Source organism: Larimichthys crocea, chromosome I, assembly GCF_000972845.2.
Source record: "Larimichthys crocea isolate SSNF chromosome I, L_crocea_2.0, whole genome shotgun sequence".
Taxonomy (NCBI): Eukaryota; Metazoa; Chordata; class Actinopteri; family Sciaenidae; genus Larimichthys; species Larimichthys crocea.
The window spans coordinates 17,001,057-17,103,926 of NC_040011.1; the positions used below are offsets into that span (position 1 = coordinate 17,001,057).

The following is a 102,870-nucleotide window of genomic DNA, read 5'->3' on the forward strand; positions in this document are numbered from 1 at the left end:
TGTGTGCTTTATGTTTTTTTTTATGAAGTTATCATGAGTACGGACTCTGTCCTTCAGCTGCACAACCTATTTTGCGGTATGGAAGAAAAAAGATGCTTTTCAATAAATTTTAGATGTGAAATCTGACGATTACTCATAGGCAATTAATAACATTTTAATACTATTGAATTTTAATACTATTGAATTAAAATGTTTACTCTGAAATCTCTCTGAATGTATAATGTTTGAAATCCTCTCTTTGCAATTTTCAGAATTTAATTTCAAGTTTTGCGATATAAATTTTTTTCTTTTCTTTTTTTTTTTCTTTTTTTTTTACAGGTTTGTAAAATAAGATTGAAAATTAAACTGGGCAGGGCTCCCAGTCACTCATCTTAAGTTTTCCTTCATGGATCATATGACTGATGAAATGTAACCTGATCGTATTTGAGAGGTATCCTTGATTCCATTCAGGCATGACAGCGTATCCTGCATGACTGCTTACTCTTGGCGGAGAGAAATTATTGACTGGAAGTGTTTCATATAAAACAGAAGATAGAACAAAAGTTGTTTTTTTGTTTGAATTTTCTTGAATTTGTGAATTTAGAACCATACTGGATAAGAATGAAGATACATGTAAAGTGATTACCAACTAAATCTGCACCATCTTCATTCTTGTTGTTTGTACCACTGCACTGATAAATGCAATGAAAAGAACAAAAATGACATTTTATTAAATGTTAAAATCAAAGTTTAAAATTACTCCATTTTTAAATTTCAGCTTCAGCTAACAAATTACTCATGTGCTCACCGCTGACTCTGCATTGTCAGTTTGGATTTATTCTCTGAAGTATTCATTAGAGATGTGATAAAGAGCTTTTATTCTTAAGTTTGCAATTAAGTTTCCCTTTTTCTTACTTTTTACATCTAAAAAATTGACTCTACAAATGCATTTTTTAAAAATGTTCTCCTCTAGAGGGCGTTGTGTCACATCAAACATTACAACAGGCTCTGGACCAGCGGTTTTAACAGAATTCTAAACACTTGGGCAGCAGTTTCTCCGCGCCATGGCAAGAGAAATCAGCGTTCACGCCTCACCTGGAATTTGTCTCTTACATACTGGCTACTAATCTTTAGATGAATCTTCTCGTATAATCATTAATCTTTAACCTGAGAACAACACCACAGTCAAAACACACCTCGTGCTTTTAGGCCAAGAAGAAAGCCTCCAAGTCTGTGGCCATCATGGCAGCCTGCATCTAACCATAATTGGCCAAGGTATTCCCTCTGATATTTATAGATGGTATTATATAAAGCAGGATTGGCAATTTCTCTGTTGTGCACAATATACCTGTAACATGATGAGTTGAGTCAGGGAGGCCAGCCTTGAGTGTGCAGTTAACAATAGTATTAATAACATACAACACAGGCCTGTCCCCCTGCTCAGAGGAGAAAGTGTGATGGAAATTAGCAGCCGAGGACAGACAAGAGTCCGCAAGTGGGGGGAAAGAAAAGACGCAAGGAGCCTCGGTGGCGCAGACCCCAGAGGTGTCGCCTTTCAGGGCAGGGACCCCTCGGCCGCATCTTAAAAGGCAGGGCTGCTATAGCTTGTGGTGGCGTGCGTCGCTCATCAGGCATCGCTGTCAAGTGCCACATGCTTGTCTTTGTGCTATGAGAGCAGGAATGGACTGCTGACTCTCAATGCCACACGCCTGCTCACATTCTCAAGGAAGACCGAGACGACAGAGACACTGGCACTCCGGCTGGACGCCACAGAGGCCCTGGAGTCAAAATAACAATGAGGAGGCTAGTGTTAACGTGTGTGTGTGAGGTGCATGTCATGGCCTTATTCACAGACATAGTTTTATGGGTATCTGTCAGGGAACTGTGTTCATAATCTCAACTGTCTTCATCCAGTCTTGCAGGATAAAAATTCATATTGTGGAAATACTAGAGAATAGAAGAGGATAAGTTCTGTCGTGGTTTACAATACACTCTTTCCGCTCGTACACGACACCACTGAACACAACAGACAACACTGTGAGACTCTACTGGAATACTCTATAAATAGGAAAGTTACACACACATATACACACTCACACACCCAAACAGGATACCCTGCCACCACTTGCCGTGTGTGTTTTCTATCTTTTCTCATTTCCACGCCTGTCTTTCCTACCTTCTCTTTCCTCGTCTGACCCGGCCAAAAGGAATTGCCCTGGTTAGATCAACCTCCTCTCTACATCACTTCCTGTTCCTGTTGGTGGCGATTGTTCTGAGGGGAAGGGAAGGCAGACGGGATGGGGAAAGAGGAGGGGGGCGGCGAGAAGGGTAAGCTGGTGGTTCTTTGTTTCACTATCAGCCTCACCTGCCTGACCCCCACCTGACAGGCTTGACCTCTACAGGCTTGGTAGAGCCAGCCAGACAACCCGCTGGCTGTCTGTTTCCTGCCTCGCTGACTGACAGGATATTTATATGCGTGCTTGGAACACAGTGCGAGTTAAGCTGCTACTCTGAGCAGATACCGGCCTTTTCCTACAAATTACATATTTATTATGTAACTTATTATTAGATATAACTTGAATATTTATACTTACTGAGCATGAACAGTTACATTTAAAACACAATGTGCATTTTTTAACCTTTGGCTCAGTTTGTCTCCTCACATTTACATTTACACTGATATTTTTGTGACTCTCCTACTCCTGTTGGCTGCTTGCCTTACATTCGTTGCCACAGCTTAACTCCAATATCTGACACACCTGCATACCTGTTCAGGAAACCATGCATGGTAAACAGAAATGAATATACAGCCCTCAGGCTATAAATGGTGCATAACTATAAATATTAATTTATTTGTTTTAACTGCGTGCTACCTCCAGGAGTGAATCCACTAATTGATTTCAGCACCATATTTTACAGTTTTAAATACTGTATGGTCTGGTACAGTATGACCAGCACCTGATGGTGGCTAATGCTTGCTGACATTAGGAAATTTAAGCTAGATGTTGACTTTTCCTCCAATTATTCCACATTTCATAACTACTCAGAAAGAAGTTAAAACATTATACTTCATCAGCCGGCTTGTTTCGTGCTTCAGTCACTACATAGTCAACACACAAAAGGAGTCAACCGTGTAATTCAATCAGTTAAGATGACACTTGACACTTCATACATGATAACTGACAGTTGTAGCTTTGTCACATGACTGGAATTAGGATACAAACCCCAAAGGCATAGAACCGGTTTATTATTATTTGTTGTTTTATGCCATGGCTCAAATTGCAGGAAGCTGGAATGAATTAGAAACATGAAATGAGGCAGGTAGCTCAATATGCTCTCCAAAAACCATAAAAGATTTTTTGCTAATTAGCATCAAGTCAAAAACAGTGATACAAAATGCAATTTGACTCAATCAACACTAGATGGTTGCAGGACCGACATGCACATTCCTATGACAAATAAGCGGGATTGGTTGAAAAACATGGCCACCATTAATCAAATTATCATAGCAAAGTGTGGGGCTCTGCATTACTCATTAACCATTGGTCCAAACTCAATAGATATATTCACGCCATGTTTGGGAAGAGGTCTACAGAAGCATTTAGGGCCTGATCTATGAGGTCTCCCACAAATCTGTATACATTAATACCATAGACAGATGCTCTGAAGGTAAGTATTAACCAAAATCTGAAGTGCCATATTGACTGGTGCAAGTGGACATGGTTTATTACACATTTGCTCATAAATCGAGATGCTTTTAAGCATTCCTCTGACGTACCCACCGAGTGTCGTTCAAATCTGATGAAAGAGTGTCTCCCTTTTGGCATTGGGTGGACCTTTGAGTGCACAATTATTGAACAATCACTGGTTTGCGATTTGCGATGATGAAACAGGTGAGAGATTGGTCTCACTCCTTTAAACAGAACTAAACCAGCTGAAGTAACTTTGTAAAATCAGAAACTCACTTGCTGCTTACAGCTTAATTCTTTTCCGAACTTGAACTGTTTCCTTCTGTTGATTGCAAAACGGTTTGGACCCACACATATATAAAGAATTTTATCAACCCAGTGTAAAGCACTGTATTGAGGGATTGCTATTAAACATAGCATAGGCCAACTTTTCATGTTTTTTTTTTTAAATTGCACTCCCAATTTTGGGATTACAATATTTCGATAGTCCTCCTACAGATAGTTCATAGAGTGTCTGTAACATTTAAAAGTATATTAATTGAGATTCAACAACTGTTTTCTGATATTACACCACTGTGGTTAAGGTTTGGTGAGGTTTAAGCACAAAAAACATTTTGGTTAGGGTATGTTGATGAATCGTTACAGATGATCTGTTAAACATAGAAATATATACAACTCTTTACATAAAAATACTCTGACTATACTAATTAAGTGTTACTGTATAGTATACTGTATAGCTCGTACAGTATTTTCTGCTTTAAATCCCACAGCATACATGTGTAACTTAGAGTTAAACATGTCAGTACGTGCCAGTAATGGCACAAAATGATTATGATTCATAAAGGACAGCACACACAGTGTTTACTCATGTTCGCAGCCAGCAACCCCAAAACTTAAGGACACGCGTCAACTCATCAGGACACGCCGCTGTCCATCTGCTCAGCATCAAACACGCATCAACTGTTCAAAGAAGTGACAATTTTATTATTTTCATTTACCCAGATCAAAACATCCCAACGACTTAACTTTTTCTACCTGTACAATGTGTGTGGTACTACGGGTGTCAAATAACGCAACATTACACACACAGTGCAATACAGCCAGCATGTTTCAAAATCTCTGTTATACTGCTCAGTGGAGAATAAAGTTTTTATCACGGCTGGAAGTGTGAACAGGGGAGTGATTTGGAACCACACCTGTTGTCATGATATTGAATATTGACACCAAATATCTATAGGTAGCGTGAAAAATTAGCATTAGCATCAGCCAACTGCACCCATTTTATCTCCAAATGTGAATGTTAGTCAATGGTTTCCTCTTAGAGCAAGAGGGGTTATCTGAATATTTTGATGGTGAGTTGTTTCAACCTTTACATGAACTCTCTACCTACCATGCACCTATTCATGCTTATTCATACAGGTCAGTGTTTGTGCTGTTCTCTGCTGTCGATGGTATCGCTTACTGGCGAGATATCAGCCTTTTACCGGCCTTTTTCCAAACAAACATGATTACTGACAGGTTTATCCCCTTTATTCAAAAATAGACAATCAGCTTGCTTCAGTGCAGGGTGGAGTGGCTCGTTATTGCACTACCCTGTGAAGGAGTCCTATAAAGCAATTATAAAAACATGTGTAATCATGTTTTTTCATTCTCTGTGGCTAACCTTACCAAATATGGAGTTTTCTAATGTGAGTCATGATATAATTATCTCTTAGTGTACTACTTCAATTTACTGTCTTTTTCCATCAGTAGATGGTGCAAAACCAGGTTATGGTTTGTGGCATCTCACCTCACAGCATACACCCATGTTTTGCATGCACTCTGTTTACTCTGAAAAACAAAGTCCATATGTGACCACCTAATCAAAGTTTTGCAGATTTTTATGTTTTATTTGATTTATGAAAAATTTACAGTATCCTTGAGCTCATAAGACCTTTTTGAGACCTACTGAAAAAAGAGAACAGTTCACGGTCATCAAGTCAAAAAAAATAAAGCAGCTAAAGCAGCTTTTTTCTTTTTCTTCTTTTTTTAAATTCATGCAAAGCTGTCACTTTCTCAATATAAGGTGACTGTACTTGTCGGGAACAAAAGCGAACGGAGAGGTGAGGTCCTTTGTGGCCTAAGGTGAAGAAAAGCTCGACAGCTGCAGAGAATGTAACAAATTTCTCTATGTAAATGACAAAATATAAACCTGTACTCATTCAAATTCATCTAACCAAAATGCCCTTCTCAATATCTGCACTAGTTCACTGTAATGTCCAGGTTTGGGAATGCAAATGGAGCCTATTGTGGTTGCTGTTAGGGGGAATTCACAAAACTTTACATCCATGTCTCGAGAGGTCGAGTTATCAAACCTGTTTGTTTTGCATGCTGATTGTATGTGTTTGTATGTCTGTACATGGCCTCTGACCTTTGTCGCTTGAACGTCGGAATAAGTGGCAATCAATAAATGCCATCTACTAGGGGATTACCAGATTGGCCACATAAGCAATGCCAGGTCTCAGCACAGCAGAAAGAAGGAGAAAAAAAAACAGCTTCCAACTTGTTCACACTTTCTCTATTAAACAATTCATTCAATGGCCACTGCCTTCTTATCTTGTTTTAACAGCACCGTCGAGATGCACAATACATTTATTTTCCCTCCAATTAACACGATGAATAATACGCAGGTCCGATAAGGGCTTTTTGTTTCAAACAGTGTTTGTGAAACCGAGGAAATGTGGAGGCATTTTTCATTGTGAGCTTGTTTGGCCGTAACACTGGGGATCTGATGAACATGTTGGCCAAAGCTGCTCCAGAAGTGGCAGGGGTCAGTGAGCAGAGGCACTGAGGGGAGGGGGAGGAAGGGGGGAGGAGAGGAGGAGGAGGTGGAAAGCTTCAGCAACATCTCTGACCACCTAATCAAACATTATTCCAAACTTTACTCACTTTAGTGTGTTTACATTCTGTTCAGGATAGTAAGGAACGTAAGATCATTATAGCTCATTGTACTCATTGTTCATCTAACAAAGATTCTGATGGCATATTTTATTTAATAAGATAATAATTAGAGAAAGTAGCTGCTTTTGAACAGAAAAGGTAAGAAATGCACATGGTCATAGTGACGAACCAGAGAAACAGAGAACTATCATTTGTCATGGCTTAGTTTTTTAGCATCTTTCCAGCCATTCTTTTGTTGTTGTTTTTTGGGCCCTCCAACTTTGCCGTTTTGGTATGCTCCAGATGCAGCAGGTAGTATTTTTCAGCAAAAAAAAAAAACTGCAAACATCAAATTATTTTGGCAAACTGACAGTCAGTAATTAACAATGAACATAATGGGGGCATTCAGCTAAAAACCAAGTATGATCCCACAGTGGGTCTGTGACATCACCCACTGGTTTGTGGATGACTGTTTTGAAGCCTCGAGTTTGGCATCGTGGCTATCAACATGTTGGTTACTTAGAGCAAGAATGGACCATATTTAGATGACAGCATAGAGCTGATAGGTGATATAGTGTTGCTGGGCTACACTTGGCATTGACTCATACCCTGCTTTATCATTTATTTTACTCTAAATGGGAACATAATTTACAAAATGAACATCATGCTGTGTGGAAGAAGACCTGAAACTAGCAACTGAAATCATAAACTCATTAGGAAACTGTTTACTGAGGTAATACGTCAAGTAAGCACTAAGCTTGTTTCCTGGAGAGGAGAAAGAAAGACTTGGTCCAAATCCTTACGGAAATGGAAAAAAGGTCCATGTCACAGTTTAAACCAAAGGACTCACTTCATTAGTTGTCTGTGTTTTCATGGGAGAGGTGGCATTTTGGTCCTACTGCATTGTTCTGTTGTAAATGGATCCTAAAAGCAGTTAGCATCTGGTCAAATTCTTGGGAAGGAATATGGAATAAAGATATTCCAGCTGTGAGCCAGGTTATTATATCCTCATGTCATAGTCAAATGGCAAACCGTGGCTGGAGTCAGTCGGTTATTCACTGTGAGCATCAACAGGATTTGTCTCAAGATCATCACCATAGTGCAGCTTCACGAGAGACAGGTTCACATTCACAAATGTTGCTGAGCTCTATCGATTTGCTCTTATTTAATATATTTTACTTTTTGCTTTTTACTATTTCTTAACCTTTCTCTATTCATAAGCACTTACGTTTCTGTCAGTGTTTATGACCCCACCCCTCACACCATGATGCCCATGGATCAATAAAGGCTTGTCTTATCTTATCTTATAACATGTCAGTTGTGCTTTATGGTACACTGGCTGCAATTCTATGCATATAGTATGTGCAAAGCAGGGACACAGCATTACCTGAATTGTCTAAAGAGAGAAAACAGGAACAGAAATCATTGTACATATTTGATTGCTGAAAATAATTATGTGTCAGATATAGACTTGTTTTAGCAGAGTTTTTGTTCACTAGAACTTTATTAGTCATTATTAGTTGTAGCCTTGATGATTCATGGTTCCTGTCATCCATTCAGCCTCCACTTGACTCATGTGTTCCATGTTTTCATTCCATTCAACATGTTTTCCTCTCCACTAACTCTTTATCCTGTTGCAGACCTTGCCATTCCTCAACTGAACCAACCAGTACTGGATCCCTGCAATCCCTCCTGCCCGTACACCTGCTGCTCATCATTGTATCAAAACCTCACACACCTGCTCACATTCTAGTCTGTCTTTCTTTAACAAGTTTTATATCTTTCTCCTGCTCCTTTTGGATATGTTTGCCTCATGAACTGCCTGTCTGACCTGGTGCCTTTCATCTTACCTACCCTGTCTCCATTTACTTTTATACAACAGTTCCTGTGTCTGTACTCAGCGTCTCATGATGTCTAAGGTTGAAATATCTGCCAGATCTTTCTGATTTCAGCCTGTAGAGGTGTGAATGACAAAGTCGACATTGTTATAATGTGCTGCTGCATCCACCAACTGCATCCATCTGCTGTTACACGTCTGGTCTATTTGTGCCACAGTCAAGTAGCTGTGAATTATGGACTATTCGGCAGGAAGTTAAGTTAAAACAAAAGAATGAAGGATGATGTTGCTCTCTCACTGTAAGCTCAGTATGAAGTGGATTTCCACCAGATGTGCTAAATATTAGTGATGATATGATAACAGTTGTGTGTGACTGTTTGAGTAATCAGCAACATTAGTTTATGTGATGTGGAGACAAAATCCATCTACCGCAAGATCTACAGTTTGGTGTGCTTACTAAGTGGGAACATTAACACCTCTTCACCTTCCACCCAAAACAGACCACAAAGCTACAGAAGGGGGAGTAAGGAAATACTTACTAGGTACTTGAAACAAGGGGGTCACAGGTTTGTGTAGAACCATACTTTAAGTAACCACACAGTACATATTGAATAAAAGTATGAACAGCGTACTAAACAGCCGTGTCATGAAAAGACTGTATGTGTAGCTCTGTATTGATCTGTAAAAAGTACAGGTAAAGAAAGGGGGTGAACAAAGGAAAAGTTTATGTTACAGCCCGTCATTTAATCAACATTTAAAAAACATAAACATAACCCATACAACTATGAACTATTTTATAGTTGTATCTCTAAAGTCCCTTCTCCTAAGGTTACATTACAGTTATGTTAATGTTGATAAATACTATTACCCAGTAACAATAGTACTAATAATACAACTCCACCCTCTAATTATCAAATATGTAGTCAGTACATTCAGTACTATTCACTGCAGATGAGTCGGGTAAATGTTTTAGCTCATAGATATCACCATGAAACTTCTCCAGTTTATTAAGAAATTATTCTTTGCATATACATTTTGCATATACATTTTTATGTTTCAATTTGCAAGTGAGACTTCATCTAATGCTAATTTTTGGTGAATTTAGGACAGATCTACAGACACAAGCAAAAAAACACATCATAAAATAAACACATAAATGTGTATTTTAGATGTTTTCTTTCCACTGCTGTGAAAGAAGACATGTCATGGAAGCAAAATAGCCCAAAATATCAAAAATTACCCATTGGGTCTCCCCCATAAAGAGTAATTTATTTCCTTCTTAAAAACAAAGTTGTGACCTCTTATTCCCCGGCCTTTTGTCTTCTTCCCTTCTACTGACATATAGGCCGATATTTTATTCATATCATGTAGACACTAAATCTACATCAATTACACAGTATTTGATGGGCTGTAATCAAAAGCATTATCAAACTATGCATTATCGGTAAGTGTGTATAATCAACTGACACGACTATGCAATTCAGTTCCAACAAAAATATTTTATTAGTAAAATTACAAACTAGCAAGTCTTTTTAAAAAGCTTTATGTGCGACATGAAACTATTCAAATAGCAGGAAAGATTCCTGCATTTATTCACCACTGTTGAATGATTCAAAAACACAGTGTGAGCCAGAGGAGTAATCAGAACCCATGTGCTGCCATGTCTACAATTAATCTTCATTTCACTGTTACAGGTTTATTGGTATTGTCTGTCATTGTCTGTCATGGTAAGGATCCATCGTCTTTCAGTCACTCCACAGGGTGAAATGCTTTCATATCCACTGTGCCTTTGAAGTGTGCTGGTTGATTTTCTGACGAAAGAAGTTCAGCGGAGAGGATAATTATCATTGTTCCTAGTAATTATTTCAATCATTGTGACATTTGTGGCCTGACTTGTTAGTGCACCACAGCGGCTCAATAAGTTGCCATACTCGAATTCCACTTGCAAGAAAAGCACAGGAACAATCTCTCTTCTCTGCTGCTGTCTGTCAACACTGCATGTCTCACTCTGAGTGAACAAATTGCCACAGAAAATGTGTGTGCTTTCAAACACATTGGTTGTATTAAGAGTGATATCTAATAGTAGGGAAGGGTTCTGTTCATTCACCCCAAACAACAGGAAAAGTAGCTCAGCTTGTAGCTTGCGCACCTTTTCTTAGTACTGCTGGGGCCTGTTCTTCAGAAACAATTAAGTTATTACTCAAAGCACTTAAGTATAATTTATAATAAATCTTAATAAGGCAGAGTCAGGCATGGTAGTAGCTTTTTTCAGCTGTACTGTGGGTGCAGTGCCTTCAGCTAAACGCTAATGTCAGCGTGCTAACATGTTCACAGTGACAATGCTATCTTGCTGATGTTTAGCAGCTATAATATTTATCATGTTCAGCACGTTAGCATGCTAACATTTGCTAATTAGCACAAAACTCAAACACACAGCTGAGGCCGACAAGAATGTCATACATTTTGCAGGTGGATGTTTTGAGGTACTGAACCACGTTCCATAGAAATGTAAAAGATTTGGCTAACTCAAGTCCAAACACACACACTTCCTACTGTGATGTTGTTCTGCTAGCTACCCATGCTAGCTTATAGTCAAGTGTGGTCGTCAGCATATCAGAACAATTAATAGAGACAACCTTTTGTACTTTTCTTGCACTCTTTGTGAATACTTGGAGCAAACACATTTACTGTAATGAGGAACCATATCAAAATCAGCTGTAAGATAAGAGAGGCAGGAGATCTTAATGCAACCAGCAACAAGCTTGTCACAGCCAAACACAAGTCCCACAGGCCGTGCTTCCCATCCGTCCCATGATTCATGATCCACGTTTGCCTCGTCCCTGCCAGATATCTGTGTCATTAGGTGATAGGTTGTCTATAGTTTCTGGACACAGGCAGGCTGCAACAATGTCAACAAAAGGCTGTTTCTGCACACTGTAATTCACTCAACAATGCCTGTTGTCCTCATAACCGTTTGTCTCAGAGGACGACGAAACACGAGGGCCATGTTTCATATTACCAACTGCACATGGATAAAACCAATCTCCCCCTCTGTGATGCCTGCAAGGGCTTTATTTCATCTCGGAGAACTATTTTATCTTGCTTCCTCTTTTTATCTCCTCGTGAAACTGACACCTGCTCACACACACTGACAAACACACACACACACAGACACACACATACACACACACACACACACACACACGTTGGAAGCAGATCCCAATGAAGTGCCTAAATATGGTGAACAAAAGGTCTGCAGGGGAGTGAAAGGAGAAGCGGAACAAAAAACAAATAAGTAATGAAATTATAACAATACAGAGAGAGGGGGGGAGAGAGAGAGAGAGAGAAAAGGAGGGAGAGAGAGTAGGGTTGCCACAATGGTGAGGAACAATCGCGCCGCGTCAATGGAAAAAGAGAGGTAGGGGGGAGAGAGGGCTATCTGGACAATAGAGCCGGTGACAGGAGCACAATGGCTGCAGTGTTTTCAATTAGACATTATCTCATAGACAGAGTGGCAGGTCTCATTGTGCAAGGGGGCTATTTCAGGGCTGCCTTTGTGTGGGGCAGTGCCATACTCCCCCACCCCTCCTCGACCCTCAACTCCCTGAATCCAACCCCCGCTCCCACCCCCCCCACTCGCACCCTCGCCCCCGCGGAGGCCCTGTTATCTTGTGTGCGGCTGTGTGTATTTGTGCATGTATGTGTGAGTCGGTGGACGGAGAGCAGGCCTTTTATGTGGCTTGTTATTTGCTCTCCATCAACAGAGGGCAAAGTGTAGCTGGCAACATGGGCCGGAGCCGCAGCAAGATGTTGGGAGAGTGGGAGGAAGCCAGGAGGTGATGGGGGTCGGTTGGCACAAGTACCTGACCCCCACCACCCAAGCTGACTTACGATGTTCAGGCTCACAGTTGAGTCGGGTTTGCCCACACTGACCGGAGCACCCTCCATCCTCCGGGACTTTCTGTAGAATATTGTGCACATATTTATCGCATCAATCAGGTCATTGTGGTCTCCATATCTCTATAGGGTAATATTTGCAAAAAAGCCGCTCTTGACACGCTTCCGTTGTTGTTTTGCTGCATTCAGCGGATGAGGTGTCGGAAAAGCGGGTGTTGCGGTGTGCTTGCTTCTCAGAAATAATGCGAACTTCGCTTATCGGACAGGAGAATCTGTAACATTTTGACACGCTCACTAAAATGGTTGTTTCGACAAGCCTCATTCAAACGCCCGGTGCGGTTTGTTATGTTTCGGTCTGCGTGTATGTGTGTGTTGTTTGTTACTTTGCTTTTTTTTTTTTTTGGGCATGTTGGTGAAGACACCTTGTTCTGTCTAAATGCACAAATAAGCAGATCTGTGCTATCGTGGCAATATTGTGTCAGCTAAGCAGAATAATCGTTTGAGGTTTTTCCACTGTTGGTGTTTATCTCAGAGGGTTGACAACCTGTCAGCTCCTCCCTCTGGTGTGCATGGTACATTTAATATTTAGGCTAGATGTCATGGGTCACAGTGTTGTACGTGAAGAGGGATGCTACAAAACTATATGAAAGTTGAATCTTACTATTAAAAACAAGATGTCGACATAGTCACACATGTTTTTAAAACATTCTTATTATTTGAATGAATTCCACTTAACAACAACTAACTTTTCCAAAATGGGCATGCTTAGAATTCAACACAGAAACTCTACAAAGTCACTATTTACCGATCAGCGCTACCAGTAGCAGTCTAGTTTCTTTGTAAGGCCAGTGTTAGATTTGTTATATGACTTAGATTACAAATAAATGACAAGAATCTAGTGCAGTTTTCTTTCATGCGACTTAACCCTGGTGACATTTTAGGGTCCACATTTGACCTTATGTCACTATGTTCAGTTTCAATACATATGATGGCGCATATAAAAATCCTTCACCTCTCCACCACTACATGTGAAGACAGAGAAGGTGAAGGTTCCAATGTGGAATCAGGTGAAATGGGTGTGTTGGTATTAATATTTTGTCAAAGAAAATGTTGTTTCATAACTCTGGAATTGATCAATTATTGGAAAATAGTTATTTGCAATAGTTTTTTTACATTTGACTTTTCACACTGACAGCAAATAATTTTGGTCCTTGGATGGATAAAGATGTTAAAAATATGTAAAGATGTGGAAAATGTTTCAATATATATATAATCCTCATCTTTAAATATGTTAATTTAAATATTTAAATACAAAATGTTTAATTTAACAACTGTATCAAGATTGACAAAAGAAGAAATAATCTTCATAAACTAGGATACTATAAAAAATTTAATAAGACAACATCAAAATAAATGTGACAATTAAAGATTTTCTAAAAATAAAAACCACCACTGATCATTCTGTATCATCACCATAGTGTAGAGGTAGCAATGGAAAATACCATCAAGAAAGATAAGGTCAAACCCAAACATACCACTGAATCACATCGTGAGCAACCTTTAACTTTCTTTTGTCACAAACAGTCATCATTCGATCATAACTGCTGTATATTACTCAACTGTATCTGATGTGACAAAAGTCTGTTTGAGTGTCCACTGCTGCTGGAATCACTGACCCAAAACCTCCCCACAGCAGCGGCTGCAGGCCTACTTCTCACTTTGGTCCGGCGTTTCTCATAGTCTATTTCCGTGCTCTGAACCAGTTCTGTGACACAAACAAACTCTTTATGAGGGTCATTTTGTGGAGAAAACACAATAATACTCTGGTTCAATCAGTGTTAATCAGTGAAATGAGCTGTTGCATGGACGGAGAGGAAACATGGCTGAAAATCATTTGTGTGTAGTATTTCGATGCTTTGCATGAGTTTGACAATCATCAACTCGAACGAGAAATACTTAGTAAATGATGACATTACATCTGAGTGAAAGCCATATTGAAACAGCTAGCTCATAAAGTCACGCAGACTGAAAGGACAGATGACCGTGTGTGTCTCAATTTCATTGTTTTCATCGTTGGTGCAGCCCAGCATCTATTCAATAATTAAATATTTGCTGGATATCATCCCAAGCATGCCTAGTTTGAGTTCTTTAGTGTGTGTGTGCACACATATGTGTGTGTGCGTGTGAAGAGCGGAATGAAGCGACAGGTAGGGCCTGTGCAGTCAGCAGCCCTCAGATAGAGCAGATATCTATCTAATGGCTGAGTGGAGATAGCAGTCGAGTGACCTGATTCCAATCTCTAGCAGGATCTGACAACCCCAGAAAAAGAGGGGCAAACTGGGACACAGGAAGACAGTGTGGGTAATTGACTTCAGTTGAGGTCGGGGTTGTTATGACATGTTGCACGCAGATTACGTTGGGCTGCTCATACACAACTAGCCTCCAGCAACTGCCACTGTGGCCACGGGGGCTTATTTTGGTGTACATCTAAGAAAAAAAAAAATACAAACAAAAAAAAACAAACATGTATTTGCTCTCATAACACATTTCCTGTTATTTGTCATACCTCAGTGACATTTCAGGTGAATTGTGAGACACTGCAAACAGATTATAATGTGCATGAATAAATGTTTTTACGATTAAACCATTAAAATAAGAAAAAGAATATGTTCATGCCATTAATTTTACTTTTTAATGAATATGATGTGATATCTTTTACAGTAATGTTTAATGAGAATCATCTTGTATAACCTACATCACTCTTTTCTCTCGTTTGTATAGATTGCAAATATCTATTTATATCATACATCAGCTGAGATACAGACGGGGGACAAATTTCAGCTTCAGTGCACCTTGTCACAGATTCACCTGGAGGGAAGTACAACTTTCTCTTAAAAGATATTCCCCCAGTTGGCATTTTGATGATGGTGGCGGTGAGCAGTAAGTCTCACACTGGTCCAAAATCCCCCAGCTGGGTTTGAGATCTGGGTTGAGATGACTGTGAAGGCCGTAGCACATCCTTCACATCATTTTCACATTCATAAAACAATTCAGCAAGTCCCTGTGTCGTCTCTTGAAGCATCTGCATTCACTGTGTTTCTCCATTCAGAGAAAGGACACCTAATATTTCTGTGAATCATGTGTAATTGTACATATCAAACATGAGCAATGGAACATGTTCACAAACGATCATGCATGTAACTCGGTTGTTTAATATGTGATCGTGGAAATAAACGCATGCTGGTTTAGTCTGGTAATATATATTTTGTTCTTGTCAACAAATCCAATGAAAAGACCAACACTGATGTGTTGTCCAAAAAACTACTAGGAATACATGAGTGAGTCACACTGTTGCACTGGGTGACATGTTCCTTCATTACCATGAAAACACACTGTGCTTTATTTTTAGTCATTCCCAACTGTGTGTTAATTCAGCCTGAAGATGTTCCACGGTTTGATAAACATGATAAAAAATAAATGACAGCTGTTTTGTTAGTTTATTCTTTTTAAACTAATAACTATGGGAGCTATTCTTTTTTTTTTCTTTATCAATGTGGGGGAGATTTTATGCCTATTTAAATTAGAATTAGCGGTAGAAGTAGTTGTTATTTATTTGGAGTCGCCTTTTAGGCAAACCTCATGAAGTCCAGTGTTTTGTCTCCTTTTAGCTCTGTTTTGGTTGGCTGCTTAATGCTCCACTATATTCACAAGTTAGCAACTTGTTGCTAACTTTGTCTGTTTGTCATTTGGTGCTGGATGGGCATGTCGAGTTAACTAAAGATCTCTTAGCTGCCTGTAGCTACTGGGAACATGGTTGATGAGAACCAACACAGTGAGACCTCACAGAACTATTGTTTTTGAGTTCGTCATTTGATCCATTGTTGATATAAAATGATGGATTAGAACAACTTTAATTAATATAGTCTCGAGGATGTGATGATACAGATACAATTCTGAAAACCACAAACTGAGATGTATCCAGATTAACTGAGAATCCTAATCAGATCATAACACCTGAATTAAAATGTAATCCTGCAACTGTTTTAATATTATTTTCACTTTCTTAAACCTGCTCATATTAAGCTGGTATTACAGGTTGCTGAATGTTGAATACCCATTTAATCTGTACCTATTTATAATCTCCTTTTCTCTGCTGTATCCTATTCTTTGCTCTTTCAACGGCTCAATATCCTCATGGGAATCATTAAAGTTTCATCTAAACAACTTGGCACACTACAACGGAAACTCTGGTGCTGCGAGAGTACAAATAGAGGTTGAGGCTGTATAGTACAGAGCATGGTAATACAAGGCTACACGAGGACCTACAGCTGACAGAGGCTGAAGGTGCTGTAGCACAGCCCAGCCTGGCAGAACAAACAGAGCAGGCTGGCACTGCTCAGCAAGGCTTGGCTGGCTTCATCAGCACAGACAAAGGTACACGACCTGAAAGCAGGAGCGAGAATAAAGCTACGAGATTGTGGAGCTGGCACTGTTCTTTCTGTGTGGTTTGCATGGACAAAATTACACATTTTGGGGGGGATCTAGAAGCACAATTGGTTGTGGTCTCTGCAGCGTGAACAAGTTCGAACAAGAGCAAGTGGAGTTGAGCTCCCATAATCTGTATTTGGTCTTAAAGGGATAGTTTGTGTATTTTAAAGCGAGGTTGTATGAAGTACTTATGCATAGTCAGTGCGTTACCTACAGTAGATGGTGGTCAGTCATACCCGGACAGACCCGGTTCAGCAGAAAAATGTATTTTAGCCAGATAAAAAGGCCCAGCTCAAAAAAATGAATATGTGTTTAAGTGTATGCTATATTTTGCAATATTTTCACCACTTTACCACAGACTTTTTCATTGGCACTGACCACATTAACCTACATATTCCTACACAAGTACAACTGCACCAAACACTGTATTACACCACAGACCAGCTATTTGAATCAGAGTTTAATTTTAGACCCAAACAGGCTGTCTGATGGCAAGGCAAAGCAGTGAAAATATTTTAATATTTTAGCGTAGTTTATCCGTTTACATGTATGCAAATTGGACATGAAATTGATGCCTAACCAACTATCATCAGCTCATGTTTGCAATGTGCTCATGGATGTACAGAAAATTATCAGTCAATTAACGTCACACTGAATCCATAAACATGTGCATCATGACTCTGAGAAGGAATATGAATTGTGATGCACATCACAGCATTCGGTGCTAAAACACCATAATTGTCTCTGTGATGTGTATGTCACAGCCAGTGCCTCATCTGCTCCTGCTGACTGTGGACAGGTGGGCCAAATCAGCGGGACAAACTGCAATAAATAAGTTCCCATTGTTTTTAGATCACGTGCAGACACTGGAGTCACAGTTGGAGTTAAGTTCAGTTTAAGGTTGCGGGAGATGTTCAGGATTAAAGGTGCATCATGGAACTTGTAATCTTATCTTTTCACACGACCAGCCACATCAATATACGTATGCGGAGCTGGCTGTTGGCTTTTAGTGTACGTTAAAGCATGAAGACAATTACCTTTATAATGTCATAGTCTCACTGAGCCTCCGTCTCTCTATTATTGAGTTTTTCCTCTTGTGATGTTTTGTCTAAATTAAAATGTGTTTCCCGGCAATAAAACTGTAATTTATAAACTACAGTCTAATTCAGTCCAATAAAACTGTTCGGCCCAAAAAAAAAAAAAAAAGCATTTATGATATCAGCTAGTGTTCAGGCTTTTTCTTCTTTGCTTGTTTGTTTTCAACTTAGTGTTAGCTGCTGTTGTACTGAGAGATATGTCTACGGAAGTGAATTGCTGTCTGTCATGCCAGATGCTCTCACCACAACTTTCAACAACTTACAACACCACCTTTAACTGACTTCAGTAATGAACATATGATAAAATAAAAATAACTTTGTATTGTTAGAATTTTTGGCAGGGCTGTTATATAGAATTGCAATATATTGTACAGATGTAGCTAATAAAGAGTGCATATGGCAACTTACGTCTTAAGTTGAATGTTCGTGTTAGGAAAAAAAACACTGATTACTGTGTTGCTCTTTCACAATGTACGAAACAGACATCTTTAATGGATGCGACCACCTCCACAGCTTCCACCGCATCATGGTGCAAAAAGTGACAGCTCTGTGTTAGATTACCATCATTCACACCCCAGCCATGTGTGTGCAGTAAAAATGAAAAATGCTGCTCATTTTATTTTGCTTGCTTGCCTGATCTACAAGAAGTTCAGCGTTGAATAGGAACTACTCATGCACGTATGACTGTGCTTTGCACCCTGCGCTCTGCCCTAGTGTGAGCAAATGCAAATCCTGCTAATAACTGACATGAAAATTGCACTTCACAGCTTGACTGTTGCTGGAACTGCACCTCTGCCCCCACACTTGCACGGTTAACTTCACTGTCTGTCACCAAAACAACAAACAGGCACAAGTGAATAATAAACCTGCGTATGACGATGGCAACTTTTGCCTCAAAGTCACACAGCGGTTTATGGTGCCACGAGGCAGAGCCCATTGTGTTTTGGTCTGTCCAGCTTATGGACTGTGTGTGACATGGTTTGATGTTTGATCTAAATATGATGTTCTTATTTTTGACAAAAGCTCATGTCCTGATCATGTACATGAAGCACAATTTGCTGCTGCTGTCATATCTACCAGCATGTGCAAAGTGGGATGGATACTTGAATATGAATATTGGTTGTTTTGTGAATGTTAATATGCTATTGTGTGGCATGAAAAACTTTATTATTGCCTTTGTTTTGTTTTTTTCCAGTGTCAAAGTACCTTTCTCATAAAGGCAGCAGAGCTATTTCAGACATTTTTAATATGAGCACAGCAAACATCACAGTAATATTAGCATACAAAGAAAATATAAATTACCATTAAAATACAGAAGATATACAAATTAAAGCCAGCCCTTATAATAGATATATGACCTATGAGAACTTTTACTAAATATTGTGACAGTAAGATATTGAATTTCAAAGCACGTCTAATTCTACGAACAATGTTTCCAGGTACCATTGGGAGGATCAAATATATGGACCAGCTGTATTCACACAGCTGTGCAATAATGGCCATCTGGCACTAAAATAAGAAGTAAAAAAAAAAAAAAAAAAAAAATAATAATAATAATAATAATAAAAACATTTAACTGTAATCAGGTGGATAGAAAATATTTACCTGGATGCAAAGGAACAAACAACATAAACCCTTTAGTGTATAAGACACACCAGGCTTTAATGTATACCGATCAGTGCGCATTACTTATGTCCTGTGATTTACATAATGTAATGTACAACACACATCGTGATCTTTTCCCAAACTACACAAAGCAGTTTGGTTGCCTAAACCAAACTAAACAAATCTATCTGTCTATAGGAACTTCAGTTTGTGTTGAGTGTAGTACCACTATGGTAAATATGGACTGTTGTTCATGTTTATTTGTTATGATTATATTGCTTATGATCAAGTCGACAGCCAAACATCAAGGACATGCAACACAGACATAGCAGCCAGTTAATATTACTTACTAGTCCAACAGCAAGAAGCCCAGCTACATCTGTCTTTCTGCCCTTTTTTTTCACCAAGCTCTTGTCAACGACTAAAAGTCAGGCTCAGATTTACACTTGTCTGGCGTCTTCTTGCCCGCTCACTCTCTCACTCTCTCCTTTTCTCTTTTAGTTTTCTCTGTTAACCTCCTCTTCAGCCTCCTAACCCCTGCCATAATGTCCTAAGGGGCTACTGAGCCTGGTTACATTAGCCGCTTGCCCAGCACCAGTTCTGGCACGACACTGACTCTACTTCCTGTGTCCGAGTACTCTGAGCTTGCGGTCTGGGCAGCCTTGCTAACAAACTGAGCTAACATAAGCAAACAGCTGCTACAGTTGGCATCAGTTTACTTTACTGTCCATCAGGAAACTCTGTAAATCACAGAAAGTTGATAGCAGGAACCAACCAGAAATTTTTTTCCCCTTGAAATAGTTCATGGTGTGCTGTAAAGCGTTTCATGGGTGATCATGAGACACGGACACCATTCATCTGAATACACGTGAGTTTAGCATCAAACTGATTTTAAATGTTTATTTATGGTAGAAAGATTACACAATGGTTCACAATTTACAAAAGTTAAGCTAAACATATTTTGCTATGAATCCTCACGTGCTACAACACGGCAAAACACAACATCGGACCCATAGAAATGGCAGATGGGACTTAAGCTGATGTAATTCAAAAAAGATAATAATCAAATCATTGTGTTGCCACCGGCGGGCTGAAGGTAGTCATTCAGCTTTCAGCAAATACAGTTTCTCTCCATTGTTCAGATGCATTGTCAGAAAACAATGGTGTGTGCTTTTTAGAATAGGTGACACAAACAACACAACTATGTTTCAGTTAGTAAAACAGTGAATGCCAGCTCGAAATGTTATTGTGTTCTGAAACTCTTCATACCATTAACAAAATCACATAATGGTGCGTGAAAAGAAAATAGTACAACAACAAAAAAGACCTCACTGAAGATCAGAAAAGAAAGCAAAAATATTTTTTGCAGTTTATAGATGGAAGGAACCTGTTCATCTTGTTGAGAAGCCCACAGAAGGACAGTATAAAATGTTTACTACTCCATATCTTACCTGTGGTTGATTACATGACAGTTTTGCATCCACAATTGCTGCCCTGATTTCATTTGATCTTTTCTTTAAATGCCTCCTCCGGTGCTCCTCTGCATCTCACAGCTGCATTCCTTCTCCCTCCTCTTCCATATTTTGACATACGACAGTTTGTCTCTGTTGTTCGGATGCAACAAAAGGCCCTGTTTGCAAAATAGCAAATTCATGCTACAAAATTGTGTTGCTTTTTTAAAACTCCCTTGTACAATCAGTTCATTACTGCAGTCATTTAATAATAAATAAAACTGAAAATAGAATTTATTAAAGATTTCAGGAAATGCAGTTACTTCTGATGGCGCTGACACCGCACCGTAGATTTTCATTCAAAGTCTGACGTATGCATGAAGGCGTAGTACCAGCAGGGATAGAGTCCTCCACCTATGAAGGAGAGATGAGTCAAATGCTTGGACTTTCACCTAAAGGGATGCTGTTCTCGTCTTGTCAGTGTTGAATTATTTTAAGTTAGTTATGTAAATTAACTTATGTCATGTACGTTATGTAACATATGATCTTTTCCTAAACTTAACCAAATAGTTTTGAGCTTTATTTCGAAAGTGTAACCATTGAGATTGCATATTTATTATTGCTAAATAAGAATTGTGATTAATAATAGTAATTATAGTGGATGTCAGCTGTTGGATCTATTCCACATTTTGTTGTGATACCAGGTTGGGTGGCCAGAAGATACAATCCAAAAATACTAGTGATTCAAATATTTATCCCTGATATTTAATTTATTAATAATCTGTCGTACTAACTAAAATAACTGTTACAACAGTCTGTAGTTAGTATATGCTTTTGGATCATCATATATTACAACCCTGCCTTATGTGTGCAAGTTTTATCTTTAAATCAAATCAAATCAAATTTAATTTGTATAGCCCAAAGTCACAAAGTACATTTGCCTCAGAGGGCTTTACAATCTGTACAGGGAGTGACACCCTCTGTCCTTAGACCCTCGGTTCGAGTGAGGAAAAACTTGCCAACAAAAAACCTTTAACAGGGAAAAAAGGTGGAAGAAACCTCAGGAAGAGCCACAGAGAATGGATCCCTCTCCCAGGACGGACAGAGTGTGCAATAGATGTCACGTGTACAGGACAAATCAACACAAACATATTGTACAATGACTGATAAAATGACAATGAATCACAATGACTGATAAAATGACAATGAATCACAATGAATGATAAAATGACAATGAATCACAATGACTGATAAAATGATTACAGTAGCAGTGGAACCTGTGACAGAGATAGAGAGACACAGATGCACAGCAGCAGCAAATCATAAACTAACTATAAACTGTAATGGAGATATGGTAGCAATAATGACAGTAATAATATATGTAGTGGATGTCTGGCATGTTCATTAAAGAAACATCACCATATTTTCCAACATTTCAGAGTTATTGAATTGAGTCACTCAGAGAGACATGAACACCTTATGTGTGGACGTAAAGTAAACGGTGGCTTCTCCACTGACCCTGCTATAGATAAGAGGGACACCTGTAACCATGGTAACTGTACACAACAATGACTGGGACAGATGCAGCTTCAAAATGTGCAGAAGACAAAAAAAAGGAGTAAAATGTCACTGATGGAAAAGTTGTTTTAGCTTTTAGAGAGAGATTACATTTTGACACTGACATGTAAAGTTCACACTACAAGTCAGATTTATGTTTGGCTGGTTACAGTATTTAAATGTGGCCAATATCCTACAATATACTACAGTTAATACACTTCTATGCAGTACGCTGTGTACATTATAGTAAACGAATTTCATAGTAATATTGTGTTGTCTCAGTTCAAGTTTGTCTGTTGTGCACTTATTGGAAATGACGATCACAATATTTTACCGCGTTTTCTATTTCGCCAATTTCAACTGTGCGGAACATTAGCGCCAATGTTCAACTGCAAAAATGGTGGTCCCTCCCTTTCTGCTACGTAGCCGAAATGGCATCCATTTATTCTGAGACGTACCCAGCATTCCACACATTTAACTTTTTGGCTGTTATGAGTACTCACAGCAGTCTGGACGTATGCGAAATTGCGACACAGCAAACATTTACGGTATTATTTATAAGCTGATGTGCAGTGTAAGCCAGCAAATTTATGAACAGATGATAACGAGAATGACGAAAAAGAGTCACGTTTTTAATTATGGCAATGGCTGCTACTTCTGTACGCAGGTGTGTGTGTGGATGCAGATTCAGAGCCAGGAGTGACTTGAATAGCTGCACAGAAACAGTTTTAAGCCAAATTGCTGGGATGTTATTTTATTATGATTATTCTGGGAAGGGTTTTAGCCGTTATTGGATAGGACAGCTTGAGACAGACAGGAAAGGGGGGAAAAGAGAGGGGACGAAATACACGGCCTACGTGTACTACCAGGTGAGCTACTGGGACACCACGATCACAGGCTGCTTTTAACTTATCTGCCAGCTCCTCTCCAGTTGACTCTCGCTGCGAGACAATCAGTTCAGACAAGTGAGTGACGTAAAAGTCACATGAATTCTGATATGACTGTTCACACAGAGGTCGCATTACAAAATATCTGACCTGTGTCATGTGGTTTAGGATCACAATGAAAAGATCATATTCCATCTGATTTGTGCTGTTCACAAAGAAAAAACAAAAATAGAAGATCTGAATCACATTTAAGCAAAAAAAAAGCAGCTAAGTCAAAAAATAAAAATGCTGATGTTGAGACAAATGTGGGTGCACTGCATGATGACATCCAACAGTCTTACTGGACTCACAGCCACAGGTGTTACCTGTAAAACTGCAGTTTTTAAGCTTAATGATACAATCAGATAGAATTACAGCTGTCTCATAGAGTCAAACTAACTAAAATAACTGTGTAGGACTGGTTGGACAAAATTAACCAGAACTCCTCGCTGATGGGGGGGTCCGTTTATCTTGTTCGAGGGTGTAGAGATGTTCATTTAGTGCTTGAATGTCCAGGCTGTCAGAGACATTTAAGAAGCCAGAGCATCAGAACACAGATACAACATGTAGCTTCACGGAAAGCATGAAGCAAGTGTTTGCATGTATGGCAGCACATATGAGTGTGTGTGTGTGTGTGTGTGTGTGTGTGTGTGTGTGTGAGAGAGAGAGAGAAAAGGTGACTAAAAAGATGAACTGAAGAGAAAAAAGGGACATTAGTTTGAAAGCGGAAGAAAAGAGAAAAGCAGAAAAAAAGGGGAAAAGAGAAAAGGGGAGATGGAGAGAAAAAAAAGGAGAAGTGTAGAAAAGGGTTTTGTAATCTCCGTATAGTGGTGTTGTGCCGTCTCCATGGCGACAGGCACAAAGGCCTGTGGTTGGCCATTGATGGCTAATTGTATTCTTCACAGCTCTTTTGTTAATTGTTGTCTGCCCAGCTCCCACTTCCTGCTGGGCCACGGCACAAAGCCACGAACAGGAGGGATTAGAAATGGTACATCAGCTCCCCCAATGTACAGGCAAGCTCTCTCTACCTCGTTCTCTCCCTCTCTTTCATTCTCTCTCCTCCTCTCTTTGTCCCTCTCTTTCTTTCTCTATCTCTCTCTCTGTCCCCATAGAGCCGCACCTCCTTTTATCTTCTCCTCACCATGTGCACTCCCATGACCTCGCCGATTCTCTCTTTCTTTTCTTGATATGAGGTCTTCACTTCTTCAAGTCATGTCTTTCTGACGTTGTGCGCGTTTCTTCTTCGCCTCTGTCACTGCTAGCATTATTCACACAGATGCAAATAAGACAGCCGTACTGTACATGTCCACACTGATGCAGAAAGGTGTCTTTTTGTCACAGTTTTGCTGGCGTCTTCCTGAAAACTGAGCTTTGTGGACACGCTGGTGTATGATTTACAACTTTTCACAATCGTGGACAATGTCCAGTGCATCTACTTTACAGTGATCTTAAGAAACTATTCTGTTTCTGCTGAGATGACTCCCATGTATGAAAGGAAATCAAATTACTATTCTATACTTGTAGAGTCCCCTGGCAACAGAAAGAGACAGACAACTACAACTACTGTTTGATCAGATATATTGAAAGACAAAGCAAATGATCACAGAAGAAAGAATCAAGCAGAGTGACTGGTCATGTTTGTCAAAATGTTCCTTCGGTTCAACCACTGATGGCTGCAGTAATAATGTGAGTACCACTGTGTTGTTTTCAACCATTAAAGGAGGAAGATGACGAAGAAAAGATTCATACCAAGAAATGGGTTGATCTTTTTTGAAAAATACGACTTCCTGGAAAACAGTGTAACTTTAGTAGTGACCTCATTGTTGCCTAACATCAGACAAAATCATCAACTTGTTACACTTTATTTCCATCTCCATTCTGATGCTGCCTTCACTCCGATTTCAATCGATTTCAATGAGGGCCGGCCATTCAATTTCCTCTAACCAATTGCTAGAGACCAGCTTAGCTGCCTGAATTCAACAAAGTAAAAACAAACTACGATGATGAGCGATGTCGAGAAGACAGCCTTAACAGAATTTGACTTTTGTCCACTTTTGTTCATCCTGTTATGCATATGATTGAATCACATCCTTCGTGTGAAGAAGTGTGGGTTGAATTACCTGACCTATTGCCTTTGCTCTTAAGATGGATCCCTCAATTCAAATCCAACACATTGGTACCATTTCTTGTGACCTTTAAGTGTTTTTGTAGCATTTTGTCATGAGCGACAAACTTAGAAAAGACTAATGTGGACAGAAAACCTAACTCAAACCACATTTTTTAAATGTGGAAGCAGCCTGAGGTTTAGTTTCCAATGTTCCACATTTATTATTGATTTCAGAGACTGAACAAATAAAATAAGAAATATAACATACATGACATGATTTAGGGTTTGAATATATCATTCATTGTAAGCGTCTGGAAGTTGTTTCTACCTATGATAGTTCTGTTTGCTGAGGGTTTTGACTATTTGCTGTTGAGAGTTGCTGCAACATCAAAAATGGAGGTGAAATGGAACTCACCACAAGGAATGAAAATGATATTTTGTAAAGCTCAGAAGCATCTTGCCTTTGAGGAAAATGATTACTCTGGATAAAACTTTCAAATGTTTTTGTTTGGAAAATAAAATTGGTATTTTTTATAAGCAAGGTCACAAAACAGTTTGAGGTTTGTGGATTAGGAAAAAAAATTCCTGCAGATGTTGCTTTAAGCTGCACAAATGAAATTCTATTCATCTCTGTAATATTTGGATGGTGGCAGATTCCAGTGGTGAATGTCTCCAAACTATGACAAAAAAAATCAAAAACTGTCTGCAGAGAAAACAAACTGGTTAAACTGGAACTCTTTTTTAGGAGAACCATTGAAGGGGTTAATTAGTTACAAAAGATGAAGCAATTAGTTGATTAAACAGTCAGTTGATCATCAGAAAACCAATTTCCACCTGTCTTGATAACCAAGTCATCATTAAATCTATGAGGTAAGCAAAAGTATCATGTACAGTATATATGAGTATAAGAGTTCTGGGCTTTTGAGCTTAGTAAAACAAAATAAGGGACTGTATACAAATTGTTTCACTTTTAAATAAAACAAGGTCCTTCCTAATTTCAATTACCATATATTATTATAACAGTGTTGAGCTAATGCAACTCTTCAACATTAAATAAAAAAATAAAAGAAACACATTAAGATGATACAAATGCATCACGTTTACTAAACATTTTAGACATTTTATGACAAAAGCTAAACGCTAAGCTCTCGCGTTACGAGATCATACTCATGTACAAAGTGGACTGAAGTGAAAACCCGTGAAAAAACATGTGCAGAACTGATCAAATTAGTAACTTTCCAAACTGTGACAGGCACAGTTGACACGTTTCATCTCACTGCACTAGTTAGCAGAATGACTATGGGATGCATAACTTCCGTTATAGACTTAATGTTCTTTAGGGCCATTCTGCTAGGATGCAGAACAAAGGAGACACTGACACGACCCTCATGTTTCACATATTGGTCCTGTAAGCTACTTATTTAGTTGTGATGGGGAAACGAAGTGCTGGTCCACAGATATGTGACATGACTGTTCCATCTTTTTGACATAACTATTGATGTCTTTTTTTATACAGTTTATATCACAAGTAAAGGCTGAATTGAAATATAAATACATTAGAGTAAATGAGCCTCTCAGACCACCCTTCCCCCTCTAATAATTTTCGTACAGTCCCTAAGACGTTTGAAGACGTCACCTTGGGAACCTGGGAACTTTTGATTGAAGCATTTGTGGCTATTTTCTGACATTTTATTAACCAAACAACTAATTCATTACAGCCCTATCACAGGGGAACTTGTTCTCCATATTGACAGCAGACTGAAGTGTACAAGAGGCTGTCAATTGATGGGAAGTAAACCAATCAATAGTGACCAATAGGCTGATCGATATGTGTGTTAATATGACAAGGAGCCTGTGACAGATAATCCTTTTGGGTTTTATTCTCTCTATCCGTCTTTCTTTCTGTCTTTGTCTCTCTCTGTCTGCCTGCCTGTCTGTCTCTCTGTCCCCCACCGCCACCACCTGGAAATCAGTCTCTCTCCCTTTAAGTGGGAGGTGAGCGGCAGGGCGCTGCGGACGGTGAGTGTTGGAAACAGAGCAGCAGATAGAAAGTCACCGGGACTGACTGACTGAGTGAGTGAGTGAGAGCAGGACTGCGCTCTGTGTCTCCAAAACATTTACGCACCGCAGCAATATACCGCCTCTCTCTCTCTCTCTCTCTGTGTGTGTGTGTGTGTCTGTGTCTATGTGTGTATGTGTGTGTGTGTACTCCCAGCCTTCATCTTAACCAACATCCACCACCAACAACCACCGGCTCTCTCCACTTCTGAAGGACCGAAGCAGAAGAAGAGTCCGCGCACGTACGCGAGCAGTCTCTGTCCCAAGCCACCGTGCTCTGAACGCGGCGAGGAATTAAAGCGTGAGAGGAAGAGGAGGAGGACGGAAGTTTTTATTTTGTTTTTTGTTTTTTTTGTTTTGTTTCTCCCGTGGAGAGCTCAGGGCGCACCGGGACTGGTGAGTGAAGAAGGCTTGATAGGTGTCAATGTTAAAAACTAAGCGTTTGTCATGAATGAACTAACACTCCAGGTGTCAGGAATCTCTGTGAACTCACTGGAAGCCGCGACATTTGCGTCTTAAACTTCCTCTTAAATTTCAGGCGTGAGTCTGTATTTCACAATCCAACCACCAACTTCCCAAAACTTCCCCTTTTCCCTTTTGCTTTCCTCCATCATACTCAAACACATCATCTACACTATCCTGACTTTAGCCAAGTCCTCTCCACCATCACCTCCATCCACTTTTTCACCCTCTCTCCTCTGACATCTTTATTTATTTCCTCTAAATGTGCTGCACGGACTGGCATGCAGTTATCTATTTGATTGGATGGTGGGTATGTGAGGGGGGAAGTGATGGTGATGATGAGGATGAGGATGATGATGTCAGTTCTGTTGGCAGATGCAAATGAACGGATATCAGCAGGTTCACTGAGAATAGGTACAGGCGTCAACGTTTTCCTAAAGACTCCTCAACACCCTGTTCACTTCAGCAGATTTAGCAGAGCAGTGGAATAATTAGAACTTCATCAAGTTTCAGGATGATGCAGAGTTGATTTAGTGATCACGTGTTTAAAAGAATAACATCAAGGGAACACTCTCATAACATCTTGTCAGTGTCACAGTAGAGTCCAGAATGCAGGAAGCATGCAGGTCAGAGGTGGCACCCAAGGGTCCTTTGAAAGCATTCAGGGGTTCTGGATGGGGGCATGTGAAAAGGATCAGTAATAAGGGCTTGTGGTGTAATGTGGATCAATAGTGAGCTTGTCATGGTTTATCAGTGGGAAGTCAGCAGCAGGTCTGGGACCAGTTCAGAGGTGACGTCTCGCTCTGAGCGCAGAGAATAAAGTATGTAAAAGCTTATGGGCATTCTGCCACAGCGGGGCTCGTACTGAACACCAAGTTGTAGATTTGCGTGGGTGGGTGCATGTGTGTGTATGTGTGTGTGTGTGCACACGTGCGCGTGTGTGTGCATTTGTCTTTACAGTGGCTGGCTGCATACAAAGCTGCCTGTCAGTGGGGAGTCCCTGACCTTTCTCTCCGTCAGTCTCCCTTCTTTCCTCATTCGCTCTTCACTCCCATCTTCACACCCCCTGCTGCTGCCACCACTCATTTTCTTTTCTTTCTTTCTTTCTTTCTTTCTTTCTTTCTTAGAACGACATTAATGCTGCATCTCTATACCCTACAACTTGCATGCACACGCTCATATCATGCTCTTTGATCTCCACATAGGGGAACAGGACAGAGCAGTGCAAATGTAAAGCACAGAGCCTGTCTGTCAGCACCACTGTATTAGTGTGTACTTTACTCCTCTCTGACACACACACACACACACACACACACACACACACACACAGGGTAATCTCTAGGAGTGGTTTGGCATTTCACCCTTCACCTCTGCCCCCTCCTCCCCTCTTTCGGAGCTTTGTCTTCGCAGGTGAATGGGTTCATGTAGGACGAAAGGTGACTCTCTTTCTCTCACTTTCTGTCAGTCAGAACTGCTATCATGTTTTACATGATCTTCAATATATCAAACTCCACGTAACCATGGCAAGTATGGCCTATTATTTGATTTGAGTATCAACATATGTTGTTTCTGGTTACCTGGATAGGAATCAATTTTCATTCAGATGGTTAGAAGAGTCATTCTTGTTAAACAACTCTCAGGCCTTTTCCAAACACCATCAGGTGTTTGTTTTTCAGACACTTAGCTTTGTTGTCAATGCAATTGTAATTAGAGCTAGACCAATAAATGAATCAAGCTGTTATAACAGCCGTTATCAGCTCATTGTAGATATATTGGCATTGGTGTCTATGTCATCTGATAAATAACAAGGAATTGCAGTGTGGAAATGTGAAACTGCAGAAACAGGTTTTAAGTCATTTAGGCGCACTGTAGTTATCACGTAGTTTGGCTGCCAGAGCCATGACAAAATGATTTATCATAGGTGTTATGTATCTTTGTCACAAGAAAAAAAAAAAAGTAAATGCTCTGTATCAACATTGTTTGTTTATGTTATTTAAAATCATCTGATATATCGTTAAATGATTTCTAACACCCAAATATTGATATCAGTATTGGCCTCAAAGGTTGGTTAGGCTGTAATAATAAAACATGAGGCGTAAAAACCTGGGCTATAACAAAATATCCCAGTTATATTTTTTGTAGCAGCCATGTTATAATGGCAGTAACGTACTCCACAGCGTTCCAATATAGAAAATAATGAACTCCAGCACAGCTGTTATTGATATATACCAGGACACCTGGCCATTATTTTTAACATATTTATCACACTTGAGTTAGACTCTTGAATTTATTGCATTCCATTTTAAATAGTTTTGTGGTTTTAGTGTATGAAGTGAGAATATAAGTGTGTGTATGTGTGTCCTATGCATCGAACGTCTCCATAAGGGCAGCGGAGCAGACAAAGGTTTTTCCCCTCTCTCTCCTCCTGACCTCCTATATCCTCTGGACATTGTTCTCTGAATCCTATTGAACCAGGAGTCCACAGAGAAACACCACAATGGAGAAGAATGGTGTGTCTGTATGTGTGTGTGTGTGTGTGTGTGTGCGTGTGTGCGTGTGTGCGTACTCCTCAGCCTCTCCTTTAGCGCAGTGTGAGGCCAAGCCAATCACACAGAACAATGCTGGGTTCGGGGAAGCCTTATGATCTCTTTAAATAAAACCTTCTGGCTGCATTGTCCTGCTTTGGAAGAATCACAAAAACTGCGAGCATTAAAACACTCAGCTAGTTGACTGACTGATAAACACGCTGACAGTTGACAGTTCTATCCTTGTGCCTTGTCTCTGACTGAAACTTCACACTGGTCAGCATCAATACTTTAATCATTTATCTCGTATTTTTTTATTCTTTTTGCTGCTCATTTAATAAACCAAAAAAAAAATCTAGTTCAGGTGTAGGGCTGGGGGATCATTCAAATCATTTCTGTCAAATTAATGCCTGACTATAGAGTAAATTAAAACAAGTTTTTGATTTTTAGAGCTGAAATGAGGAATGGACCAGTCGATAATCAGTACGAATTATGAAAATCAATTTATCAACTAAGTCATTTTTGAAGCAAGAAAGAACAAAAAGTGTCAGATTTGTTCCTTTTCTCAGGTTTTGGACAGAATAAACATCTGAAGACATCAACTTTTAAACAGCTTTCACTTAATTAATGACATTTTAACCTATAAATAACCCAATACTGAAAATAATTGTTAGTTGCAGCCATGATTTTACATACATTTTCTGATGCTGCTATTGAAAAATACATTGTGATGATGATTTCAAATTCCCTGATTGAGTGCTAAATTCTTTTTCCTTTTTTTTTAAACCAGGTCTCATTTTTGTTTTTAAGAGAGACACAGTAACGCTAAATACAATACAGGCATACTGTGTACACAGGCTTAGACAACTGTCACAAGCTACAAAAGAGCATGAATAACATCCAGTTAAGATGCATCAACAGGTGTGAGTTTAAACAATAAGTTAGAAGCAAATTCAGTGAAGATTTTTATAAATCCTTTAGAAGTAATCATGCACAATGTCAGGTTTTCCTGCACATTGTTCCAGGAGGAGGCTGTGCGTCTAAAAGCTTTCTTGCCCAAATCCTTCCAGCAAATATGGAAATGTGTTTAAGTTATGACCTGCAGTGTAACATGTTTTCTCAGTTCTTCATATCCTTTAAATCGGCTGATGTTTGATTATTTTTTAACATTATTTAGTTTGTGTGAGGTCAAAAAAAGATATTAGACATAAGTTGATTCATTGGTTAATGATTCATTTGAAATGAATGATTAACTTAACTTATTTGGCCGTTAACTGACATTATCTAGCTCCAGTCTGATGGCCAGACAAAGTCATGTAATGTGTGTCACTCTCAGCTTTACTGTTAAAACGATTGAGGAATCCAGAAACTGATGGGCAGTTATGGCTGTATTTTAACATCCTGGTAGTCTTATTGCTCGGATGTGACGGCAGTTGGAAGTAACCTATTGTGGCATCAGTTTTGAATTTATACTCATTAATTTATGTTTCTATTCAGGCTTCATAGGCGTCAAAGGTCTTCTCTTTCATCCTGTGACATATAATCTGCAAAGTGGAGATTATTCAGGTTAATTCTTCACTACAGCCTTGATAAGCGCGCAATATCACAATCATTTTCTATAGCGCACAGTGTCCTCTTTTGCATCATATAACGGCCCATGCTCCTCATGTTGAGCCAGTGTGAACCCTGAACGGGTTCTCTTGAATGATTCATCTTTTTATGAGAACTGCTGGATGCAAACACCTCAGTCATCTTTTAAGTATCAGGATGCAGCTCATCTTTGTTGGGTTTTTTTTTCACATTTGAGGCAAACACTCGAGAGAGAGAGAGAGAGAGAGAGAGAGAGAGAGAGAGAGAGAGAGAGAGAGCGCAGCTAATATGAGTTGAGATGTTGAGCGTGTCAGAAGAATCTCTTATAATTCATCTCTTTGTGAAGGAAACACAAAGGTGGAGAAGTTCTTTGCTTCCTGTTGGCTCGTCGTTAACACCTCCACTGCTTCATTCTTCTTGGGACTTTTTTTTTTTAAAGACACACCTGTTGCCTTGGTAGAAGCAAAAAAAAAAGAAAAAAAAAAGATGGGAACTTTATAGGAAGCAGACACTTCTACACACAAGTATACACACAGTGGCTCACGCTGGGCGGTGATAAAGTCTTACACTGGTGATGGGCCACTCTCAGAGACACCTAGAGACAACAGCAGTCACACACACACACGCACACACACAACCCTGAAAGCATCTACCCTTCTCAAGGTAAGATTCCTGCTCTGCAAACTCTTTAACAAACCTTGTTTGCCTCTCTAGAGGCAAGGATAAATATCTTGTAGGCTTTTCACGTCTTTGTTTTCACCTCTTTTGTTTTTTGGTCTTTGTCTGTGTGAAAGCAGTGATGTAGTCTTCACATGTTTAGGTTTCTCTTCTCTAAAGCTCAAGATTAAAGTGGGATTTGAAACAACTCTTTGTAAGATCTCATTCTGTCCTGCACATGCCGTTGCAAAGTGCATTTACATTCAGCTAGCTGCGCTTTGAATGTGCACTTACTCGTCCATGAATGCCGTTATAAGCTCATAATAACGCGCTAATATGTGCGGTTAAAGCCCCCGCGCTTTCAGGCCGTGGCAGGGCTATTTATCAACAGCTGTAAATCAGTTTTGAAGTAGAAAGAACGGAAGCATCCTCGCACAGCAGCCTTGCGTTTCTCATGGCACCTTCCAACACTTTCTAATCCCTGGGTAAAAAAAAACAAAAACGCAAGTTTTCTCAACTTTTATGTGTGTGTGAGTGCGCGTGTGAGCGCCTGTGTTAAATGCATGTGTGTTCATTCAGCACGCGATGTCAAAATACATGCTCCTACAAGACTAAGGTGTGTTTCATTAAATACAGAGTTGAGACGGAGGCTTTTGTTGGGAAGTATGTGGCTTTTTTTTTTTTTTTTAAGTTCTGATGTTTGTCAAAGTACCATAACTACAGCTTTCTTTTGTCTCACTGTTCCCATTATGCCCGTCACATAACGGCCCTGTATTGTTCAGCACACAAGGCATGAACGAGCAGGTTTATATGCTTTATATGTGACCGTAAGATGCTGCCTCTCGATCAAAAAATTTTTGTGCTTAAATGAACTATAATGGAAAAAGTGGGATCGAGTTAAATGGGGTCATATTAAAGATTATGACAGGATGAGCCGTGCCACAATGAAAAAAAAAAGGCTCTGTTCGCTTTTTTCATCTTCTTTTTTACTACTTTTTCTGTGTTAACCAACAGATTTGCATCGCTACCAGAGAAGGGCACACAGACAGATGTTGTCTTGTTTGCCCTGTCTGAAGCTTAAGGTATGGTTAGCCTGCTGCCATCCCCTTTTCCAGGTCAATTTGTTTATTTCTGTGCTGACAAACACTCTATTGATAGGTGTCCTCTGGGCACCCAAATAAAAACATACCAGTTTCCTGCTTCATTTACATGACTTTCCCACAGCTCCAACAACGTGCCTCTGTTGTCCTATGAAACCTTAAGTTGATTTTTTTTTTAAACACAAGACTATAGCTGTTTGTTATGTGTGTGTTGTGTGTTTGTGCATGTCTGCGTGGTCATTTGCAAATAACCAGTGACTGTTTGTTTGCTCTGGAGCAGTACAGTAGCACAATTTGCATTTCCCTTTAAAATCAATGAAATCTAAAGCGACATTATGTGACTGCTTTGTATAAGCTGGTTGCTTGTTTTACTATAAAACACATCTGCTTCAACACTTCTTATTCACAGTGCTTTTATCTGTTTCATTTCTCCTTTAGTACCCAATTAAGTTAAAAAAAGATCCATTTTTTTTTACATGTGAGTCTTCGGTCAAGTGTTTCTGAGAGACCTCAGAGAATATAACAGCAACTTTTTCTGTATTCTATCTTCCGCTTACCGGATCTGAACATGATAACGTGTTGAGAGTCATGCGATCACTTTTTTATGTTCAGTGAGACGGTGAGATATCTCTGCTCTCCCTCCCCATCGCGTATCCCCCATTCTCAACACCCCGGGTGTACATAATGAGCGATCAAACCCATAGAGTCATTTTTTTGCACAAAGTATTGCATATCTCACTGTGTCAAAAAGAAGCAGAAAGCTAAGATGGATGGGAGATACTGTATCAGCAGCAAAGCCGTAGATGAGGGAGTACACCGTCCTGCTACATGTCAGTTACAAATCCTAATCTTTTCTTATTATACTTCCTCTGTTTGCTGCTCGCTGTTGTTCACCCGCAGTCAGATATGAATTTTTTCCCCCATGTTTTAATTCTTATTTTTTCACGTGTCTTGGTTTTATCATTTGCTGAAGTGTAACACAATTGAAGGAGAAACCACCCAGATAAATTTCAGTATGTGACATTCAGCTACTTTATCAGCCTGTCACGTCTGAAAACAAAGAGCCCCGCAGACGGTGCAAGGAAACGGTGAACTTTCTCCTCAAATTGAAGCAACACTATTTTTTTTTTAGCAACACAAAAATGCACCAAAACAAAAATAGATCTTTATTAGGAATGTATTATTTAACTCGTCTTGTGTTTAATCAGTCACAGACGACCTCATCCACTCCAGGGACTCTTATTGTTTTAGTACAATCACAAGAGTTCAATTTTGAATGATGACCCCCCAAAATCACTTGCTTTTATACCAGCAGTGCTTCTCTTTTTTTTATCAAATGTGCATCTGAGCCGAGCACACATCTCTATCTTGTCTGCAGCACTCCACCGCAAGCCTACGGGTTCCCACTGAACGCTCAAATCTTTAAAGAGGGCTCACAAATATGTAGTTTCTGTTTAAAAAGATACAAATATCATAAAACGGGAGTATAGGGACTATTTTAAGAGGTGGATTAATCCACATTTGGTACTCTTGTGAGTATTCATGGGCAGTGTGTTGTGCTATTGAGTCGAAATAAACCACACTGTGTGTGTGTGTGTGTGTGTGTGTGTGTGTGTGTGTGTGTGTACGTGTACAACACAGTGCAACAGTCTGGCTTGCTGATGTCTTTTTGGAACAACAATGAAAGCTCTTGATCTTGTTAACAGGATCAATTCATTGTTGGCTTTTTTGGTCTTTTCATAAGAAGAAAGAAATGTCAAAAAAATGCCAACCTTAATTATGTGAAAGTTAGCTGGTGGACAAATGGACGCAAGAAAATAATAATTAATCCCGTCTGTCCTATTAGCCTGCTCTTCACCGGTACTTTAACCTTCACTCGCCAAAGTAATAAAGACAACAGGAAACAGTTTTTCTCTCCTTTGTGTGTTGTGTTAAAAAAGGAGATGATCTTGTAACACGGAGGACAGTGGATTCTAAAGTAGGGTAAAAGGACCTCTCGACTATTGAGCCGACTATCTGTCTCCGGTGGTTTCCAGTGAGAGTGGAGGCAAAACAGTGAAATTACAGTCGGACAGTTAAACAATGAGCCGAAGCTCAGGATAAGAACGCTGCAGATCCTCTGTAGGTTCATCACTACGAGCATGATGTTCTTTGATACAGCACATCATTAGAAAATGTTCATTATAGAAGCTTTAAATATATTTTTACACATTTTGTAAATAATTCACGGCCCTGCTTTCCTTTTTCTTCCTGCCTCCTGAGGCAAGACATTTTCCAGCAGTTGTCCTCCTGTGTTTTCCTATTTTCAGGCACTATCCGACATGTCTGCTGTGTAGTCCAGTCTGTGGGCCAGGCCTGTGTGCAAAGCCAGGCAGTGCATCATTACGGTGGTCAGCCAGCAACTTCAGACATGATCTCCAGCTTATTGAAGCTGGTTAAGACCTATGGCACTAAATTGTTTGTAGCATAAGCAGCTATACTTGTGAGATGCATGCACGCACACATTTAGACACACACACTCACACACACACACACACACACACAGACAGCAAAAGACCTCCTGTGGTCTCTCAATGCTGAGACGAACAGGCCCTCAGAATCACCTGTTGTGCTCCTTACTGCTCAAAGGCGTTTCCATAGTAACACCTCAGAGCCCTGGCCCCTTGGTCTATAAGACCCTCAGCAAACATAGACCCCCACTACCACCATTACAAACTCCATAAAACACACACGCACGCACACACACATATGTTGTGCACACGTGGGTGCTCTCAAGAAGCAGCGGTGAATGGAGTGAGGATATAAAGTGTGCCGGGCTAAAGGAGAGAGCACATTGTTAGAGTCGGGCCTCCTTTGTCTGAGCTAGCCTGAAGGAGCAGGGGGTGGAAAGGGTGTGGGGGTGGGGGGGCTTTGTGAAAGGAGAGAGAGAGAGAGAGAGAGAGAGAGAGAGGGGGAGAGAGGGAGAGAGAGAGAGAAAGTGGCCTTCATACACATCCTTTCTTCCCTTTCTCTTGTTCTATCTCTTTATTGGAAGTGTGTTTTGTCTTCTCCCCCTCCTCCTCCTCCTCCTCCTCCTCTTCCTCCTCCTCCTCCTCTCTGATAAATGCCACAGTAGCCTTTCGGTAGCCGCCACAATAGACGACCTGTTTCAGAGAACGAGAGGGGGAGAGAGAGAGAGAGAGAGAGAGGGAGAGGGAGAGGGAGAGAGAGAGGGATGAGAGAGAGGGAGGCATGAAAAGAAAAATGGCTGCCTTTTAACCTGTGCTTCTGAAAAGGAGAAGAATAAAGCGGCCGTGACTAAAGCCAGAGTCCTGTTCTCCTCTCTTTTCTCTCTCCTCAGTGTCTTTGTGAAGGGCGCCGTTGTGTCATCAGCCTATTTATACATCTTATTTAGAAAGCCTCAGAGAGAGAGAGAGGGAGAGAGAGAGAGATGAAGTGTGTTGAGCAGGATGAAAAACACAGCAGACATGTTTAACATGTGATGAATCTGAGACTCACTCAGACTCATACAGCTCAATTTTTGTCTCAAGGGTGCCGAACCAGTAAAACCACTGCAGAATAACCTATAAATAACAACATCTTCTTTTGGTGTGAAGAAGTACGTTCTGAAAACGTTAATGTATCATACATTTGATGAACAGCTTGTATCTTGAGGAAAATAAGTGCAATTCATGTGCATTAAAATGTACAGATCACTGTGGATCTATAAATGCACAAGAGGTTTAGTCTGAACTGAACAACATGACTTCTGTCTTTGTCCAGTGGGCATCGGAAATAGAAGTGCGATTTATTGAAAAAATTAAATAGTTGACTTCTCTGCAGTTTTTACACTTTGCAAAGTCACACAATGAGCCGGACTGGACTCAGTAGTCAATTTGAATAATAAATATTCTGATATAAATAGAGCCAAGTTTAACACGAGTTGTTCTGTGGAGAAATGTTTATGTATTCAAGTGATGTTCAGGTTTTTTTCCTGATCCAATATTGCTCAACAAAAGAGTTCCGCACTATTCCGCAGCTTACTTGAGTTTGCTTGTCTTCGGCTTCTGCCCTCTGACAGGCTCTTATTAGATAAGCCCCGCCTTCTCGACATTTGACAGATGACCATGTGACTGTACGCTGAATGTCTGAATAGCTCTGCATATGACCTGTGTCACAGCTGTTCTCTGCCTCTGTATAAGTAGTCTGCTGTTTTCATACGGTCAGTTTTTGGCTCACATAACATCATTGCTGACTATATCTTTAGTTTTTTATATTATCGCTGTGTGTTTGATGTTCTTTCTTTTTTTTTCTTTTGCTCAATCGCTCCACATTCAGATCATGTTCCCGCGGCGAGACACACATACACACACACACAGTAATAATGAAAAGCACAAACTTGTCCTGTCGTATTGTCTCTTGTCTTGCGTCCTGTTGACACTGAAACACTAATTCTACTGAAAATCACAAACAATCTGAGCTTGAAAGCGCTGCATTAAGGCGGCACAGCAGCTGTCTGGAGAGGCTGTGAACTCCAAACTGTGCACTTACCTCCAGCCTTCCACCTGTTGACTGGGAAGATTACTGAAGGCAGACCTCAGAATCTTTCAGACTTCACCTGAAAAGTCCTTGTACTTGTTCTCTGCAGTGATATTTCTGTGCTTGTAAAACCTTCACAAACGTTTCTGCAGCATGTGTTGGAAGAGCATCTCGAAATATAAAGAGGATGACTCTCATTTCTAATTATTCATACAAATGTATCTATCCTTCTGCTTTGCACATGCTGCTCCATCTGACAAGGCTGCTCTCCAAATCATCTCCACGTCCCACGGGAGCTTCTGAAGCTGTGGATGCACAGTTTAAACTTTGGGCTGTAACAAAGCTCTGCCTTTTGTTTTGGAGCATTCAAACCTGAGTATATGCTCCTTAGCTGCAAGAGGTGCACAGACTGCGGTTGTAGCTACTAGCCACTACTTTAAGTTTATATCAAAAGGGAAACTATAGATGACTGCATAAAGTTAACTTCTTTAGAAACTCAACCACACAGAACAAAGACATGAAGAAAACAAAAACCACAAGTGCACCAACTTTGTCAAGGTGCAAGGGCTGACTCAAAACTCCACATCAACATCCACACCCCTTTGGTCTGATTAAGATGCAAATTTGAAGCAGTTTTCTTAGATTGTCAGTTCAACGTTATATTCCCTCTAATCTCACAGTTGTGGTTTTGCTCTTTGCTCACAAATGTCCAAACTAAAATTTGACCAAAAAAAACAAAACACAAAACAACAAAAGGCTGGCTCATTCCCGTATCAGTAAAAAAAGTGCTGCAGCCTACAAAGAACTTTATCTGGATGAAATTGTCATCTCTGATCTCCTGACCACAGCCCTGGTGGTTTTATTTAAGAAAATGAGCCTATCTTTGTGGTCAGGGTTGAGTCATATGCAGTCTCTTCACTGTAAATTCCTCCTAAAAGTTTTATCAGATCAGTTTAGTGAGAGCTAATATTGCAGGAAGGACGGCTTAAAAAAACCCAAAAGCATCAAAAAACCCCATGAAAAATGACTTGCTTCACTTTGACAGAGAGATTGGGTCTGATAACATGAAAGTCTAAAAGATCTGCATGATGAAATCATTTTATCATCATTTAAGTTAGCGGGCAGCTAAACTAGAAGTCAGCTAGTTTGGCCGTGCACGCTGGCAGAATTCCCTGTAGCACTTGCTCTATGTTCCCCACAATATAGAAGCATATGTGGATGATCCATGTATCCATTAATGACTGAACAATCACTGATTAATCATCAGCATCCATAGCTTTGATATAAATAATTACAGCCAGTGCACCTTTCAGTGACATTAAGAAAATAGAACATTTGAGCGATGTTGACAAAGTCTTCAGGAAAGTTTCACCTGTTTCCTGTTAGCTTCTGCAGCACTGTGACTTTACAGAATGTGTCAGAAATGAAATATAATATTCATAACGATGTTTTCATTAGTGTATAATCACCTGAAAATAAGTGTGATTTTGTTAGTTTAGATTGACCCTTTTATATCTACAGTCATTGCAGGTCCTCTACCATGTAGGCCGCCATTTTAAACCAGCGTGTTTCTACAGTAGCCCAGAACAGACAAACTAAACACTGGCTTTAGATTGGATGTTTCACAGCTACAGTGGTTTCTCCTTCACGTTAGGAATGAATTGAATTGAGGGGCTTGCAATCAGCAAATACACCACTGGTCCCAAATTTTCTTTTATATGGCGTAATAACACAGACAAATGTGTTACTAGGGTTTAATGTCGTAAAAAAAACGTACATTTGTATATCAGACTTCAAACTGTTACTAAAATGTTTAGGTAATATAAGTTTAACCAGATAGTATGAGTTATGTTTTTAAAAAGCATCTCTGCTGTGGCATTGCTTCCATGGCGTGCTTCCCTCTCCTGTAAAAGTGGGTGTCTCATTTCATTAAATTTAACTAGGTTGCGTATCTGTTTTCTTCCTTGTCCATCTGACACAAAGAACATGTTTTGTACTAATGCATGTGTGTATGTGTGTGTATGCTGATTAGTGGTTATATATCCTCATTCAGCCCAAAGATATAATGCTGATTAGACATGACACCTGATGTGTGAGTGTTTTTTTTTTGTTTTCTTTTGCTAGTTTTTAGATAACCAGCTCAAATGTACTCCAGCTGCTATTTTTCCAACAACAAATGATCTTTTCATCAGACACAGAAACTCTGTGATCACACAGAATGTTCCACATCCGTATTACCGTAATACATCGACCACGGACAGTTAAAGCGTGTGAATAAATCATCATTGCACTTTCTATTTCTTCATCCCTCGTTGGGTCATCTCCTTATGGAACTTCTATTCCGTCTGGTATAAATCAAATATTAGTGGCATCACTGTGTATGAGGTAAATTGGAAGTGTGAGATAGAAATGTGTTGCAGCTGAGTGTGTGTTCCTGCATTTGCAGTGGGTGGGCCTCTATGGGGCAGCCCCTAAACTCCAAGAGGAAAAAGGGAGTAAAATGTGGTCTTTGTGATGTCTCTATCACTCAATCGCTGTGCTGGAGTTCCCAACACTGCTCTTTGTGTGATGAACTGACCAGCGACCACAGAACAACAGCACCTTATCGGTGCACACACACACACACACACACACACAGGCAAATACTCAGCGCAAGATAAAAAAAAGAAATGAGGAAACTGTGTATTCTTGATGAGCTTATTCTTTGGACTACGCACTATATGGTTCAGTACCCTTGACATCAAAAGGCCAAGAGAACAGAGCAAGAGAGGGGAAGGAAAGGAGAAGAGGGCAAGGCTTTTGTATCTCTAGTCCTGAGAGCTCATTCTCTAATGAGGCCTAGTCAGCAACGCGAGGCAGCTTTGTTTGAGAACCATGTGTGTGTCTGTCGCTGTGTGTGTGTGTGTGTGTGCGTCTTATTGACGTCGCCAACAAAAAAAAAAGAAAAAGAGAGAAAATCTGAAAAAATAAGACCCCAAACATAGACACACAATTCTTTAAGACTTCATCTGTCAGTGTGATCTCATTCATTGCATTCAGCGTAAGTGTTCTCTCCGAAGGCCTTGAAATCTTTTGAACTAATCTAAAAGTCAGTCAGTCAGTGGTAAATAAAAGCGAGGTAAACTGTTGGGGGGAACAAAGTGTGAAAAGGCGTGTAAACAACGTAGAAATCTGTTTGAAGTTTGTGCGTTTGAGTTTTTTGTCTTGGAGGTTATTTTCAAGGGGAAGCGTTTTATTAGCTGTAAGATGACTGAATTAATACATTTATTGACATCTCTGGTTGTTATCAACAGCTGCTCTAAATTGGACAAAATGTCCAGAGTTCAGCAGTTCAACCAAGCTTTTAACATCTTTTACACCTCCTTACTATTTGTTTACTTCTTTTTTTATTCCTTTCAGTTAGTCAACTCTCTCTGATGAAAGACACACTTGTTGCTATGAGCAGAAACATGTCTTTACCCATCACGTCTTGCTGCATAGACTGGACACACATGACAGATCTCAGTTGGCTCTTGTTCAATGTGGTGAGAGGAAGTGTTTGCTCCAGCACGTCTGACTGCCCTCTAACATCACACTTAACACACCTAAATTCACCTGATCCTGCTCCTGATCATATCAGGTCAATAATCTACACCGCAGACCTTATTACATACACAGTCGATGCCAACTGAAGGCTCAAAAAGGACTCTAGACAGAGACAGCGGATGCACATTCAGTTCTGTTTAATATAAAACTGGGCGTCTGCATGTGCGGATGTGTTCACACGTGTACTCGACGCGTATGGTTCTTGTTACAGTCTCTTCATGGACACGGGCTGGTGATGACATTTAAGTCATGTTGACCCTCACGGCTATGCGGATGTGGGAAGCGAAGAGTTAATTGGAACTTTACAGCCACAAAGCACAAGCGCGCATAGTTTGCGAGAGGTAGGATGTTTGTTAGTGGGTTCTTTTAGTGTGCTTCAGATGTTGTCAAAATATATGACTACCATACTACATCCTAATGACGGTGGACAATGTTCACCATCATGTACGAGTTCAATGAATTCCTCCATTTTCCTCAACAGTTGAATTTTATAACTTTGGCTTCCCACCTGTGCCGGATTATCATTGCAAGTCAAGCACATGTGGAGTGAAAATTCACTTTATATATTTATAGAAATAATTCAAAAAACACTCAAACCCATTTTAAACACTCCTGTAACCATTTGCATCCAGCTCAGCTTTGCTGCATTTCCATTGACAGGCGACAGCAATGCGTACAAACACTTGTGCATTTTGTTGCAAGTTATTACGAGAATGTAGCATTTTACCGCTAGTGCCAAAAGCCAAATTGCACAGCCCAAATTATTGTTTTGGTTAAAGTTTCCTGACTTTTCTGGTTTGTCGTTTAGCTCAGTTGGTAGAGCAACTGCCGCATGTACAAAGGCTCAGTCCTTGCCGTGACAGCCCAGGGTTTGAATCCGACCTGTGGCTCTTTCCCTCATGTCATTCCCCATCTCCCTCTCTCCACAAATTCCTGTCACTCTTCAGCTGTCTCTATCAAAATAAAGCTTGAAAAGGCCAAAAAATATATCTTGTTTCCTGACTTTTCTATGAAGCATTCAGTGAAAAGTCTGTCTGTTTGTTGTCTGTGTGTTGCCTTCCTGACCTTTACAACACACCTCTGTCATTAATACGTCCACAGGCAAATGTCTAGGAAATCATGAGCGTGAATTTGTTCAGGCACAATATCACACCTGTGGGTGGGTTGATGTTCGATCTGTATCGCGCTTGTTGGGGCTGCAGCGACGGTTACCTGCAACAGCATGCTAATTATGCAAATGAAGCCCCCGTATGGTGGGATTTGAAGAGGCTCTTTGTACTTCCTCTCTTGAGAGGAGAGACAGGGGTAGGAGCAGGGGGAGGAGGAGGAGGTGGATGCGTGGATGGGGATGGTGGGTGTCAGAGGTAACTGAAGAGTAGAAAAGACAGGCGTTACTGGTGAGAGAGAGCCAGTCACTATGACTTGTGTCAGCAGATGTGTTCCGGTCAGGGAGAGCTGTTGGATCTCCTCACGTCTACTCATGCCCAACAGGTCAGTACCAAAAACTACACGGTAGATGGAGGGACAAGGGAGCTTTTTATGAAGTTTTTAGACTTTAAATCTGCTTTTGTCTTAAAGTTTGTGCAGAAAGTTGTCTTATTTTGATTTTTCTGAAAAAATTATTATTATTATTATTATTATTATTATTATTACTCATGCGTCTCAGATGAGATGAAGCAACACCTCCCCTGACTAGATTTCCAGTCCAGGGGAGAAGATGCAGGTTAATAGAACCAGGTGATGAGTCACTGCGAAGGTGCATTGTCTTTCACTGATGTTTCAGTTCGCTGGAGGCTCTAACCATGAAGAGTTTGAGCCAGGCCCTGTGGGCAGACAGGCACTAGCTGGCACTAAACACTGGATTATGTTATCATCCCTAAACAAATACTGCTAGCTGTGAAACATTTCCCCAAACATTTGTTTATGCATCAGTTTACGCTTGCCTTAACACGACTACACAGCAGGTTGGAAACTTAACTGTAAGAGCTCTGTCACAAAATACAGTTGGCAACTAAAAAATCGCTGAGAAAGTTTTATTGCAAGCACGGCTCATTCAAGCGTTGTCGTACTATCTGTGGAAATATACAAAGATCTGCATGTGAGATATTTTACATTTGCTTTCTTTTCTTTATTTGATAGACTGTTGAACTTGAGCCAGCTGACTTAGACGTGTTGTGATTTTCTGATACGTTCCTGCAGGGAACCCTCTGCCATTACAGCTGTCTCAGGGTTGACAATGAGAATGTCTTTATTTGTTTATCACCAAGTAAACCTCTTTAGATGTCTAACACTTTATCCTGCTGCTCTCAACTGCTCAGACTGGCCCCCTCTCTCTCTCTCTCTCTCTCTCTCACTCTCTGTCTATTGTGCGCTCTCTGCTTATTCTGCCTCAGGCACTAGTTGGAAAGCGACAAGGACGATATAAACCCAACAAGCTGCTCCTGTCGGGAGGGGGAAGAAAAACACAGAGAGAAAGAATAAGAAAACAAAAGGAAGAATAGAAAGAAAATAAAAGGGGGAACAACAGAAAGGATTTGCATTGCCAATCCCCCTGGGGGGAAATGTTAGGTTTTTACGTGTTACAACTTGTTGAGTAACTGAAGGTTTTGTGTGAAGTGCTTCTTGTGTCGTGGGAAGTGTAAGGTTTCAGTGTTGTCAGTGCTCAAAGGAGGGAAGCTGATTTTTATCTGAGGGCAGAGGCATGTTCCCTCCATCCACTGTCATCCTCCATCGCCTCCCTCTCCGCTGTAACAGGAGCATTCAGTTCACAGCGGGGAACAGGACAAGTGTAGCTCTGTAACAGCACGGCCATTAACGTGGTCAGACTGGCTGTGAGCCACAATGGGCTTCTTTTAAAGACTCACTTCACCCAAATCACACACACAAAAAAACCTTTTCCCTCTTACCATGTGTATAGTTTGGGATTTTATTTCCAAATGTGAAAGTTCTGTTGTTGTTTTTTACCCCGCAGAGAACAATTACTACGAAGTTCTTGTAGACCAGAAAATCTTATTGACAAAGACTAACAATGATTCGGTCCTGAGGCCATGAATGTTCATGAGATTTGTTGTAGTCACTGTGTTTTCTTATTGTAGTTCAGTCATTTGTGTTACACTAAATCCATCAAGTCCAGTTTTACATCTTAAAGCTGCAGAATTTATATTTTTTAGCCTCCATCCTCTCCCGGGTCAAACATCATCAAGTGTCAGCAGTATATTGTAGTGAGTGGTGTTCCTCCGTTCACAACCCAAGAAGTTTATCCTTTATCTTAACCCATTGTTAATAATAATAATACTGTTTAGTGCAGCTTTAAGTACAGCTCAGCTCAGTTCTCGACTCTGCACTAAAACTAGGCAGTGATCCCATGAAAAACATCCAACATTATTGCATTTGCTTTCAGTGCACTTCTGCTTGACTTTGAGGAATTCATAGCCCAATGATGCTGATCATTGATTTGCATTGGAAACAAAGTCCTGCTTGGACAGTACAATTCCTGTTTGAGCTGAACTCGTCGCTACAGTCGGCCTATTTGCTCACTTTTATATGTTTTTAACATGAGAAAAGTGCCGCAGAGGTCTCTAATAGTAGTTTTCGGTCTCTTTGTTCTACTTTGTTTATCTCAACAGCTGCTCTGAGGTCTATTTTATTGCGATTTCTTCGTGGCATGTGGTGAGGGCCTATAAAAGCTGAACAACACTGTAGGTGGTCAGAAAACGGGCCTCAATCAGATATCCCTCGTGGGCAGCCAGTGCTATTCAAATCCTGCAACACACACACACACACACACACACACACACACACATGCTACAAACATACATACACAAGGTCAGTTTCAGATAGGCTGCAGATACGCTAAGTGTGTGTTTAAGTAGATGAGACTGATGTGGAGGGAAGCGATAACCTTGACTAGTTTACATTGTTCTCGCTAAGACACCAAAGGCATTGTTTAAAGAAAAAAAAAACCTTTGTGCTTGTCAAACATACAGGCACCTTGACGCATTCTTTGCTGTCAACAGCAGATTCTGTGCATACCTCTGCTGCATATAAAGACACTCACACACGCACACACACAAAGAAAGAGACGTGTGAAAGCCACCTGTGGCAGACCCGCAGTCTAGTCTCTGTGGAACGCAGAGGGGAGACCCAGGAATAACTTCCAGCGTGGGATAAAAACCCCACAACCCCCGCCATGCAATCAACCCCTTACCGATACAGACGGGCGGCTGCTGCAGTGTTGGCTAAACACTTCACAACTCTCCCTTCCCAATGCTCAGCAAAAAACACACCTGAAAATAGCAATCAGACTGAATTGGGCTGATAGAGATCATTGAGGGTTTGAAGGTGATGATATTTTACTCCAAACGTTACCCCATATGATGAGTTAGAAACAGTGTTTAGGTCATGAAAACTAGAGGGCAACAATAGATTTCTTTTTTTGTGTGTGTGTGTGTGAAGGAAATTCAAATTTTAGACTTGAAAACAAAATGCTAGCTCAAACACAAGTCAACAGTAGTCAAGCAGGTGGCATCAAATGAGTTTAAGTGCTGCTGTTCAGCACGCTTGCAGCTGTATTTAATGTGCTTCAGGGCTTTTTAGTTACCATCAGCTGTGTGAAATGGTTTTATTATGATTTGAATACACACACACAGGTATAAATATACACACACATGTACACACAATTTGCACAGGTTTACAACTTTGGCAGACAGGTGGCTTTGTGTTGAAATGCAGTAGCACCAGTGTTATGCATTTGGCAGAACACTGGCAGTATTTTTGGGTTGTTTTTTTTGTTTTTTTCATCTCGCCTGGCTGTAGGAGAGCACCATGCCAAACTCCATGAAATGTGAAGCTGGCTCTACTTAATGGTAAAGTTGCACACCTGGTTTCTTCTACTGAAAGGCACCCGGCAGAAAGTGAACTGAGACGAAAACTGGCTGGATTTTTTTTTTTTTTTTTTTTTTACAATTTGACGATTCTGCAATCACTGCAATTAGTTTTTTTGTGCAGTGAAATCAATAAATCATGAAAATATAAACATACCATTTTATAGCTTTAGACATATCTGTTACCAGAATGAATGAATCCAAGTAGAAGAGTTAGGGTTAGAGCATTGTCGGACGTATAACACTGGACTTAATAATTTGGACTATTATGTAACTATGCAGACATTTGCCATTTTGCTCTATATATCTATACCGGAAAAACAGTTAAACATTAATATAAAGCTCTATTTGGCAAGGTAACAGCAGTATTATTAGAAGAATCAGAGGCCATTATGTTGGCAGCAGTAACAGCAACACACCTACCTGCCTTAACACGACTGCACAGCAGGTAGCAACACTTGCAGCAGTAATTACGAGTGGATGATATGGATTAAAATTGCTGTAATTCATATTTCCATATTGACACATACAGTATATCACTGAATAGTAAAAAAAAATTGAGAAAGTCTTTATAGATAAAATAACCAGTTAGGATTGTCTGAAAAGAAGAAGAGAAGAAACCAAAGAAAAAATCACAGAATTGATTTTTAGCAACGCCTCAATAGAGCCAGAGATATGAAAGACTATCCAGACACTAGTAGTGACAGTGGAAGTGTGTTGAAGTTGCCATACTTGTAAAAGTGGTCGGAGCAATACCTGTAGCTGTAGTTGTATTTGCAGCAGTAACAGCAGTATAGGAGGGACAGTACCTATAAGTAGTAATTAAATACGGATACAAATGAGTGTAGTTTGGTAACAGGTGGTGTATCAGCTGCAGCACCATTAATACTAAATTTGGAATAGTGCCACTGAAGGGCAGCACCAAAATATGTAAAATAATAGTTTCATTGTTACAAAATCTGCACATTGGAGGCCGGTCAAGACCCAAGTGTGCCACATTTGTTTTGTGCTTAAATCAAAATATAAGAGTATCAGTTGTTTCATATATCATTTTACATATTAAAATCCATGACAGGGCTACACAGAAAATGTGTTGTTGTAGTAGATGAGCTAGAACTTAAAGGTACCCTGTGAAGTTGTGATAAGCCGGCCCATGTTGTGTTTGTGTCACACAAAGATGACATATATGAGCATGAGTACGTGGGTGGTGTGATTCCTGTTGACGGTTTCATTCTATTTTATTGATTGACAGCTGGTGGCTGTACTGCCAAAGATGTCAGCTAAAGGTAAGGAGAATAGGGCCAGCTAGCATGTAAACATTGCAGATTTCAAGCAGTGTAAACAGTCGGCTTTGCTTTTTTTTTGGGAAGGAAATACATTGAACATGTTTGTTAGGTCTCAAGGATACGCAGTGTGTTTTGGTGTGAATGTAAACGGAAATGTTTACTTACATGAAAATGCTGCAACTATAAATCTAACAATAGGTTGATTGTGTCTAGCTGTCAGTCAGCCAGAGAACGTAAACCTGTGCGACATGCGAGTGGTTCAGTCCAAATTTCTCTTGTCACTTGTGTTTTGAAGACACCTTTGCGTTTAACTACTTAATCCATTGATTGATCACTTAATTTGTGCAGAGGATTTCCAGCAGTGATCACACGACCACGTGACCACAGAGGTCGGATTCACTGTCACTGCGTCTCAGTTTGTTGAAGATGAGATGGACTTTAATGTTTAATCACCTCACTTTCCCATTTCAGCTCTTAAATTACATGTATTGGTGCAGCTTTACACACACATACACACACACTCATACATACTCACATGCACTCACACTCACACACATGCATATACATCACTGAGGTTTGGGGCTTTGGACCCTGGCAGACAGGTGGCTTTGTTCAGAATAACAGTATGCAGGCTGGGAGAGCTGGGTGAAGTAGAGGGGGGCTCTAATCATTATTATGCTTTCCGCAGAACGGTGGCGCTCCGCATTTTTTTGCTGTGTTCCCGAGTTGGTCGGCACATTCCGCTGGCATTGTTATCCGGCCTGTTTCCTGCGGCCGGCGGCTTTTGTCAGCCTCTCCCCCATTGTCCCGGCTTCCTTTGTTCCCTGGCTCCAACAATGGCTTTTTTTCTGCCTCTTAATATATATGTGCACTTTTTGCCCTTGTGTGTTCTGTTTGTTTTGTTCTGCTGTCTGCTGTGTTTTTCTTTCCTCCTGCTGCAGACCTGGGAAATAACACACACTCGCACAAGCACACACACACACACACACATACACAAACATACGCGAACAAGCCTGAGTTGATATGTTCAAGTTCACTGTGGTTCAAACCTCACTCACTCAACCTGTCCTCTCTTTTCTCTCTCTCTCTCTCTCCCCTTTTCTCCCTCACCGAGGCGTTGTCTGTCTCCCTCCCATACCTCCTATTATTCACTGTCACACACACACACACACACACACATGCACACACACACACACACACAATAAGCCTGGCTGTGACTTTATGTGGTAGTATCACAACTGCCATCTAACCCTTGACCTTGACTTCAGCAGTGACCTAAAACAGCAGTTTTCAATTGTCGTCATGAAACAGGCATACATCAGACACCAGAGACCCCCCATGTTAAGAGGTTTTAGGCTATATTTTCATAAAGTGATGTGCATTTCCTCAACATGATGATCCACTGGGAAGGGACAGTTATAACACTGTTATTTATGACTGGAAACAGTGCAGAGAAATGCAAATGCAGAGAAACCCAGACCTTTATTGAGATATTAAAGAAAATGTTTTATACACATAGTTGATCATATTTGTTGTCTGATCTGTTTAATTTGCTGTCCATGCAGACTTGTCTTCATGAACACAGCTGCTCTCAGTTTTTACACTGTTCTTGTTCACTAATTCATTCTAGTCAACTATACTTTGTCGTGTCTTTTCCGTCAATGAAACTCAACATTTCCTGCACAGATGTTTCACACATTTCTAGTGGCTCAAAGGCCATAATCTGTTCCGGGAAGGTTTTTAATGTTAAACGTCTGCAGGAAGTGTTGCGTTTTATTCATGACAGCTTATCGGTCAAAAAACAAAGAACGGCAAAGTTGGACAGATTGGATTTAATCACGGAGTGAGAAATAAAATTGAACTGAACTGAGCAACAGCTGAATTTGTCACGTGAGTTATAATAGTACCTGCTATTTCAACCACCTCAGTGTTTACTTATCCATGCTGTTCATGCCCATGGGTAATATTTCAATTTTTATTTGAAATTTTGCAGTGTTATTTATTTTGCTGAAGACCTTATGGAAGGCTCCTTCAGGTCCTATTGATAGCATACAGCCATGCTAGTGGTTTGGCTCCAAGACTGGCAAAAACTTTGTGAAGTCATTCATGGTCCCCAAATGATGGATCAACCAGCATGGCTGTAGCACCATTTTGTTAGTGCATTGGAGGGTTGATGCAGAACTCGTCTATCTTTTCCTTTTGTTATTTTAATCTGTGTTGCGTGTGGTAATAATATCTGGTAAATAATAATTGGCATGGCAAGTGGCCATAACTCACCACACCCAAATGACACCTTGTTTTAAGTGCTGTGTTTGTCTTCCAACAGAATGGTTGAGCCCAGCCCTCCAGCGCTGCACCTCCTCTCTGCTGGGGATGTCAGCATGGCGGGTGTTGGTGTCAAAATAGAACAGGAGGAATCCAGCGGAGGAGTCATCACCAATGTTGAACCTTCTAAAACATCTCCCTCACGTGATTGGTCAGGAAACCATCCACTGGAGGCCCGCCAGCTGACCCCACCGCTCTCCTGCTCCCCTTCGGTAAGGATATTACAAAAGGCATGAGAAAGGTTGTCCACAGGCGTTTTAGGAAATGTAGGAATTGTCACAGATTGATATGTCAAAGTAAAATGTGTGCTCTTCCCTGCTGTGATGCTTTGTCAGTTGATGGTCTCTTTCTTTGTCCTGACAGGAGAGCTCTCCAGGTAAGGAGCTGCCTCACAGGCAAAGCCCCATGGGACTGAAGGAGGCCAGGACACATGACAGACCAGAGGGACAATCTGACTTCAAGGAAGGTCTGTATAAATCTCAGCAGGGTCTCTCAGTCACTTTCTGCTCTTGTTGATAGTGCTGCAAAGTAACTCTGTTTTCATGTAGTCTATTCATTTATAACTTATAATTCTGACAAATGTTTTTGAGGTACAAAAAGATAATTATTTTGTGACTGACCAATCATTTTCTTAAGTATTTACCAGTGTCCTGACAAACTATTGAATGAAAATTTGGTACAGACATTCATGGTCTCCACAGGGTGAATCCTAATGACTTGGGGGATCCCCTGTCTTTTTCACTCAGGCGACCAGCAGGACATTCTTGGTTTTGAGTGAAGTGACAACTGCTGTGCAGTTCACTATTCAGTGTTCCTGTAAGGGAAAAATTCAAATGACTTTGGTGATCTCAACATTAGCTCAGATTTGCCCAGTACTTCGGTTTATGACAAAATACCTGCAAAACTTTGTGTCTAGGGTTAATGAGCTAACAGGCAGTGAATAAGTGAGGGCACTACCTCTGCGGGACGCCAAAGTTAGAGGTTTTCCCATTCTGCACACAAGTTTTTTGAATATTTAATATGCACACATTTGATCAAATGAAAGAAAACTGCAGTTTATGCATTTTGAAATGCTTGAAAACAGGTTGTTTCGATATCACTCAGTAGCATAACTGTAAACTGACGTGCGTAAGTACTCACCATTGGCCTCAGTGTTGGATTTGAAACACACCACCCACTCCACCGTCTTCTTCTTGGACCTGTTTTATTTTCTTTTATGGGAGTCTTTCTCTCATACTCACAAATACACACATGTCCATAGAATTTTCTTGCTGACTAGACTTGGATGACTCTATATCTTATGTGTTTAAGTGCACTGCATTCTGCTACTATTCAGCATTAAACAATGCAGTCTGCCGAAAATCGATGCGTAGAAGTGGCGGTTTGTCTAGCGAAGTGAGGGTGTTGTTTTGGTCTCTGAATGGGTTCAGGGGGTTCAGGGTGTTTATTTTTTTATTTATTTTTTTTGTCTGATTTTGTTCAATCGCTCACACGTGAAGTAAAAGGCTGCTCTCCGAGCCATTCCTGAGGCTGCCCTCAAGTCTTTCACCAGCCTGCACTCTTCACCTTAAATTTTTCTCAAGTTCTCTCCACTAGCTGACCTTGGATTGTTCTGTGTCCAAATATTGATCCACTCAAACACTCAAAACTTCTCCCAGACGCGCAAACAACCTCTGCCCTCCGGCACCTCAAATGTCTTCTTCAATCAATGCCATTAGGAAGGCAGAGGAGAGGCTGAGAAAGTAGTTTGGTGTCAGATGGATTTTATTTGACAGATAATATTTTTCATGCCATCTTGTGCAGCCCAGTGTGGTTCTGCTGAGTACCTGTTGTGTCCTGTTAACAGTAATGCCTACCATTGAGAAGCTGCTGAATGCTGACTGGAAGGAGAAACTTCTGGATAAAAGCACAGTGGGGGCAGGACAACTGAAAGGTCAGCTCTCAGACATTACTAACACCTTTATACCATTTATATACCACGTCTATACCATTACATCTAACACATCGATATTAGACTGTGAAAATATCTGCCTCTTTTTTTATTAGCCATTTTCTTTGTTAACTGAAAAACATTATATAACATCCTGAAAGCAATACCTGGCTGTGTGCAGTAATTTGGTGCACTGCTGGTCGGATCATTTTGCTGTCAAAATTGTTGGTTTCATCTTGTGTTCCCTCTAAAATTCAGAGAAAGTTGGGACTAAAACATAGAAACAAACAAAAAGACACATCTGGAGAGATGGAAGCAATAGAAATATTTGCCTAGTCAAATTATATATATTATCACCAGGCGGCAGATGTTCATAAATTAATGTTCAGAGGGAACCAGCCTCCATTGTCACTGTTCATATGTGGTTTTGCTTTTATCCGAGTTTTTATTTTGTTTGTTTGTTGTCCTAGCTTGTGGTTTTGGCAAATGATAAAAAAAATACGTAATCATTTTATAATAAAGTTCCTCTTGTGAGAATGGGCAAGAATCAAATTGTTCCATTTCTTTGTTGTTGTTTTACTGAATAAAATCAAAGAGGAATCTTTCAACCCAGAGAACCCCAAACACCATGTCCTCAATAAGAGATAAGTTTAAAAGCATGCAGAGGTAGATGTCTCAAAAGTAAAAACAATGACAGATTTAACAAACCAGACTGTCTGACCCTCCTCCAGGTACCCCGCAGTCTCTGGCAGAGAAGGAGCTCCAGTTGTTGATGATGATCAACCAGCTGAGCGGTCTGAGGGAGCAGCTACTGGGAGCTCACTCCGAGCAGAGGAACATGGCCGCCTTGCTGCTGGAGAAGCAACAGCAGCAGATGGAGCTGGCTCGACAACAGCAGGAACAGGTACCACTCAGAGCATCTGCCATCATTCTCCTAAAAAACATACACGCACCGTGTCACTTCAAATACATTTCTGCACTGTCTATTGTAAACTATTAGGAACTATTGTGTATGGAGCCAAACAGACTTGGAAACTGAGGAATCCCAGAAACAAAATCTACTGCTGTCTATTTGTGTTTAGCTTTTAAATCCATAACAATAGGTGTGACGAGCAGGCAAATTAGATGTCGAATTTAAAACAATCTTTGTTTCAAATGTCATTTTTGCATACAAGACAGGCAACAACAGAAAGGTGACACGGTTGGAGAAGTAGAGAGATGTTCTGTTCAATGTTTTTTTCTTCTGGTTAATGGTATCATAGACTTATTTTGTAACTGTAGAAACAAATCAAGTTCTTAATGTAACACACTTTACTGCGTACTTTTTCTGCGTACTTTACTCTTTGTTAGGGACTAATTTGACAAATCCTATGACATAATGTTTATTTAAAAGTCGGTAACATTAGAAGTAATTCCCATTCCTCCTATTCCTAAAAAAAATAAATAAATAAAAATAAAAAAATTGATGCAGCAGAACCAGAAATATCATCTTTCAAAACTTTACATGCATTACCCACAATGCAAATCAAGGTCTTGAATATCCACGTGTGTTATGCTAGTAGTGATTAATATTGCCTCGGGCAACTAGCCTCAAGCAGAGATTCAAAATATTTTTCTGTGTTCCTGAAAAAGTTCCTCTGGTTGAAAAGGTCTAAACTGTGTTCACTTAAGAATGCAAATGGTATCGGGGTGGCGTTTAGCTCAGTTGGTAGAGCAGCCGCCCCATGTGCGAAGGCTCAGTCCTTGCTGCGGAATCCCAGGGTTTGAATCCGACCTGTGGCTCTTTCCCTCATGTCATTCCCCATTTCTCTCTCTCCACACATTCCTGTCACTCTTCAGCTGTCTCTATCAAAATAAAGCTTGAAAAGGCCAAAAAAAAAAAAAATGGTAAGAGCAGTCACATAGTCACAGTCATACAGTCAGGCTGGTTTAATTAACTGAATTCACAAATTGTGATGTCGTTGTGGTATGGTTGGGTAATATTTTTCATCTTAACCAGTATTATGTTATGAATATTCTTTAACTAAGGCAACTTAATCATTTAAATATATATGATATGCAGTAAGGCATGGAGGCATTTCTGAGTATATTTAAACTGTGAACTTTTCAGGATGAATGTACTTCATATTTATTATCAAAATGTATGAAATTGAGACATGATGTGTGTAAAAATGAACATGTGCTTTGTTTCAGATCGCCAAGCAGCAGCAGCAGCTGATACAGCAGCAGCACAAGATCAACCTGCTTCAGCAGCAAATCCAGGTCAGCTCCTCTCAAGACCTTTCTCATGTCTTCACATACAGTACCACAGACAGCAGCCTGAGCATGGATGATAATTACAAATGAGAAGTTCTCATTTCAAGTTAGAAATCTGTGTTTCAAACAAATGAGGAAAGAACCTTTATGTAAGGTGTATTTGTCATGCCTCGTCCCAGCAGGTGAACATGCCCTATGTGATGATTCCGGCTTTCCACCCCAACACCCAGCCCCTCACTTCAGACCCCCAGATGACTCTGCCACTGCAACCGATCCCCTGCAAACCGGGTCAGTCATCAAGCATTGGTTCATTAAGCAAACTTATAATCATATAAGTTTCAATTGTCCATTTTCTTTTGCCTTGTGTCTGAAGTAAAAATTAATTAGAATTCATTAGAAAATGGGGTACTAATTTCAGGCTCTCACTCCGGACTCACATCCACATGAATTTCATCAACTAGCAATGATACACAAATCAAATCAAATCAAATCAAATCAGTTTTATTTGTATAGCCCAAAGTCACAAAGTACATTTGCCTCGGAGGGCTTTACAATATGTACATGGAGTGACACCCTCTGTCTTTAGACCCTTGGTTCGAGTGACACAAAAAACCTTTAACAGGGAAAAAATGTGGAAGAAATCTCAGGAAGAGCCACAGAGGAGGGATCCCTCTCCCAGGATGGACAGACGTGCAATAGATGTCACGTGTACAGAACAAATCAACACAAACATACTGTACAATTCCAATGAATGATAAAATGACAATGAATTACAATGAATGATAAAATGATTACAGTAGCAGTGGAACCTGTGATAGAGATAGAGAGAGACAGATGCACAGCAGCAGCAGACCATTAACTAACTATAAACTGTAATGGAGATATGGTAGCAATAATGACAGTAATAATGTATGTAGTGGATGTCGTGCAGGACCACAGCAGCAGCCACGATCCATGAGTCCCCCGGCAGTCTAGTCCTATGGCAGCATATTGTAACTAAGGGATGACCTGAGCCAGCCCTAACTATAAGCTCTATCAAAAAGGAAAGTCTTGAGTCTACTCTTAAAAGTGTTGACCGTGTCTGCCTCCCGAACCCAGAATGGTAGTTTGTTCCACAGAAGAGGAGCCTGATAGCTGAAAGCTCTGGCTCCCAATCTACTTTTGGAAACCTCAGGAAGAGCCACAGAGGAGGGATCCCTCTCCCAGGATGGACAGATGTGCAATAGATGTCACGTGTACAGAATAAATCAACACAAACATATTGTACAATTATAATGAATGATAAAATTATAAAACTGCATCTTCAACCAATACCATGCCTGACTAGGCATAACCCTGAAAGAGACAGACAGAGACAGTGACAGACCGAGAAAGAGGGAGCTCTATCAAAAAGGAAAGTCTTAAGTCTATTCTTAAAAGTGTTGACCGTGTCTGCCTCCCGAACCCAGAATGGTAGTTTGTTCCACAGAAGAGGAGCCTGATAGCTGAAAGCTCTGGCTCCCAATCTACTTTTGGAGACTATAGGAACCACAAAGAACCCAGTGTCCTGAGAGCGCAGTGTTCTAGAGGGGTAATAAGGTATTATGAGCTCTTTTAGATATGATGGTGCCTGACCATGAAGAGCTTTGTATGTAAGGAGAAGAATTTTAAATTCTATTCTAGATTTAACAGGTAGCCAGTGCAAGGAAACCAAAATGGGAGAGATGTGATCTCTGATCTTGGTTCCTGTCAGAACATGTGCAACGGCATTCTGAATTAACTGCAAAGTCCTAAGAGACTTATTAGAGCAGCCTGATAACAAAGAGTTACAATAGTCCAGCCTAGAAGTAACAAATGCATGGACTAGCGGCACTAAGATCTAAGAGGACAAGTACAGAGATGAGTCCTTTGTCTGATGCCATTAGGAAGTCATTTGTAACTTTGACTAATGCAGTCTCTGTGCTATGATACACTCTAAATCCTGACTGCAAATCCTCAAATAGACTATTGTTATGGAGAAAGTCACACAGCTGATTAGCTACAGCTTTCTCAAGTATCTTAGACAGAAAGGGAAGGTTTGATATCGGTCTGTAGTTGGCTAAGACCTCTGGGTCTAGAGTGGGCTTTTTAAGAAGAGGTTTAATTACAGCTACTTTAAAGGACTATGGTACATATCCCGATAATAAAGACAGATTAATCATATCCAATAAAGAATGACTAACTCGAGGTAAAACATCCTTGAGCAGCCTGGTTGGGATGGGGTCTAAGAGACGAAATGATTAAAGTTATTTGATGAACGTCGATGGGAGAAAAACAGTCTAAATACAAAACAGGTTTTACAGCTGTTTCCAAACTTGCTGTATCAGAATGCAGATCAATGCCTGTTGAGGGCATAAGGTGATGCATTTTGTCTCTAATAATTATAATTTTATCATTAAAGAAGCTCATTAAGTCATTGCTACTTAGACCAAAAGGAATAGATGGCTCAGTAGAGCTGTGATTCTCTGTTAGCCTGGCTACAGTGCTGAAGAGAAACCTGGGGTTGTTCTTATTCTCCTCTATTAATGAAGAGTAGTAGGCTGCTCTGGCATTACGGAGAGCCTTCCTGTATGTTTTAAGATTATCTTGCCAGACTAAACGAGATTCTTCCAGTTTAGTGGCACGCCATTTGCGTTCAGATTTACGTGCCTCTTGCTTTAATTTACAAGTCTGCTGGCTATACCATGGTGCTAACCTCCTTTGTTTAATTATCTTCTTTTTCAGAGGTGCAATAGAGTTGTCTGTAATGAGCCTGTAGTACTATCAACAAGATGATTTATTTGTGAGGGGCTAAAGGAAGCAGACAAGTCCTCTGCTGCATTGAGACATGGCATTGAATTCAATACTGAACAAATCACTTCCTTAAATTTGGCTACAGCACTATCAAATAAACATCTACTGTAGGAGTTTCTGCAAAAAGGCTTATAGTCCAGTAGTATGAACTCAAAGGTTATTAAAAAATGGTCAGACAGAAGAGGATTCTGTGGAGAGCGAATTAGATGATCAATTTCAAAGCCATATGAGAGAACAAGATCGAGAGTGTGGTTCAGACAATGAGTTGGTTTATTTACACTCTGACAGAAGCTGATTGAGTCTAATAGAGAGATAAACTCAGTACTAAGACTATCATTGTTGTTGTCCACATGAATATCAAAATCACCTACAATAATTACTTTATCTGTTTTAAGAAACAAGCCTGATGCAAATTCTGCAAATTCATATAAAAATTCAGAATAAGGACCAGGAGCTCGATATACTGTAACAAATGAAATTGACTGTAATGTTTTCCAGGTTGGGTGAGTGAGGCTAAGAACAAGACTTTCAAATGAATTATAATTTAGTTTAGGTTTAGGATTTATTAATAGACTTGAGTCAAATATGGCTCCAATTGACCAGTACTTCGAGGAACATGAGTATTATAATGACTTGGAGGAGTGGATTCATTTAAGCTAACATATTCATCCTGCAGCCAGGTTTCAGTGAGACAAAATAAATCAATATCATAATCAATATCATATCATAATATTAATTAATTGACTAAAACAAATAAAACTGGTCAGGTCTAAAACAGACCTGATATTCAGGATTCCACATTTAATTCTCTTATTTTGGATTGTTGGAGATGTTGATTTAATTTTTATTAAGTTATTACGATGAACTCCTCTTCTGTTTGTTTTATCTTTAAATAATGTAGGTGGACGGGGGTCAGACACAGTCTCTATACTAAAGGACTGGGTGGGCAGATGCTCTAATGGAGGCGCAGAGAAGCGTGTAAGACTGCAGCTCTGCTTCCTGGTCTCAACTCTGGGTTGTCGACATGATTTTGGTCAGCTAATAAACTTGGCCATATTTCTAGATATGAGAGCTGCTCCATCCAAGTGGGATGGATGCCGTCTCTCCTAATCAGACCAGGTTTTCCCCAGAAAGGTGTCCAATTATCTATGAAGTCCAAACCGGACACCACCTCGACAGCCAGCGGTGAAATGACGACATGCGGCTAAACATGTCATCACTGGTCACATTGGTTAGGGGCCCAGAGAAAACTATAGAGTCCGACATCGTTTTGGCGTATGCACACACCGATAACCCTAACCCTCCGATTGGCATAACCGGGCAACATTACCGCGATGTGAATAACAGTCTTACTGTATTTATGTTTATCTTTAGCCAGCAGTTTTAAAATAGACTCGATGTCCCCAGCTCTGGCCCCCGGGGTGCATTTAACTATGGCCCCCGGTGTCGCTAACTTCACGTTTTGTAAAATGAAGCTGTCAATGACCAATGCCCTTTCAGCGGGTGTGTCACTGAGTGGGGAAGATAATGGGGGACGGCTACCTAAAGCTACTTTCAGTACCAGTGGTACCGCACCGGCTACTGGGAACTTGCTAACTATAACAGCTACTGACGGTTCGGTCATGCGTGCCTCCAAAGCTACAAATAAACTACAACAGGCAATTTAAATGGTCTTGATGAAGTCATGTTTCTATCTAAATGTAGCCAAATTTGAACTGAGTTATTTTTTTTTTAAAGGAAAAAAATCCACTACTGTAACATGAATATTAAGTATTCATGTAGACTTTAAAACCATGTAGAAAACTTGACATCTCTTTGTTCTATGCATTCATTTGAGACTTTTCTCTTCAGTGGTCAGCTTGTTTGTTAGTTAACATGAGTCTATCTGATGGCATGTGTTTGCAAAGGAAATGTTGTACTGGTCTGGTTAAAGGATTGAACAACTCTAGATGTTACTATGGTTACTATTATTTTATCTTTTGTGGTAAGATGACTGAGGTAACGAGTAAAATTACTCTGACTCACACTGCAAAATCTACTATAAATGTACGTTTTACCAACCTTGAACTGCACTCATTGAAATGAATGAGAGGGTTGTGTTTTTCTGAACACGACCTTATTTTTTTTGTCAAAACTCCCAGAGAACATCTAAACCCAATACTGTACTGCATAATCCACGTCTCTACTGTCCATGTGAATGCATCTGAAGTAACTATGAAGGGCTCAGTAATGTTCTGTATTCTATTGAGTCTGTTTTAGTTATCTTTGTAATCTTTTGATAATCCTCCAAGGTTTCTCTCCACCAGGCCTTCAGTGCTGCAAACAGGTTTTTGTCAGTTCTTTTATCGTCTTTTCTTACATTCCAAAGGACGAATGACCACTCAACTTACCTGGCAATGACTGTGTGCTTTGAAGGCCGGAAACTTTGTTCTGAAAAGTTGTTGCCATCAATATTGTTTCATGAGTTGCCGAGCTGAAACATTTATTTAGGCACTTAAATTGAAGATCTATAGAACATGGAAAGACATACAAGATACAAATGCAGACTTCAGTTCAACAATGCAGTATATAATACCTTTCGACACACTTAAGCTTGTACAGTTAGCAGGCGATAGAGAGCACAGCTTAGAAAGCCACAGCTTTGTGCTGTCTTGCTTTCACAAGCCTTAAAAGCTGTGCTCGTGGGTGACCTTGTCTTCTCTATCTTTTCAAACCTAAAAGACACAAGGCCAGTCTTTAAAACATTGTAGGCGGACTTTAAGGATAACCATTCATTTGCTTTCTTTATTTCAAGAAATGTGTGTGCCAGTGCTTCAGAATCTTTTGACAGATCAATGTAAAAAAAATGTAGAAAGACTGTCGGGTTGTGTGGAAGAGGTCAGCTATAGCCAGAGATTTGAAGCCAGCTTTTCTTTGAAGATACAGGTGGAGGACAGACATTAATGTCTGTGTCTTATGTTATGTTTGCTTACATACATATAAATTCACTATCAGCTAGATGCTGTTTTTCGTCCCTACAGGTTGAAAACTAAATGCGAATGAGAGGGCTGTGTTTTATAGAAGTGTTCACAGCAGTCACGCAGTGTCAAAATTCCCAGAGAACATCTGAACCCAGTACTGTACGGCATAATCCACATCTCTACTGTCCATGATCTGGTAAAACCATAGGCTGTATAAAACAGTGTATACATGACGTCATTCACTCCTGAAAACTGGCAAAAACATGGAGCATGGGTGGAGTGGAAGCGAGCTGGAATGAAGCCTGGGTGCTCTAACAAGCCACCTGTAACGCCATCCACCTGTCAATCAAAACAGATACACTATTAATATTGCATAAATTCAACCTCAGTACAGTTGTCATGACCAAACCAAAACTGTTTTTGTGTCTGTTCAAAGAACCACAGTTTTGGATAAAAAAATATACTGATAAGACAAGGCATGCAAGTCATGGCCTGTTGTTCTTATACACTGTGAATTAGGGTTGGGCAATGTGTTGATACCATGATGTATTATAAATATGTTGATATTTTCCCATGGTGTCAACGTGGTAGCTTTCCATTTAATATCTTAGGTAGTATTAGTCTACCATTACTTTTTGTTGGACTAAGAGGTTCCTTTGCATTAGTCATGAAAAATATCGAATAATATTTGTCAGGTATTTAATTCTCAAAGGTTATATTACTAAAATTGCTCATAAAATTTAATAAAGAATTAATATTTGATATTAATATTTCACAATAATAAAGATATTGTGAAATACATGTTTGATTTTCTCCATCAAATGACAGTAGAACAAAATGAAGTCACACTGTACAAGAAAATCTCTAACATTTAGAAATGATAACTCAAGCTGACAACATTAATTGAAAAATACAGAAATAAATGAAAAATAAAGATGTAGCTACAACAAACAATTGCTCAGTACCTGTATTGTCTTTTAGGTACAAGAAATTGGTTTCAAATCTTTACATTTAAGACAATGTAGCATGTCTCTAATCCAAAGTGTATGTGGGGGCAGAATTGTCTCGTGACCAACACAGTAGTGAATGCTATCATGTCAGGAAGAGAGATTAAGTAAAGAGGGTGGCTCCCCAAACAAAGCAGTAATAACATTAGGAGCCAGACTTTCACCGGATACCTTAGATAAAGTGTCAAAGATCTCAGTCCAATATTTACTTAAAGAAAGGCAGAATGAAGGATTTGTGTATAATTTGCAGCCACTGATCACAGGAAGCAAACACCTTGTCAAATATTTTTGTAAGTCAAGCTTTGGTGTTATGGGTGTGGTTTAGGATCTTGCATTGAATGAAACTACTCTGACTCTGCTGCCATCTCTGATGCTAAAAGTCTCTCAGCATTGTCACACTTTTAATGCTCAGTGCACTGTACGCAACACAAAGGTTAGTCTGTAATATTTACCCCGATGTGAAGCTGGTTTCTCTCTTTATACCTCGCCCCTCTCCTCCCCCTCTTGTGGAGGTTGCTTCTTTCAGTTAGCATCTTGCACGCTTTTGTTCTCAGGACAAAGAGGCAATAAGCCAAAGGTCAGGATCTTCTGATGAAATCCAGGTGGGCTATAATGCTTTAGTTTAAGCAGTCGGGCTAAGCTTCATTGATGACTACAGGATTTAACCTGATCAAACACCAGGGAGTTTGATATTATTGTGTGTGTGTGTGTGTGTGTGTGTGTGTGTGTGTGTGTGCGTTTGCGTGTGTGTGCTCAAACATAATTCCCCTAATGGGAGTAACCATGCTGGTATTTGAGGGTTTCTTCAGTTCCTTTGTGTCAAGTCTGAGCATCAACCAATGATAATTTTTTTTATACCTTCCACAGCCATGGACTATCCCATGCAGCTGCTGCAGAACCCCCACCCCCCTGTCAAGAGGAGCAGCGGTTCCTTCCGACAGGTAGCATACGCATTGTGTGTCAGACATTTGAATGCTGAACTCACTCTAACACCCATTTCTCAAGTTCTTTTCAATACAGAATAAATACATGTATGCTTACACCTACATTAGGTTATATCTACATCACCAGAGAAGAGTGAATTCACATCTGTGCTTACTGTACATGTGTGTATGTACTGTATAGAAAGTGACACCCTCTAGATTAAACAGATTAATGCACTTTTTGAATACACCACACCCTCTGTTCAAAGGTTTAATGTGTGTGGTATAGGTGCATATGAGTCTTCCCTGTGTGTGTGCGTGTGTGTGTGTAGCGTGAACTTTATTTGCACGGCTGGTTCTCAGCAGAGATAGTCCAACACAGCTTAAATAAACAAAAGGAAAGAGAGGATGAGGTGAACAAGAAGACAAAAGAGCAGCTACGCTACAAAGGTGTGACAGATGCGCTCGGACATGCCAAAAGCTGCCGTGCATAACTGGAATACATGCACACCCTCGCCCTTTGCGGTTAAGAATTGATGTGTATTAAGTGGCCCCACCCCTGCTCATCTGCTTCTCGCTGTGTGTTTAGGAAGCCAGTCAGCCCTTGAACCTGACCTCCAAGCCAAAGGGGCTGGAGCTGGGGAAAACACCCAGCCCGCAGAGCATGGAGCTGGGATCGATGGCGCTGCAGGGATCCTACAGGCCCAGAGATCTCCACAGAGAGGTGTCCCACAGCCCACCACGATCTGCCCTCAGTGAGTTCTGGTGACACTTACACTGCTCTGATAAACAGTGTGAATTTGTCTAAAAAACGTTGATGAAAGAGCTGTGGTGTTAGACACCCTCTGTATCAGGGTCTCCTACTGGTCTACAATTGGCCTTCTTCGTGCTTGTAAAACTTTTTCCTAAATTTCCCAAATTTCTTGGGGACCCATGTTATGAAGGTGTTGTGAAACACAGTCCTGCTGATGGTCTAATGATCTACATTAGACATTTGACATTTCACTGATTGATGGTGGAAGTAACCAACAACTGTAGCAATGTTGCCAGCGAGGTGGCAGGAGATAAAAACTGCTAGCTTCTAAATTCCTCCAGAAATCATCTCTGAAAATGTTTTTATGAGGAGGGAAAGGCATTTATTATGCAAAAAAAAAGGCCTGATCCGGCCACTAGGATGCAGCTTTAAGTCCAAAGAAGAAGACATACAGTAGTACCACAGACTGATCTCTACCCTTGGTGACAAACGGGTGCTGTAGTTCAATTCAAAGCAGGAAATGTGGGTTATCACTTTAGATATGCTTAGAAAACAAACAGAGGCTGTTTGGACATGTGTGTATATGAAAATCTCAGTGATGTCTATCGGAATACTGGGTATGTTTTGTCATGTTACTGTTGACAGATGTAATAAGAAGGGGAAAATGAAATTCAGATAAACTTAACATAAAGAAAAAAATAAAGAATGTATAAAAAAATCAGAATAATATCTTAATATAAAAAACAAACAAACATGCAAATGCGTTGTCACTGTCTATTCATCTCATGTTCCTAGAGAGTTATCAAGAGTGTTCATAATGTCTGTGTCTTTGTAGAGGACTTCAGATGGTAGCTGCCTCTAAACCTTCATTGTCATCTTGTTCCTCATTTTTGTTCTCCTCCTCGTTTTTGTCATCAGGTTTCCTCGGAGACGGTGATGTGGTAACCCAGGCCATCCACGATGCCCAGCTGCTCCTGAGGAGCCACAGCACCGGAGGGCGAGAGAGGGAGAGAGACAGGGAGAGAGAGAGAGACGATGGCAGAAAGATGGTGAGTCCAATGTCTAGTTTCTGTTTGGAGCGCCACGTTAAGTATTCACCTTGTTAAATACAACAGCAAATTTACGTTGGAATGTTTTCTCTTGTCTGTATGACCCCAAGGCACTTTTACACAAAAGTCACAAAGGCAGTCTTTTCACACGTCTGACCACACAATTTACGTAACACTTCCAAACACGTCGAAAAGTCTTGAGTTGAATGCCGTACGATTAGATTAAAGGCCACAGCAGCTCAAGATAAAACATGCATAACGAGATAGTAAATGCACCACGTTACTCATTTCTGTCTCTTTCCCTCTTACTCCCTCTCCTTCACATCTTTTTCTGTTTGGTGTTTGGAGCCAGAGTTCCTCTCTCCTTTATGTTTTATTTTAATGCTTAAGTCAATAGTCCAAGCGCCAAAACTCCTTAGCTAAGGCTCACTGTTACTGTCTTTACCATAGACTGTATAAAACATGGACGTAGTACCTGTGACATCACATCACCCATAGGTTTCTTAAAAAAGCTGTTGTGAAGCTCAGTGTGGTGTCTTGGGCTGCTGCCATCGAGGCAGTCCTGCCTCTGCCGCCTACTGGCCAATCCAAAAATGGGCAAAGAGGTGGAGCATGGGTGGATCTGAGGTAGGCTGACTGAAGCCAGCATCTGTCAAACGTGTGTATGAGTTACAGAAAGCCACTAATAGGTTAAGTATGCAGTATCGGGCATGTCTGATATTCCTGCTTCCATATTGAACCACTCACAGGACTAAAAGCCATTTTGACATGTCACCACTCAAATTCAGGCTTATTAAATTACTTTGTGATCGTTCATAAAACGGCAAAACAAATGTGTCAAACTTCATGTAAACGCACATCTAGTTTGTTCCCTTGACTGAACAAACTAGATGTGCGTCTGTCTCTTTCTCTGACTGACATCTCGCGGTCTAATCCAGGGGTCCAAGTCCGGTTTAGGGTTACAGGGAGTTGTGCTTCTCCTGAGGATTCAACATTCGACTGAAGAATATCCCAGCTGTGGTGTAACCACACACAGAAGCGCATTGTTACAGCTCAGTATTTTAGGTGTTGCCTTCTGGGAAATGCTGTTAAATAAACACAGTATGGGAAAGACAAAGAAGTTATGTCTCTGTTGTTTCCATTATTAGCAAATGAAAAGACGCCGCACATTCAGTATTCACGTCATGTGCCACAGTAAAGAAGTACAAGAAGTTGTTGTTTAATCGCAGAAGTATTGTGAAGCAAAATGGAAACTTCATATTCAGAAATCTCTGCTTACATTTCTGTAAACTAAAGTGTCATTCAGCTCAACATGACATATTTCAGCTGTTTTTTGTTTTGATTGTTGTGAAAAAGAAAAGACTCTTCTGGTCTTGGTTTTGATTCTTTGAGGTGGCTGAAGCTTTTGGTCTCAGCCCCGTCCTGGAGCAACAGCTGTTGCAGACTCACAATACCACAAAGGCCTCAGTGTGGCATTGACTGAGCCACCTGCCCTCTCTCTTTGTCCACAGTAATACTGTACTCTGCAGCTCTCCTCCTCCTCTGCTCCATTATCGTGCTCCATCTCGCCTCTGCTGCTGCTTTAACACCAACACTGATGACTGACCTATTTTGGTATTACACTCCGCTGCATGGGGATAAATAATGTTTTACAGCACGGACTGGATGGATGCGACATGTGCCGATGGTGTGATAGTTTTGCAAATTCAGAGTTGTGACATTCCCAACTCTGGCTTTTCTCCTTCACCTTTCCTCCCTCACACAATAAACACCATTCTTCCTCCTTCGTAGCGTTGTAATTTCCTTTCTTTGCATTTACAGCTCTGCATTTATACAGCAGCTGATATGGTGAGCGTGCAGTTTCTTTACCTTAAATAGAGCTCCGGGTAACACATGCGTGCCTCGTACACACCCCTTGAACACTGGGTCATCTCTTTTACTGCAGCGGAAATTCAAATAGTCCCTTTGTGCTCGAGTGTGAATATTTGTCTGACATATCTGCATGTCTGACTTCATCTGTCTTTGTCTTTTTTACGTCCGCAGGAGTACAAAGAGTCACCCCGCAGCGAGAGAATTTCTCACTCTGAGCAGGGTGAAGACAGACACGGCCTGCCATCCACTGAGGACCACCTCAGCAGTGATTCTGAGGGTAGGTGTCCCTGGAGTGGCCTGTTTCATTTTACTGGTATAACAACTTTTTATTTCAATGGTGGTATACCATGCTAGATGTCATCAAAAATATTTTATTATTGCCCCCTCAGACTGACATTGAGACATCCAAAAATAACTTCCACCACATCACTGCTTCTTTGAAGTGGGCTACCTTTAATGAGAAATGGAAATAAAGTTTCTGGTGCAGAGAATGTGGGCAAAGGTATAACAGCATGTGGAATAGGATGTTTGTGGGTGAAGAGGAACTTTTGCTTCAATCAGCAAAGGTTAAGAACTTTTAGGGGGTTAACGGAAGAGGTTAACAACAAGAATAAAAAGAGATATATTTATGACTGATATTCCAAACTCAGCAGTCTGCTGTGGTCCCCTGACTGGAGCTCTCTTTCCTGCAGGTGCCCTGCCCGCCTCAGTCCCAGGCAACTACGCCGAGGCCCGGCCCCCTCCCTCCTCAGGCCACATTAAGAGACCCATGAATGCCTTCATGGTGTGGGCCAAGGACGAGCGCAGGAGGATCCTGCAGGCGTTCCCCGACATGCACAACTCCTCCATCAGCAAGATCCTGGGTGAGCCTAGCACTGGGTAGGGGTGGGTTTCACTCCGTGTCTCTATTCTGAGATGCTGCCTGGCACATGTGAGGGCACGAATAGCCACCTGCTTCTCCCACCAGACACATACACACACACACATACACACACACACACACACACACACACACACACACACACACACACACACACTGGCCTGAATCCCTTTCCTTGGACCAAATTTACATTTACATTCCATTCTATTGTGGAGAGCTTGTTGTTGTCATGAGCAACCACCCTTGACACAGGGACACACACGCATGCGAACGTGAATACACACTCGCACGCAAAGTACGCACAGCCATATACATGCATTTATAAACTATTACTCCACTTAAATATACAATTATATTACTAGTTACTACTTAAATCTCTCATCTCAATGTACAGAGAATTGTTTTCTAGCATAAACTCAAGATTAATGCCAGTTTTCACACCAGTTACTGCACTAGCTAATCTCACACCTCTCTGGTTGAAGACGTGTTAACCACACGTTCACCCAGAGAGGAGGTGAACGTAACCAATCAAATCATCTTTGGTTGAATATAAATGTACGAAATCTGCATTCTCATGTGCCACAATTACAATGACGGCTTTTAATTGATGGAGTGGACCATGATGAAGTGAAATTCATCAAAATGTAGTCATAATTAAAAATAAGATAGCTTTGATAGATGTCAAAATCAATTTTAATGTGGAAATTCTACCAACTTCAACTTTTGAAAGGACAAGTTGAACAATTTTCCTTCCACAAATTTAAAGCTGAATTCAAAAGTGATGAAACACACAAGCCAAAACAGGTTTTCTACTATAGGCTCACTTGGTCTGGTGTGAGCACCAGCCTATGATGGGGCCTAATGTCAGCTAATGTTAGCAAGCCAAACATTACAGTGTAACTGACAATAATGGATGAGTTGTCTGACCTAATGACCCCTCACTACTTCTGCTCCTTTTACGCATTTTTTTAAGCCTGAAGAAGATGTGTCTTTCAATGGCTTTACCACCAAAGTTTAACACAAAGCTAACATGCTAGCTACACTAAAGCTCTGTAAATCTTTGTTCCTGTCTGTACTTATGAAGCACCATCACTCATGGTCCAAGAACCAACCCAGTTCAAAGTCTGTACCTAGATAAGAAAGGTCAAAATGCTTTTCTTTTAGGATGCGTTGTGAGGTGAACTTTGTGAACTCAAGTTCTCATTATTACACTAAAACTGTTCAGAGTGTCACCAAATTAAATGTTTATTTCTTTAGGTGGGAAATTTGAAAAAGTCAATTTTTTTTGCTCCATTTCTGAATATATGAGGAGCTTCTCATGGGGCAAGCAAACTATAACTAGTAGGCCTCATCTGCTGACACAATAAACTGGTGTTCTTTTCCTTTTTGAGGATAAGCCAAAACATTTTTTTAAAATCTAGTATTTTTTTGGTGGTCAGTTTGCTTTGCCTGAAGTTAAACGTAGAAGTGTGTTTTTATTGTTCAATTACCATAGCAGAGCTTTTGTAAAAGGTTAGCTGCCTCCCCAAAGAAGCACATCATTTGTTCCAGAAAGTATGGACTCTTTCAGATTTAATCCTAATAAAGGCCTTCACAGTCAAATGTAGTCATATGCATTATCCTGTAACTTCAACTTGTGGCAGATGCGTTTCAGTTGAAACTACTTGAAACTATGATGACTAAAATCTGCCAAAACAAAATCTAAAAATTCAATGAATGACTAAGATTAAAGCCAACTCAAAACTAACACCGAAACTGACCTAGATACATTTTAAGCATGCTCTCTACCCAACCAGACTTGCTAGCAAGAAAACCCATGTGAATGAACTCATCTCCATTGTGCATTCTCTTGTGTCTTTGTCTTCAGGCTCCAGGTGGAAGGGCATGTCAAACCAGGAGAAGCAGCCTTACTATGAAGAGCAGGCGAGGCTGAGCAGGCAGCATCTGGAGCGCTACCCTGACTACAAGTACAAACCCCGGCCCAAAAGGACCTGCATTGTGGAGGGACGGAGGTTGAGGGTGGGAGAATACAAGGCCATGATGAAGAGCCGCCGGCAGGAGCAGAGAGCGACCTACACGCACAGGTAAAAATCAACAGAGACCAACATGCTTCGGAACAGCTTTGAGATAATGCCAGAGTGTGTCCCTGGCACACAACGCTGACAATTCACTCCATTGACAAGAGTTTGCTCTGCACCTCCACAAATTGTAGACAATGCCTGCAGCTCCCGAAGCTCTTTTTTATTCATGAAGACACAAAGTATTGAGCTGGGCTGTTTTTCAGTTTGTCCTCGACGATGAATAGCATCTCTCACCATTGTTCCCCTCTAACTCCTCCAACTAGTTAAGCTGGAGGAGTTCGAGGTTGGAACTGTTAGCGGCGATTGAGTTTGAGTGTTTTTCAGTTTCAGTGTTATCTTTCTTTGTCTCACAGATACATTCACTGCATCTTTTCTCTTTCTGACTATTCTGAAGAATAAAACATCAATGTTAGAGTGCCTCAATAGCCTTAGAGTTACTGGAATATTTTAAGACATCATTTCTTGATGCTTATGGGTAAGTCAGAATATACATCATGGCGGTGCAATATTGCTGCGGGTGCACTTAAGGATTCCAAACTTAAGAGCATATCTCAATGAATGAGATTTTTAATGAAATCATATCTTGTCCGTCAGTTTGGCATAATTACTACAATATCCATGAGCCTCAGCCAAAGAGCCAGTCATTGGTGTGAATTGGTCGTTGTACTTGATCATTGATTTTGAGAATGAAACATGGTGTCATAGTTGCTCAATTCATCTAAGTTAATTCAACACAACTGTCAGCTTAGTGAAAGCCGAAATGCACCATGGGAATCATATTTACCTTTATGTCCAAAGTTTAACATACACAAGCTTGTCCCTTTACCTTTTTATCAATGGATTAGCTACATTTTGAAGATCTGATGATTTGACCTGATGTATCAGTAGAAACCAACTGAAATCAATTCATGATCTTTTTCTACATGTGTCACTTCCTGTCCTTGCAGCCAATCAGAACCACAGCAGATCCACTACTCCCACAGCGATGGACAGTACCCGACCGGCACCGGCTCAGTCTCGGTGGCGACCATGCCATTTCACCCGGCATTACTGGAGCATTACCTGCCGCAGGTCCCGCCTGCGCCACGTCGAGCTGAGGGCCAGGCCACGTCCACTTCCCTGCCCAGGGAGAGAGAGAGGGAACGAGAGAGGGAACGAGAGAGGGAGCGGCCTCAGTACAGCGAAGGAGAGGAAAGCGACGGGGGAGAGAGGAGTGAGGGGGAACTGGTGCTCCTGACGGACTGAATGGATGGGTGGGGGGGGAGAAAGAGGAAAATGGAGGTGAGGGTAAATGAGGAGGAAGCGTGTTCTTTGTTGACAGTCAGAGAAGAAGGATGGAGGATGAGCGGGGGAAACGTGGAGGGGTTGAGTTGTCATTGGATGAGAAAATTGCCCCTCTGTTAGGCAACGGTGAAGAGTGGTGATACGTCATACTCACTCCCTTGTAAATTAGTTGTTTTCAGTGAAACCCTACACACACATACACACACAGACACACACATAAAGGCAAGCTCTTATCTTACTTATTTCCCTTCATAAAAATGTCATCAGCTGCTTTGTTTTAGAACACAGAAGTTAAACTGAAGTTATAATGTACAAGTTTTATCGTTTGATCCCTTATGCTTCTTGCTTTCCTCCCATGTTGACTTCTGGCAAACAAAATGCCTCACTGGGATTCAATTCATCGGAGCAAAGTGTAAAAAGGGCTTTAGAGCGGCTTTGTAACTTCACTCTGTGATGTAGCTGTATGTTATCAGTATGTAAGTACTGCCCCCTACTGGTTAAGGCTGGTTATTACTAAATGAAAGCACCCAGGAGTGTAGTGCTCCCACCAGAGTTCTGGTTCAGATTGACTGGAAAGTGTGGCACTTGGAAGTGTAAAACTTATTGTTATAACAAGTCAAATTTGATCTTGAGGAAATGGTTGAGCTAGAAGGTGTACTCCACTTATTTAGTATTGCACTTACATGAAGGTGGGGGACTCAGAAGAGAAAAGATGTACAAATATTTAAAGCGGCAGAGGCAGAGATCTTCTGACTGTTAATCTCCAAAATAACTGGATCTTATGCTTAGCATAATGCAACTTTCATTAGACCCTCCCATTGACTGTATATAAAGATGGACGATGACATGACAGCTTCCCAAAAGTGAAGACAAAACAACTTGATAGTCCCCTGGTGGCTGGCTGCAGTATAGCTCATAAATAAACCCCGCCCCCTCCATGTTAGCGAATGAAAAACGGCGAAACAAAAAAAAAAAGTCATTCTGTGTATTTCTTATCACTCGGGTGTATGTTTAAGTTTTAAATTAGCTCTTTTTGTTTCATGATTGACAGGTGAGCCCTTCTCCCAGGTGTATGGGTGGGACCTTGATATGGTGGCTCATGACATCATCAGGGTGACGACTTTGTAAAAGAACTGTTTGTCACCACCAGTTTTGGTTAGCGTCTCCTTGTTGTCAAACACTGCACCAATGAATATATGTTTAAGAAGCTGCATCCCAGATACTATGCGCTAAATGAAACAATCAAACCCTCCTCTTCCTCGACCTCCCACATCACACTGTTTAGTTGAGCTGTGCTGTATATGCTGTATCTGCGTGGCCATCAGTTCCCTCTCCGTAGCATGGTGGGTTGACCTCAGCCTTGCCTATTTTTTTTTTATACCTCTGTGTTTGCTTCTTTGAGTGTTTATTGATTGTCGTGTTGAGCAACTCCTATCTGTGTATCCCAATGTCTGCTGTCATTTTTGCTACTTTTAAGATGCAGCCCCGCAACACTGCTGAAAGTATCCACATACTGGAGAACATCTCTATATATATATAATAGCTTCTTTTTTAATCTTAAAAAATGACTGTCAAGATTTTTTCAGGAATCGTCATTTTCTTGGTACGAGTACATTGGGCATCATTCCAAGATATTGACATTCTGATGTTTTCTCTTGAATTTCCTGAAGCTGCACTGACTAAAGGTGAAACTGAGTGACATTTTTGACATGACATATCAATCGGCCTCATGTTAGAATTAAGGTAAAACTTCATCTGAATACGCTCAGCTGTTGTCTTTTTATCTCATGTTGTATTTTCTTGTTTCCGAGGGGAGGCAAATCAGTCCTGAACCACATTTCACATGCGAATTGTAAATCTAAATGGTGGATACTGAGATGGAGATATGGTCTGTTAATTATCTATTGACAGAATTATTAAAAACGTTTGGGTGACTGAACTACTGGTCAACTCTATGAGACCACAGACACCAAAATCTTTCATGAGTCCTTTGGACACTATTGGCTATGGTGCCCCAGTGACATTAGGCTCCATGTTAGCACTTATTATAGCCTACACCATGTTCTTTAATAGTAAGGCTGCATTCACTGATGGTTGGAGTTACTGTTTTGGCATGTTGCTTGCTTTAATAGTACATTGAAAACTTGTTTTAAAGGTCACATTTGTGTGCCGTTAGCTGTGTGCACAGACATGCTAACGAACTGTCATTTTATTTTGTTTTACCTTGCAGGAAATAGAAAATCCCATAATAGTTCATTAATTAAGTAGTAGTCTATAGTAAAATATAACTCCATTCTAATGATGCCAGTTTAGTATACACCATTTTGAATGTAAGATCCAGATTGATTTGAACTTTAAAGACAAATGCAATTAAAAAGCTATCCTAAGGAGCATCATTTGTAGTTTTATGTAATAAACTGGTACAGTGTAAGCAAAGTACAGGACGAAGGCAAGCTAACTAGTTAGCTAGTTAGCTTTTTCCATCCCAAGTGAAGGTGGTGCTAGAGTTTAGCATATTGAGGATAGCAACATGCTGAGAGTTGAGAGAATAGCATGTCACTATTAGCATTAGCACTGAGCACATGTTTGGTTTTGGTGTCTTTGTTTTCATCACTCAATGACCAATATTGACAATAACGAAAAACTTAAGTGTACATGAATAACACTGGGGTCAATTCACCTGTAGCTAACTGTGAGGGTGACAAATCAAAATGGCGGGAAAATTTCAGACCTCGGGGGTCGGTGCTCATCGTATACAATCACGGTCAGGGCTGTGTAGAGTAAAGATTCTGGCTTCTGCGCACGGAGATGGATATCAGAGGAAAATGTTTATCTTATTTTAATGGAGACAAGCTGAGGAGTCACCTGTCGTTACCCCTGCTGATGTAAATATAGAAAGAGACTTTATTTTGTTTATAAGAGCCTGTGTAATTTAAAGGTGTATGTTTCTCTATGTTTTCAGAGTTTTGTGTTGTTGTTTTTTTTTCTTGAAAGACAATAAATTGGTTGTGTTAATTGTGTTTGAATTTTATTAATAAGTGTGTGTGTGTGTGTGTCTCACAGGCCCTAGTTGGTTCAGTAATTACTTTGCTCCATTATTCAGGTCTCCCAGAGGTCGTTCCCACAGTAACACACCACCTCAGCTCTTTTCAGCTCATCCCTGCATTATGTCAGCATGACAGCGTATTCTTCCACGTTGTTTTTTCCCTTGTACACAGTCAGTAAGGCAGTAATTAAAATTAGCAGCACATGTAAACCGATTAATCACGCCAAAAAAAAGTCTTAGTGAATCTAAATGTCATATTTTCCACTGCCGCTGTGAGTCATAAAACACTCATTCCAGCTGCACTCCAATCAGATGGTCCACTTCCAGGTCTCTGGTACTGTGCATGTTGCCTCACTGGAACTGACAGCTGACGTTAGTGTTATTAGTTCAACCGTCTCCGATGAACATGTTTCAAAAAACTTCAAGTGAGGCTTTTGCTGATATTGTGGACACCTCCTGAGATCATAAGACCATGAACAGATGTTGATATGAGTCAAATATTCTGTTCCCTAACTGCTACTTGGTTGTTTTTTGTTCACCATCATATCAAATTGTGAGGAGATTTAATTTAGTTCAACTAAGTGCCTGCCTTTCTATATCATGAGCAAATAAGCCACATTAAAAGGGCAAAAATACCTATTATGTGTGATTTATTAAGAGTGTAACATTAAATTAAACTGAGCTGATAAGGACTGTGTGTAGCTTCATTCGATTTGATTGACATTAGCTCGACACAAGAAAACAGAAAACCCACGACTGTCATCAGGTTCTGACTCGAATTCTGCTAAAGGTCTTATTGGAACACTGAAAAACATGGCATGGCCTTTTTTCTAACTGAACATAAAAACATGAAAAACAACACTGATGTGAAATCATCAAAAACCATTGAACTTTGACAGAAAATTGTGTTCCTGCGTGAACCCACCGTTTATAGTAAGAAGCTAGTACTAGCTCTGAACGTGTCACTGGAATCTTATGGATCTATTCAGTTTACAATATTTTAAAAGGTTAACGCATTGCAAAAATTAAAAGCAAACAATAAAACAACTGAAACATTTCAATTAGAAGTAACTGTCAGTAGTGTAACAGTTTAAAGCCTGAAGATAAGCAGATTTCAGTGCATGATACTGAAGGCTGCACTTGAATGCAGCATTACAGTCTGCAGGGATGTGAACATATGCAAATGTTTGTGATTGTGACGGTTCTTGGAATTGCAATGCCAGTCTGTTAGTTGATCCACTTATGGCTACTTTGTACAGATATTCATGGTCCCAGGAGGATGAATCCTACTTTAATTAAGTTGAGTGAAAATGCCCTGACAACTCCTGGATGGACTGCCACCTCAGGTTAAAGTGGAATGACATTGGTGATCATTTTCTTTTAGCACCAAATATTTTGGCTACAACTGCAAAACAAATAATATCAGAGCAGCACCTAGCTATGGCTTGAGACTCTTAGTCTTGTTAAGATGAGTTAGCCTCATTTCAAAAACAAACAAAAACTCAGCAGAATTTTAGATTAGATAACTAGAAAGTTAAATTACTGTAGATTAGTCAGAATTGACCAGTTCTTCTGGTATACCACCTCGTATGAAAGCATATTTCGTCCTCTTTTAAATGATTGGTTGTTTGATTTCTTGACAGCTGACTTGGTTGCGATTAGTGTTAAATACAATGAAGTGAAGGTACAGTATGAGTGAGTAGAACAAGCCCGATGAAGTCAGTTTACATGAAAAGCTCCATGCCTAGGATACGAGGAATCATCACTACGGCCTGTTTGAGCTTGTGTGTGTTTTGTCAGGATGTCCTGTAGCACAAGTTTTCTCCTTCCTTCCTCCTGTTCGGGCCAAAGCACCGGGTCAGCTGGCACACAGATGCAAACAAGAGGAAGTTGAGTGTCAAAGAAGAAAAGTCACCCACGTTTCAAGACAAATTAAAAGCATGCAGACAGTTTTGTCATTTTTTACATTTTAATGGAAATATTTACTGACGACTGTTAAATAATTCTTCTTGCCACTCTTACAGAGGTGTGAAGGATCACTGTACAGTAAGCTTTTTCACAGTATTTCTTACAGTATTTACATCCTCCATCTCTGCTGACCACACACACTGACGCAGCATCTCCTTTTAGCAGTGGATGAGTACATTTACAGTCACATCTGCAAGCCAAACGCTGGGTCCCTTTACAAAGCGCTCAAAGCATTTACAAAAAGTAAATATCAGCATACAAAGGAAAAACAAAAAAATCTGTTATCTGTACAGTGTTTCTTAAAATTAAGTTAGTACATTCACACACAAAAATAGTTAATCTCAAACGAAACCCTCTGAAGCTAACCATTTTGGTATGATTGAAAACAAAAAGAAGAAGGTGTGAAATGCAGTGTTAGATTCACTCAATAAATAAACCCTGTTCAACAACATGAAGAGAATTCAGACTAGTGGTCGCCACAGAAACGCCAAACAGGGAACGTTTTCAATAACTTCATTCAATGTCCGTCAAAACTTCTTGTTTGGCTTCTTGTCACCTTACCCAGTGCGCAACGTCATGAGACAAAAGTCATCTTTGTGTCTGAAGTACAAAATTGATACTTTTAGGGGGTTTTTTTTCTTCATTTTTCCCCATTCTGTGGTCTCGAGGTTCACAACTTCAGAAACAAAAAGTGTCAAACTTCATCGGTAGTGCAGTCAACAGTGCAAAACCTTTAGCTAATTTTAGCTAAGCTTTTGGTAAACAAATATGATAAACAACCAAGACGTGTAGGAAGATTAATCTGCCTTTGGATACTTCAAAGTATCACTAAGTTTTTCCAAGAATCATTTTAGTTATATCAACATCGTAACTAACCCATTTGTAGATTCAGACTGAAATGACTGATAATGTCAGACTTTGGAAACAGTAGTTTAACAAAGCACTAACCCATTATTATTTGGCTTTTTCGACATAACATATCAAACGATCCATCTCAAAGACAAATGTCAAAGACCGTGGGACGCAGCTGAAAGCTAATCATCAATGACCGTGCTACAGCTGCAGTGCCAGTTTCAGTATTTAAAGAGCAACTTAACGCCTGCTGGAAATCTCGTCTTTGCTGTCGTCTAGTGGTCTTTTTATGTTGCTGCTCTTATATGGGCGTGTCAGTACACTGTTACATCACAGTTGGGTATAGTTACAGATGCAGACAGACTTGGAACTTTCAACCAAAAAAAAATTTTTAAGTTAACACACTGCTTTTCAGCTTAAGTTACTCTTTAAGAACCTGTCAATCATTTTCCAAGCTGACGTGTTTGTATGGTTTGGATCGTACCTAAAAAAAATTAAACGTACAGTTACGAGTGTCAGCCTGTTTAAGCCTTTGGAGTACACACACTGGTCTTGACTACTTCAGTGACACAGAGATGATTTTGGTGCAGAACTTTTAGAACACAGTGGGTAAGGTGACTAAAGGACCAAACGGCTGATAAAATACAAACAAGTGCAAAGTTTTCAGGACAACCTCAATTCTGTGCGGAATGTGTTTTTTTAGTTCAACCTTACATTTAGCTCTAGCTTTTAACATCAGTGACTGCTAAAGTAAACCTGGCTAAACTTTCCTCTTCCAAAATCCCAAACTGTGTCACCAGATGAGGTCTACTCGGACTCAGTGTCCTCTGTTAAGTGAATTGACAAATCCATTCACTGCTCATGGAGTGCAAATGCCTTTTTTATCCAGGCTAAATTCCTACCGCGGTATTAGGATTGTGCGTTCAAGCAGCAAGCTCACTAATTTGGTCTTTGTCTGCAAATCTACTAAGCAGATTATCCCACTATTAGTTCTCTAAAATAAAGGCCTCTTGATTATTCTCAAATTTAAAATGCACTACTGACGTGGGTGATTTGAGCTTTTTCAAGACAATGGTCGGTAGCTTTTTGCTCCCAGATGATGTCCCATCATATGAGTACTCTTAAACCCATTTAGCCTCACACAGCCTCCGAGTTAGAATTCACATTCAGAAGGCTCTGATCATCACTTCTCGGGACACTTCAAATATAGATGCGATCCCTCTGGAAGCACTTGTGTCATTCCTCAGGTTAACAGTACTGACTGGAAAACATTAACACCAGTTAAGCTTTAGTCTGTTCTGCTGTTCTGACGGGCTGCTGCTCACTTGGTAAATTATTAAGCCTGTCAGTTACATGAGACCTGCATTGGAGGACAAAGGTCGTAGCTCAGTGTCTCCCCCTGCTGGGCAGGCGTCCCTTTTCTGGAACCAAACATGAATCAACAGCTTGAAAAAAGAATATGTGGAGCTCAGATTCATTCATGAATGTGGCAGAGTGAATCCTGTGCTTAAGTTCATAGTGACTGGAGGAAAGGCGTCACTGTGTAAGAAAAATCCATGATTAAACGGAAAGAAGCTGTCAGCAAAAAGAAATGAATGAGTAAAGGCCTTGAAGACAAACTCTCTTATTTCGTCTCTTATTTAAAAGGGAAAGAAGATTAAGTTTACTGGTCCTGCTCAGCAAATTATTTTTAGAATTGCTTTTTTTTGTTGCTGTTTTTTTTTTTTTAAAGCAAAAAGTTGTAGAAAAAAATGGAAACCATTTTCTGGTTGCTGCCTGTCCAATTTCTTTCTTTTTTGTCTAAATGTTTGGTGGGTCATATTTGATATGACATGACAAATCACATCTTTCAGTATTTTCTCAATTTTTCAAGAGACTACATATTCACGAGAGAAACTTTGCATTGCAACCTGGGGACGTCAGGTTTGAAAGACGTGGGTGTACAGCCGTTGTGGAAGGCCTAACGAAAGAGACGAAGGGTGAGATCCAGTTGTAGATGCTGGATATCTCACAAGCCTCCTCTTTATGGAAGTGCAAAACTAAACTGCTGGAGATATGTACCATACTAAACTTGTAGTGTATGAACCTCAGAGTGGACACAGTCCTAGAAGGAAACGCGTACAGACCCATAGAAATGTCCTTATAATGCTTTGATGCTCCGTCTATGCTCCTAAGTAATGGCTGATCTCAAGTCAGCAACACAGCCCCAGATAACCCATTCCTGCCTCTCTTGGAAGCTAGACTTAAATTTGACCCCCAGATAGAACTTATGCGATGTCTCATTATGTAACAAAATTCGGCTGCAAATCTGGGATGTGAATGTGAATGGATTACAGTGAGGGGGGTGGCTGAGTGCGGTCTGTGATGTTAAGATGGTCCGTGGAACAGGTGCTACTGCCTCAATCCCATCAGACGAACGCGAAACACGTGAAACAAAAGTAAGGTGGGAAGAGGTCAAAGATGGTAACGTGAGGAGGGAACAGATGCGGAAGGGTCAGATAGGGGGAGGAGCGCTTAGGCAGCGGTGGGGTGACTGACGCGGGCAGTGATTTTCCGAGAGGTCTGGAAAGCTCAAATGGAAAGTTTAACGGAGCGATTCGCTCTAACCATAAAAGTCAAAATGGTGGAAAAACGCACACACAGCGACATTTACTCAGGTGGCCTCTTTTTAAACCAACATCTACCTCCCCTCCTCTTCCAGTCTGCGTCCCAACACAACTCAAAGTGAAGAGTTGTTTCAACCTGAGATGTTAAATAATCCACAATGTCTTCACATAAATAAATAAATGCACATTTAGGTACTCTCTATCACCGATTGCTATAACACAATAGTGACTCAACCTACAAGCTCTTCCACACGCTCAGTATCAAGTCAGGGGGAAAAGTTCACTAGCACGCAGAAAAGTTTGTCTTAGACTTGGAGCAGCAGCAGTTTGCTCGGAATAACTAGAAGAGGAAGTGAGAAAAAAAAAAAGATGGAAAAAAAGTGTTTTACACATAGGTGATCTCTGCAGATAAGGCTCCAAAGTCAAAAAGAGGAAGGATCGCACAGATTAGAACTTAAAAACAGATGCAAGGAGGAATGGTCTCAGCGTTCACACCACATGCAGACTCTGACCAATCCCAGGTGAAATGCATCTGTAGTCGGTGTCTAACTAAAACTAGGCAAAGCCGTGGCATTGAGCCAAAGATGTCGTGCACAGAGGACAGAACGAACTATCTGTTAATGTCAGCATCGAACCCTTAACAGTCTCGCCCCTCTTTTGACCTTCATTACTAGCGTTGTGGAACATTTTTGGCGCCAGTGTGACAGACAATAAAGCAGGTTTGAAGTCAATCTCTACCTTGCACTCTGTGACTGCTGTGCTCTCTACGCCTTGGTTCAGCCGCCCAAAGAGGGAAAGCAAGACGTCAGGTTTCGAGATCAATTCTGAACATACACAATCATACATTCAGTCACACACACACATACACACATACACACATACATACATACATACATACATACATGCACGCAGGACTCGTGGAAGGTTTACAATTGTTGAGCTAGAGTTGTGACAGACATGGAGCTAAGTTGGAGGAATGAAAAAGTAGTTGCGCTTGTTGCAGAAAAGGATGTCAGGTAGACCGAGCAGTGGTCCATCAACAGCTGGCTCACAGAGAAGAGTTCCCACCCTACAGGAAGTCCCGGCATAACACCCGTCGCCCCCACTCCCACCATTCCTCCTGTCTTCTCTCCGCGTTCTGTCTTCCTGCCTCCTCTCATTCGGGGATCTGCAGGGCCATCACTGCAGGTTTGGTCTTGAAGTACTGGTTAAAACGGAGCACGGCGTACCTGCGAGACACAAGAACAAACTGGTGGTGATGGCACGGAAAGAGGAGGCTCGCTGTCACATACAAGAAGACCCACCCATCATAGGGAGCGGTCATGTTAAGGGAGCGGTCATGTTGTCCATCTTTGTATAGGTTGATGTTGTCTCAAATCGGTAAGTTAAAGCTAGTTCCAGGTAACGCACCGATTCCTCAAATCGGTAAGTTAAAGCTAGTTCCAGGTAACGCACCGATTCCTACTTGACGTTTATGCTATTCGTGCTGAGTTTGTCCCGCATGACAGAAAAGCCAACTGTGACTGGGTAAAGAAAATGACGCCGAGTCAGTTTCTTTTTAAAACACCTGTGTCTGTACAGAGTGTTGGATGATGAGGAGTTTTACTGACAGGCTGAGCACAGAACTTTAGTAACAGCACAGCGTTAGCGCCGCATCACTCAGACCTGAGACTTTAGGTCTACTTCCTGTCTGTGGACCACTAGGAAAGGCAAACCTGGTACCTGGTGTGTGTATGTGTTACAGGTGTACACGCAGGAAGTGTTAAGTGGTACGGATGCTCACAATAGAAATAAGAGACACGTTGGCTTCAGGGTTTTTGGTTTCAGTCTTTCATAATGCTCAGTTTAAACCCGCACTGCAACACAGTGCACTTATGTAATGCCAAGCGCGGGGGGTAGAGGTGGGGGTGGCCACCACAGCGCTCACACGGGGACTTACCCGAGGAAGTCAAAGTCGATGGTGGAGTATTTGGCCTGGATGAGTGCCCAGAAGCCCCAAAAGAAGTGAGAAGCCTTAAAGAGACAAATCAGATATCAGATTCAAGTAATGTGAGAGGCTGTGGGTGTGTGGGAGAGAGAGAGTGTGTGTCCTCACCAGAGCAAACTTGTTGACCTGTACATAGAGCGTCTCCAGCTCTCGTGGGCTGACCTCCTCGGTTTTCTTGGTGAACAGTTTGTATGCCTGCAGGTACACTTTGAGCCAGTCCATCTGCATCTCACGACTGGGGTACAGCCCGAAGTCTGCCTCTGCCATTCCTGATCTCACACACACACACACACACACACACACACACAAATGTATAAGAGGCTATACTGTACAGATAATACATTCATTCTAACAATATGAATCACGCTGTGGTTCAACAAACCTGCAAATTCATTGAAGTGGTTGCCGATGTCGAAGGCCTGGTAGTTGTAGCTGGAGTATTCATAGTCTATGAAGCGAACGTGACCTGAAAAGAGGACAAGAGTGACAGTGAGACAATGTGTGTGATGTGTACCTGCTTAAAAACGGCTGTAAAGTCTCCTCTGGCCACTAAGGAGATGTGTAGGAGGGTGTAGCATACGCAACCTGTTGCAGCTTTAGCTTGTTAGCAAAAATTGGAAGGGCAAACTGCAGGCTTAACTGACCCGAGGGGGTTTAGGTGACATCCTGTGGTGATAATGGATCTCCTGACAGCTCTGCCAAAGTCAAAAACTACTTACATTCTGACAGCTTTAGAAAAGCTCAATGAGATATATATACACACTTGGTAAATGATCAAATAGCCACTCTACATTTCTCTAATCCTTGTCTTGTAATCTGTACCATGATCACAGGACGTCACATACTTTCTCACAGACATCGGAACCACTGCATTGGGTGTCAGTGAGCCGTTGGATGGCAGCAGGGTGAGGGAGCATTTTTCAGGGTGTGGGCAGAGGACGACATTCAGACCTGCTGAGTAACATTTAGGTAAAAGACACCCACCCTCTTTGCTGTTGTGAATGATGTTCTTGCAGAGCAGGTCGTTGTGGCAGAGCACCACAGGAGAGCCAAGGGTGGAGAGGTGCTCCTTCATCCACACCATCTCCTGCTCCAGAACCGCCTTGCTGGGAACCTCCTGCTGGATTCTGGACAGGGAGAGATGTGGAACGTTCAGCTCACTTGTACAGTTGTACTGTGAGAGAAATAGTTTCACTAGTTGTTATTATTGGCCAAAGCATGATCACAAAGTGAAAACAAGTACAACTGTAAGTCACAAACTAATGAGAGCAACATGCACAGACAGCACACAGGCTCAGTGGGGCCAGAGCTTGCTGGCTCCTGGGATCACAGTTGAAGAGAAACAAGCTCTCAGCGGACAGTGCTGGGAGTTACCATAGCTACAGCACTATGTCTGCTCCTGAAAAGAGATCTGATCCTAAACATCTGATTTGTGATTTACACACTAAGAATCGGATTCATATCAACGTTTGCCCCTTTGCTTATCTCACACAGGCCTGCTGAAGATCTGCGCTCAGACCCGGTCACATGACACACACTGAGCACGTCGTATCGTCGGCGTGAGTCGGCCTGAAAGTGGTATTACTGGCTAATGGAGAAAGAGTTAAGTCGCTGGGTTAACGCCTCAGCCAACCAGACTGGCGTGCTACGCAGAGACCCCTGTGCTAACTGTAATGGGCTTATGGGGTTTAATCCACAGTCAGGCTGATGGCTGGAGATGAGAGAGGCTGTGACACACACACACACACACACACACACACACACACACACTCTCCCTGGAGGTTCCAGCCTGGCTCTCTGCCTCTTCTTCACCTGTGGCCTGTGTCTCAACTATTCAACCCCTGCCTGTTGTACATCAAACCCATCCAACTGCTGCTGATCTACGGGAAGTGGCCTCACATCTCTGTCAGCTAATTCTTTGAAAATGCCTGTTAACATCTGGGCTGAGAGCAACAATTGTCTCCTGTTCTGGACCAGGACACTCTAGCTGTCTGTGTAACCAAGGAAGAGACCTGATACACTGAGCTGAGCAAACATCTGCTGGCCCGCTGCATGCCTCAGATTCCCTAATCCAGCCGGCTATTATTGTTACAGTTATATAAGCCACATGCTGGACTTAATCTAATAGCCATCAGAACAAAGATATCAGCTGGGACCGGGCAGGTTTTACAGCACGAATATCTCAGAGGCAGTCTGGTTCAGGCAGCACGTCAGCTGTTACAGCAACCTCTAAAAGAGTGTTATATTCTATTCTTGGCCGTGCATTTATTTATGAAATCATGAGTATAAAATCAGTTTACAAAAACTATTACTCACAAGAGAGTCCGCAGCCATGCTGGCAGCTCTTTGAGGCTGCGATGAGGCAGAGCACAGCAGAGCTTTAAGTGTTAGCACATGCTTATCATGACAAGTGACGCTCATCAGGCAAAATACAACGTTCACCATCAAAGAGTACGTCAACACTAAACATGTCAACTCAGCTTTTTTCCTTTCTGCTTCAGCTCTTTGTTCAGACTGAAACAGAACTTTTCAAGAACGACTTTCGGTGTCTGTACATTTTAAAATGCTGACCTGGTGTTTACGGGGAAAGCTGACCTTTCGCAAAGCTATGATGTAAAGCTGCCCAGTGAAGTTTAGAGGCCGTGTACCAGTGAAGAAGACAGAGGCTGAGATCTTTTCAAATGTCAATATATCCCTGAATACACAGCGGAGAGATTATGTTGTGATTATAAAGCAGCTGGTTGTGTTAAATACATGTGATTAAATCCGTACTTCATACTTTTTTCTGATAACAGAAACTGAAAATGATGCTAACAATAACGACCATTTGGTGAGTTTGCATTAAAACACGCTAGAGGTGATGACAGAGCAGGCTGGGACTGAACACAGCTATTGGTCTGCAGTGTACTGGACGTATCTATGGTCACCTCCACACAGTCGACTGTGTGGCAGCAAGGTTAGCAAAATAACTTTGTGCTGAACTTTCTCTAAATGTCCAACTGTCTTCCAACTGATTTATCCATTTTTAATTGAGTTTAAATATTGATTTGATGATTGTTTGAGGAAACCACTCTGACCGACACTGCTACAGTGGCTAAAAAGGCGATGTAGCTAAAGAGTACAGGTGGGTGTAAAGATTCTCATCTGTTCTGGCAGAAGGGAGGCCACGTTCCTTACCTCCAGTAAGCTGGACATCTATTCTGTATGTACATCATCTGTAGATACCTCTGTATCTAGGAAATGAAACACCCTGGTGCTAAAACGTTTGATAAAATGACTTTGCTGAGTGCTCTCAGATGATATCGGGCTCAGAGCAAATTGACTCTGTCCCCTTAACTAATATTACAGGCAAATGAAGCTGCGCTTCATGCGCGATTTGCATCGTTATCGCTGCGTGTGTGCTGAGCCATTAGCAGGAGCGCCTAGTAAGAAGTGCAAAGAAGAAGCCTGGTCTCACCTGATGTTGGATGCTTGGTCGGTGAACTCTGTGGCCACGAGGGAGAAGTATTTTCTCATCTTGATCCAGAGGTTGGGTTTGGGGATGCAGCCGTTGTGTGCGTGGATGGCGTGGATACGAGCCATCTCCCTGGCTATCAGTCTGAGAGGAGACACACACACAAAGACCAATATAGTAATTATCATGACTACATTTCAACATGAAGTATGCGCCTGACTGTTTTTGGTTTTGAAGAAACCAGTCTAGTGAAAGACAGCCGTGCTACAGCATTTAGATACATTTATCAGCAAGGTTAGATGAGGACAAGTTATCTCCTGCAGAGTTCCTGGAAAGAGTCCAATGAAAACAACTGAATACATCATGTGACCCCACTGAGCTGACAATAGAGTGTACAGCTACCAAGGACAATTTGTGTTACCAGATTAAGTATTAGTACTAACTGGTTTCAGCACTTTATAGTAATTGCTGCAGTCATGAAGGTCCTTCATTCACTTGTCTTTATAGTATGGATTGTCTGCCGGCTGTCATTTGCATGTGATTCACGTGCTGCTTCATTTTCCTCTTACCTTTGCGGCGTTGAGGTCTTTCTGCATTGTAAAGTAGTTTTGTCTAAACGTACAGTGTAGACACCTGATGCGATCGCACAGTGCTGTTTTGCACGGTGTTACAGTTCAACCATCTCTAAGCCAATTTCAAGTGTCCCAACCTGAGTAATGAAGGATCCCTGACGTCCTGAGTCCCAAGAGCGTCTCCCTGCATGAACTCATAGCAGATGCCATTCAGAAAGGTGCAGTAGAGGCGAGGAGCACAACCGTTAGCATGTAGCACCTTAAAGAGAGATAGGATGACACACGACACATGAGGATTTTACTGTAAATTGACAGGAGATCACATCCCATTTGACTCGTTTGTTTTTTTGCCCTACCTGAAAGCTTTTGAGCTCATTGTCCCTGTCCACAATCAGCTCCGTCCTGTTCCCGTACACTCGGACCAGGACCACGTCCTCTGGACTGTCATCCACATAGCAGCCCACCAGCTTGTTGGTGGTTCCGTCAGTGAAGAGCTGAAAGAGGAAAAGACGTCATATAACCGCTCACGGAGATACAGACCTCCGACCTCCGACCTCCGACTGTACGGACACCAGAGCAGTTCCCAAACAGATTTCGAATGTCCTCGAGAGACTTTGTGAAACTATCATTTGTTTTCAGGTCATGCAGCTCTGACCTACATGAGATAATGTATCATACGCCACATTCTCAACACCGAGTCACATTCTTAACTGAATCACTGTCACATGTGCCTTCAGCCCTCAGACTGCTTCATTGCCAAGTTTGTTTAGCCCCAATAAGACGCATGGAGAAAAAAACAGAAAGTCATGTTCTCTTTATACAAATCAAAAGGTCTTGCTAAAGAAAAGCAGCCTAATCAGGCTCAACTTCAAGAAGACATAAGGGTGTTCTTCGACATTCAATTCTAAACTTTCCAGGCTTATCCTCAGATTCAAGGGTCCAAAAGAGCCTACTTTAAGATTCTTCCTACAGATTCACAAACTTTCAAGGACACATGTGAGCAATGAAGAGAAAACTTTCCATTTAAGTGACACTGTCAGGTGCAGCAGAGGATGTTCCCATGGACGACCCTGACGCAGCTGTTGGAGTGTCAACGTTTTCCTGGCAACTACTCATCTGTGTGAGTTACCACACCAAAACATGCCAATAAAGTCTTAGGAGTTGTTGTCTCAGTGAATAGGCATCAAAAAGTTCAAAAACTTTACTTATTTAAATGTTGTTTATTTCTTTAACATTTATTCAGATTTAGACATTATGATCCTCATGGTAATAATGATCCTCATCTCCTGTAGAGGAAGGCAGACCAGGGTTCCAACACCTTCTTAAACATCTAATTCAAGGACTTCTCAAGGACTGTCATGACCCAATTCCCTCAAATTGAAGCACCCAACATGGCTTAGTTTAAGACACGGATCAAGGTTAATTACGACTCTTAAAACACTAACTTTTCAAACGCACACACAGGCATGTGGAACATAACCCCTCTTCCCCCCAAATGCACAAACGTTCAAGGACTGTTTTTTTTCGTGTGAGAATTCTAAACCACTTGTGAATTTTTATTTGAATTCTTTATGTGATTATATAAAAATGAGATTGGTGAATGGGACAGAAAGGTCTCTGAAACCATTCGTACTAAAAACCATCAGTGGTTGTTGCATCGGGCCTGATGACTCTTCTGCAGGGAGGTGTTGGTGTTGCATTAATGAGTAAAGGTTACGTCAAGAAGTCAAGCTCCTGTTTTAAAGTGAAAACTAAGCAAAAAAAAAAAAAAAGGCTTCTGTGTCAAATGTCTGAGTTACAACATCCCTTTAGTGGAAACCAGTGGGCCAGTCAATCCTACGCCAGCGAGCACAATAAACAACATACACAAAGCCGGCATCGCCCCCCTCGGCTCAGACGCTCACTCATACATATCTGACATTCCACACGTGGTTGACCACAAAGATGGGCACGCAGGCATCCCTGTTATGACCATACGTACGCAAGCATACACGCCTTTGCTACCACGCGACTGATCCCTTCCACCCGCCACACAATACACCGTTAAAACCGGCAATCAATATGTCAACAGGCGGCAATAAGCTTGGACTAGACAGAGGTAAACATGCAGCCATATGCATAACATTTGACTTTTTTAATCTGTAAATCAATCTATGCTCTGCACTGAGGCGGCTGCTCCTTGGCAGAGACGATTCGTGTTGTCTTAAGAAAGTTGTAAGATGAGACTGCTGCTCTGTTGCTGTTGGCTCACATTGCTGTTTGCAGGAACTCAGCATGTGTGTGGGATGATTTGAAATGGACAGTGTATATTTACAGTAAAGGTTATCCTGTCCAGGTGGCGGGGCTAATCAGGTGTTTCTGTCAACAGTGTTGCCCTGCTGTACCTCACCACATTTAGAGCTTCCCGCTTTCATCAAAACAAAGGTCCCACTGCTCGAGAACATCCTCTCCAACTCAACCAAATATCACGTTTGGCTTTTTTTTTTTATAGGTTTTTTTCCTGTTAATCTCACACTCCATTTTCTGCTCTGACCTGCTCAGTGAGTACACCTGCCAGTTGTGTACGTGCTGCTGTACCACTCCACATGAGCACCATTAGACAAAAACATCCCATGGGACAAAGAAGCCTGTTTGGGCGGCGGTCAGTGAGAAAATGCTCTGCCCGTCTGGCCTGTACAGATCGAGGTAAACAGTTTCACGGCCTCAGCTGCAGGTGTATGAATGGGTGGAGTATCACGTCCAGAGAGATTAGCCAGCAGGATGCAAACACATGGTTGTCATAGCGGTGTTCAAAGTGAGCCTCCTGAGAGTAAGAGCAGTAAATGATGCAGTAAATCCTGTCCACTGTCAGAACTACTCCACAGACTTTGACCTGCCAATGACACATCGGCCACTTGATCCTTTTACAAGGAATCAATTATGCATTTTCCTTTCCTGACAAGGCGAGTCTCTACAACAGACGGCTCAACAACATACTCCTGCGTGTGTTAGGTTGTGGTGATGGTGTGGTGAACGCAGACTGTACAAAGACTCCAGAAAGAATCAGTTCCATGGTGGCGGGAACTGAAAATGTTTACTAGAGATGAGATGATAAATAAATTATTATCGCACAAGAGGGAGTGATGTTATAGTTAATATCAGCACCACTGTGACTGAGTCATAGGTAGAAGGCCACAGGCCTGTAGTGCCCTGTGCTGATTCAGTACAACATCACAACCTCAAGTGTAATATTGACAGTTCTACTAGTGCCATTTATTAGTTAAGTGACTGATTTATTTGTATATCATTTATTGGCTCAGTGTATCAGTGTTTTAAATCTATGTTTCATTCAGCGTGTATCTGATCCACCAACCAGCTCTTATTTTAGTGAGAAATCTTAGTTTTTGGTTGTACACACATACTGGTTATCATTATGGTTTTTATTGATGCTGCATCGATTGATTTCTGAAGGTGGCTGATTAGGCTTATTATCAGCTAATCATATTCAGTTTCTAACAGTAGTATGCCATGAATAGTTGTCCCTCGTGTTTTAAGCTACTTCATCTTTGTGTTGCAAATTTGTTACAATCTCTGATAGAAGAGTGTTAATATAACATTAATATATTAGAACAATGGCACTCATGGAAGGACCTTTGTCCAATTACTTTGTCAGAATGAAGTGTTGTATAATAATGGATTAATTAATTATGCATATATCTTTAATGTGCTGACACTTATATTTTTCTTTCTCTCATGCTGGTGGGTTATTTCACTTTCCCACATTTGTGAGTTAGGAATGAATTTCTTTGGATCCTATCTGACACTGGCTGATTTGTCATTGTATCACCAATCAGGAGTGACATAAGAGTTTATTATGATGGAAAACATTTGATTAGTGATATGTGCCATTACCTGTCTGTGCGTTTATTCACTCTAAAGGTGCTGCATGCCAGATGTTCTAAAAATAGACATGTTCTCATATGGCAATGTTTAATAAGGAATCAAGAATGTTGTGCATGTTTTCATACTGTAAAAAATGCATACACCTGCCTGACTACCTGCGGTTACCATACGGAATAAAGCACAAACATGTTGCAACATGTCTGAAATCAACATCATGATATTAAGAGGTCTTTTTTCCAGTTTCACCTCACTGGAGTCAGAGGAGTGAAGCATGGTGAATAAAGTGTTTGAGTGTGCTGCCATAAATATTCAAACAGAAATCAGAATGTATGTATAAAACAAGAAAGGGTGCATAATATCTAATATACAGACACAGAGTCATTTTCTGTGTTTTTACTGTTGCTTCAGTCCAACAAAGCTGCAATATACAGTTCACAATTATATCATTTTATTATATATTAGTTTAATTAGTATTAGTAGAATTTCAGAAAGCAAGTTTTAAACCATGAATGATTTATACCATGAATCTGACACTGCTACATCTCGAAACACACTATAATGTAAATGTAATTCTCAAACTGACAGTCAGTGTCTTCAGGAAAGTTATTTAATTTAATCTTCGATTTTATTTTTCTTGATCTCAAAATCTCAAATGAAGGTTTTAGTCTTACAGTTGAATTTATTTTATATTATATTTCTAAGATGATGTGTATAACCTTTAATTTCTTTAAACGTGTAATGTTGTGTAGCGCTGTAACAGTTGAATGAAGTCATTGAAAGTCAAGTAAAATATTCTCTTGTTTAACGATTGACTGTGTAATAGTAGTAGTATGTTTTCACTTCATGTGTGTTCATCTTTATAATGTAGGGACGGGTTGTTTTTCACAGAGTCTGCCATGTTGCACCGTCATGTTTCAGCTAGGAATGTACATGAATACTCGAGTGTGCAGTACTCGATTGGGATGTCAGTATTCGTTGATAGATGCAGATAATGTTCGAGTTTTCATTTGATCTTTGCACTCAGACGCTTTTGTTACCTGTCTTTGGCCAATTTCCTGTTAAGATTCAGAGGCTGGAGATAAAAAAAAAAAAAGTAAACCAGCCAAATTATTGCAACATCTTAATGTTTGTGATTAACTCTGACCCTACTGCATTTTCACTTTTGTTCAATTCAGATCCTATTCTTATGTTAGATTTTTATTTTTTATTTTTGTGAGCACTCTGTAATAATTTAAGCATTTTAATATGAAAATTACTTAAAATGTCCATCCCTAGTTTGTACAATAGCTGTGGATGGACAAACCACAGTCTAATATTTTTACATTTCAGGTGGAGATACGTCAGCATTCAGCTGAAGAGAGAGAGAGTAAAACATATTAGAGTCGAGAGTGGCTTAGAAAGGGTTAAAAAAATATATATATAAAAAAATAAAATAAATAATTCAATAGTTCTAAAGAAAACACCTGCATCAACACTGACACAGGAAGAAAAAAAAAAGAGGAAAGGAGAGTTCAGCTCGCGGTTTAACCAGAAGACCACGAACCAACAGCTGCACGGTCGGTCCACCAAATCAAACAGTGTTTTGTGCAGCAACTCATTAGAGAACATTAACATGAACTAGTTTATTTTGTTTGGACGGTGAAGTCAGTAAAAAAGTAAGGTGTGCACATTAAAGTCGTTTAAGGTGGAGAATTAAACAGAATCAAAATGGTGACATAAAAAGAAGCCAGTAGAAAATTGACACTGCTAGAACATTATATTAAGTATGAAAATAATTGTTAGTTTCAGTCTAGATTTTATGTAAAGGTACACTGTGCTGAATCTATAGAAATTTAGTTTATGAAAGTGTTTTATTATAATCGGCAGTCAGTGGCCACAAACACACAGATCAAACTACATATTCAACATGGATCATGTGGGGTGTAACTTTATATAGTGGAACAATATTTTGCCAAGTGAGCAGCGAGAGCTGAGAGCGTCAGAGATCTCTCTGACTCCGACACAAAGCTCCATCGCACGGAGCCGTTCAGCAGGACTCTCTGAACCCCCGAGCAGGCGACAAACCAGCTCCCCCCAAAACTGCCTTTTAAGGCATTTTGCAGTGTGTGAGTGTTTACAGGTCAGAAACAGATGATGTCCTGAACTTAGCACAAACTCCACTTTCTGTCATTCCTCCTCCTTTCTGCTCCTGGCACTGACCATTCATGAATAATACAACTCCACAGTCTCCACTTTAGACTAAATTAGAAGATTTTAAAAACACCTCCACCTTTGTTTGTGGACAGACACAGATCTGTGTGTTTACCTGACTTTATGTGTATTAATACTATATGTTAGTATATTATTTTGTCACTTATTTGGGGGAATTGGTTTACTTTGTGAAAAAATGTGCCCTTTATCTTAATGGTAGCATGGTTTTGTGGCATTTTTACATATATTTCTTCAGGCCTGTGTATGTGTGCATGTGTTTTGCACTAATGTGAATATGTAAAACTATTATATCGTTTAAAATACTACAAGTATAAACTCTACATCATGTATTACTGGGCTGTAACAGCCCTGCTAACTTTTAGTTGAGTGCATTTGTAGTGCATTCAGTTTAAAACGTATTTATCGTGTGCAGAGCCACAGCTAATGTTTCTATCACTTACACCCAGTCACACAGTGAGAGCAGAGGCTGACTGTCAGTCACCATCCACCAAACTACCAGGCAGCCTTCGTGGAGGTGTGTCAGCCTCCTTTAGCACTGAATCATCATATTTCTCCACCAGTCACACTAACACGACCTCACTTTAAGCTGCATTTCAGTGCTTTGTGAATATAAAGCTGTCTGTGACTGAAATATTAACTTACTTATAGATGTTAGCGGTGCTGGCTTAGCTGGAGTTTAAGTCTTCGCTTTGCTTGGTAACGTCATCGTGTTATGTTCATGAATATCAAACATAAGACGACTTCATTCATGAGTTATGAGGAGAGTGTGGCTAACCGTGTGTGGTTTGCTCAAAAATAAACGAGCCTGAGTCGGCATACACCGTGACCGTGTCGGCCTCCTCCTCCTCCTCCTCCTCCTCCTCCTGCTCCTGCTCCGTGATGCTGCGGAGCTGCCAATCGTTTAGCCTAGCCTAGCATAGCACCGTTAGCACGGCGGCTAACGTTACCTTGGTCTTGACGCGGCTCGGGTCCCACGCCGGTCTCAGCTCTTTGATGAGCTTCATCGCCCCCTCCGTCACGTCGTGTTCGTCCACGAAAATGGGGATTTTTCGGATTACCGGCGACCCGACGGGCACATGTATCTGCGTCTCCATCCTGCAGCGGTTTATCTGTAACGTTAATCTCCCGAGTCCTTCGCGGATATTTCTAGAAATGTCAGCATGCAAGTGTCGCCCGGCGTCTAAGCAGCTAAATGTGGGTGACTGGAGTCCTGCTTGAGAGGTTTGCCTTGCTCGCTTGCTGTTGCGGAAAGTGATGAAGCTGAAAGCGGTGAAGATGTGCGGTCAAACTGCCGGGTATGGATGCTCGTCGCCGGTTTTTCTTGGGAGCAGTCAGCCAACGGTACCATTTCCTCCTACTTGGCTCCGCCCGCCCGGGATCATCCGATTGTACCGCCGGTTGAGACGCACCACAGGCGAGCACGCCCATTGTTTCCGAGCGTTTCCGAGCGGAGCCGAGTTCAGCCGAATGAGAGTAAAGCGTGACATGCTGCTGACTTTATGGTTTGTATATGATTATATTTTAAGAAATAACATAATAACTGAGCAGCTGCAGTCTCAAGTGAACTGTGAGGACAAGGTCAATGTCTGTATGTTTGGTAGAAAGACAGGCCTATAGTTAAAGAGCTGTAAGTACTGTATAACTGAAATACTTCTAGGACTTTATAGTAGTGTGTGTGTGTGTGTGTGTGTGTGTGTGTGTGTGTGTGTGTGGAGGTTAGAGATATTTATGTTTTGTTTGGGGTGACGATTTTATGTTGAGATCAGGATCTAAGCCACTGGTTCTCAAACTGTGGTACCACTGGTGATACTTGTCTTTCCTGTAGTGGTACTTGGAGGAATCTCTCTTTTTTTATTCAAATAAAATCATGTAAAACATATCAAACCATCCACAACATTTTAACTGAAATTAAACTAGATGATCCTTTGAATAAAACAAGTTCTACAATTCCTGAAATATCATGTTTCAGTATCAGCCTCATATGTAGACAAGTTCATTCACATAGTGTGCACATGATTCCATGATTACTTCAAATGTGACATGAGGTAGTAAGTGGAGCTTAAATGATTCAAAAACACTGCAATAATGGCTTTAAGCAGGAAATATTAGGAAAAGAAGTGTGGATCAAGAGAACCAAATGAGCTCTGGTTCTTGAACCGATTCTGTTCATGCTTCAACAACATTTAACAATAAATAATCTTCTTTTTAGGAATAAAGCTTCTCCTGTATGAACTGTCTGTAGCTGATCAGGGTCGGCCTACACCGCTGGGTTTGTCTGTTAAAACAGTGATGGTTGGAAAGACGAGTAATATCTGAGGTAATATGAAAAGTTTTAGAAACACTGATCTTCCACAGTCTATAGTCTAATTTGCTTATTTAACTAAACAACAACAAAAAAAGTTTTTGGTTACAAGAGTACAGAGTAAGTAGGCCGCTGTATATAAATGTGCTTTATGTAAATTGATGTAGTATAAAGGATAAGAAACCAATAGGAGCTGATTTCAACCAATGAAACCATTCATCAAAAGTGGCCCATAGAGATGATGATTGTTTACATATTGCAGCCAATGAATGAAATCAACAAGACCAGCTCTGTGGCAGTACCAACTTCCAGCCAAATGGTGGCAGCATAGTAATAAAATTGTCTTTGCCTAATGACGTACACAGGAGGACGACCCTGAAGGATGCCTCTGAGTTAGTGAATGAGTATAATGACAAGAAGATGACAACTATAGTTGTCATCTCTTTGGCCTGGGTTGGGTTGCCTTGGGTTCAACACTGGCTGCCCATCACTTCACCATGTCTACATATTTGGTTGAATTTTGGACCTGTACATTCCCCAAAATTCCCCATTGAGCGATCATGTTCTTCTTCTTCTTCTTCCATAACTTCATATTAGTGTTAAATATATAATTAGCACTTCCCACTAAACCGAAAGGTCCAACACAGCTCTGAACACACTGTGCAGATTTAGTGATCTTGGGATTATGGAGCGTTTTCATGAGTTTGGGGGATTTATGAGGTCATACCTCCAAATGGCCCTTCAGTAATGTGGCTCTCATAACTCATTCTTGCCCTTCATGCTCATCATGACTCTTTTGTCTGTCACAAAAAAATCTTAAACAGCCGGTGAACAATTAGATAAACATCCAGCCGGACGTCCGGACACATTAAGCTCAAACTTGTTTCCTATATTGCTGGAGGCGACCACTGCATGTCACTGGTGTGTGTGTGTGTGTGTGTGTGCACTAAACCAGAACACATAAACAAGACCACAGGAAGTTTGGGAGATTTTGGCTTGTGGTGTTTACTGTTTGGGAGCAGAGAGCCTGCATCGATTAAAAATCTGTTTAATCTTCTCATTAGAGTCCTTCATTCACGTAATGCCAAACATATTACCCTAGAGCTCAAATCCCTTCCTTGCTTCAAGTGTACTTTATGGTTTTACTTCCCTGTACACCTTTGACCTGCTCACTGACTACAGTGCAGTCAGATCTCTGGTGGTGGTGTTCTCAATGGACCCAGAATGGGATCCAGATAAGGGTGTGTTTAGTGTTGGTCCTGTTCTCTGGAACACATTGCCTGATGACCTGAGATCAGTAATATCTTTATTACATTATTACATTGCATTTAGCAGACGCTTTTATCCAAAGCAACTTACAGAGGAGGACATAAGCTGAGAAAGGTGTAAAGGAGCACAGAGTAGTTGTTAGTTTTGTTAGTTTTGTTAGGCAGGGAAGCATTCTCGAAACAGAAAGGTTTTTACAAGTTTTTTAAAGGTCAAAAGGGATGTTGCTGTTCTAGTAGTGGTCGGGACGTGAGCCTTTAGTAAGACGCTGAGATAGGCAGGGGCAGATCCTGAGATGGTTTTGTAGGCTAGCGTCAGAGCTGTGTGTTTAATTCTGGCAGCTACAGGCAGCCAGTGCAGGTCGCTGAAGAGTGGGGTGACATGTGACCTTTTAGGTTGATTGAAAACCAGTCGCGCTGCGGCATTCTGGACCATTTGCAAAGGTTTGATCGCGCAAGCAGGTAGGCCAGCCAAGAGCGAGTTGCAATAATCGAGGCGGGAGCTGACTGTAGCCTGTATCAGGAGCTGAGCGGCATATTGGGTCAGATACGGTCTGATTTTTCTAATATTGTACAATGCATAGCGAGATGACCTCGCTACGGAGGAAATGTGCTCAGAGAGAGAAAGACGATCATCAAGTACGACGGCCAGGTTTTTAGCAGCATGGTTAGGGGTAATAGTGACAGTACCAATTTTTAGGTTGAAGTCATGGCAGATTGACTCATGGGCAGGGATGACCAGGAGTTCGGCTTTTGACAGATTAAGCTGGAGATGGTGGTCTTTCATCCAAGTTGACAGATCAGAGAGACAGGCGGAGATGCGTGCGGAGACTGTGGTGTCGTCCGGCTGAAACGACAGGTATAGCTGTGTGTCATCGGCATAACAGTGGTAGGAGAAGCCGTGTGAGCGGATAACATGGGACAGCGAGGTGGTGTAGATGGCAAACAGAAGGGGACCCAGCACCGACCCCTGCAGCACCCCCGTGGAGCGGGTATGAGTCGATGACAGACGACCTTGCCAAGACACATTAAAGGAGCGTCCAGCGAAGTAGGACTCGAGCCAGGAGTGGGCAGAGCCTGTAATGCCCATGTTAGCGAGTGTGGTTAGGAGTATGTCATGATTGACTGTATCGAAGACAGCCGATAAGTCGAGAAGGATGAGTACCGATGATTGCCCTTGTGCTCTGGCTGTTTTTAAGGCTTCTGAGACAGATAGTAAGGCTGTTTCGGTAGAGTGGCCACTTCTGAAACCCGATTGTTTTGGGTCAAGTAGGTGGTGATGGGTGAGGAAGTCAGTGACTTGTTTAGAGACCGCCCTCTCAATGGCTTTCGAGAGGAAGGGGAGCAGGGACACCGGCCGATAATTTTCAACCAAGGCGGGGTTAAGCGTAGTCTTTTTCAGTAATGGCGTAACTCTGGCTTGTTTGAAGGCCGCTGGAAATACGCCTGAGGACAGTGAGGCATTAATCACGGATGTGATCGGTGGGACTACTGTAGGAGCGATATCTTGTAGGAGTTTAGAGGGGATGGGGTCCAGCGGGCAGGTGGTGGGTCGGTTGTTAATGATCAGTTTGGATACCTCGTCTTCTGAGAGAGGGGTGAACGAGGAGAGAGTTGCGCTGTTGTCTCGGGGGGGTAGCAGGTTGTGACCGGGGGGATCACAAAATTGTTTGCTGATAATTGCCACCTTGTCTGTGAAGAAGGAGGCAAAGCTGTCAGCAGTGAGGTTAGTGGCAGGTGGGGGTGGGGGAGGATTGAGCAGCGATTTGAAAGCGGAGAAGAGTTTCCGTGAGTCAGTTGTGCTGCTGATTTTCTTGTTGTAATATTCCATTTTAGCAGTCGTGACAGATGAAGAGAATGACGCTAGGAGAGATTGGAAGGCTTCTAGGTCAGCAGGGTTTTTGGATTTGTGCCATTTCCGTTCTGCAGCTCTGAGTGCTGTACGCATCCACTTACATGATTAATTACTGTGTCTGTGGGCTGAATCCTGGCTTCATTTTTAATCATAATCCTGTGATTCGTTTAATGTTTTAAATTGTTTTCAAATTTGCTCTTTTAATGATTTTAAATGACATTCTGATGTTTTTAATAAAATTTTCTTCTCTTTTTTAATTTTTAATTTTCATTTCTATTGCTTGTCTTAATGTTCAATGTTTTTCCTTGCCTCTGTAAAGCACTATGAATTGCCTTGTGTACAAATTGTGCTATACAAATAAACTTCCTTTGCCTTGCCTCTCTGCACACAATACCACAAAAAGGGCAAAAAATAATGAAAATATGCAATATGAATTATGAAAGTATTACACTGAAGTAACATTAAATATCCCTGCCTTTTCTCTGAAAACTGGGCCCAGCAGTCACCTCACTCACCACACAAAACATGACATTTGTCTCACTTATTCATAAAATAGTTCCTATGGACTATACAACCTGCTCTGTATTGGGACTTAATGCAGTTTCAAAGAGATGAGAAATTAAATGTGTGTGTGTGTTTGTGTCAGCGTTTGCATGTGTGAGATGGAGATCGATTACTTTTTGAGTGAGTAGTGTATCGTGGGTGTCAGGAGCTATAATGAAGAAATAGGAAGGAATGCATCACACCCAAAAAGTCTGAGCAACTGAAATTTGTAGGGAGACCAGGGTTGGTCGGCTTTCTTCACCTGCACTCATCTACCATGTTAAAACATCTGAAAGTTGTTCTTATTCATGAACTTGCAACTGTTAATCTATATTTCTGTTGGAGTATTTTGAGATATTAAAAACAATGTATTATATTATATATTATTAGTAGTAGTATTTTGAATAGTTAATGGCAAAAGTAATTTGACTCCTGATGATGACTTTAAAAATGGGCAGATATGCTTTTAAATGTTCATGTTTTGAACTTGTTTGAATTAAATGTTCCAATTGTTTGTTTCGATTGATTGCTTCATTTTAACACTGGCACAAATACACCCCATGACTTCTAATCAGTGATCACCTAATTTTAGAAAACGATTGTGTGCATTGAAACATTCATTTATAGCTGAGGCATTCAATAAAGAAATATGAGAGTGAAAGGTTTGACAACCAATCCCAGTCTTCCTGTTTACAAATGACCTATCGGGCTGCTTTTAGTTTCACAGGTCACAGTGGGATGTGTCGGTGTGTACACTCACACCCAGACACTGTGAACGTAGCAGCACAGAGTCGAGCTCTACCTGTAGCCACATGTCTCATCTGCTCTCTTAATCCAAGTTCTTCACTGGTACTCAGGAATGCAGTTGGCAAATTGTGTATCTATGTGTGTGTACGTGTGGATGTGTGTGTGTGTGTGCGTGTGTGTGTGTGTGTGTGTGTGTGTGTGTGTGTATGCGTGGATGTAAATCTGAATGCACATGCATGTGTTACAGTAATGACCTTGTATGCAGGTGGGACAGCTCAAAGGTAGACCGGCGCTCCTTCGATATTTCGGGAATGAGGAAATGTTTACATTGTCACACTGTGGAGTGCTGTTTGCAATGTGACACACACAGAGACACACACACACACACACACACACGCACACACACACACACCCAGTCTCTCACCATAAATCACATCTCCATTGTAAGAGCGAACTCGGAGTCTGCTTCTTGTCTAACCTAATTTCTCATGTCGAGGCTGCTGTTGACACACTCCTCATCTATCAAAGATTGCACGATTAAAATGAATCGGGGTGTTTTTGAAGAGGGGCCGTTCAGTGTGAGGAGTGTTTACTTTCACACACAACTTCATCACATTTACACAAACCCACACTGAGAACACGGAGTGGTCTCAAAGTTGACAGATGTCCTTTGAGTGGCTGAACAATGTGCACGTTTTATGATCTACAACAAAATAAGTGAATGGAAATGTCGTTGAAGGACGTCTGACCATCTGGACAGTTTAGAGCTCACTGGGATGAAGGACTGTGATGGACTTTACTTTTTGTCTGCTGTAATGTCCTGATTGCTTTCTTATTGTTGTCTTTTACCCCTGTCCAGAGTGACTGATATCAAATCAAGGCTACACGGGAAACTGTAACATGCCAATTATTATGTTAAAAATGGACTGCCACATCATTTCATTTAATTTATTGTAAACAGAAAACAACGTAACAAATAGCATTTATTGCATCTTAATTTCAAAAAAGCTGGCACACCGCCCTGCCCCCATTAAAGTTGGCTAATGTGTTAGCAAATGGTTCTATTTACACACAGACAATAGAGCAAAATTATCATCCTGACTGAATCATGTTTCCAGCGATCAGATGTTAATCTGACATCATGTTTCCTTTTAATAATGGGACTGTAGCTTGCTGGGCCTTTCAGCCGTTGAGTGCTTGATTGATAGTGGAGTGTGCAGTGAGTTTGGTGGAGGTTGCTTTTGGCTAAATCTGCCTGCTGCTGGTAGTGACAGGTTTGATATGAGTTGAGACTGAACCAAACAGTGCATGTGCTATTAAAACAAAGTTTCTCTAGCTAGTTAGCTCAGTGGCAGCGATTTTGTCACTATAAGAGACCCTTTTCACATTTGGTTCAGTGAAAATGTAGAAAAGACATATTAAAGAAACATTGCATAACTTATCTATCATAAAATAACAGACTTTAAATTATTTTGATGCTACACTGACTTTGTCATAACTCTTTGTCTTTCCCACTCTGCCGGGAAGAGCTTTTCAGGAGCAGAGCTGGTGTAGTGCCAGAACCGGAGCTTGGCAAACAGGCAGTGTAACTGGGCTCAGCAGCCTCCATGGACATAATGACAGAGGCGAAAATACAGATGCTGCATTGACGGAAGAAGCTAAGAATAGAAAAGTGTGTCCACAGGACTGGAATGACACAGGACTGACTTTTATTCATTGGTCAGAGCTTCATAACAGAGTGAAAGACTGATGCCGAGCTGGGCTTCTTGCTGTTGGACTAGTAAGTAATATTGGCTATAACATTGTAAGTAATGTAAACATAACAAATACAACTGTCCATATTTAAAACAAGTGGTATTGCACAAGGTTCCTGGTTCAAACCTCGGTGAGGCCTTTCTGTGTGGGTACTCCGGCTCCCTCAACAGTCCCAAAACATGCACTTAATGGATGGATTGTATTGCACTCTGAAACTGGAGGTCGCTAAAAAAATATTAATTTCTGTGCAATGTTGCTTTAATGGAAGTTGGTCTATTTGTGGGTATGCAGTAGGCTACTACAGGACATGCCTACAAGACTGTTTTAGGCCCAGAAACTACTTGGTTATGTTTAAGAGTTGAAGAATTGTGGTTTGGTCTGCACGACTGCAGATAGACCCTTATCAGATCGGCCCTTTAAAGCATTTCTGAATGATATCTTTCCCACTATTTTACTCTTACAAGACAAGCAGAAATCTGCATTCCTGTTTGGTTATTTGCAATTTTTTCTATCTCTGTTTTGGAGAATTGTTTGTAAACTTGCCTTCTAGTGATTCTTTTGTCATCGCAGTCTTTCTGTTTTTCCTTCACAATGTTTTCTTAATTCGGCACCTTGTCTTCTTTTCACTTTCCTTTCTGAACCACCCCCCTCTCTTTGTTGACTGTCTTATATAAAACCTCCATGACATTCACTCCATGAGTTTGTCAGAGATTTAGGTCAGCGATTGTCCCATCGCAGATACTTTAGATAGCCACACCTGAGCACACAAAGTAGTGAGATCACTTAAGCACTCAAAGCTTTATATGCCCCGCTAACAAAAGATTGTTTGTTCTTTTACAATGTAAAGCTGGATTACATGTTCAGTAACATACAGGGCCTGGGGAAAATTACTATTTACTTCTCTGCACTGATACAAAGAAACTCTTAGAATAGGATCTAGATCATCACTGACCATTAGCCTCAAACATTGGAACCCAAATTGGTAAAAAAAAAAAAAAAAAAAAAAAAAACCTCAATGATATGAAACTTTATTGTACTTCAGTTCCATTTTCCAGCACCAAACCTGTAACACTATTCGGACAGACTTAATATACAGCTTCATTCCGTCCACACTTAGGTAACATCAGCAGTCTGTGCTTGTCTGATTGTTTTGGTTTTCCAGCCTGCAACTTTACAGTTTTGGTTCATTCTCAGCATTCTTAGATACATTTAGAGGCTGAGCATCGTGAAGCATTTAGCAGCTAAAAAAATCTGATTATTTCTCTCAGGATTTGGTCGAGACCAAAAACAGGAGATGCTGTTCCCCCACTACATCTGTCAGAGGACTGGTATTCTTTCTTTACTCTTGTACTTTATTTGTCCTTACTTTCTTTTGTTACCTGATATGAAAGTATGAAAAGCCCGAAAACTCTCACAATGCTATGTTTACTTTTGAGACATGAGTACATGTTACACTCTTCAATGCTGTGTACATATTTGACTTTTTCTTTCACTACTGCTACATTTCCTATATTGACTTTAGTTTTTATCACACTGGATTTAATGTTTTCCCAGTGAGTAAAACATAGTTATAATTCTGTTTGAATCTGGCAGCGGAACACAGTGCGCAATTAGAAAAGGGAACAAGGGAGACGGATACTTTGGATGCAACATCTGTAGCACTCTATCATTGCACTCATTCTGTCCTTGATATGGGGCTCGGTCCTGAAACATGCAGCCCATGACAGGAAATGGCCAATAAAGAAAGGAGAGAACAACCAGAGGATGACAAATAGTTAGACATGTGTGACTTCACGTTTAGAGACCTTTGAATCCCTGCAGGGTTTGACCAGGACTAAGTGAACTGACACAGCATATCGGTCAGTGTCACCACTTCAAAGAGGTGCTGCATGTATGTGTTGGGAGTGTGTGCCTCTATTTGTCTTTTTGTTGACCCTCGGAGGAGCATATGGCAGCTAACACAAAGCCTGAACCTAACTCCTATCAATACTGATACTGCCTCACTCCTCCTCTCAAAGGTGAACAACAGGACACTCAGGCATGCACGCACGAGCACACACACACACACACACACACACACACACACACACACACACACACACACACACACACACACACACAGCTCCAGACCCCCTCCCCTTTATTTACAGCCCCCTCTTCTTGCTACCCATCCTTTCATTATCAGGTCCTTTCACCCAGAGCAGGCAGCAGCTGGAGGACTGACTCTCAGAGGGAGGCAGGACCGAGGGGACAAGAGCTGAGCCATCCATTAACTATCATTTACCACACACACACATACAGTATATAGGAAGAACAGATAAAGTGAGCATTTACCCTCACCAAAACGCCTATTATGTGATTTATGTAAGCCAGTGCTCTTTTTGGATGCATCCAGATGGAGGAAGAAGAGCTTTGATTCCAGTGAAACAGCAGTGAGCACAGAGGGAGGGTCCCACATACTGTTACCTGAGCGATAGTTATAAAAAGCCTTAAGTGACGACTGATGTGCGCAACCCTTTTTTAGTTTTTGCTGCCGCTGGGAATGAATGTGTGGCTGCAGGTTTGACCTATCCTCTGACAGCTGACAGTTAACCGTAATAAAGCACCAAAGGGCTCCCAGTGGGTGGGCGTTGTATAGTATGTGTGTGTGTTTGTGTGCAGGTTTGTAGTGTAGTGCAACTTTTCTTTGTGGAGTTTTAAAAAAAAATCTATTCACATTTACATGAAAATCTACCATGTAAGAACACCATATACAAACTTACAACTTCATTGATGTAAATAAAAATAACATGTGAGTGTATCCGTGGCTGTAGTGCATACCTTGACCTTGACTGTGTTATCACAGATTCTTCCCTGGCAGCCTGGAAGATAAAACATAGTTTCCGAGACACAGCCAGAGGACCTGAACTGATCTCTGCCTGCCTCCACACGTCCAGCCACATGTGAGAAGTGTCTTTTTATGTCTTCAGGACAGTTTGTGTACACGTTTGAAAGAATACCTTTATCTTCACAATATTCGTAGCACTGACTGGAACAGAACGCTCACACACCTTTCCAAAGTAAAAGCCCAAGATGAGTCACTACAAGCACTGCAGTTCGACCGTGTTCAGATTAGTGCTGGAAACCAAAACAAAGACTAGACAATATGTGAGGCTTTCCCCCTCTGAGCTCATGTGGGCTCAGATGACTCTTCGGCTAGCCAGTACATTAGTGTGTGGTACACAAAGGTGAAAAAATATGGTCAACCTCATGCGCTAAGTATTGTTGATTCACTTTGAATTATTCTTTTTTTTTTAGATTTATGTTTGTTAATTAATGCAGGTACACACACTTCTATCTTTGCTGATCTACACACTTTACTGGATTTTGCTTTTAGTGCATGGTTACTTATGTGCGGGAATGCAGCCACTTATGATTTACCAGAGAATATTGATACTGATCAAACTATCAAACTATGTACGATAAGATCGAAGCCAT

At 40.9% G+C, this 102,870-nt stretch overlaps 2 protein-coding genes across 4 annotated transcripts; one reads left to right on the top strand and one right to left on the bottom strand.

The window, feature by feature from the left end:
• The first annotated feature begins 27,571 nt into the window (after window positions 1-27,571).
• On the top strand, window positions 27,572-72,703 carry sox13 (SRY-box transcription factor 13). 3 transcript variants are annotated; one of them, XM_010736778.3, is made up of 14 exons: window positions 27,572-28,006; window positions 50,543-50,753; window positions 50,905-51,007; window positions 52,388-52,474; window positions 53,203-53,375; window positions 54,665-54,733; window positions 54,907-55,015; window positions 62,373-62,446; window positions 63,018-63,183; window positions 64,101-64,231; window positions 66,275-66,380; window positions 66,796-66,966; window positions 68,851-69,067; window positions 70,012-72,703. In XM_010736778.3, exons 2-14 carry the CDS (start codon window positions 50,544-50,546, stop codon window positions 70,307-70,309), a joined length of 1,914 nt encoding a protein of 637 aa, XP_010735080.1. In that variant the 5' UTR covers window positions 27,572-28,006; window position 50,543; the 3' UTR covers window positions 70,310-72,703. The 3 variants fall into 3 exon arrangements, with proteins under 3 accessions (XP_010735080.1, XP_027141257.1, XP_019122782.1); XM_027285456.1 differs by having other exon boundaries at window positions 54,910-55,015; XM_019267237.2 differs by lacking the exon at window positions 27,572-28,006 and adding an exon at window positions 32,684-32,850 and having other exon boundaries at window positions 70,012-70,309.
• A 3,336-nt stretch (window positions 72,704-76,039) lies between these two features.
• etnk2 (ethanolamine kinase 2) lies at window positions 76,040-92,315 on the bottom strand. The gene is made up of 9 exons (XM_027281846.1): window positions 91,874-92,315; window positions 85,190-85,327; window positions 84,971-85,092; window positions 84,265-84,405; window positions 81,792-81,934; window positions 81,190-81,273; window positions 80,916-81,076; window positions 80,760-80,833; window positions 76,040-80,049 (listed from the first exon to the last, which is right to left on the bottom strand). The coding sequence occupies exons 1-9, from the start codon at window positions 92,018-92,020 to the stop codon at window positions 79,977-79,979; spliced, it is 1,083 nt and encodes a 360-aa protein (XP_027137647.1). The 5' UTR covers window positions 92,021-92,315; the 3' UTR covers window positions 76,040-79,976.
• Between the last annotated feature and the right edge of the window lie 10,555 nt (window positions 92,316-102,870).

Bases quoted from the DNA above. Each gene is read 5' to 3' on its own strand.
- sox13 (XM_010736778.3), top strand. From the start codon at position 50,544: ATGGTTGAGCCCAGCCCTCCAGCGCTGCACCTCCTCTCTGCTGGGGAT. The intron at 63,184-64,100 runs GTGAGTTCTGGT...TTTTGTCATCAG, and splicing joins CCCACCACGATCTGCCCTCA to GTTTCCTCGGAGACGGTGAT. The intron at 64,232-66,274 runs GTGAGTCCAATG...TTACGTCCGCAG, and splicing joins GAGACGATGGCAGAAAGATG to GAGTACAAAGAGTCACCCCG.
- etnk2 (XM_027281846.1), bottom strand. From the start codon at position 92,020: ATGGAGACGCAGATACATGTGCCCGTCGGGTCGCCGGTAATCCGAAAA. The intron at 81,274-81,791 runs GTGGGTGTCTTT...TCCTCTTTTCAG, and splicing joins CATTCACAACAGCAAAGAGG to GTCACGTTCGCTTCATAGAC. The intron at 80,050-80,759 runs GTAAGTCCCCGT...TGTGTCTCGCAG, and splicing joins ATCGACTTTGACTTCCTCGG to GTACGCCGTGCTCCGTTTTA.